A 144179-nucleotide genomic window follows, 5' to 3' on the forward strand; every position below is an offset into this window, starting at 1 on the left:
GTTCCCCTCTGTCATTCCCCTCCTCCTTCATTTGCTTTGATCTTCAACCATGTAACAAGCAGGCAAGAAGACAGACACAGTGAGAGTCTGTAGAGGGGGCTTGAACCAAAGTAAAGCTGAGGCAAATGGGGGAAAAAAAAACGCTTCAAAAAATGAAGAATAGATGGCAGAGAATGTGAACAACAGAAAGCTCTTAACCTTTCTTCTAACATGCACTCAGGTTACACAAATCACAGTGCACAAAATATACACAAGACTCTTACACACAAGAATGAGTGGTGGATGCAGGTGTGGCCAGATCCTGCATTCACTTTCTAAACACTATTTTATTACTACAGAGATTCGGCTTTTAATGGGACAGACCTGCTAGTGCAGCGGTTCTCAACCTATGGGTCGCTACCCCATTTGGGGTCGATCGACCATTTTTCGGGGGTCGCCAAAGGTGGCGATCTAACATTTTTCGCGGCGCCGTGCACACGTGCCGCACATGGGGGCACCGCTGCGCGTGCGCGCCGCGCACAGGGGCGCTGCCACGCACGCGCGTCACGCATGGGGCGGCGCCGTGCACACGCGTTGTGCATGGGGGGCGTCGCGTATGCACGTTGCACATGGGGGCGCCGCGCATGCGTGCCGCGCATTGGGGCCCCGCCCCCATGCGCGCGGCACCGCGCATGCACAGAACGTTTGTGTGACGGGGTCGCCGTCACACAAACGTTGAGAAGCACTGTGCTAGTCAAATGCTTACCCAAGAGAAAATACTGAGGTCTTGTTTCTATCAACATTAATACTGACAATGTAGCATCTCTTCCCCCCCCCACCCCCCTGCTTGTTCTTGCATACAATCTTGTCACCATCCTCAGCCAGGAGGAAGAGATGCCTAATCCTGGTGTACAGGTGGGAAGGTTCATGTGAAATTCAATCAAACCATTCAACCAGGAGACAGGTAAACAAAAACTAAAAATATTGTTCTATTATGTACATATTAAATGAACTAAAGGCTGATTATGCTGATTGCAATGGCATGGTGGTAGAATTTGTCTAAGTATCAAATCTATTAATGGTTTCAAATTTCAATCTTTCAATAATCTTAATCTTTCCAATTGGCATATTATTCTGCCCTGAGCAATATTTAGATTAAGGGGAAAAAATTAAAAATGTCAGTGGCAAATTAATTCATACACGTACACACATATACAACCCCTTGTATAGCTTCAAGATCTTATTTATTTTTAGAACGAAGCTGTACATGCTTAAAAGTTTTTCACATCTTGCATCATGAGTTTCATCAGTGCTCCCCCCATTTGATTGATTTCCTGGTATTTCTGTGAATACTCATATAGGGTTAACTTTGGTTCTTGGCCAGATTACAAGGAGGAGACCTTAAGACAGTGTTACAATCAAATTCTGGATTGCAGAAATATCATATGAAAGTTGTGCCCAGGAGCCCATTTTTATTTATTTTTTAATTCTTCTCACCAAAAAAAGTTTCAAAAGTTTCAGTTGTCAACAGTTAAACGTTCCTAATTCTGGCCAATTTTGTTTACCATATTTATCTAACAATCTCTTCTGTTTAGCTTTTTTATTCCTTCCTATTTGAACCAGGAACTTTCCAGCATCTCAAGCTTACAGGAGTTTTTCTAAGTAGGGTTGTTATACGATTCTTAGAGGGAACAGTCCAGCTGCTCCTGTGGCAGTGTTGCCTGCTTCAAGTTATGCTAGTTTTTCATGTTGTTTTTGTGATCTCAGCGTTGTAGTTTAGTTGGTTTTCTCCCAAAGCAGAGAGCCCCTCAAGCTTCCCCCGGGCCTCACCCTGTCCATACATAAACACTTAAACACTTGCTCTGTCTGATTAGAGCTGGTCACAGCTCCTTCTCCAGTTGGTGAAGGGTTTCCAGGTGAAAACATCTGCATGACAAAAGACTTGAAGGCTACAAGGCAGGAATCAAGTCATCTTCTTCCCTTCAGAAGGATAGGGATCAAGGGAAAAGGTGAAAGGCATAGTATTTTGAACCATTATCTGGGCAACTTGTCACTCAATTACATCAGCCCATTGAACACAGGCATCCATTTGGGAGGATGATTCTGGTCAATTTGCACTCAACATCCCCCCCCCCCATGGTTGCAAATCCAAGGAGTCTCACTTCGGCCACTTCTTTCGTGAAAGATATCCAATGTATCTTGACCGCTTCCCTGTGCACAGTATAACTATTTTCTTTTTACCCATTCTGTGCTGGACAAAATTCCCTAGTTCCACAAATGGACCACAAGATCCAATGGGCTGCTCCCCTGTCCCATTACCTTGGTGTTCTCTCCTATTGAACTACCAGTTAGTGCTCACCCTCTCCTGTCTTTTCAATTGTCTGCCTCCTCCAAAGATACGAAGATAAATTCTTCCTGTACCAGCTGTTGCATGTTCTGTGACTGTGATGGGCCGGTCTGAGCCCTGAAGGGAGCCACACTGCAATTCTGGAAAGCCCCCAAGTTGTTATCCAAACAACTCAGGCACCTGAGTTGGCACAGAGCTGGAAAGAATCTAGTCCTTGTACGTTCGTTTAACAAATTTATATATCTGCCCAATTCACTCTCAATGATTGAATTTGGTTCACTTAATGACTGCAGCATTTAGTCATTAATAACCATCACAAAAAAGGTTGTAAAATCAAGTTGGTCGTGTGACTGACCTGTCTTAGAACCATCATAGCACACAACCACAATGAACAAGCTCCATTATGGTCATATGTCAAGATGTCAATGCTGCTAAAGATTTCCCTTGTCCAATTGTATCCGACTCTAGGGGGCGGTGCTCATCTCCATTTCTTAGTCAAGAGAGCCAGCCTTATCTGAAGATATTTCTGTAATCATGTGGCCAGCATGACTATATGCCGAAGGGCACAGAACATGTTGCCTTCCCACCAAAGTGGTGCCCATTTATCTATTTGCATTTGCATGCTTGCATGGGGAGGGGGGAACAGGAGCTGGGACAAGTAACAAGAGCTCAGCCCATCACACGGTGCTCAAGTCTCAAATCTGGCCATCAACTTTCCAGCTGACAAGCTCAGTGTAGTATGTTAAGGACTACCTACAACATAATCAATGATTTGGTTTTGGGGTCAGTTTTTGACAGTTTGCGAAAATTGAGAGATTTACCAACAAATCAGAAATTTTTTATGTTCACAAATCCTAGTTTTTTCAGGCTTCTAGTAAAATGCATTTGTATTTGATTTAAGAATTTCATATTCTAGCTTATAAATGAAGTAGGAACATACCAGCAACATCTCACAAAAATATCAAAATGACATACGTTACTGTGCAAATAGCATGATTATATAATGAGACCATAACATCTGAAAGAAATACATAATGGCATTTGAGTGATGTCCTGCATGTGCTGTGGATTAAGGTCCCTCCCACAGATTCCCAGTTTATACCATTCTTCATATGCTAATTGCCACAAGTTTGATTAAAATCTGGTAAATGTAGGATTATTTTTTAAAAAAGATTAACATAAAAATTAAGCTTGACCATTTGTTTTGGAAAATATCGTTGGTGGAAATATATTAATTTCTAATTTTATAGCATTTTCTATTTTTCTATTCCTTGTTTAGGATAATGGCTTTAAATACATTATTAATTCCTCAGGATCAGAAAGAAACGGTAATTGTCCTGATAACTAAAGAATCTAATGCATGTTTAGTTAGTATCAATTGACCTTTATTTGAATTCCTATTATTATTTTAACAACAACAACAACAATAATAATAATGTGTTTTAACTGGTCCAGAAGAGCAGAAGATGCCCTTCTAACATTATTGGATTAGATGGAAAAATCAGCATAATTATGTTAAAAAGACGCATCTTTATTTTTTACCTGTTTGACGCAATTAAAGAAATTACATTGAGATTCAATTAAGTTTTAGCTGGCCTCACCCTGTTTTCTTAGTGGTTCCACCTCATGACAGCAATTTTGTGGAAGTGTGGCAAATACACCCACATGCACCAACAGATTTCCTAATGTTGTGGCACACTATATCTGGTATTAGTCGATGACCCCAAGGATTACCTCTTAACATGGTAAAATAATTCAGTAATTCCAGTGACCCTGGGAGCAAATGGTACAGGTAGTCCTTGATTTACAACCATTTATTTGGGGACTGTTCACAACAGCACTGAAAAAAATGACTTATGACTGTTTTCACACTTAACGACTTGCAGCAGTTCCGTGGTCACATGTTCAAAATCCAGATGCTTGGCAGGTAGTTCAGATTTATGATGGTTGCAGTGTCCTGGGTTCGTGTGATCACCTTTTGCAACATTTTGACAAGTAAAGTCCATGGGGAAGCCAGATTCACTTTACAACCGTTTACTAACTTAACAACAGTGATTCACTTAACAATTGTGGCAAGAAAGCTCATAAAATGGGGCAAAACTCAAAACTTCTTGCTTAGCAACGGAAATTTGTGGTTGTATGTCAAGGACTACCTGTAATATTTTCTATATTCCCCCTTCCCCCCCCCCTTTTAAAAAATGAATAAGCCTTATTCAGTAAAAGTTTGCCTGGAAGCAGTGCTAGAGAAATATTTACTCACTTTCCAAACTATTTTTAATTTTGTGCATCTCTTTATTTGTCCTCAATGCAAAGCTGAAAAGTGTGAGTATTGTCTTTTCTCATAAGGGAGTTGGTCTATCTGTTGATTAATAATGAACTTACTGAGCTATAAACTAATAATCCAGTTTACCCCCATCCCACACAATGAGCTGATAAGTACCGGCTGAATCACTGATCATGCTGTGTAAGGGGCAGTCTGGATGAGCGCTTTTGTTTCCTTGCTCAAGCAACATACAATGATAAGAGCTTCCTTGTTGGCAGAAATCCAGATGATACATGCAGCTCCACTGTTTCAGGTTTGAGTGGAATGTGCTTGATTGTTGCAAATATTGTGTGGGAAGTTAATAAAAAATAAAGCAAGGTTTGCTAAAACAGCTCCTAAAAATATGCAAGTCAGTAAGTCTCCTGTTGTAATGATCTACTATGAAATAAACACTCTTGCTCTTCTTCAATTTCTTTCACATTTTGGGGTTTTTTGATGGAGGATACATGCCTTCTTCATCTGCAAATATGCTGAACCAAATGTGAACCTATGTGTTGTGATTAGCTAATTTATAGGTAAGTGAAGTGTCTGAATCTAGCCAACAGTGGTTTATTGAACAAACCCAGTTAATAAAATGAAAGTTTAGTGCAGCATTGACATCCTGCTACTGTACCGCCCCACTCTCCGTTTGCAGTTTGTTCATAAGCATCAATATACTTGGGGAAGCCACAATCTGCATTTTTAAGAAATACAGCATTAGCCCATGTTCACCAGTATGTTGTGACAATATATTTTGAAGGGTCTTCACGTTCTCCAGCTTTCATATTTTTTAGATTTTTTAAGAAACGAAATGGAAATTATCATGTTGCAAAGCAAAGCACCAAGCTGGATGCATAACTATTGCTAAATGGACGCACAGAGGCTGTAAGCAGCCAGTCCTTCATCAACTTCATCTGATGCAGTTAACAGACCTTCTGGAAACATCCAATATGTTCACCTTAGCAGAAACTCTTGCTTGTATCCCACTCCAGGAAGAGAGGAAAGCCAAGGCCAGGCAAGGCTCCTGCTTCATCATCATTGTGAATTTGTGGAATAGACTCCCTTTAGAATTGAGGTTTGCCCCGTGTTACAAACCCTCTGGGGGCTCTTCTGAAGAGCATTGGTGGCTAGTGAGCTCTCACTATCTTTTATTTTTACCAATAGTATCAATCACTCTGTACTGTGTTTTACCTGCTGATTGTTATACTTTCTAATCAGTAAAATAACTTTCTTCAGTGCCTTTGAGACTCATCTAGACTCCAAAAACAGGCTGTAATCCACGGGTGTCAAACTCTCAACGTCATGTGACGTGTTGCAATGTATCGCAACTTTTTTTCCATTGCCGGCAATGGGGTGGGTGTGGTTTTGGCGTGACGCATCCGGTCCATGGACCAGCAGTTTAACACCCCTGCTGTAGTCTAATATTTTCCCTTCCAAGATAGAATTTTGTGACTGGACAGCCCTACTATGGCAAATGTTGTGTACATAATACTGTGGTGGTTTTAAGAAAATGCTAACATTTTGTTTTCAGATCCTGTTAAGCATCATAAAGATCCATAATTTCCCCCCAGTATGTCTTTTTATGCACTTTTTAAAGGCTAGGAACAAGTGCCATTAACTCAAACTGGGATTGCATTTACTTCCCTATTTACAAATGCAGAGGATATTTATTGGTTAGCTGGAAGTGACTGGTGTGGTTTAATTGCTCTAGCAATGTGTGAGTTTTATTACTCATGAACCCTGGATTGTTTGTCCCAGGCCTAGTTTCTAATGCTGGCTGGCAGGCATGGTAAGAGAGGATAAAAACTTGCTTCATTCTACAAAGGGTGATTGATCTTTTTGCAGAAACAGGCAGACGTGATTAGATTATTTTTGAAAGGAGTCTGCAGAGATGATTAACTTTGCTTGTGAAAAAAGGCACGTAATATGCTCCACAAAGAAGAGATGGCTACTGTCACCGGACTGTACAACTGTTTAGTGGGAATACAATGAAAAACAGTCTGTTTCACTAGACGGACGCCATATGATTCCAGAAAGTCCTCAGTCTCTCTTAATATTATAAAGTAAGCGCAACTTGCCTTTCTCATTCGGTTTTCCCAGTAGAAATCACATGGATCTGACAGAGTTTTTCAAAAGGGAGATTCAGCCAGGAAACCAAAAAGCAAGAGTGCCTCTGAGAGTGTGCAGGCTGCATGCCCTCACGCTGAACAGTCACAACTGTTTCCAGCATACCTGAAAGTAATCTTTGAAGGAATACAACTGCTCCATTTTAAAATTCAGAAGATCTCTTTATGAGACTACTACTGGATAAAAGCAGATAAATATTACTCTGTGTGTGTGTCAGTGTGAGGCTGTGTGGGTGGTTGAAGAGGGAGGGGGGGAGAGAGAGGGAGCTTATACTGTAGTATCTAATACCACTAGATGGCACCCACTGGCAATTTTTTAAGATTTAGCCAAACTGTCTCATAAATTTGGCCATTTAATTATATATCTTTGAAATGTTTCTTACAATTTGCAAATTTTGCTGACTTCCCTTATAAAGGGACATGTGTTTGGCTTATGCTGAAATCTATGATTATTTCTTGTGCTGTAATCTAATCCAGATGATTGGACCTTGCATCACTTCCCAAGTTTTTAAATGCAGCTCCAATATATCCCTTTTTAAAAGTGGAGAGGAGAGCCATTCCCCACAACATGCACACAGGCAACTGCTCGTCTTCTTAATCCCATCTTCCTAAAAGATTGGCTGAACAGTGTATGCAACCTGTAGGTAACCACCAGAATACTTTGGCTAAGACTGCTAGCTTTGTGCACCCTTGAGAGCTGAAAGGGTTTTAAAAAGTTGAAGAGCAAAATAAAATTGGTGCACACTTAAGGCTTATTGCCGCTGCTTGAATGCAATGAGTACAGGAAGTCCTCGACTTACAACAGTTCATTTAGTGAGCGTTCAAAGCTACCACAGCACTGGAAAAAAAGTGACTTATGACCATTTTTCATCTTCTGTAGCATTCCCATGACCATGTGATCAAAATTCAGATTCTTGGCAACTGGTTCATACCTAGGACTGTTGCTGTGTCTCAAGGTGATGTGATCACCTTTTGCAACCTTTTGACAAGCAAAATCAACGGGGAAGTCAGAATCACTTAACAGGTGTGTTACTAACTTAACTGCGGTGATTCACTTAACAACTGTGGAAAGAAAGGTCATAAAATGGGGCAAAATTAACTTAACAAACACCTCCCTTAAGAACAGAAACTTTGGACTCAGTTGTGGTCATTGTCGAGGACTACCTGTATTACATACATCAAATGTGTTATCTGAAACAGGCAATGCTACAAATGTGAATTCTGCAAGTTCATTGCAATCCCTAATTTGGCCTTATGCAGTTTGGAAAGACATCTCTTATCTAAAATGAGATTCTTATTGGGAAATATCCCAGGCCTACAGCTGCCTGTATGACTAGAGAGAATCTCTCTAGAACAACCATGTGCAAGTACAAAATGTAGAAAACTTTCCGTTGCAGCAAATGTACAGCAGAGGACGGTAGTTGTGTTCTTTGCAATCCTTACTACAAATTACAAGAGACCCCTTTATGAAAACTTTCCAATGTTTTATTACAGTCTCAATCCAGAAAATATCATTAGTTCATGGGATATATACATTCTTACATGGAACCCCCTCGCCCCACTTTTTAAGTAGACAATTGTATTTCATATACATGATATATATCAAACATTAAAAAATAAGTTCGGGGATTCCAAGGCTATTTGTGGTCCCCCAGACAGTCCCTCAGGCTTTCACGCATACATTTGCTTTTCTTGGTCATACATCAGCCGTAAGCAACTAAATGCATACAAACCCTCCCAAATGTACTGGCCAAATAGAGAGATTGGCAAGAAATGCTATCAGGAATTACTTTCATAGTTCAGTAATCTGCAGTTATTAAGAGTCTCTGCTGCCCATTTCAAAAAATGGAGTTACCTTTGTCTATGGCAGGGGTGTCAAATTGCCAGCCTGCGGGCCAGATGCGTCATGCCAAAACCGCACCCACCCCATTGCCAGCAATGGAAAAAAACGTTGTGACACGTCACGTGACGTTGCGAGTTTGACACCCCTGGTCTACGATCAGTGAGACATGACTAGGTTACACAGAGCACAGCTCAATAAAATGTCAGGGTTTTTATTTGGTTCCATTAATGCAATTCCCCTATGCTGCTGTCATAATGCTGTTTAGTATTTAGAAGTAAACTGAGTTTGCAAGTTAAGATGGTAGCAAAATGCTAATTACTGAGATAAGTGCAATAATGTCATTTTTTTCCATTCTAATCCATGTTCCAGGCTTCATTTAAAAGTGGTAACCACCACTTGCCTTTAAAAATATAAGCACTTAAAAGAAAAAGAAAGTCCAGAAGGTTTTTTCTTTAAAAAAACATCAAACACTTGAAAATATTTTAACTTGAAAAAAATTGGCTCATTTTTACTGAAGGACACAGTTTATAGAAAGTATTTTAGAAATGCTAAGTTTTTAAATGGTACACAAGTTCAGAAAAAAAGAGAGTGATTTCACTCTCTGTCCAAAACTGAAGTCCAGATTTTTAGCCTACCTGGGAAGAGCACTTCTGAAAAAATATTGTGCCCTGGGACCCAATCTTTACTATGGTTTTTAAAAATTATTTTTCTACCTCAACTACCTCGAAAATATTGTACTGGTACTGGGTGGTATATCTGGAGAATAATCTGGCTCATTTAGTGTTCCACTAAAGATCACTTTAGTTGTTCAACAGCTTAATCAAAGTTCAACATATCCACCTCAGTATTCATGTAGCTTCTCAGTCTATTCTGAGAATGGTCAAAAACAACCAACAAAGGAAGAAGCTATTGAAAGCAGCCAGAAAGTAATAATTAGAGGAGAACATATATAATTTTGGGCAGTGGTCATCTCAAAGATTTCTCCAGGCATGCACGTGGCCTCTGTCCTTTCCTTACACTATGTTCAACAGTAGCACAAATTGTATTATTATAAAGCTAAGGTGCTGCTGGGAATGAGAAGAGAAGGGTATATTTTCCTTCCTTTTGTTGCTGCTTTCAGATTTCTTCTTCCTCGTCTCCTCGAAATCCTCAAATCAGGTTCCAATACATAGTGAATTAAGTCTACTATGAGGCCAAATGAGCTGCAGCTAGTCAGAGGAACAGAGGTAGCAATATTGGTTCTCTATCCTTAAACCAAAGCAAATATCTTATTAACAAGAAATACCTTTCAAATGCTATTCAGGCTTTTGCCAAAAGACTAATCGGGGATAGACAAGCTTCACATTTCAGGATGGACTGCAATTCCCATCCATTCCCTATTATTTGTCATGGTAGCAGTTCACGAGACTTATAGTCCAAAATATCTGAAAAGTTCCAAATTGCTTATCTCCTGTGGAGATCATAATGTATTGCAGTTTGCTGCACCACCTCTGCATTGGCCATTCTCTTGTGCAACTCAGAATATGTAACTAACCCACCAGAAGCTGCTCTGAAAAGAAGAAAGACCCACAGACAAATCCAAGAACCAGCTGCTCTAAAGTAGAAGACAGTCCTTCTTATGGCTGGCTTCCACTGGAACACAACCATTTTCCACTGTATGAAAGTATCAAGAATTCGTTCACTTGGAAAATTTTATTTTTACATCTTGGGTTTTAGAAAAGTCCAGAATTATTGTGTGAGTAGAGAATATACATTTCTATGCTGGAGCAATTTATATGCAAAATTACATTGTACAACACTGGATGACAAAATACTTGGCATAGACAGGACTAGCACATTGATCCCATCTTTTATCAGAGCTGAAAGATTTTTTTTTTTTTATAAAAGGCTGACTCAGGATCAACCACACCATAAAAGGCATCTGTGGATGGTCAAAAAACCTCTGTCCCAGAGCAGTATTTCTGGTTTTTATATTCTTATCAGGAATGAGATAATTTTTCTCTCATCAAGGTTAAAAAAAAAACCCAACCACTTACTTTACAAAATATAATCATCATTCAACAAAAATATCATCATCCAACAAACAATAAGAAATGCTCCAGTGCATTGATAGAGTTCATTAAAGAAATCCGGTTGGTAATACACATCTCCTTTGTTGGGCAGTTAAATGGACCTAGAGATGTTCTCTGCTTTGAACACTTCTCCAGCACAGTTTATAGCCCTCCAGGGCAATTGCTATTCAGTCCAAAGCATTGTCATAGAATGGAGTCTTATATACATTTTCAACAAAGCTGTTCCAGTTTTTTCATTTGAAATTATAACAGGCACATTTAAAAAAACAAAAACAAAAAACAAGCAGTCTGCTTCCTCCAAGGATCTTTTTTACTTAAAAAAAAAAAAAAGCCTGTAAAAATATTCTGCACAACCATCTATATCCATCTAAGAAGGCAAATATACATAGGTAATAAAGAGTTTTTATCTGTGCATCTGTTATATTCGCAAAACTATCAGTCCTCCTTGGCTGGCCTTTTTATCTCCAGATGCTCTGCTTTGCTGATACGACTGCAAGACACATAAAAATAAATGAAGCGATCCCATTATTAAAGCTTAACGTTTGAGAAACAAAAGGATAATAAAGTGTGGAGTTAAATATGTTATTCCATGCAATTGCAGATTTAATGAAAAATAGTGATAGTCTTTACAATGGCTTCTTCAGAAATAAAGTCTAGACTTGGAAGTTGCTACGTATTTTAAATAACCTGATAGGCAGAATGTAACTCTTCTTTAGCAAACATAATACTTTCGATTTACTGTGAGCCAAAATTGGCATTTCATTATTATGGGCTCCTGGATTTAAAAGCAGCCTCGAAATTCAACCTCCTCCAGCAAAGGAAAAACAGTTTGAGGAAACTAATTCGATTTAACAAAGCAGAATGAAAAGAAAGAGAGAAATATGGAGGATCTGGCTTTTGTAACCTCTTCTTTCTAGGATCATGGTTCAGGAATATACTCAAAGCACTCTAATGAAGGCTGCTGGGATTAAGAATATGATAGCAGAATAATTATTGCAGATTTAAATAAAAGGGACTTACACAGGAGAAATAAACAGTACAGTATCTGTTTATAGTAATATATTCTCAAAGCATCAGAGACAATTTCACCAATTAAAACCAATTAGGCTTTCCAAGATTGAAATCGGGAGTTTGAGCCTAAGCCTGAACCATGCTCTGAGTTTATCTAACTAGGTCATGGAGTATGAGGTTTTTCTGAGAAGTCACCTTTTTCAATTGGAACTATTATTCATTATAAATTTCCTTCCAAGTACAAATAGCATTTTTAAAATCAGTGGAATATAATTCCTCAGATGTTTAAACTGTTTTTAAGGACTCTGAATTAAATCCCTTCATTTCCTATTCTTTCATTACCTTAAAAAAACATGGCACCTCAAAAACACATACCAGTAGTCCTTGACTTACAACGGTTTAATGACCCTTCGAATTTACAATGACACTGAAAAAAACTGACTTATGACTGTTTTTCATACAACCATGGCAGCATCCCCATGGTCACGTGATCGAAAGTTGGATGCTTGACAACTGGCTCATATTTATGATGGTTGCAGTGTACTAGAGTCATGTGATCACCTTTTGTGACTTTCTGACAAGCGAAGTCAATGGGGAAGCCAGATTCACTTAGCAACCATGTTACTAACTTAACAACTGCAGTGATTAAATAACTATGACATGTAAGATCATAAAATGGAGCAAAACTCACTTAATGTCTCACTTAACATAAATTTTGGCTCAGCTGTTGCTGTTAAGTCGAGGATCACCTGTACTACTCTGGTGTACTTTGAAAAAAATCAGTACTCATGTTCTTAATCCATGATATTAATGTACTTCTCAAAAAACCTACTGAAGTGGAATAAGAAGTGAAGGCTATAATAATACATCTACAAAACATAGCCAATACTGTAAAACAAAAAATACACAAACTCTCTTTTGACATCCATTTTTATAAGTGCAAACACATAAACCAAATCTGACACATTGAAGGAACTTGGTAGAAAGATCCAGATGAAGAATAAGCACATGTAGGGCAATGACCTTGCTAGTGAAGTTGTAAAATATCCTGAACTAGAGATTGCACAATCCCCCAAATCAACTGAACGAACAAAACTAAACTGGCAACTGCTCTAGCAACTGCTTCAAACATGATGCAGTTTGAATAACAATAAGCAGAATGTTATTAGTAAACATCTACCACTCTCCCAGTAATCTCACAGGCATGCCCGCAGTAGACTGTATCAAGTCTTCAGTCCCTGCCTGTCAATTTAAACATCAGGAGCCATTTTTGAAACTCTACTTACTCCTGTACTCCCCCCCCCCACCATTTGCCAGGTGTGATTGCTGGCTTTGATAACCATGGAAAGACAAGAGGAAATAGGAGGAGCTAACACATTTGTAATTTCTTGTAGCTGGAAACTACCCCCACCAAAGTAAGACCATTATATCTGGAGACCTACTTGACAAGACAAGACAAGACAAGACAAAAGAGACTTAGGCCCCTTCAAACATACACACCCTCAGGGTTCAAGCTGGACACCAGGGGATTCTGCAGGTTGCGTGGACTGCCGAGGAAATGCTTGGCTGTAGTTCTGGGAGATGAGTCTCTGCCGAGTTCTGACAAATCTAAGGAAAATGATAGTTTAATATAGCTTCCTTGACCCAAAGGTGCATTTCCTTGATCAGAACAGCTTTGATTTTCAAGGCTCACATTTCAATGTATGCATACCAACTATTTTACTATCCTTCTGTACTTCCACTCACAATCCACATTCAGAGATGCCCATTTTTATCCATGGTGCTTTTTTTGGGTGCAGCGTTGACTAATGGTGGCAGAGTTGTGACCCAGCTCATAAATCCATCATTTATTCATATATCAGCATTAGTGAATATTAATGACGCCAATTTTGTTTTCCTTCGCTCTTCTGAGAAAGAAGGGGAGGATCCAAACCTTTGAGCTGGATCAACTGTAATGGCAGGAGAGCTCAAGGCAAAAGAGTGGAAGTGGGAACCAATAATTCCCAGGCTAGAAACTTGTGTTATGTAAACATGTTTGTTTAGCACATTTCTACATTGCCCATTACATCTAAGTGACTCTGGGTAGTTTATACAGATAGTCCTCAACTTATAACAGTTCATTTAGTGAGCATTCAAAGTTATAAATGCAACTGAAAAAAGTGACTTATAACTGTTTTTCACACTTATGACTGCTGCAGTAGCCCCCTAGTCACATGATCAAAATTTGGACGCTTGGCAACTGACTCACATTTATGACAGTTGCATTGTCCCAAGCTCATGTGATCACCTTTTGTGACCTTAACAGGAAGGTCAATGGGGAAGTGAGACTCACTTTACAACTGTGTTACTAAGCAAGTGCAGTGATTCACTTAACAACTGTGGCAAGAAGTTGTTAAGTGAATCACTTAACAAATTTTCGCTTAGCTTACAGAAAGTTTGGGCTCAATCGTGTCGTAAGTCGAGGACTACCTGCTCTGGGGGCAAATGTTCCAAAGGGCAAAGGTAACAATAGAAAGGGCTCTTTCCCTGGATCCCACCAATCGAAATCTTTAACATATTTCAGCTAATCTCAGCTGCTTCCACCCAAGACCATCAAAGGACCAGCTAAGTATCTGTAAATTTGGAAGGTCAGGAGGCTTTGGAGGGATTCTGATTTGCTTTGCTATTCTGGGCAATCACGTCTGAGGATTCATTCTTATCTACAATTAGGTTTGTAAATTACCGTATATGCCGGCGTATTAGGCGACCCGGCGTATAAGACGACCCCCGTCTTTATAGCCGGGCCGCATTCCTAGAACGTCGTCTTATACGCCGGAAACTACCAGTATTTCCAGCGTATAAGATGACTCGGCGTATAAGACGACCCCCGTCTTTGGCGCCGATTTCAGCGCTCGCGGAAGTCGTCTTATACACCGGCATTTACGGTAGCTGAATTGTATTGAAAAGTCTAGTCAAGAGCTGAATGAAAAGCATCTGGAAACCTGTACAGGTAGTCCTCGACTTACAACCATTTGTTTAGTGACCATTCGCAGCTACGACGATACTGAAAAAAAGTAACTTATGACCATTTTCATACACATTTATGATGATGCAGCATCCACATGGGTCATGTGATCAAAATTTGGGCACTTGGCAACTGACATGCATTTATGACTGTTGCACTGTCCTGGGTCAAACGATCACCATTTGTAACTTTCCCAGCAGGCTTCCCGACAAGCAATGTCAATGGGGGAAGCCAGATTCACTTAGCAACCATATGATTCACTTAAGAACTGCAGTGATTCACTTAACACCGGTGGCAAAAAAGGTCATAAAATGGGGCAAAGCTCACGTAAGAGCCACCTTCTTTAACAACAGAAATTGTAAATTTGATAATGGCAGCTAGATTAGTGATGGTTAAATATTGGAGACGGAATTGGGTTATTCAAAGAAATGAGTGGTATAAGGAAATATGGAACATGGCAATAAATGATCAATTAACAACAGAAATTAAATTTTAAAAAAGGGATGATTAAATTAAATTATTATAATGAAATATGGGAGGATTTTATAAAAACCGTCTTGGTGGAAGGCAAAGGGAATAAACCTACTCAAGAATATATGCTGTTTTGGAGGGGATAAGGGCACAATTGAAATATATTGTATATTGTTAGTTGTTATATGAGAAGAAATATAGGGAGGTAGGTGCACTATAATATTTGTATTTTTAGTACTGTTTTTGATTATAATATTTGTATTTTTAATACTGCTTTTTTATTTAGACTTGTATGTATTATGTTTATATTATTTGTATTTGAATAAAAATTTTAAAAAATAAAACAACAACAACAGAAATTTTGGGCTCAATTGTGGTCAAGAAGACGAGGACTACTTGTAATTTACTTCTGAGCCTGAATTTGAAGCTTAATAATTAGAAGGCAAATAAAATTCATAATATTGTTTGCACTTGATGGGTCATGCCAAGATAGTGTCAGTGATCAGCAGGTTTCACAACAGCTTTGAGCTCAGACGGGCCGTATCAATTTTTCAGGAAGCTTAACTCAGGTTAAGTGATAGCTAGTCAAATGCTACACTTTACCAAAAAGGCATATTGTTTCTACAGCAATTGTTTATTTAAACTGAGATTTTTGAAGGCTACACATCAAGGTCATTATCGTAATATTCTTCACTCTTTCTTCTAAAGCAAAGATGGGAAGTTAACACAGACCAAATCTCCGTAATATTTACTATAAAGTCAAGTCAACCACAGATCCTGGTGACCAAATGGACACACCCTCTGCAGTTTTCTTGGAAGGCAAAGTATGGATTTTTCAAATGTTCCTAGTCTAAACTGCAGCCCCAGAATTCCTGATGGTCTCCTATTTAAGAACTAAGTACATTTAGCCCTGCTTAAGTTCCAAGCCCACATAAATAGCACTAGTCAAGTTCTGACACCTGCTGAGACCAGTCTGAAAAATAAAAAAGTACTGTAGAAGAATGAATACATATTTCAAATACCACTACCAAGACTACAATCTTCCACTTATGTCTGCCTGCTAATGACTGCTGCATAGAAAAATTAAAATCTGTATAAATAGTTGTGAATGTCTATCATGCCTATTCCCCCAAAAGCAAAAGACATCTGAAAATGGACTAGGTTGGATGTAAGATAACTAGGGTTGAATCTCCCCTTCTTGAATTGTTATGTTTAACTCAGAACCTCCACTGTGCTCTATCCTGTTTCATTCTTCTGCAGTTTTAGTCCAGTCAATAATGCACTAAATATTCAATAGAGCTGAGCCTCCACATCTATCCAGAATTTAAAAATATGGCCAATTAATTGTTCTTTCACATGCTCCATACATACAGGGTGTACCAAAAGCCAAGCCCATAGGACAATCACAATATGTTTTATTGATTAAAAAAATCTGCAAAGAAAATGTTGCTGTACTTAGGAATTTTCAAAGATCATGCATTGAACAAGTAAGGAAGTATTTAGAACAAAATAGCAGCCAATTTAATGAAATGTATATGCTAAACTGGTATAACCTGTATTTTTATACAGAAAAGGATTTGTTTTTGCTATTTGCTTCTCCGAAAGATTCTTTCAACTGAGGTTTGAACAGAAGTCACTCTCACTCCACTATTTAACTACCATTTCTATGCATTCTATTTACAGCTATCAAAAATGGTTTGATGGAAATACTAATGATAATACTCTTTTTTCTCACATCCTAGTGCCTTCTAAATATGTTGGCTAATGCTTCTCATAATGCCTAACGACATGGCCACTACCTGTATAATCTATAAAGCACCTCTGAAGGGGTACCAGACTGGGGAAGCCTTAAAACAATTCTCCTTCCTCTTTCCTGCTGATTGAGTTATATTCTGACCTCCATTTCTCTGGTGAGTTGGCAACTCTTGGCTAATTTGATCCAGCTGCGATTCTGCCTCTGATATGGCCTGTGGAGTAGTCACCATGGCTCCTGTCTGCTGGATGAATTGTTGTAAATTACATTGCCTGAGTTCCTTATTCAATTCCTCCAGCTCTTGGTTCTGGGCCTGAAAGACAGAGGAGGAACAGGCAGAGTAAATTCCAAATCTTGTCTTTATTTGAAATAATAATCACCTAAAATTGCAGGGAATAAAAGGTTTTTAATTTCATCTAAGCTCCACCCAGTTTAACTCTTTTCTCTTTATTCCTTAAATATGTAGTTGACACCTATCAGAATTTTCAAGGCAAGTGGCAAATGCTATCAAGACACACCTATCTGATCTTTCAAAAGTGGAGGAGAAAATTGCCTCCTTTGTTATGGAGTCATATTAAACTGGCAGCCCATTGTCTGGTATTTATTGGTGATGGTGTTTATGAAGGGTGCTGGGTAGAAGTAGAAATCCATCCAATACTTCAAGGCAATTTATTATAATATGTAAGATATCAAAAAGCATATAATCTCAAGATCAGCTCCCTTCCAGTCAAACACACGTTGGCAAAGGCAGCCAAAGATAATCTTGCCCAGCTCACATTACCTCACACTGGTCAGTCTTTGGGTGCTTTCCTCATTCCAGGGGTTTGATTAAGATCAGCTGCTGTAAAAGTATCTCTATTTACAAAGTGGAAAAAAGAGAACCTACTGGTATAGCTATTTTATCACAGATGGAGAATTCAGTGGACAATAATAGTTATTCTACCATAAAGGAGGAGAAATGCTAGGAGGAGGGCGTATCAGTGCACTATTTTACAGACGGACACTATTTCTAAATAGTCCCTATGTTAAAAAAAAAAAAAAAGAGAGAAAGAATCTAGGAATCTGATAACCAGCAACATTCCAGTAGGAATAGGCAACAAATTAAGAAAGTATTAGGACACAAATATTTTTGCTTTATAACTCTGCATCCAGTGGAACTAAGTACCCAGAACATAAGATTTTATCTAAATAATATTAAATAAATTACAGACTTCGTATAGCTGTGCAGAGAATGAAATATGATGCAGGACTGCAGACAATTTCAGTTTAGAAAGTCTCCTTTTTGTTTTTCTCATCCACTCATAAGTAGTGAAGATCTTTACTACTTTACTTCAGATAGGAGACATAATAAGTTAATACAGATGCCACACTGGATGAATCTTGGAAGAAGTGAGGAACCAGACAATAGATAGACATTGTGTGTGCGTTCTTATGGAGTCCTCATTTAGTCAGCCTTCAATCAAAAAATCGCCAACAAGATAGCATATTTAGAGGAGTGGACATAAATTGTATGGTGCAAGAGGGAAAAAAATAATTATTTATTCTAGGAATGAAGAATTATCTTGAATTCCCCAATGACCTAGTACAGTGTTTCCCAAACTTGACAATTTTAAGGCATGTGGACTTCAACTCCCAGAATTCCACAGCCAGCTGTGGAATTCTGGGAGTTGAAGTCCTCATGCCTTAAAATTGTCAAGTTTGGGAAACACTGATCCTAGTACAATATATTTAGTTACTTTTTTCTTTCAGCAAGAATAGAAATTCTCAGGCTTTTTCTTTAATCACAGAACTGCAAACAAGACCTGTATCAAAGAAGCCAAATTATGGGGTATGGCAAATTTAGAATGAATCCAAAGCTTTAATCTTTATATTTGCTGAAAATAAATTTATTTGCAGGATTTAGTTTATGCCTGGACGGCCTCCTATACTTCAGGTATTAGATTCTTGTATGTCCCATTGTACCATAAAATGAAAAGCAAGTTGATCTTTCAAGACAAAGAACTGTGAGGAGGTTTATGTAATTTACAGAATTTCTAGCCAGTATAGACAATGAATGTGCTGGTTGGAAATATTGGGCACTGTAGTGTCTCCACATCTGAACAAGGGAAGGCAAAATTAGCTTACCACATGCAATTAATGAAAACTAGCCATCCCCCTCTTCTCAAATCTCATAGGGCATGAAAGTAGCCAGAATTGCTTTAACAGTCACGGAACTTTTAATCATAGGATAGCTTCATGAAGCCATAGACTATATGCATAAGGTGGAGGGAGAAGAAAGGAAATTAATATCCAGCTTAAATTAAAAATGCAGTTTGGTTATTATGTTGATTTGCAATGATTTTGTTTGGATCACATTATCTCATACTTGAACATAATTTGAAGGTGGTTCCCAAAGAGATATACATAGGCATCTAATTCTGCTTCTAAGCACCGTCATGGAGAAAACAGGTGTAGCACAAATGCAGTGTGGAATATCTGCCATCGAACAGTCATTAGAAGCAAGCAAAATCAGAGAAGCATGTCATGAACGCAAATGTTGAAGGACAATCCTTTGGACTCACGCATGGCTTGCTAAGAAAAGGATCATTAGCTCTAAGCACAAACCTGCAGATTGTGCTCTACTTCCTCCAAGGCCCTCCCAACCGTATCCAGGCTGCTTTCAAGTTGGGCACTTTGCTTGGACTTGGCTTCCAGGTCTCTTTTTATTTTAGCTGCCATCTCCTCTAGCTCAGTACGATTCAGGGTAGAAGTTTCCTTGGTCCTCTTGGCTCTCTCAGTAATTTCCCACTGGATTTCTCTTTCCAAGGTCTCTGTTTTTACCATAAGTTCATGGATTTTTTTGGTATACTCCTCCATTGTGGCCCTTAGGCTGTGCACTTTCTCCCGCCGCTCCCTTTCGTGCTCTTTTTCTGACTGTAGCTCATTCTGCCAAAATTCTTCCTCACTCAGCTGGCTCTCATTTTGGTGGATCAGCTGCTCCAGCTGCAAAATCTCATCCTTCTGATAAGAGCCCTGGCTGCATTCCCAGTGCCTGATGTCCATTTCCAAGGCATCACCTTGCATCTCCAGCGTGCAGAGATGCTCCTGTTGGTGTAAGACAGTCTTGAATAGCTCCTCTTTGGAAAGTAATCCCCCTCTGGCTCCATCTCTAACACACATCGGGTCCTTTTTGGGCTGCCTCAGTTTGTTTTTAGCACAGGCATCACTTGAACTCACAGGACCCAAGTTGAAGGTTAAAGATTTTTTGGGTTGCCTGGTTCTAGGTACTTCTGTACTGAGTGGTCTAGGTTTAATAGGCAAGCTAGCCCTGACAAACGTCCTCTCAGGCATCTGGGGGGCACTGTCTGAAGAGGGCCTCTCTATGAGGCTGGGACCAGTACGTTGCAATATAAATTGCACATCCTGGGCATACTGGCCACATTTGGACAGAGACTCTACAGGACATTCATGTGGGAGAAGCTGTCTCTCCTTCTCACGTAGCCTTTGGATGAGAACATAGCGGCCTGTTTGACCTGAGAAAAAAAGAGAGATTATGAGGAAAAGATTCCTTTGTTACAAATACACCAGTAAATTTCCTTTCTCTTATCCAGCTGTATCAGGCTCACATTCCACAGTAATTTTCCTTGCCAACCCACACCCATTACCCCCTGAAGGCAAAAAACTTTGAAGAATGGGGCATGGAGAATGGGGCAACTGATTCCAGAAGAAGCATGGACAGGCCTGTAAATAGTTAAGTAATAAGAAGAATTGCCAATGGTCTTCTATTTTTCTTTGTTATTTGAGTCTATATACCTAATAAGATATCTCCATACAGAACTAAGATTTAGTGTTTTTTTTAACTGGAGGTACCAGTTTTAAAAACAGTTGTGATTTGGGAAGTGAGAATTTGAGAAGTGGCTTATGCATTCATGCAGCAACATTTCTTCAAATTAAGCATGACTTTCACAGAGACCCTCATCTATGTTGATAGCTCATATATTAGTATTACAAAAGCACTTTAGAAAAATGTCACACTGTGCATTACTTTCACCTGTGCTCTACACCAGTGGTTCTTAACCTTTTTGAACGAATCGCCCCCTTGAGCCAATGAGGAAGTTGTCATCGCCCCCCCTCCCCCAACATAACCTCTCAATCACAACATAGGAAATAATTCTTCAGTTTATGCAAACACTTTTTTTGTTTTCTTTAAAATTGTCATCAGGACATATTGATGCAAATAATTTATTTCCAATCTTCCCCATATCTCAACTGTGTGAAAAGTTTTGGTGCCACCCATCACTTTATTCCCAAACTTCATGATATATATATATTTCATTATTATCTTATTTATTCAAGACACTTAAATGTAATGACCACTTTGAAAACAAAATTCACTTGCAAGAAAGTGAAATGCTCAAAAAGAAAAATAGTAATATTTAATGATTGAATTACAAGTAAAATTTAAGACGCAAAAAGAAATATAAAAAAGGTAGAGGCTGCTGCGCAACGTGCATGAAGATAAGCGATGCGTATTCACATATGTATGGCGTTCTGTACTGAAGCTAGCTGGAGGAACATTTGAAAACACAATTCAATCCACTAATAGCGAGCAATCTGATGTTTTTGTACGACAGCTATAAAGCGATTCATTGTACGAAAATGTTTCAAAAGTGTCCCCAAAACTTCTCGCTCCATCGCCCCCATATTGCCCCCTTTTCATTACTTCGCCCCTTTTTGTTCCATCACCCCCCTGAAAAATGAAGTCGCCCCCTGGGGGGCAATATCGCCCAGGTTAAGAACCACTGCTCTACACGGTCACTATAACAAAATGGGCATGCTCTTATCTGCAGCATTTTTGCTCATTTAACAAATATTCTTCACAACATACCACATATTATCCAAAATGTTTCTATCATACTTTCAAGTCTTATTTTTTTCCATATTTAATAAACATCCTGCCAAGTAACACATTTGGATACTTGCTCTATTTTTCATCATTTATATATCACTTCCAACTGTTCACTCCAATTGTGAAAAAAAATTAACTTGGTCTTTGTTACACTAATTTTCAGATATATGCTCCTTGTTCCATCATATAATTTTCTAATATTTGCTGCAAGTCAGTTGGCTTCTCAGTCAACTCTATGGCATACAAGAATACACGTTCATTCACATCCCTGATTCACACACTTCTAACATTGCACAAGCATTTATTTATAAAATTTATTTGTCACCCATATCGTATCTAACGACTCTGGGCGGACAAGCATTCCTTAAATAATAATGCAAAAAAGCATTAAACCAGGGGTCCCCAACCCCTGGTCCGTGGACCGGCACCGGGCCGTGGCATGCCAGAAACTGGGCCGTGCAAACAAGGAAAACCCCATCTGTAGGATGCAGACTGTACATGAAACTACACCCCCTCGGGTCCACAGAAAAACCTCTCTCCCCGGAACTGGTCCCTGGTGCCCAAAAGGTTGGGAACCCTGCATTAAACAACCAAGGGACATTATACCCACTTGTCTTACACTGCTCAGAGTTAACCATTCAGGGAGTTTTCCATTTATTTTTTGTGTGTGCTTTGTTTTCATCATACACGGCTCTTAATATACCGAACAATCAACCTCTGATTCCATATTCATGCAAAACATTCATTTTATTGTACACTTTCATTCGATCAACAAACTTTCAATAAACTTCCTCTCTCACACTCATGCTTTTCTTGACGACCTTCCAAAGAGCAAAATCTGTTCTTGCATGGGATATAGCCATACAGCCCTTCTCAAATTTTGCTCGTTGTCAATTTCACATACTCTTTTGGTTAGAATTCTGCCAAACACTTTCCCAAGCATGCTTAACACACTAATCCTTCTGTAATTTTTGCATTTTTTTCTTCCTATCTTCTCTTTGTATGGGGGAACAATAAAAGCATTCTAGCAATTGTTAAGGCAAATATAGGTTTCAAAATATTAATCAAATCGCACAGCCACTCTACAAGCATATCACATTCATATTTTAACATTTTTCCACTTACACCATCTCCACTGCAACTTTGTAAATTTTCAACATTTTCATCTTTTTCATTATTTTTTCATGGAGTTCTCTATTTAATCTTACCCTTTCTTTGCTGACTATATGCTCTTTCCTATCTCTTCACTTTCCTCTACATACCTATAATCCAGTATCTTTCTCTCATGCTAATTTATAGCAGCAACTGTTCTCTTATGTAGATTTTTTTATCATCCACGGTTTTTTTTTTACTTCATTCCACTCTGTGTCTTTTCCATACACTTTCTTGGAATTAACTTTTTACATTGGATTCTGTCATTTGATTCTCTTCACTCTCTCCAAGCAGCTTCCATGTGCCTCTTTATTACAGGTAGTCCTGGCTTAACAAAGTTAATTGGGACTAGAAACCTCACTGTTAAGTGACATGGTTGCAAGTCGAAAAATCATCTAATGATGCTACTTAGTGACAGCAGTTCTGGCAGCTGACATCATAAAACAAGGGCCATATAAGTCATTAAGCAAGGACCTCAAATGACTGCAGCTTTCAACTTCCTGCCAGCTTCCCCATTGACTTTGCTTCTGAGAAGCTGGCAGGGAATGTTGCAAATCACGATGATGTGACTGTGGGGATGCTGTGCTGTCCATAAGTACAAGATTCTGGTCATAACTACTATTTGCTCAGTGCTATCATAAGTTGGAACTGTCAGCAAACAAGAAGTTCACCTGTACTTCCACTCAACACTTAATCTATACTTTCCTTAATAGAGTCCATTTTTTCTTTCTGTAGTCATTCTATAACAGTATTTGCACTCAAGTTTCCTTTCCTTTTATGCCCATTCCCCTCCCCCTATCTTCTTCTGACTGTATGAATAGCAACCTGTCCCAAATTCAACAGCCTCTCATCACCTTCTCTCAACATTTCATTATAATCAACCAATTCCATCTTGCTTCCAGATTCTTTCCTTTACTGTATGAATACATGAAAGGACATATGTTTAAACCATGTGTTTAAAACAAACAGCCCTTCTTCCAAACAGTTATTCATAATCATTCCCATTCATTCTTGGTCACTTCCCCCCCCCCACTTGTACTCTTCTCTCATTTCCAGGCTTCCATTCATGCCATTTAACAAAAAAAAACCCACCCCACCCTACCTCAACTGCATTCATTCAAAATGTTGCATTCCCCAACTTCAACTTTAATTTGTAACGTAACATAAAAACTATTACCATCCCATGAATCCCTACCTGTATATTTACCCAAACCAATCTAGACAAGTCATATATATTGTACTTTCTGATACTGAATTTTGCCCTTTCATTCATAATTAAATTTACATTTTCTTATTTACATGCATTTATTCATCAATTCCATTTCACAAGATCAGAATAACATCATGCAGATCTATTCCGTCCCTTTTTAATTTCAATTTAAAAATCATTTGTGGATTCAGGTTTTTTTATCTTAAATTTCTTTCACATTCCAAGTTTTAATCATCTCTATATCAGTCATTGCATACTGACCAGTTTTCTTGGTTTTGATATAATGCTTTTTAGTAAGATAAAGGAGTGTAGTCTAGGTGACCAGCTTTTGTTATAGCCATACCACGTGCAGTGTTCCATGCTTATATCCTGAACAGTACTAATCAGTTCTGGCATATTTTGGCCAGCATGTTATGAACACAACCAAAGTCCAGTTTTACCCTATACCTGGCATGATCACCCCGTACAATGCAAAGCAGAATTCTAATCTAGAGACTATCTTGTAAGCGAACATAATGTTTTCCCCTTTGATTTTTTTTCCTGCTGCCAAGTTCACTACTTTTCCCATATGGTCACACAAGTGCAGCAATGTAAGGAAGGTGCAGATTTCACAGCATAAAAGGATATTCTTAGTTTGTGAAAACAAACCTTTATTAGTAAAATCTGTTAAAGATGGAGCAGATGAACAATTACTATACCATATATTTAAAATAATTTTGCAAAGAATATTTAAAAGAATATTTAAAATAATTTTGCAAAGCTCGGCAATAATAATTTTGAACAGTGTTTTTCAACTTTGGGAACATTAAAATGTGTGGACTTCAACTCCCAGAATTCCACCATGATAATTGTGGGAGCAGGAATTCATGTCTTAAATTTGCCAAGGTTGAAAAATGTTGCTTTAGAACAGCGGTTCCCAACTGTGGGTGCTCTCACCCCCTGGGGTTGTGAGATGATATTCCAGGGGGTGCGAAAACTTGGGTTTTCAAAATTATAGTGAATATGCATAATTCGTTGCTGTTATTTTGAACTTTTGTAAGGGGTGTGAGAATGTATCAGAAGCATTCTAGAGGTGCGGGGTATAGAAAAAGTTGGGAGCTGCTGCTTTAGAAGAAAGAAACGTCGACAGACATTGTGAAAAAACCTCTGATCATTCAAGTTGTTGTATTTGTGCAACTGCCAATTGTTTACATAAACAATTTCCTCTTGGATATCACATGAATACAGCACTATTTTGCTAATCAGTTTTTAAAAAAGAATTTTGGACAGGAGATTAATCTGCAATTCTATATACACTTACCTTGGAAGTAAATCCCCTCAGTAATAGATGTTTCTCAGGACTGGACTGCATAAATCCTTTTAGACATCATGAATATAAAAACTACTTACCAATGGCCCGTGCCAGTGCTATGACAACTTCCTGACATGTTGTCTGATCTGAAACGCCGCATACAACCCGCTGGACTCCATCTACCCAGACTTTCAACTCCATCACAAAAGGATTAAACTTTCTGGATCATTTCTGTGATTTGTTCCTACAACAACAATTAAAAACACCAACAGAAATGTAAGCACAGTATGTTGTTTGATTTCGTTTACGTGTAAGCAATATGGAACAAGGAAACATAGAAGCAACACTTTGGAATGCTTGAATGTGGCTTCTTTCCACACGTCACATATCCAGCTCTCTTGCTCTAATAGTAGTTTTAGGTAGAGCACTAGCAAAAGTTCAAATGAAAGAATTAGTCATAAGCACACAAAGCTTTTCAGTTTCACTGTTTCATAGATCCACTACTCCAAAATGTTACATAATATAAATATGAATGTTCAATACTCTAAATAAGCCAGCAACATCTGACTTGAATCTTTAGAAATCAATCCAATTACGTTACTAACTACAATTATGCCATTTTTGCTTGTGCTTGATTTCTCAAAAACTGTACTGGGGCCTTAAGTCAATTGAAAAGTAACAGGACTGTACAATATAGTTCTATTTTTTAAACCATTAGCTCATTGCAATAATGAGCATTATATGTTACCTACATGCCACCCATAAGCATGAAAGCGCTGAAATGAAATAAATTGCTCAATTTAAGAGCTTTAGTAAGCTATGGAGGTGTAGTCAACTAAACATACATGGATATATAGTGGATTTAACTTTTATTTATTATTGATTAGCCTACATGTAAGCTAACTAGAACTAGGGAGAAATTTCCTGACAATTAGAACAATTAATCAGTAGAAGAACCTGCCTCCAGAAGTTGTGAATGCTCCAACACTGGAAGTTTTTAAGAAGAGATTGGACAACCATTTGTCTGAAATGGTATAGGGTTTCCTGCCTGAGAAGGGGGTTGGACTAGATGACCTCCAAGATCCCTTCCAACTTGTATTATTATTATTATTATTATTACACATATAATACAGCATATAAACACTGAAGTCACAGACCTAGAATATGCCAGGCAACGCAAATGCATCTGCATTAGGCTACATGCTATTAATTGCCAGAAATATGTCACTTCCATTCTCTTTAAACATCGAGTAAAATGGCTTCATCCCTAGCAATAATTCTGTGCTTTTCATATGTATTTAAAGCCTTGGAAGAAAGATGGGTAATTTGTTTTTTTTAATACTGGGTTGGGCTGGAGAGTGAAACAGATCCATTCTAACATGAAACTTATAAAGAGCTAAAATTATTGCAAAGCAGTCCAAAAAGCATTTCTGTGCTTTCTCCATTTCTTTCTTTCATTTTTAATTACAAATAAATGGCTAAGTCTTCTGGTACCTCAAATAACAAAAGCAAACATTGCATAGATATGATTTTGAATAATGCAAATATGGTATGAATGAATCAACCATCAAAACTGAAAATAATGAAGACTTGATTACCAACTTGTTGGAATTGAGTCCTGACTAAAAAGACAATACTACACCTAAAAATCCTTCTCCCAACTAGAATAACATGAAACAAATACATAACCTGAAAAAGGAGAAAACAAACAAAACAAAAACAATACCAATGACTTAATAGCTGGACATCAATACCCCAATCAACAACTAAAAAGCCACACACCATCAGACATCATATAAATACCGCACAGAGAACAGCCCAAAGCACACACTCTGCTAGAAAGGTTCCCTATGGATGGGCTCCAGCACGGGTCCGAAAGCTTGGAAGACTAAACCTGTGGTCCCGGTCACCAACCCAGATTGGGTCCTGCAACATTATCCTGGGACACGTATACTTGTTTTCATTCGTAAAACAAAAACAAAACAAATACATACACACTATGGCTGCAACATGTTGAAAATACTTTTCTATGAAGTTTTATTTATATATCTCAGCTTTTTCTCACCTACTTCAATAACCAGGTTTTTAGCACTGGGTCTTAACTTTGTCAATAAAAGGAACAATTTTTTGCTCTAGACAAAAGGAAGCCAGCCAAACATAATCCTCCTTTAAGGATTTTCAGAGTCTAAGAACAAATAAATGTAATTAGGTGTACATATTTGTGGTATGTATAGAGAGGAAAAAAGGAAATATTGGTGTACAATAGATTTTAAATTTGAAACATCTCAAAATACTCCACTTTGAATTTAAAATGCTCTGTTCTGAATTCAAAACAGCTATTGTGATGTTGCCAGAAGTATTTTGATATTACTGATATTCCTGGAGGTTGGATACAAATAAAATTAGAATGAACTAATAACTGAAAGATAAAGTTAATTCATCAGAAAATCTTGTTCTATGACTTCAAGACTTCCAAAAATACATTTTTAAAAGGATGTTTGTCAATTTTTTATGTTGGCAATGCGAAAAATTCAAAGGTTCTCTGACTTATGATCTGATCTGTTCTATCCTGGTTCTTTTTTGATTTCAGGTCATCACTTCTGTAAATACAGCTATGGCAAAAAAAATTCTTAATGTTTAAAGATGTAAAGGTCATGCTTCAAAATTACATACTTTCTCTTCTTTTTTTTGCACTTTTATGTTGCTTTTTGTCTTTGTCTTGCTTATTTTTTATTCATGTTTTCAATATTTAATAAATTATACCTGAAAAACCTACCTATCATAAACTAAGATAACAAAGTGAAATGTTCTTAATTACTTTGAACTGAGAGGTTATTTTCTACTGTCACTTAAAAAAATGTAAATTTTATCTGTACTATGTTGCAAAACATTATAAAGTTGCATCTTACAAAATTTAATAATTTGTCAGAGCTCTAAGCTGAATCTCTAGTACATTCCTCCAGTACTGGAAAAAATATTAATTCACAAATTTGTGGTCATTTTTCCAGTCATGTCATATTGATAAATATGACTGCTCTGTGTTAACAGTACAGTTCAATGTAATTATAAAAACTACTGTATTTTAAACATGATAAAAGAACAATGATTTAGGTTTTTCAGGAGGTTTTGTATAAATGTCAAGGGATCAAGCAAATTAGGAGAGCAACCACATAACCTTCACTTGTAAAACTTTCTAGGAAAAATAAACTTTTATAATTTTTGAAAGACCAAAAGCTTAGCAAATTGTCCAGCCTAACCCTTATTCCTATCAGCATGTGGTGGGAATGCTAACATGAAAACATTTTCTATTTATTACAAGCTGAAATTGTCCTGGAGCTGAATGATATAAATGTTGTCTGCAGCTGCAAAAGGGATTGACATCAATGGTGCCCAGAGCATAGCACCTGTTAAGAAATTGATATTAAATTAAAAAGTGGCTCTCTGGGGCTGGAGATTAGAAGAATCTCAGCAGATGGTAGTACTTGGCTATCCTGTCCAGGTTTGAAAATGAAGAGGATTGAGACTACTGTATATTTAGATGGAAGATTATGAGGGAATTCATGACTGTAGGCAAGACTGGAAACTTGAAAAACATCCCTGTAGCTAGTTATGGAACATGACTCCTGAACTGTGAGGAGTCAAATTCAACTTAAATGATCTGGATATAATCATAACACATCTGACTTGCTAATTTTTTTACTTTTCATTTACAGATGAAGTCTACGTATTTACTTCTTGAGAGAGATAAAAATACAATCGGGGAGGTGGTGGAAGAAGAGGAGTACTGTGTATATAAATAGCAGGAATATGCAGGTGTTTTTAGCATCCAGTCCAATACACAGTGTGTGTGTGTGTCTAGAATATATACCACTATGCAATTATGGCCTTTTGTGCTTCTATCCATCCAAATAAATATAGTTGTATAGTTACACATTATATTGCAAAATCACTACTCACAAAAGCAACTAATGTTTTAAAAGCAGAGAAGACATAAGCCCGTGGTGGCGAACCTATGGCACGGGTGCCACAGGTGGCACACAGAGCCCTCTCTGTGGACACGCACGCCATCGCCCGAGTCCTAGGCCTTCAGCTGGGTTTTATAAAACCTTTTCACTTTAGGCCTCTGCCGCCATGTGCAAAAAAAAAAATTCAATTAATCTATTTCAACTTCTCAGGGGAAAAAAAAAGATCTCGCAAAGTTGGAATTAATTGATTGAACTTTTTAGTCTGCCGTTACCACCACAGCCACACTCACCCAATGGGCCATGCCCACCCGGCACCCGACGCTACATAAGTAGGTTTTGGGTTGCAATTTTGGCACTTGGTCTCTAAAAGGTTCGCCATCACTGACATAAGCAATTTATCAGACCTGTTCCAAAGGGACCATATATCTCTCTGTCTTCAGAGATTATACAAAAGTCTTTAACTTATTTTTTAAATTAGAGATAGAACTATCAAGGATTTGTACCAGATACAACTATTAGAATCTCTTTCTACTCTGAATTCCTAAATAAACTCAAAAAGCTTGAAGATGTTGTCTCTGCTTTCCTTTTCCACTGTATTCTCTCCCTCCACCCCCGGGTGTTACTCATTCCTTGTCTCTTCCATGCTTAGGAGTGTAGAATGTTCATTTCTTCCATCCAAGTGCGGAAATTATGAGGGAAGAAAATTTCCCTTTCTTTCTTGGCTGGATCTGAAGGGGACTTGTGACTTTTCTAATCCTTTCTCCACTGCCCCTGGCAGCATAGTCATGTAATGCCATCTTCCAGCTCCCCAATCAGATCCATATTCCCTCAGACTTGTTAACAGATGCCAAGGTCAGAACATCTAGCTTGTCAGGAGACATAAGTTGTGAGGATACTGCAGTTGCAACTACTGAAGTAGGAGGAGACATGTACATCCTGTTACTTCCCAGGATCTTTCTGAGTTCTGGGTAATCTTCCAAATGAATGAAATATTTGCCTCTTCTGCACTGGGTCAACAATTTATATAACTTTGAATTCTTTCTACCTCCATCAAAACAGGGAGTGATACAATAGAAGTATTTAAGATGCAAAGATGACATCCCAACATTAGGAGAGTAGAGGAAAACAGGATATATCTTCAGTGTGGGCGGAAGCTACACATAAAACAGGTTCACATCAGTGTGTGTAAATATAAGAAAATATTTGGTACATTTGGCATCCAGGTATGTCCAGGGGAAACGTTCTATAGAAAGATACTTGTAGATTTCAACAGCAATGGGAGGGCCTTCCAGAAATGCCAGTTCCTAAAAACCTAAGTAGGAGCCCTACCATTATCTACATGATCTTCAAAGTGGTGCTAAATGGTCTGAAGTTCTGGAGAAAATGGGAGGATTCTGGGATGGGAAGGAATTGGGAAGCATTAAGTAGCAGTTTCAGGAAATGATTTGATTAAAGATATGAAGTAAATTAATTAGTGAACTCAGCCTCAGTAAACTATTAGGTCAATTGGTATTTAACCTAGCAATGCAAGTAGCGTTTGTCCTCTCTGTTTACCATCCCACTGTGCATGATGGGCACAGAATAGGTGACATTGTACATCCAAGAGATGACAGAGAGATTTCCAACAGCGTGCTGCAAAGCGTGTGAGCCTCTATCAAAAATCAGATGATTAGGCAAGCTAAGTTTCTGGAAAACCTATCAAACAAATAGATAAGCTGTCTCAGAAGCACAGGGGAAGCTACAATACAGAATCAAATGGGCCAGGCCAGGCACTGCTAAATCATCCAGGCTCTAGACACATGACAGTCCAGTAATAAAAGTTTAAGGAAAATGTGTCCCAAGGTCCCTGATGAGATGAATTTGAGAAAGATGGAGCCACTTAAGATGCCCTAAATACCAACCAATAGGGAATGGCCCAGAATTACCCTTTGGTAAGATGGGCAGCCAATAAATTTGATAAAAACAAACAAACAAACCTAGCAATCAGGCACCTCAGGCTTGCATGCAACTGGAGGCAGCATGAGCACCTGGATCTAGGATCTCCTCATAGCCCTCTTCAATTAATACTGAATGAACTTCAGTGAGTTGAAATACAATCTATCAAGATTTATAACAGCCTAATAAAGAAAAGAAAAAACAAAACCCTACTCCTTGGAACCTGGACCAGCTGATGACTCTTATTTGGATTTCTGGACTGGGATATGACTGCCCACTTTGGACTCTGACTCTTTGGAACTCAACGGTGGGTAAGCTCCCCAAAGATTTGGAAATTTGCTCCTATATATACACACACGAATGCCTTGCCTGCTAAATCTTAAGTAACACTTCTTTCAAACTACTATTTGGTGTTTCTGCACACGTGGCCTGGGAGAGGACAGAGGAGAGGAGAGCCAACATCAATCCAGTTGGTTTGTGGGTAAGAGGCATGGTGTGGTAGAAAGAAGAATATCACTTTAACCAAGACCACAGTAAGACATGGAAAACAAGATGCTTCATTTTAAATTTCCAAAATGTCCAGCTGGCTAGCTGTCAAGGAAGAGATGAAATTTCTTCCATCAGAGGAGGGATATATAGTTGTTTCTTTTGATGCAGTTCTCTTTTGTTCCCAACAGAAGAGGATGGGGAAGATGCAGGACTTCTGAAGTTCATTTATTTGAGCTGGCACAAATGGTCTCATTGATGCTGAGTATAGATTAGATGTTAGAGAAGAAATGTCGCCTCCAGCTCTAAGCATCTCACATGGGCAGGGGTGGGATGGAACACAACATTTGGGGAAGTTTATAGGACAAGAAATATGAACTTAGGTGACAAAACATTAATCTATTCTGGAACTAGAAATGTGAAATATAGAAAAAGAAAAAAGGAAAAAGAATTGTGCTTGTTGAACTTGCTAGTTAACTGGTCCACATCTCAAGTGCCCAATAAGGCATTGGTGACTTGATTCATGAACAACAGGTTTGCAAGAGGATCTATGGATAGTTGCTTAATCTCAGGCTATTCTCTTGTAGTAATGGGAGCAGTGATCTGACAACCTGCTCTTCATTTCACCAACAACAATCAGACTTTCTCACTTTGCAGACTAGACATGTTTAGATGAATTTATTGCATAGAATTAGGAAGCCTTGCAATACAAGAAATGTTCAAACTAAAATAACAAAAAAAAACCCCATTCTTTTTTTTTATAGTTTCAAGTTTAGTTCCAAGGTTTGAACTTGTGTATTCTTCCCATTTTTCTGAGGCAACAACTGTGTCACTACTCATTTCGTGGTTTTGAAGGTTTCTGTGATCTGGTCCACATTCAGAAAATGACTTACTTTGGCAGCAGAATCAGAAACTTTCACCTTACTAGCCTCTATCTTTAATGTACAAGAATCGTTGGATTAAAACTTTTATAGGTTATGATTACTGAAAATGTGGGTGGTAGCTGACTGATCACTGAAATTATTTTATCTGGAACCTTCAAGCTATTAAGCAAGAAGTGAAACAGAAAAATATAAGCTCACTTTGCTTCACTCTATAAGCACAGCAATGGAAGTCTAGTAAAAATTATATTTTCATCACTGTGTGCTAATCTATAATCCAAGCCTCCATTACATCTTCACACTGGTACTATAATTAATGTAACCCATGATTCACTTAATTTTAAGAAAAGATAACATTATAAGGGTGAAAAACCCAGCCTTCTACAAATCAGTATTAATGGAAGATAAGAAGCTCTCTTTGGATGTGTACCTATCTAGTATTTACTGTTGCTCCTTATGATAATTATGCCTTCTAGGTCCTTCACAAAGTCAAATCTCAATCTAATTTCAGTATCTGATTTATAAACATGAAGAAAATTGTGCATGTATTGAATTACCAACAACAAAAAGTAGATCGAGAAAGGGAAGGAAGGAAGGAAGACAGCAAAGCAAGGCAAGGTAATGTTTAATCAGATCGACAACTACTGATAGGAATCTACGGTATATAAATTCAGATTGAGCCCCCACACAAACCACAATGCCCTCCAAGAGAATGAAAATACTGCCATTTCTTAGATGGGAAAGCCAAAATAAGAAGTCAATGACAAACCATCTCTATATTATGTCCAAGAAACAATGTCTATATAGTTGAGCTCAGGTTGAAGGGATCTTCACTAATTAGCTTCTGCAACTCAGGTCTCTCTTCAGAGGGCTCCTTAATCTACTAGCCAAATATCTGCAGAAATTGTATATAGTAGCTCAGGGAGTACATCAAAAGAGCCATTGTGGTATAGAGGTTAAAGTGTTGGACTAACTTACTATCAGCCATGGAAGTTTTACCAGGCAACTTTGGGCTAGTTACTCATTCTCAGCACAAGCCATCTCACAGGTTATCATGGAGAGAAATAGGATGAAGGATTCATAAACCATTTGAGCTCGTGAATGAAGGACAGGACTTATAATCTGACAAATAAACACTCCAAGATAAAATTAATTGGCATATAAAATTCTATGTAATTTTACATAGAAATCTATGCCAGCCAAGTTCAGCAAGCTTGCTATTCAACCAATATAAATTGTGATAATTTAAAAATTACATTGTACCTTTGTCTGTCTGGTGAATATAGTTTTCAACAATACTAAAATTTCTGTTTCCTTATCAATTTAGATACAAAGTGCACCTTTCTAATTCAGTAAATAACAAAGGAAAACAAAAGCTGTATTTTGAGGATGTTAATTAGTCAAACAGCAAACTGAGAATATTTCAACTATAAACTTTTTCTTTTCTCTAGCCTGCCACTAACTAATCCAGCACTTAATCAGTTATTTTTTGGTTCACTTTATATTTCTAAGCATTATGTGGCACGTCATATAAAGAATGCTACATTTCCTGAAAGTGAAACAGTAAATTAAAAAGCCATGCAGTTATTACTAACCATTCAGTGCTTCTCTCTTTCCAAGGAAGAAGGAAAGTCAGAAATAAATGGTGGAGTGGGGGCAGGGGAGGAAGCACCATTAAAGAACACAAGCTGCTGCTAAGTGCAGCTGTGTTCAGTCTATTCAAGCACGAAGAACCAGCTATTTTTACATACTTACATTATCAAATTTGTTTCAAACATTTCAAACAGGAAAAATTATCTCAACTTACTGCTTCGTTTCTGTTCTGCCCTAGTCACTCATTTACCTGTGGCAATCATTAACCAGCCTTCTTTTGCAGTACTTCAAAACAAAATGTAGGAAAAACAAAATGAACTACATTTACTTTTAACATGTAATTGTTTTCACTAAGAATGAAAAGAAAAAAAACTCATTCCAAACAACTTGTGTAATCAAAATTGCTCTTTCATTTTGGGTAATATCACAATGCTCCTTTATTCCCTGCTCTGCTTCCTGTTGGCTCTGCCCATGTGCATATACACACAAAAACTATTTAAAGTATTTCAAGAAATTTATTTTTTACCTGGGGTTTTGGTGGAAACTTCCATTCACCAGGTCGATAATTGGCCATGGTTCCAATCTTCCAACTCAGTTCAAGCTACAAACTGACTCATCCTTAAAAAGTAAAGAGGCATAATAGCACTTGGAAAGTGGGCAGTTGTATAACTGAACAGATTAACTTGTTCAAAATGAGTTTTGCAGATAATGCTATTGCCATATGAACAATATTTTTCCTCTCTACAGATTTAAGGAGTAAAGAAGGTAGCTTGAAGACAGCAGCCAAGGAAGGATAACAAAACAGCAAGGCAACAAGACCTACCTCAATAGCAACAATTGTTTGATAAATAACACATCTCTGTTATAAGATCAACTACTAGACTATCCTTCAGAGAAACAAAGATGGAAGACAGTGGTTCCAACAGAGTGCTGATATTAATGGGATCAATATACCATTAGGTTTTGGAATAGTTACATTAATAGAGTTGTTGTATTAACAGCAATATAATTGTACTAATGTGACTACAATAGAAAGAGAGAGCAGGATGGGAATGGAAGAAACTCAAATTTCCTTCAGAAGATTACAGTTAATTTGGTATAGAGGTTAAGGCACCAGGCTAGAAAATGGGAGACTGTGAGTTCAAGTCCCGTCTTAGTTATGAATGCCAGCTGTGTGACTTTGGGCCAGTCACTCTCTCTTAGCCCAACCCACCTCACAGGGTTGCTGTGGGGAAAATAAGAGGAAGGTATGTTATATATGTTCACTGCTTTGAGTCATTTGTAAAAAAAATAATAAAAATGGGATATCAATAAATTAGTATTGAGAAGCGTTCTAGCAACATCTATAGCAGTTACTGTAAAAAAAACCTCCTGAAATTGCATTTTTTTTCTTCCAATACTATCCTGACTCCTGTTAATTAATCAGTTTCCATTAAATGAGCCACTCCTACAGGTGAGATATTAAGAAATGTAATAATTCAACTATTCACTATTCAACATATCTGAGAAGGAAACGCCTCTAAAATAACAGCTGTTGATTCTTAAACTCATGTTCCTTCAGTTCTAATGGCTGACTTAGTCCCGAATATACTGAGTTATATGACCACCTGAACTCAACTTTATCTTCTTAAAAAACGTCAGATAGTAATGATGCCCAATACTTGGAAGAAGACCAATTTAGACTTACATTGAGTAGAAACAGAACAGCGAAAGAATGGACTTTTCCCCAGCCTTATTTTAAGACATATGATCTCAAAGTTTCTAGAGTCAAAGTTCATGTGGCTGTAATCAGGCACCACACCCTTCCTTCAACCAGCTGTTTCATTAACAAGTCAATGGAACTTTCAAGATAGCACTACGTTCTGGTTTTTTCTATGTCTAAATCTACAACTTCAAATCCTTCTCTTAAAAAACCCTGATCCTTTCTTAGGGCAATATGGTACTCTTCAAATGATTGTGACTAGATCTTTCATTACCCAGATAGTTAGGGCATACTAAAATCTAGCTGCAAACTGCTGACTTTCATGAATCAGCGAAGTAAGTCTTTGGATGGATTTCTAGTTTACACATGAACATTCCACTGAGCTTCTCTAGAGGAAAACAACTTTTTGTGCCATATAGACAGTGAATGTGCTGAAGAGGTCAAGCAGAAGTACCAGAAAAAGATCCAAAAGGAAATGACACACTAGAGTGTTTATGGAGATAATCCATCATCCAGATCATGGATGTTCCAAAGGTGCTTTTTAAAAGGCAACTGGATTTTGTTTTTTTCCTTGAAAAGTCCAGTTACCTTTTGAAAAGCACCCTTGGGACATACCAGGATATTAAAAATGAATATTGTCAACAAAAAGAGGATTCAAAACTTTCTGATATATTCTGTACTATCACATCACTGCAGCATATGGGGACATGTTCTATTGATAAAGGAGAATGTTTGTAGACCAGGGTTGAAATGAGGGATCCTTGGAGCTCTCTGGGCTTCAGGTTGTTTTTTTTTTTTTTTGTAGATGTTTTATTACCCAAACTGATGATGTTACTTAGTTTGGGTAACAAAATGTCTGCAAGAAAACAACCAAGTTCAGAGAGCACCAAGACTCCCACATGTACTATTGTTCTGAATGTTATTATGGAATTGTAGGGCAAAAAAGCTCATATGCGTGTACTGGTCGCCCACCTCACCTCTTGACATCCACTATATGTTCTATCGAGATGGCTACCAAGGAAGAAAAATCTTTCTTGTTAAATGTAATAAACCAAAGAAGCAAAGGCAAGCAAAGAAATGATTGGTCAAATACTTTTCCCCCAGTTTTTTGGAGCTTGACAACTTTGTTCTAAATTATGCTGCAAGATGGAGAAAGTTGAAAGGTTATATTTCCAACTTTTTTCTGGACACACAACTGAAAAATCCTTCCAAGCAGGAAACTACATTAAGGAAAGGCATTACCTGTGGATTCTTTGCCCCATGATCACAATTTTGCAATCTAACTGCAGGAAACAGGTCCAGGCTAAAAATAATAATAATAAAGGAAACAACAATACTAGGTTTAAAACCAGAGCCTCATTCTGAGCAAGTAATTTTCACGCAGGGGTGTGTGTGTGTGTGTGTGTGCGTGCATGTGTGTGTGTGTGTGTTACAAAACAAAAAAAAAAGGAGAATTTAGGGATTGATTATGTTTACTTTAAATATAAAACATAATTTGAAAAAATCCAATTGTTTTCAGTTTGGCACACAAATTGGTGTAAAAGAATTTTAAAAATATGACTGAAAAGAAAGCAGGAAATAATTTTTAAAAAATAGCTTAACAAAACGGATTTCCAAGGATATGGGATTGGTTTTGTAAAGTGCATTTGTAAGCATGCCAAATCAGCAAGCAAACACATTCCAAAGATTCATAACTAGAAAAAACGCTGATAGCAATAAGTCAATTAGCAGTCAGATTAAATGCAACCATTTAGGAAAAGGTTTCACTATGGTAGTATTAAGAAGAGGATGCTATTCTCCCTATGAAAAAATGTTGATCCATAGGATCTTCTGTTTTGGGGTCTTTGTAGCAATACATTTTAAAGAATCCACATTAGCAAGAACAATTGAAATATGCTTTAGTTGTTTAATCTACAGCTAAAACTACCATTTGGGGAACAAGTGGTAATTGAATTAAGGGTAATTTTCCTACTTTTAGAACAAACTGTTAAAAGTTACAGCCAGTTTGCTAAATAAGCAGGAATAGGAAAGGACTCTTTAGGGCAGAGGTCCCCAACCTTTTGGACACCAGGGACAAGTTCCACGGAGAGAGGTTTTTCCATGGACCAGAGGGCACGTGTTTTTGTGTGCTGCCTGCATCCTGCAGATGGGGCTTTGCTTGTTTATGCAGACTGGCTGCTGGCATGCCATGGCCCGGTATTGGTCCACGGACTGGGGGTTGGGGACCCCTGCTTTAGGGCATGTATATAACTGTAAATTTGGAATGGACATCTGATAGCAAATACCATATCTACGTTACTTACATAGTAATTAAAATTAATATTATTAATCAACTATAGCAAATCAGTTTAATTTACTTAAGTATAGTGTATTACATGAATAACTTGATCATGCAGAAGACAAAAATGCAGAAACATAAGGTCCCAAGGCATTATCTGCTTCCAAAAAGACTCTGGGTGGTTTCCAATGTGATTTTTAATGTTCAAAAATGGTAAAATTATTTAAAATTAGGAGAATAAATCATACTAACTGTAGTAAACTAATGCAGTGCCATTATACCATTACATTTAAAATTAAATCCATTTAAATGTGTGTCTTGACGTCACTAGGGAAATTAGAATTATGCACCCTTGTTCTGAGAGAAAACTGCAATTCAAAATATGTAACTTCCATTCCATTATATATTTCTAATGCCTATAAAACTGGCTCAGTTACAGAAAAATAATTTCTCATGCTACTTATAAAACAATGGGAGACATAACTTATCCGGCATCCTCACCATATGGCACAAAATATTTTATTTTTTCTATATATAAATGATTGGCTTCTTCTAAACATCATCTAACAAGCTATTTTTCTTTTCTCTGTTCTTTGCAACCAAAATCAGCAGAACAATTAGAATACAAGGCCCATTAATTCTTGTGCAAGAGAGTGCAGGGCTTATCTTCAATGTTTATATCACAGGGTTTAATTAAGTGACTCCCAAGTAGTAGGAAGATCCATGCCAACACTCCCCACATGTACATTATGTTGTGATTTTTAGCAGCAGGTCACATCAACACTTCCACGATACCAGGAAGTATAACTCAAACCAGATGAGCAAGTGTATTTACATTTAAACAAGTTCTTATAAAGATAAACGGCTGCAACACTACTTCTAAGAACAGGTATTTCCAGTTGCTGGGAAACATTAAGTCATCACAGACTGGGGTTACACTACTTTTTTAAAATAACCAGATCACAGGTAACAAAAACCTCTTTATATCTTCAACCGCGAGGTTTTCTTTATGCTTGTTCCTAATTCCAGAGAGACTCACTCATTGTACAAGATACTCATCCCCAGCCCCCACTCCTTTTAAAAGCCTTGTTTCAAGTAAACTGAATCTGCTCATTTGTCTTCTCAGAATGATAAATTCCTCTTCTGTTCTTGTTTCATTCTTCATGCTGGTTCTAGCTAGTGGTTCATTTAAAATATATTCTTAAGGATTCCTTTAACACTTCAGATTTAGGAGAAAATGATGGAATAACTTGCTGTTTGCAACCCAGAAATTAAAAGAGGAGGATATGTGATACAAATCACAATGGTAGTTATGAATAGTATGAAATAGCTTTTCTGAATAGACTATGGTTAGCAAAATAGGCAATGCAAAGGGAGGGGAAAGAGAAATAATGATTAATATAAATTCTTTTAATAATTAACAAATTTATACTGCCGGCAAAATCTGGGAGAAAACAGAAAAGATATTTAAATTATAATGCTAGTAACTAAATAAAACCAAAATCAAGATAAAGCCTTCAGGAGATCTGGTCTAGAATCAGTTTAAGGATGCTAAGGAAATGCTGGCAGATGTGGCCTCTATGATAGATATCAAAATAATATGGATTCATTCTATAGAAAGAAACAATATGACTTTAGAAATAAAACATAGATCCTGTCTTCAAAGGCTAAAGGTTTGGAGAATTAAGAAAGAATAAACAATATACAGTATTTCCAATATAACTTTCAAGCGACCTGGATCTTGAAAATAGGTATAATCGTTTGAACATGGGCACTATTCTAACAATGGCTTTCATTTCTTCCAGAAGATAAAAAAAAAAATCTGGAAAACACTTAGTTCATGAGGAAGCTTCTAAGGGCAGTGGGAAACTGAAACACCAGACCTTTTCTGGGAGCACCAGGGCACACTGAGACATTGATAAAAAACCAGAATAAACTACCACTGGGGATTCCCCTTTCATTTTACTGTTTCACAGAACAAAGTTTACACTGCTTAAAACATAGAATTATGCAACCTGCTGATCTTAGTTCTGATATTCCAAAACATTTGGCACAAGTGGATGTTAATATAGACCAGCAAAGCACTCTCATTAATGAATAAAAATTGTAACACTGCTTCATAATATTTGCAAATTTTCTCATGTCCTAAAATAGTTTTGGCAGTCTTACTTTCGCAGAACAGATATTTGATGTCAGAAAACTTGTTCTGAACTTAATCCTAAATCTTCTTAGCAGATTCCCATTTCATGGAACATTTATATATATGTTTCTTATTTTTGACAGCAGTAAATTGAGGGAGGATCAAAAGTATCTTATACTTACAATGTATTTTTAATTTTCTTGGTATTTTTATATAAATACTACATAATATTACTGCGGAACCAGAATGGACAAAAAGTTTCAGTTTATTTCCATGAAATGCAATAGTCTGAGTATTCAGCAGAATGATCTAAGATCAACAAGAAGTTGTTTAAAAATGATCGGGTAATGTATAGTCCAAGAATGCACATAAAAAAAAATCCAATCTTAAATCCACTAATTTTATCAAACAATTTTCATTAGCAGATCTATCCAAAGGATAGAGCATATCTGTTCTGTCAATGTTTGGTTTTAATGCATGTGGCTTTAATGGAAGTATCTCTTCATAAGTAGTTAGCAAGGCCTCTATCAATACACAGCAAAAAAAAAAAAAAAACTTTAAACATTTTTCAGGAATTTACAAATAATACTCAATATTTACTAAAGAATAGTAGCAAGTTAAACAAGATTGAAATCAGAAAAATTATTTGCTTTCAATTTTTGCCAAGATGAGTTATCTTATTAAAAAATACACAAATTTCAGATACTAGCAATGTGAAACTTATTATAATCATCTTCATGTCAGCATCCACAGCTCTTCTACGGCAGATGATATATTTTGGCCCAATTTACAATCTCTCTTTCTGAGAGAGAGGGGGGGGGGGGGGAAGAATATATTTTTATTCTTAAGATGTTGATCTAACAATGATTCTAGCACAAAAAAAAAAATCTGGACCATACACATTTGCTAAGTATAACTAAGTGTAACAGGGCTGTTGATAGCTTCAACAAAAACAGTAAATTTTTACTCACTCCCCAGGCTAGCAGCATTGCTGATGTTTGAGATAAAAATGGGAGAAAGAAGGTTTAGTTGCTTGATTATATTCTGCAGAGGTGAAGGGCCTAATAGTAGAAAATATCAGCACTGAAAAAAAGATAAAGTCAATTTCAAGCCATTTATATTTGCACTTCATTTTTAAACTGAATACTGTTCTGATCATTATTGTACTGTAAAACATTTTTATGTGTTATAAACACTTTAAAAAGCTATTTCTATCGGATAGCATTTAAATCTTTGCTTAAAGTTCCAAACAAACTCAAATATACATCAAATGACTATTATTTGGAATCTCAATCTTGGGACTCAAAACAGAAAGTGACACTATTAACATGATTGTACATAATTTAATTCAAAAGTTTTTTGTTTATTATCCTGGAGAAAAATCCATCTATCTGTGTGATCACTAAGAGTAGACACTGACTTGATGGTACATAACTAATCATCAATCATTTTTTTTGCTTAAAAATGTTGCCAGGTACAGAGACTTCAGACGGGAACATCTGAGGCATGTAGAGTAGATGGAGTAATAAGATCACACTGTTTGGCTTAAGTTTATATTTGGCTTATAATCAAGTGGAAAAACAAGGATGTGTATGCATGTGCAGCAAATATACAAAGTATGTGAGAAAGAAACATTTAAAGACCAACAGCATAGCTAGAACTTGACGCCGAAGGTCAGGAGTCCCTATTCTCAAATTAGAAGAGCGTTGAAACTGACATGGGGATGCTGAGGGAAACCTGGATACTGCCATTTTTTAAATAATTGAAAACAAGTCTGTCTGTACCCAGATACAGTATACATTACAGGCATCAGCAACTTAGATTCCAATTAATGGCATTTAAATCCTACTGAAATTAGCAATGTTTATATTTACTATGCTTTTAAGATTAATTTCAAAGGCACCTAAGGAAAAATAGTTTGAACTGGATTCAATCTATAGGTTTTTAAAAATATATACTAAAGAGGCTCCAGATTTCAATTCTACACTAATGTATAAGGCAGTATGCTACTCTAAAAATATAGAGGGATAACCAAATGAGAAATGAATGGCTGGCACATTCAGATGTGTGTCTTTTGCAGACAAAAGCACCTTCTTGCTCTAATTGTCAGAATCATACTACATTATCAATTCCGGTTCTTTTCAAAATGCTTGGGGAAATTAACTAATTTAATACCCATTTTCCATATACGGTAGTTATGTGAACTGTAACTAAACCATGCATGTACTTAGTAAAATATTTACTTACATGAAAACCTACATATAACTCAGGTGTATTTATGTTGTTGTAGTTAAAACTGTACTTAAAATAAATTTGCAATACACAGAAATTGTGCATGTTGAATAGTAATCCAAAATTTATTTTGCAATTTTATTTTTCATTTCTAAAATATTATGAATATACACATTTTGACTGAAACATTCTGAATTTCATAAAGGAAGGATACAAATCACTCTGCCAATTTCACTCAAGGAATGAAATGTGTTAGAAAATATGTTAGGAAATCTTTGTTGCAGTTGGTAGTTATCAGAAACACAGCATCTTTTTCTAGTTTCTTAAAATGTAAATGGCAATTATGTAGGTACACTGAGGGAGCTCTGGCTTGAATATTTTAAATGCACTTCTTGAAAGAGACTGGGAGAAACCTGTAATTTTTGTGCTGTAAATGATTAGCTGCTAAATTGACTTTTAGGATATGGACCACATGTGCTCCTCAATCCACCTCCTGTCTTTGTAATATTTATTGAACAGCTTAAAATGATTTTGCTATTACTTTCATTCTCTTTTCAAGAAAAGAGGAACTCTGCAAAAACCTAGAGTTCCTTCAACCGTTTTGAACCAAGATTCAATGAAAGTTGATTCTTGACTATTTCTATCATGATTGTCCAATATCAGACTAAAATGCTGTTGCCAAGTGCTTAAAATTTTTAAAGAGAAAGCGCAAGTATGGTCATGGAGAGGGTAAAAGTGCCTGGTTCTAATAACTAATCTATTACCACAAAAGAAAAAGTTAAAATGAAAATCTGAATACACTTGATATAACATTTTGTTTTGCCGATATTCAAACTGGAGAGCCAGTTTGGTGTACTACAGGTAGTCCTTAAATTACGACCACAATTGAGCCTAAAATTTCTGTTGTAAAATGAGACATTTGTTAAGTGAGTTTTGCCCCATTTTACGACCTTTCTTGCCTCAGTTGTCAAGTGAATCACTGCAGTTAATAAGTCAGTAACCCAACTGTTAAGTGAACCTGGCTTTCTCATTGACTTTGCTTGTTAGGCAGTTGCAAAAGGTGATCACATGACCTTGAGACAAAGCAACAGTCATAAATATGAACCAGTTGCCAAGCATCTGAATTTTGATCATGGGAATTTTGATGATGGGGATGCTGCAAAGATTGTAACTGTGAAAAAAGGTCATAAGTCACTTTTTTCAGTGCCATTGTAACTTTGAACGGTCACTAAATGAACTGTTGTAAGTTGAGGACTACCTGTAGTTAAAAACCAGTAGACCCTGAGGCATGCAGGCAGGCAGATGACTTTGAGCCAGCCAATCTCACATCTAGGAAGAAGACATTGGCAACCAATGTCTGAAAAAGTTGCCAAGAAAATTTCTGGGAGCCAAGATTCACTTGGAGAAATAAAAATCACATAAAATATTATTATCTTGTGATTTTGGCTAGAGGTGATCACAAATAGATCAGAAAAGGAAACGTATTATTAGCCTTCTCAAGAATATCCTTGTTCAGCTAAGCTTGGTTTGGAGGTAAGAAACAGATCTGTGTTTCTTTATGCACCATACACTAAAATATTACTAGCACCAGAGATTTTTGTAAGTGGAAAGAGAAGGATGAAGTACCCTAATAATGAATTCCCAAAGGAACAGCTGTATTGCATTAAGGTGTTGTGAACTTCAAAAAGTAACAAATGCTGGCAGGCATATAATGGGAGTGCTCAATGTCTATTCCATATGACTAAATCTGATGCTGTCCATTATAACATTTCCAGATATATACATTCCCTAGGGACTCTCATAGGCAGTGTGACTGTAGGAATTAAAAATAATAAAAATAAATGAGGACGTGCAATAATTGAAAGGGGCCAGGTTCTAAAATAATGAAGTTTGGGCCTGAACAAAACCCATTCACATCTGCAGCACTAAATATGGACATCCTTATGCAGATGTGGATGGGTTTTGTTAAAAATAAATGTAAAGTAAATTCACAAAATGGGTTTTGTAAAAGTTACAAACAAATGAATAGCCAGCTGGAGTTTAAGCTCACAATACTTCACAAAAATAGGAGAAATAACACACAAAAATAGAAGAAATGTTTTTTTGTAGCTAGAAGGAAACTTATTCTACAGTATGTAATTCCAATTGTAACATTATCATCATCATCATAATCCACTTAGTTGATGACAACCTATTGATTCTGTCTAAAACTGAATTCAAAAGAAAAATGTAAGATAATGAAGTGGAGACAAAAGTGGACAAAAATAATATAGAATTATTTGATACAAAGAACTCATTCCCATAGTGAGATTAAGTACTGGTAGAATAATGTACACAGAATGTCTCTGAAATATATCTTTCATCCTCCTGAATTATTTATTCTATGTTTCTCAGGCTTTCAGATCCAGACCAGCTATAGCTTTTATTAATTCAAAATAAAATGTTAGAATATGAGTTGTTATACTGTATTTTACAGAACTCTTCTTTAGTAATAAGAGTATTAAAGTCAAATTAAAATAGCTATTCCCCCCTCACCTCCCATACAAACAATGTAATGAAAGAAAGTGAGTGAAGGATCTAAGTAATGACATATGAATTCAATTGGCATATTCATTCTCTCTCTGGTGTAAACGTTTTAGATTTAAAACATCTTGTCTTTTAAAATTCAGATGCTATAATGTTACATCCTAATTAGAAACAGTGTAGACTAAATAGACAAATATCCTCATTCAAATTTGTTTAGGCGTATTACATGGCAGACTTAACCTGATAATATATCGTATGCTTTAAGACAAAAGACAGATAGTAAATATAATAGGCTTATATTAAGCAGATCAAATACATTGCAGATTTGCTACAGCAATGTTACAGATGCCAGGAAGCTCTCAATCAAAAAACTCCAACACACTCTTTATGCAAGTGTATATATTATATGCAGCATTGTTCATAGTGGAGATCAACATATTCCTCTTTCTGGTACAATATGCTCATTCTTTCAGCTCTGTCACTCTCCACTTTACCTAACTTATTCATGCTTAAAATTACATGCCCACCATCTTTTCCATACAATGATTTCATCTCTGTAAACAAAAGAGCTCCTCAATAACATTCCAGGAAACTTCAAAGCTGGTGAAGTTATTACATCAGGCTCCTAATCAGTTTTGACTTTTTTTAAAGTGAAGTATAGGTTTCTATTCATTTACTGAAAATGCCTTCTTAATCATTAAACACATATCAGCATCAGCGCATTCTTTGCCAAATCAACTAACCAATTTCTTCATAGCTTCTAAGACAGCCAAAGTGACTGCTAACAATTTACCGTGACATAATCGTTTCTCTAGTCACATGAGTTTAAATTCTTAAAACAGGGATAGAAAACCATTTTAAGTTTAATTAATTACTATTTGTGTGGAATGGACTTAGAAGGCACTGGTGAAACTGGTATAAAACAAGTTAGTCAAAAAAAATATGAATATACATCAGGGGTGTCAAACTGCCGGCCCACGGGCCGGATGCATCATAGCAAAACCGCGCCTACCCCATTGCTGGCAATGGCAAAAAAGTCAAGATATGTTGTGACACATCATGTGACATTGCGAGTTTGATATCCCGGTATATATCATGCTAATATTTTTCGTTCATGATTTATTGGATAAGCTATAATTGGCTTAGTTCATCTAAATACCCTACAGCAGGGGTCCCCAACCCCCAGTCCGTGGACTAGTACCAGGCCGCAGCATGTCAGCAACCAGGTCCGCATAAACAAGCAAAGCCCCATCTCCAGGATGCAGACAGCACACAAAACTACACATTCTCCAGTCCGTGGAAAAACCTTTCTCCATGGAACTGGTCCCTGGTGCGCAAAAGGTTGGGGACCTCGGCCTACAGTAACCTTTAATATAGTATATCAGAACAGCCATTAAATGAAATAATCTTGTAACATGATATGCTCAAATGGTTTTTAGTTATCAGTTACCAGTTTTAACAGATGATTTCTAAATTCATCTTAAAAACTGAACTCTTTCCTCCTTCATCATCACTGTTTTAGCTTACACAGAATGGGAAACATTGGCAAAAAAGTATAAGGGGTTTTTATGCAATCACTACTACAAGCATGAAGCATAATGCTAATGCTTTTCTAATATTATTGCTATTATTGAAATCTCTATTAGGATGGTTTTAGAAGAATCTTATTAAGACAGAAATGGTGTAGCCCACATTATTTTGATAAAAACAAACAGGAGAATTCTTGAGATAATCCAGCATTTTTCTTTTTCCCCCCATCTATCCTTCAGAAGCTCAAGGTGACGCATAGAATACTAGAATAGAGCTGGAAGAGACCTTGAAGGTCTTCTAGTCCAGCCCCCTGCTCAAGCAGGAGAACCTATACCATCTCAGACCCCCTCTTCCAATTTTTCCCCACAACAAACTTGTGAGATATGGTAAATTAAACTGAAGGACTGTGACTGGTCCAAAGTCAACTAATAGGTTCAGTATCAGACCTGGATTTGCACCGTGGGTTTTCCTAATGCTAGTCCAATACTATATGTAGATATGAAGTAATTTCTAATATATTTAAATATCTAACAAGAGACACTACAAGGCCCTATGATATGTTAGCAAATACTTCACAGAATCAGCTACAATGATTAGACTATATTTACCAGTGCTTATCCTCAGTAAGAAGCATGTTTTTCCTTATGGACTCAAATCTTATCCACAGAATACCCTACTTTTGAATTGCTTTTGTCAGCATCTGAAGTAGTAAAAAAAGGATCAATAAATCACAAATAATGAGACACAAATTAATAGTATCAATATCAATAATTCAGTATGAATTCAGCAACTCATTCAACAACTCTTAATAGGCATTCTAACTGAAATAAGACATAAAACATCTTCAATGAGGCAACTGATTAAAATTCATTCTCACTGGTCATTCAGTAATCAGCTAAGAGGTATTCTACTTTATGTCATTTAAATCCCATTAATTTACCTTTTTTAAAAAAATATTGATATTTTAATCAATCCAGAATAATTTATTTTATTTCACTTCAAATCAGATAATTCTTCAAATAGCATAAATCCTATATCAGATAAGTTTTAATTTGTCTAAAATATATACTTATTATTTATTTGGCTATTTGCTGCTCTAATTGTTGACCAATTCTGAGGCTCACAATGTTATCATACATAAATAAGACTAAAATATCCAATTAAATAGCAAAAATTAACAAAATAACAGCAATCTAGTCCTATGCCAATGAACCATAAAAACAATATAATCAATACTCATACCCAGGAGGACTCTTTTTCAACTGATCTCTCAAGCAAAGGTCTGATATAACTAGTTTTTAATTTCCTTTCTAATTCCTAATTTTATGTCAAAGCAGATAGAATTTCTGGGAGGATGCCACTGCAGAGAAGTGATGTAGTGATTAAACAAGGCTGCCTCTGAATCACCTGTCTTTAAAAGAGGGAACCTGGTGGTTGGACAAATAATTGCAAGCAGGTAGTCCTGAATATATACATGTTTACAACTATGAAGGGCTATAAAAATCACAACCAGCATCTTCAATTGTATCTGGAGTTGTATACACTAGGCCTCCTTATATATCCCACCTGCTACAGTGCCCTTTGTCCATAAAGTTTTACTACCTTCAACCTCAAACTGTGGGGCTGCATAATGACTTCCCTCAGTCCTTTTCTTCACTAGCAGGATTCAGAAGTGGAGGCCATGCAACAAAAAAGGTCACAGCATCCCAAGGCCACCCCTAAAAAAACCTCTCTGGTACACTGCCACAACTGCAGATTCCTTCACCCTGCCTCTACACCTAGGGACTCATTGAGTAACCCCATACCCCATAGGAATACTGGCTTCCCCTTTACACATCTACCTACTGCAGCCCACCATTTCAGCAGTGAAATAAGGGACTCTTTAAGCATGTATACAATACATCCTCATTCATACAAGACAAGAACCAAGGGATGGAGGAATGTTTTTATAATAACAGCAATAATAGAATTATAGAATCATACAGCTGGAAACGACCTTGAAGGTTTTCCATTCCTTAGGGCAGGAATCTTCATACTATCCCGCTCCCAATAGCTGTCCAACTTTTGTTCCAAAAACCTCCAGGAATGAAGCACTCATAACTCCAGGAAGTAATTTGTACTACTGCTTAATAAGTCATATATTATGTATGGATGTTTAATCAAATGTGAATTCATCTGACAGTGGCATCATATTCTTCTGTATATCAAACCCTTTTCTGATTTGTTTTAAACTCATTTCGTCTTTCAAATAATTATATATCTGTGTGTCTGTGTAAGGTTAGGAAACAGAAATGTAATGGAAACAGAAGATGTTGTTGCCAGTCTGTTGAACCATGTTAGCAGTTTGCTAAAGGACTTCTTTATCTTAGCAGGCAAAATAACAGCAACCATCTGTAGAATGAATAAATGTATGGACACAAGTTTTAAGTTCTATATGAATGATGTGATAAATAAAATACAGAATTCATTTAAAAACACTAGTTAAAAGTAGCCTTTTTTGACTATGCTTTATTTCTATCAACAGAAGTACAATTATTATCATATGGGATCCAGGTATTTTTTTTAATGATAAAAGGGTATTCTTATACTTGAAACCAGTAAAGTAGAATCTCAAGATAGTTCTTTTTTACTGAGAGTCTAATTTTCCTTCCCCTCCATGTCTAGTTTAAAGGTCAAAGACAATCTTTGTGGCTCATGTATGTCACAGGCATATTCTCCATTTCTCACCTCCAAAAGAAAACCAACTTGAACAGAAACGTCTCTAGGCTTATAGTTCCAACAGCAGAAAGCAGAAAGTTGGTTACACCAGCAGTAATGTCTTCTAAGGAAGAAGCATGCCATACTCCAGAGGAAACATTGTGCACTGCTCTCTCTGATTTGTAATTTGGATTGTAAAATAATATACTTCGTTATCAAATAAATCTCAGTTACAGCAGCAATGAGTGCACTGTCTAAAGAGCTGAGGGAGCAGGTTAGGGATCACCATGGTGAAAATCTGTGTAGTTGCTAGGAGTGACAACTACTTGATGGCATGTAATCACCATCAAACAAATGAGTATTAAAGTGGAAGAAACTGCACAATCACATATTGGAGGAAATAACAAGTGGATGTTATGAATCAAGATTTTTCTGGTGCAGTAGATAAATTAAGAAGCTAGTTTTGTACTCTTATGTCTGACTAATCCCTGCAGCAATTCTAGGAATCATGATGTCCTTGCCATTTAAAACTGCAGGGCCATTCCCTGCCCTGCTAAAGTTAAGAGCAGTTAAGTGTATAATGTTTAGGATTTTATCTCCGAGTTCTTGAAAGGTTATGAATGGCTAGCAAATAATGTTGGAACTACAGGATAATCCTGATCCTTCTTCATTGATCTAAAGAATACCCCCCCAAAAAACAACGACAACATTAACACAACCCCATCTTAGCTGCACTCACACACCTTCCAGCCTACTTGTGACCTATCCAGGACTTCCTGGCAGCTTTTCCATTGGCTTTTCTTGTTGGAAGTTCGAAAATGCAAGTTGTTATTACACAAAGTCCTCATTTAATAACCCATGATCTTTGCTTAACAGGGGCAACAGGGACTGCTGGGATTGTAATTGCTAAATAATGCGGTCACACTTTAGAATTGCATTGCTTAGTGATGGAAATCCTGGCCCCAATTGCTGCAGTTAAGCAAGAACTACCTGTACATATTTAGAAGAAACTTCAAAATAGCTCATTAACTGTTACTATTGAAGAGGAATTAGTGGGCAAATCGTATAATGCTTTTGGGCATAAAATCATTGAATTGTCATTAAATATAAATAAATACTAGAGGGATGGAGTAAGTCATATATTACAGTACAACCAGACATACTCTGCTATCTCCAGAACAGCAGCTATATTACATCTAATCAAAAGGGCTAAATTAGAGTAGCAACATCCCCCTTGAAAGTTCCTATAATTCTAAACAATTTTCTAAGTAAAATCAAAAACCTTATTTTCATAAAATCTGAGGAGGGATTATACATTTTGAAGGATGTAAATGCCCTTCCAGTCATTAGGTTGTTATGAAGAATTTGGCTTGATTTTTTAACTATTGAAGCAGCCAAAGTTACTAAGCAACTTTTCTGATACACTGTTACAATTGTTCCTATTTTCTCCCAGGCAATGAGTCTGTAAGCTATTTCATTCATTCTTTCAATTTATGTAGTCACCCATCTCACATATGCGACTCTTGGCAGTTTATAACAAAACATTATATATAGAATACACAATATAGAACTAAAAATCCATCATAGCCAAACAGCATAAAAAACCAGCACCAACAAAGCCAAAAGATGGGCTCCATCATATATTCAAAGACCCAGGTCAGATTCTGAGAGCCCAATGAAAGGCCAATAGGATCGAGGTCAACCTTATCTCAGATGGAATGGTGTTCCACAGGTGGGTGCTGTTGCCAAAAAAGGTTTTTCTTCCGGTTCCCATAAGTAACCTGGTCCCAAACCATAAAGGAAGATAAAGGAATGGATTCAGTGCATTCTCACTTGGGAGCACCATAATTTTCTGCCGGTAAATCCTTGCCCAGAAAAGCAATGTTGCAAGCAACATATTATAACCCCACTACTATAAACTTGACGATCTAGGAAGGAAATTCAAGACTTTAGGGGCTCGAGTATGGAAGAGGACTAAAGGGGAACATATTGCAAGTGAATGGCTGCAGAAATGGCATCAAGTGGATAAGACTTGACTTAAAACTATGGTCAGAATTACTTCGATAACATCTGTTGGTACATGGTAGCTGAACCTTCACAAAGACAAGTAAAAGCATGGCCAAAGCATGGTGAGTTAGATCAAGAAAACTCTGCATTAAATTCTGTGGTGGTTAGTAACAAAAGTCCTCAAATAAAAGCTTATGCACTGTGGAAGAATGTGGAAGTATTATTATAATGGAGGCTTTTCATCAAGTTAAACTACTCAGTGAAAAACTTTAAAAGCTCATGAAGTTCACACCCTTTGCTATATATACAATATGGGAAATAAATGACTGTAAATTTCTAGTGACAAATTGATTGAAAAGTATAATGGAAACAATCCTCAATTTTTATGTTGTCCCCACACCACTAGTTTTTTTTTAAAACTCAATCTTCAGATATTTTATAATACAATAAAGTTTATATTCTTTAATACATGTACTCCTTTCTGTTAGTTCTGTAAAATTTATATCCAGAAACAATTGTACTTCATTCATGTTTCCATTCTACCCGATTTCTGTCATACCCAGTATTTGTTTCATTCACAATTAAACATTCTAAGTGTCTCATTTTGGCTCAGAGATTTCTATCATTTACATAAAGATACTCTATGTCAGTGGTTCTCAACCTGTGGGTCGGGACCCCATTTGGGGTCAAACGACCATTTCACCGGGGTCGCCAAACAAAGCAGCCCGCCATTTTTTTCTTCCTTTTCCTTAGCTGTGCTACTCCCTTTTATTCTATTGGCTTTTGAAAGCCAATAGAATAGACTTTCTTGAATAGAGTCTAATTCTATTGGCTTTCAAAAGCCATTAGGAATTGTCCAGGCTGTCTCTGCCCTGCTGAGCCCGCCAAAAGTCCCATTCTGCAAACGGTGCTGCACCAGTTGAGTAGTCCTCGACTTACGACTGGTTGAGTAGTCCTTGACTTACAACCGGTTGGGGGGTCACGGCATTAAAAAGGTTGAGAACCACTGCTCTATGTCCTTTTTTCAAAATATTGTTGAAACAAGCCCTTTCCATATCCTTTTTGTCTCCTGTCATGACTGCCCAATAATCCACTTCTAACATTGGCTTTGCCTTATGATATTTTCTGAAACATCAACATCCTTCTGAACCAGATACTGCCCAAGTGCCTGTTGGCTTTCCCCCCAGGGATCAGTGCCAACTGATCTGGTTCTATCAGGCTCTGAGGATGTTAAGAGAACATTGGCTTGAACAAATGTTTTCATGCCTCCTATCCAGTTTAACAGTGGAACAATATCAAACATGCACTGCATCTCTTCTACAGTATCTCCAAATCCAAGGATTTGCAAATGAGTGTCTAACAGCTTATCCTCTGGAAAACAAAAAGACCATCATCACTGACTAAGTATAAAATATCATTAATAGTTAGGATAAGATAACTTACTGAAATGCAATGGTGAGAAGACTGATGCAGAGATCAAATGTTACTTAGCTTCTGAAAAGAAAAGTATACATCAATATGTCCCCCACTGCAATTCATTGTCCACCCACATCACCGTCATAACCAGTAATGTGTATACAGCATTTGTTTTGAGTCAGGTCCCAATTAGTTCCAACTATTGCCACTAATACTCTGTATGTACAGTATATTTACTACCACAAGCTGTTTGCCTTGGACATTCAGTCACAACAAAAGAAAGGGATGATAACGTTAGCAGCTGCAGACTGCAATTAGATGATAAAAACCAATCCAGTTTCCATTAGCATATGATAGCCAGCACCAGCACATTGAAGATTTGTTCAATTTGTAGGATGAGAAAAAAATGTAAGTGGCTACAGTCATATACATAGGACACAGAATAACAAGGTTGGAAGGGACTTGCAGGTCTTCTAGTAGTCCAACCCCCTGCTCAAGCAGGAGACCTTATAGCACTCTAGACAAATGGTTGTCTAATCTCTTCTTGAAAATCTCCAGTGATGGAGCACCCACAATTTCTGGAGCCAAACAGTTCCATTGATTAATTGCTCTTACCGTCAGGAAATTTCTCCTTAGTTCTAGGCTGGATCTCTTTTTAATGATTTTCCAGCCATTACTTCTTGTCCTGCCCTCAGATGCTTTGGAGAACAGGTCAGTCCCCCCCCCTTTCTCTGATACCCCCTCAAATATTGGAAGACTGCTATCATGTCACCTTTAGTCCTTCTCTTTGTTAGGCTAGACATACCTAGTTTTCAACATTCATTGTGCAGTTTAGCCTTTGTAGCCCTTTTCAACTTTGTTGCATTTCTCGGTACTCTTTCTAGGGTCTCAACATCTTTTTTTGTATCCTGGTGACCAGAACTGGATGCAGTATTCCAAGTATGGTCTCATCAGTGCTACATAAAGCAGCACTATCACTTTACATGATCTTTAGATTATCCCTTTGTTGATCCAGCATAAGACTGCATTGGCTTTTTTGGCAACTGCAGCACACTGTTGGTTCAAATTAAATAGTGTGAAAAGAAAAATTAATACTGTAGCATGTATCTCCAGATATTAAAATTCTAAGGAGATTTGCTGATTGTTTTCACAATATATTACTATCCAGCATTCCAATGTTAGGAAACATCCAGTTGACCTTGGGTTGTAATACAATTTCAAAATAAAATTCTTCATCAGAAATCATTTAATCATGAGTGTTTTATCCAGCAGACAGGAACCAGGCATCAGAAACAGAGGATGGGTGGTCTTTTACTGACCCAAATGATATTACAAGCAATAATGGGAGATCTATTTGCTGAAATAGAGGCTTTGTTATGGAAGCCTGCTTGGCGTAGGAAGAAAGCCAGAATAAGACTAAAAAGAGAAATTTAAAATTATATGTAATGGATTAAAAAGGTTTTGAGAAATATGGACTGATTTAAGGATTAAGATTTAGAGTTGAAAATTTGTGATTATTAGAATATATATGTTAAACAGCATAAGAATGTATTTTCTTGAATAATATGTTTATTTGTATGAAAATTATTTCGTAATGGAATGAGAATAAGAATATGAAAAAGGCTTTTAGAAATTCAGATAGCTTTAACAACTAATTGAGTGTGTTAAGTTAGTAAGATGATGTTTTGTGTAATAATAGGTGTGTTCTTTTTTTTAGATATGATAATTATTTGAATGAGATTTAAATGCTATTTGAAGTAATAAGACAGATCTGTGATAAAATCAATGGTTTATGAGATTATGAATTAGAATATATCTAATTAGTATTTTAACAGGGATACCCAAAGTGATAATACATTTATCTAAGGCAGTGGTTCTCAACCTTTTTATACGGTGACCCCGGTCATAAGGATGTGCCCCATGCGCGGCGCGCATGCTGGGGGCTGCCCCCATGTGCGACGCGCATGCGCGGGGAGCTGCCCCATGTACGACACGCATGCGCGGCGGCGCCCCCATGCGTGGCGCGCATGCCTGGTGCCGCCCCATGCGCGGCACGCATGCACGGTGCCGCCAGCTGAGGGAAAAAATGGCGGATCACGTTGTTTGGCAACTCCCGTAAAATGGTCGTTCGACCCCAAATGGGGTCGCGACCCACAGGTTGAGAACCGCTGATCTAAGGTTAAATTGGACTATGGTAATTGTAAATTAATAAAGCTCAAAACAGGATTAGGATTTATAGATATGTAATGTAGAAATGGATTATGTTAAATAGGTTATATTTGAGGGAAATAGAGAGGGAACATTTAATGTATTTACTTGAGCTATTATATGATTTTGTTTTTGGATGATTGACCACCTAACCACCACCATGTGTCTTGAGCATTCTGTTGTAAAAGTTAAAAAAACCAATAAAATTTGTTATATATAAAAAAGAAATCATTTAATCATATAATGAACCGAAATGTGCATTATACTAGGTCACCACATCTACAAACTTAACTGATTACCAAGTAGTTTAACAAACAAAGACCAGCATCATGCTGATAATGGTTTTTCTTAGTAGTCTATGGAAGCTGACTTTGAAGAAACAGGATTGAAAGAGTATTAAATGCCTTTGAATTTTGGGTTGGAGAAGATTCCTGTAAATACTATGGATAACCAAGAAAACAAACAAGAAAATCATAAATCAATTTTTCTCATGACCAAGCTCAAATTATCACATTTTGGTCATATTATGTGAAAATTCAGCTTTCTTGAGAAGTTCTTATTGTACAGAAATGTGAGAAAAGAGAAGAAAAATATGACCAGCAGCAAGGTATACGGACTCAATTATAGCAGTGATAGATGTATCTTAGAAGATCTGAAGGTCAATCATCCTGGAGAAAATCTATGTAATTGACCAGAGTCAACACCAACTTGATGGTGCATAATAAACAAATAAAACATATATACTAAGATAAACTTAGCATTTATCCATATTATTTTTACTTGCAGGTATGATATTGAAGGTGAAATAAACAGAGGTCTCCTTGTATAGAGTTTTAAATAATGAGTTCCAAGAACACGCCCTCATACTTGCCTCACCTAGATAGAAACAGCTTTCATTACTATCTGAAGCTGGCAAAATGATATCTTGAGAAGAGGATCGATTTTCAAATTTTATCTACTAAGCTTTGAAAAGAAATAGCAGCATATTATGGAAGTGTATTTATTTTCTGCAGAGCACAAAAATGCCTATTTACTTTAAAGGATGTAGAAAGAAAATTCTAACTTCTCAGAAACGCACTTAAGTAAAAATATTATTAACACAGATATGCTAAAGGAGAAAAATATAAATAATGAAGAAGTATGGTATATTTTTCCAAAATGCTATAATACTGCTGAATAACGCAAAGGTGTTTTTTTTCTTTAAATGTAGACCCTGAAGATATTAATGGAAGAGCCAGTGTGGTCTAGTGGTTAAGGCACCAAACTACTAGAAAGTGGGAGATTGTGAACTCTAGTCACACCTTATGCATGAAAGCCAGCTGGGTAACTTTGGGCCAGTCCCTCTCTCCTAGACCCACCCCACCTCACACAGGTATTTTGTTACTGAATTTCATTATAAAATGAAATCCAATAACAAAATGAAATTCAATGGTGAAAAAAGCAAGGTTCTACATTTAGGCAAGAAAAACCAAATGCACAAGTACAGCATAGGTGGCACCATGCTCAATAGTAGTAACTGTGAGAGGGACCTCGGAGTCCTAGTAGACAATCACTTAAATATGAGCCAGCAGTGTGCTGCAGCTGCCAAAAAGGCCAACACAGTGCTTGGCTGCATTAACAGAGGGATAGAATCAAGATCACGTGAAGTATTAATACCACTCTTCAATGCCTTGGTAAGGCCACACTTGGAATACTGCATCCAGTTTTGGTCACCACGATGTAAAAAAGATGTTGAGACGCTAGAAAGAGTACAGAGAAGAGCAACAAAGATGATTAGGGGACTGGAGGCTAAAACATATAAGGAACGTTTGCTAGAATTGGGTATGTCTAGTTTAACAAAGAGAAGGACAAGGGGGGACATGATAGCAGTATTCCAATATCTCAGGGGCTGCCATAAAGAAGAGGGAATTAAGCTATGTTCCAAAGCACCTGAAGGCAGGACAAGAAGCAACGGGTGGAAACTCATCAAGGAGAGAAGCAACCTAGAACTAAGGAGAAACTTCCTGACAGTGAGAACAATTAATCAGTGGACCAGCCTGCCTCCAGAAGCAGTAAATGCTCCAACACTGGAAGTTTTTAAGAAGAGACTGGACAGCCATTTGTCCGAAATGGTGTAGGGTTTCCTGCCTGAGCAGGGGGTTGGACTAGATGACCTCCAAGGTCCCTTCCAACTTTACTACTACTACTACTACTACTACTACTACTACTACTACTACTACTACTACTACTATTATTATTATTAGCTGTTGTTGGGGGCAAAATAGGAAGAGGAAAGAGTGTTAGGTATCTTTGCAATTTTGAGTTATTTATGAAAATAATTAAGATGGGATAAATATGAAACAAAAGATAAATATTTTTATTATTTGTTAAGCAAGTGGCACCAGGATTCTGAGCATTAGAAGGTGTAGGTAGTCCTCAACATATGACCATAATTGGGTCCAGAATTTCTACTGCTCAGCAAAGCAGTTGTTAAATGAATTGTGCCTCATTTTATAACCTTTTTTATAAGGTTAAGTGAATCATTGCAGCTGCTAAGTGAATCGTGCGGTCATTAAGTGAATTTGTCTCCCCCAATTGACTTTGCTTGTTCAAAGCCAGGTGGGAAGCTTACATATGGTGATTGCATGACTGCGGGATAGTGCAACTGTCATAAATACATGCCGATTGCCAAGCACACAAATTTTGATCATGTAACCATGCAATGGTTGTAAGAGTGAAAAACCGGCCATAAGTCACTTTTTTTCAGTATCGCTGTAACGTCAAATGGTCAAAAACAAATGGTAAGTGAAGTACTACCTGTAGTTAGAAACAACAAAAAGATACCAGAAGGTGGCAAGGACAAACTATTTCTGTTTTGCTACTGAGAAAATGTGTGTCATACAGTGGACAAGAATCCAGTTTAATTCAAAGAAGTCTTTATCTTTATACTGGAAGTCATGTGTTTGAAAACGCATTGCAATAAATTCCCATCCCACTCATAATAGTTAAATAATAACTGAAGTGAACTTAAATGCCACAGCGTTTTCTAGCTGTGTGTAAAAGCAACTTTCCTTTAGATCAGTTATTTCTTGACAAATGCAGAGCCAAAAATACTGATGACAGAACCATTTTTTAATGGCCTAGTGACAAATTATGATTGGCCAAGTGAAAAATGTTGACTACTTTCCCATTTTACATTCAGCATATTGCTAGTAACGCTTATTAAAATAATTTAGCTTTTTTCTATGCTGTATTTATGATTTAGAATGAAACTGAAATGATCTGACTTTAGCCTTCAAGTTTTGGAGAAGCAAACCACCATCAACTAGGCCACTATCAACTGTATTTCCCAACCAGAGTTCTACCTAGGCTTTGCCAGTTAATTAAAGAATATTATATTGTCCTTAAAACATTTTACACGTGAGTTGTTGCAAATCACTGCACAGCACGTAAACAGAAAGGCAAAGGAGGACAATCCCATTTTTTTCTCACACCTCCACATATCACAGATGTTTTTCAGTGCAGCAATATCAGCAAGTGCAAGTCAAGACAACTGTGTAAGATCCAGATTAGTAAACTAATACTTGCTAGGCTGTAAGCCTGTGACTTTGAAAATACAAAACGCTTTCTGGCAAATGCAAATCAGGGGAAAATGTGTATATTTATATCATACTCACTTAATTCTAGAACTGTAATTAGTCACTGTGGATAAATAAGTGTGTGTGAAGTGCAAATGGCTGCATGGAAAAATCTAAAGTGACTTTTTTAAAAACAGTAGCCATCACCCTACAAGTTTCAAAGACATAGCTGAGCATGGCAAACCTGCGCCACAGAACAGAATTCCACGATTTCCATCAGGTAAAAGGGTTTTGATATGTGAAATGCGAAGCTGGTTTGACTGCTTTGAATATCTCATGGGACAGCCATACAATTTTCATCCAACTTGGAAGAAAAACTGCCAGGATAGCTGGGAAGAAACGGTATACTGTACTATCAATAAAGCTTCTACAGACCTTACATTTCACTCCTTTAATGTCATTTCATTTCATGAACAGAGTAGTTTCAACAGTTAACCCTATGGTGGACTACACAGTTCCATGGTGATTTTTAAAAGGTCTAAAAAACTGTTCTTAGTAGCATGGAATAATATTTGAATATGAATATCAGACTTTCTATCCACATTCAGCACATGTTGATTCTTCAATAATATGGTTGAACAAGTGTTCGGCATGGTTTAACACTTTAATATTTGCAATAAATACCATTTCATCTATTTAAATGTATTCAGCCTGGAAAAATCAGATCAATTAAATGGCATTAAATTGAGAAAAATAAAATGTTTTGTTTAAAAAAAGAAAAGCAGGATAACTACATTAGAAAATGAAAAACCAAGACTGTCAAATTATTCAGGCAGTGATTAACATTATCTAAAAACTAAAGCTTTCCAAACCTTTCCCTTCATTATTCAACATTGTTTATCAGAAAGTCCTTTTTACCACTTATCAAAGAGTCTTTGTTTCAATGTCCCTGTCATGATTGGGTAAGGAGTTTGTGTGCTATTAACCAAAGAAAAACCACTTTTACCCAATTCTGGCAATTTACCCAGATTTGGAAAAGCACTGATCTAAACAATATCCACCTAAATCAATGTAAGAATTTTCCATATGCCATCAAGATTTATGACACTTCAGTTATTGTGGAAAAAAATCACTTCTCTTTAAGAAGGATAAGGAGTCATTGCCTAACACAAAATACCTTTGATGTAGAGCTGTACCATCTTCTATAGCAGTGGTTCTCAACCTGTGGGTCGGGACCCCATTTGGGGTCGAACAACCATTTCACGGGGGTCGCCAAACAACACAGTCCGCCATTTTTTCCCCCTTTTCCTTAGCTGTGCTACTCCCTTTTATTCTATTGGCTTTTGAAAGCCAATAGAATAGACTCTCTTGAATAGAGTCTAATTCTATTGGCTTTCAAAAGCCAATAGGAATTGTCCAGGCTGTCTCTGCCCTGCTGAGCCCGCCAAAAGTCCCATTCTGCAAACGGTGCTGCACCAGTTGAGTAGTCCTCGACTTACGACCGGTTGAGTAGTCCTCGACTTACGACCGGTTGGGGTCGCGGCATTAAAAAGGTTGAGAACCACTGTTCTATAGTCTGCATAGCATTCTGAGCAAAATGCAGCCAATTTATAAAAAGTTAATACAGGTAGTTGTTGGGTTAGCACAACAATTGGAACTGGAACTCTTGTTGCTAAGCAATGCGGTTGTAAAATACAATGTTGCGTGATTGCTTAGCAGTGACAATCCTGGCAGTCCCAGGATTGTGTGTTGTGTGCCATAGGTACTCCATAGGTACTATGGAGCATGGGCCAGAAGCAGGGGCCACTGATGGGTGCTAGAGAGTATAGGTGAGAGCCATCAGGGGCTAGTGAGGAAGCAGGGACAGAGTGGGTGCTATGGAGTGTGAGAAGGCACAACTCAGAATGCAGGCAGGCAAGCAGGGGGATGTTACAGAGTATAAGATCCCAAGGATCTTGTACACTGTAGCGGGAACCTTGGGAAAAAAGGAGGTGGGAGCAATTTGTGATTTTTCCTAGTATCTTTTCCATTGATTTTGCTTGTTAGAAGCTGGAAGAGAAGGCTACAAATGATAATCATGTGATTGTGAGATACAGCAACTATCAAATGCAAGCCAAGTGCCTGAATCATAATCCTTTGACTGGAGGGATTCTGCAATGACTAGAACTTCAAGTACAAATAATAAATATGTACTACCCACTCAGTGCCATTATAACTTTGAACAGATATTGATAAGTGGTCATAACTACCTGTACTGTAGATGAGCATTCTCAATTCTTTAAATAGTGTTAATATGTGTTTTTGTTGAAATAAATTTTCCATATTACTGAAATTGACATAAATGCTGAACTGTATTAACTTTTTGCCATACATATAATAAACACGATAATATTTCCAGGTAGTTTTAAAAGCATGCTATAGAAATTTCACATGTCATGTAATTTTCATACATGTTTGTTCACTGTAAATAAACATATGTTTTAGCCTACAGATTTCAATTCCTTTGTTGATGAAAATTCAACAGTTGGATCTTGTAGATGTGTATTCTCAATTCTTTCTTTTAAAGTGCTTATATGTGTTCCTGTTGAAATAATTGTGCATATTACTGAATTCAACTGACATAAATGCTTAACTGTGTTACCATTTTCTCAGTTTAATTACAAATATTCCCCTTTTTCCTAATATTTTTTCAAAATCCACCTTCCTGAAAATGTCAGTTAAGGTTGCTATCTCTCCTACAGCTTCTGAAATGAAAACAGTTGCAACAAATAGCATTATCCATTGCTAATTTCCTGTTTTACGTCTTTATTTTTTAAATTATTGGTTTAAAGCTCATATTAGATACGAGTAAATTTACTATATAGTATACTCATATATTTGGTATATTAACTACAAAGTATATTAATGATGTATCTCTCAAATCCTTTTCTGTATTCTCTATTGCACATTTGCATTATTTTTTTGCAAATTGATATTCCTTTTTTTTCATTTGACCCAAATTTATATTTTTGAAGAAAGACTTTTGTTCAGTATCTTCCTTGACATAAATTAGTTAACTTTAATGGTAATGTTACTGACTTGCAGTATGTGTCCTAGCTAAACTTCCATTATTGAGCAGTATAACTAAAATTGAAATTTGGCATCCTTTCCAAGAACTGTACAAAAGTTCTGAGATAGTTTTCTGTATGTTTGTACTAAGTATGTTTTATACTGCCACCCATTGATAGGCATGATCTTGGAGTGTTCAGTATGATTCTACACTGAGTGGCTGTTAATATTCTTTTGGATAAGTATAATATTCAGAATTTGTGTCCACAAAACAGCATAAAACATGTTTTTGAAAGTTATTATAGTTAAAGGATTATATTTAATAGATCCATATTACTGTGAATGATATCTAACATCCTTTTTACTCTTACTTTTTAACCAGGCTTCACAGTTTTGATCCAATCAGGCTGGATTTCTGGACAATTTTACTCTTAAACACGCACTAAATTGAATAATACGACAGTAGTTAGTGGGAGATGCATTTTTATAAAACCTACACAATCTTAGTTGATTGTCGGGAAGTCCAAGGGCTGTAGAACAGATTGAAAAGTTGAAGAAGCATCCCAAAAGAAGATAACAACAATACCTTGTCCACATTATTGCCAAGAAAATTACGTGGGAGTATCCCACAGTCAAAAGAAATTAAGCTTGACAGGAAGAAATCTTTATGGTAATATTTTTAATAACATCAGCAACATTGATATAATTATCTTGAATCAGTACAAGCACCTTATAACCACTAACACAATCATTTAGAAAATGTACAAAACTAATCTCCATCATCACTGGGTTAATTTTTATCCTGTTTGTCTGAACCCAATTAAATTTACTTCCTGCTATCTTTACTCCTTTGGATGTCTTATTTCTTTTATTCTTCATCCCCATATCACTCTGAGCATTTGCATTAGGGTAATTATAGCTCCCAGCATATGGTGCTAGCTCTATTTTGCTTTCTTGAGTTTCCCAGTTTGACATCATAACTGGGCTCACATATTGCACTTAATTATGCTGTATTACATAAATCATACTTTATTATTCAGCATTATATATGAACATCAAATTATACATTCAATAAAACAATAGTTAAAATGTAACATAGCAAGCTGTTAAGTAGTGTTACTCTTAATACTATTTAATTTTCCATACATATCTTACAATTTTTAATACATGTGACTAGTTCTCCAGTTCTCCATGTTTTCTGAATTCACGTTATATCTATTCTTTTCATTAAAACCAATACTCTACCTCTTGTGTCTGATTCTGTGCATTAGTGTATAATGTCTACAAGTGATGTCCTGTTCTAAATATCTTTAGCAGACACATTTTCCCCCATAGCCAATCAGGCTGCATATGGGTTTTTCTGTATCCTTTCTATCTGGGCAATCAAAACATTTTCCAAGTCAATCCTTAGGGATAGCTCTTTCTGCACCAGGTATTTCCCATTGTCTACTGATATTCTCCTAGGAATCTGTTTAAAGCAGCTTTGTTAATTTCTCTCTCTGTCTTAAGCGTAAGAGAAAATGAAATACTATTAGCAGTTGATTAATTGTAGTTGAAGCCTATTACTCCTAGTTTCTTCTGAGTTGCTCCCCAACCTTGCTTATAATCACCCAGAGTTGCTGGGATATTATTATTAGCTTTTCATATTAATATCAAAATCTCATAAATGCACTGAAATCTTTTGACTTTCTTGCTGCAAATAACATTTTATTATTTCTTTATATAATTTTTACTGAGACTTATAAACAAAAAACCCTAACACAAAGTAATATAAAGAAGGGAAAAGAATGAAACAGAAGATCAAAGGAAAAACAAAAAATGCAGGGGAAAAAATTGAAGAAAAATAGAAAAAGAAAAAAGATATAAAGAAACGGATTCTGACATTCTTCACAGCAGCGATAAGTACAAATATATTTTAACCTTATATATTCCGGTTCTAAGAATAATCTATCCCATCTAATCATCAAAACCATTAAATCACAACTTCATTTTTTCCCCCATTTTTACGCAAGAAGACCATAAGAGACTTCCAGTCATCAATAAATACATCTTTTCTCTAAACAAAGAAATTAAGTTGTCCTTTTCAGCAACAAATGATATTTTAAAGAGAATTATGTCTGGAAGAGTTTGATTCAAAGCAGACTCAATAGTTTATCCTGGAAGTTCTGCCTTTCAGCCTTCAACCTAGCAACTGGAATTTGGTTTCCAGGACGGAGCTAGATTTCTCCTTTGATGCCAACATTTGCAAACTTTGTGCAAGGCAAATAAGCTATCATGGCATCTGACTGCTCTTCCATTACAAGCTGAACTGTATCTGTTTTTAATAGGCAACATCCAGTACCATCACCCCATTCCCAGAGGCAAAGCTCTGGTAAATAGTTCTCTGTTTATTCCCCAAAGATCAATCTTGAAGATTATTTTGAAGATTGAGTCTCTTTCCCTCCCCCAAACCATCCTTTATTAAGACAACAAAGGAGCCATCACTCTAGGAAAAGATCTTTACTGTCCCTCACTGACACAAACATATACACAAAAACACTGAATATTTTATCTTATCTTTCAATTCTAGCTTGGAATCATTTGTAAGTTTGATGAAGAAAAAAAAATTCTGCAGTTTTTTTTTAAATTACACAATAATTGTCTGGAGATAGAACCCTGTGGTAAATCACATCTTTCCAGGTTTGTAAGAAAACACTGAAAATATCTTTTGGACATGTCTATCAACAGCTAGCTGACATTTGAACAGCTTTTTGATAAAAATGTGGTGAAAAGTCACATTTAAAAAAAATGTGCTGCAATAAACTTTCCCAACCTAAGGATTTCTAGGTTTTTGGATTTTAAATCCTCAAATACTGTTAACAAGCATGGTTATTGCTGAATATTGTGAATATTTTCATGTCTCATGTACACACAGATTGGGGAAGATTGCAAGACATTTTCATAACCTTATCTACAAAATTGTTTAAAGCAAGTGAAAAGATTAATCTAGCAAATATAGCTTTTAAGAAATACTTTTTTTGTAATTGCAGCATTCTAAATGCTTACATTTGAAATTGTCAATCAATGTATTCAGTTAAGATATATTGCAGTTTGTTAGATATTGGCTTTGTGTCCTTTGTGAAGCAACTGCTTAATGATAAGCTTAACATTAATTTATGTTCAGAAGATATACAGGCTGGGGGTCACATATTACACTAAGCTACTTGTTTATTAAATAAATCACAACTGGGTACACACAGCACATAAGCCAATACTAAATACTCTGAAGCTCAGTGTGATTTATAAATCCTATTGTCAGGATAATCCTCACAACATGTAAATGAAGCGGGTCATTTTCAATTAAAATCAAGCCAGACCAAGCCATCCTTTCCTGTGGTTGTCATCTGTGTAGATTTCTACAAAAATTGCAAATTTTCCCACAATTTAAATTTTCTGCAGGGGCAGGTAATGCTCTAAATGCGACTGTCCAAATTCAAAATTGTCCTTTTTTTCCCTCCCTTGCTATGAGAAAGCTCTGTTCCATGCTTGTGATCCACATGCAATGGGATTCTGGGAAAAAAGATTATGTATGATTCACTGCATATGGATTACAAGCATAGAACATGGCTTTCTCACAGCAAGTAGGAAATGAAAAAATATATTAGAACAGTCAATATTTCAATCCATTAGCAGCAACACAGTCATTCACAAAATATGATAGGTCAATTGATATACCGAACTAACAATTTGAAAAGCAGAAGACAACTATTTGCTCAGAAAAGAAAATTGGTCAACAATCAGAGAAGTTTAAAGAATCCAGGCGAGTGAATTTAAAGCACTCATTTATATTCATTTATTTTGTAATGAATGGGCATGTGCTTTTCTAATCTTTCCAAACCATACTCCTAATCAACAAAATTAGCAGTCTCTTTATCTGCTTTAAGATGCACAATTAGCTATTATACAGGATCTGATATTTAAAACCAGGACAAATAAATATAAATGATACATGTAAGATTTTTATCTCACCTTATTTTTCCAATATAACTCAAGATGACAAACATACCAACACTCATTTCTCCTCCTACTTTCCCCACAATAACAACAACCCTGTGAGGTGACTGGGCTGAAACAGAGTGATTGGCCCAAAGTTACCCAGCTGGTTTTTCATGCTTAAAATGGGTCTAGAACTTCATCTCCTGGTTTCTAAACTAGCCCTTAACCATTACACCAAACTGGCCAGCACCTTTACCATACATTAGCATAAAGCAGTTTATGACACAATACAAAGTGTTATAAAACATTTCCTGTGTTGATGTGTTTGACTGTGCTAAACCATTCAACATGAGCTATATTCAAGACAGACACACCTCTGAATATATCCCAGCTTTTCCAATGAAGGCAATACATTAGAGGTTGTGTCACTATTGAAGGCACTGAGGAATCTGGTAAGTGAGTATCTCTGAAAGGATGACCCAATGGGTCAGAGGTTGTCTAGTACAGGGCTTTTCAACCAGTGGTACGGGACCATCCTAGGGAAGTGGTAGCGGGGCGGAGAGGAATGAGCTGAAGTGGCGGCAGCACTGCATAAGCCGGAGGGAGAGACAGCTGGAGCTGCAGAGCTGTCGGGGCTCGGCAGAAGCCCCAGGATAAGCACCGGGCTCCAGCTGATTGGCACTTCCGGAAGCTGGAGGTACCTTGAAGAGAAAAGGAGGGGGGAGAGAGGAGAGGATATAAAAGGAGGTTTTGGCAGGAAAGGGCCAAGGGGCTGCCTCCACCCTGTCCTCTGGGCACACGAAGAGGAGGCGGTGAGCACCCAGCATCCCTGCTGACCATCCCTGCTGACCACTGAGAAAGAAAAAAGGCAAGAAAAGGGATTCCCTTTCTCCCAGGATGCCAGTGCTCGTGTGCTTGTGACCTTCTTTGTGCATCCCCAGGGGGCGGGGCAGAGACGGCGGGGGCCCTTGCTGGCTCCAGGGCTGCCGTGTGGATCTAAGGCTGAGCGCGTTCCGGTTTTGATGGCCCCCACCAGTAGATCAGCACCACACCCACTTGCTGATCTAGCCTCGCTTCCCTTTCACTGGGACCGCCCCTGCCTGTGTGGGGTAGCTACGGCCGGTGGCAGCATGGCCAACGGCAGTGCTGGCAATCTCTCTCCCTCCCATCATCCCTTCCTGAGCGTGGAGAAAGGAAAGAGAAGCAGGGGAGGAACAGAGGGAGGGAGGGAGGGAGGGAGGGAGGGAGGGGAGGAACAGAGGGAGGGAGGGAGGGAGGAAGGAGGGAAGGGAGAGAGGGAGCTGGGAAAGGGACTGCCTTCTGAGTGTTTCTCAGGTTTATTTTTTTCAGCTGCCAGAGGCTCCGGGCAGGAGGCTTCACATTTTGACTCCTCCCCCATTTTTCCCTCTGTGTGGCTCTCAGCTCGCCTCTCCCAGACCTGTGCACATGTGTGTGTGTGCAAACATGTGGGGGTCTCACTCCTTGCAGCCTCACGCTGTGACATTGAGGAGGAAAAGAACAGGAGAGATAAGAGAAGCTGTGATGGGAGCTTCTTGCAGCCTTTCATGGGGCTGAAGGCAGGAGCTGAGGGGGACAGGGTGCGATGCGATCGGTGGCACGTTGAGAAAAAGAAACAAGTACTCCAAAAAAAAGAGGCTTTCGTTAGTTTGCAGCCTGCCATCGCAGAAGGTCTCTGTTGAGGGCGCGGGACTGCAAGGGGTGAAACCCCCGCCCCCCGTGTGCGCGCACACACTCACATGTGTGCAGGTCTGGGAGAGGTGAGCTGAGAGCCATGCAGAGGCAACAACAAGGGGGAAGGGTCAAAATGTGATGCCTCTGCCCACCGCTGCCATCTCTGCCCGGAGCCTTTGGCAGTTTAAAAATAAGAGCAGGGAAGGAAGGAAGGAAGGAAGGAAGGAAGGAAGGAAGGAAGGAAGGAAGGAAGGAAGGAAGATTATAATGAGGGAGAGAGGGTCTGAGGGAAGTCCTACCTTAGCACTTGGCCATGACCAGCCTTGCTGCACTTTTGCTATCCCCTTGTTCCCTCTTCCCGATCTTCTGGTGGTCTCCCATCCTATCACTGAGGATACTTTGGTTACAAAGCCGGGTCTCCTTGCATGGAGAGGGATTTGCCCTCCCTCTGACCTCCAATTTTGCCCTCCCACACACACCATGAGCAACCTGGCCAAAGAGAGTGAGCTAAGCAGCAGCCTCAAGGTGAAGGTAAGCGCAGCCGGGGGGGGGGGGCTTGAGGAAGGCTGGGCTGAGCTGGGCGCTTGCCCTCCACTGCCCAGGGCTCTGGGCAGCCTGGACTGCCAGGGGTCCTCCATGTGGCCTGAGAACAAAGGAACCACCACCGAAGAAATTAAAACTGGTATATTTTTCTTTTTTTTTTTTTTACGGTTTTTAACATTTTATTAGATTATGGAATAACATACAAAAATACAAAAGCAAATGGTAGGACACAGTGGGGAGGAGAAAGGGGGAAAAAGTGAGGGGGAGAAGGGGGAAAAAAAGGCAACGACTTCTAACTTCTTCTGTTGCAGAAGAATGAAGCATTAATATCAAACTTCAGCTTTTTACTTTTCCATAATAGTATAAACTAGCCATTTCTATAACCCCAAATCCCGCCCCTTTTTTTCAGTCATCAAGTTTTTAACATCTTGCTAAGCACTGGTGGTACTCGAATATTGTCATGTCCTAAAAGTGGTACAATCTGTGAAAAGGTTGAAAAGTAGCTCCTCCTTAAATGCTAAGGAGTAAGTGATAAGCCAGCTGTAAAAACAAAAAGCAGTCTGATATTACTGGATAAAATTAACTTCTTTATCAGTTCTAGCTTTTACCAAAACGTTATCTTCTTCTTTAAAGAAAAACCCTAACTCCTGCAGCTTATTTTTGCTTACAAAATGTAGTGCCTTTATCTTTGATGCTTTGGACATCAATACAGTACTAAGATATCTGGATGAATATAATAAAGTGGCAATGTGAAAGTAATCTGAAGAGTGTGCTTATTTCTATACCATGCTAAGCAATAATTTGTTTGCTTCATACAATGTGACAGAATAGATGGTTTACAGCAACACTGCAGCTTAGAGTATGATTCAGACAGAACATGGCCTAGTGACCTAGTCACATCCTTTTGCACTGCAGTATCTTCATACCAAAAAATGAATCACATAATTTTATTTGTATTTAATATCCACTGTATGTTGCACTAAGTTTTTCATTGACCAAATATCCCTTAGCAACAGTAATGTTGCTTCTCTCAGGCTGATTATAATTACAACCCAGTAAGTCTGAGCAATTCAGACTAATCCTGATAATGCTCATTATTACTTTAACTTCTCTTTAAAATAGGATGATCAACTTGAATAAGATTATAATTAATGTCAGTAATAGGAATTTGGAATCGGGTTTAGAGAATTTCAATCCTCAGGGACATGATTCAATAATGTTACCTAATATGGAATATCAATATGGAAAACAGGCAAATATAGGTAAAACACTAAGTGAACAGCCAGATCTGTATAACATACAGCAAAAAGACTTAGGTCTCCAATACTCAGGATAGTTTCCTGACATGGAAAATCTTGAAAGAAGACACACACAGTAACTTCTAAAATGCAGCATATCCTACAAAGGATGAAAAGGGTTGAGTGCTACATTAAGAAAAATGCAGGGAGAAATAAGAAACAGATCAACTCCCAATTAAAATGACAGATACTACAGAATTTGCCAAGCCTAAAATATACATTCTTTGCAATTTTTCATCTCTACAAATCAGAGCAAGCAGATAGCAACTGGTACTTCTGCACCGGTTGCAAAGAGATTCAGTTAATGCTAATAACTGTATAAAGTTACACAATAAAAAAACGTATTTTTTTCATCTCCTTAACTTTAGATGGAGCCTGGGAAGACTGAAATCATGTTGCCAGGGTGAGAGCAAATATATTAGCACCATGAAAACTAAGTCTGCTGTACTGTTGGTGCCACCTGGGCCCACTCATTTCATCATTTACCAATCATCTGCTGAGTACTGAATGATAACAATAAAATATTTCTAATTTAAAGAAATTTTTAGCAGAAACAAACAAGTAATTCTATCTCTAAAGCTGTCAGTTTCAAAGACGGGTAAAAAATGCTACTGTCGGTATAACTATTTTACTTGGGGAAAAAAAGTACATAGGATTGTAAATTTGGTGCTATGCATGTTTGTGTTTATTACAACTATAATTTCAACTCACATGCTTTTACATACTAGGTTACAATAGCTGTTGATACATGCTCTTAAGCCTTAGGGATAGGGCGGGCCAAATATCTAAATGGAAGAGTTCAAGCAAGAGGCCACATGCTTATAAATCAAGGGTAACTAAGTGTATGTGTGTAGGTATGTGCATGTGTATATATACACACATACAGGTATACACACACACACATATATGTATGTGTGTGTACACACACACACACACACAAATTTGGGCTTCAGCTTATTGTGTATGCTGGAGGTTAAGAATGTCATTGCTGTACTCTAATGCTTTAATTTCAATAATTTAGTTTTTCTCTTAAGATTTAAATTCAGAGAGGAAACCCCACACAATTGCCAAACAATGCAAGAGAAACTCCAGATAACCTGATGTCATGTTGGCAAAATCATCTAAAATACTATGAAACAATAATGAAAAATAGAAGTGATTCTGTCCTCCAAAAATATTCGCTAAAATTACCAGGATCTGCAACTCTGAGGGGGGGGGGGGAACGAAGCAGGAAGAACAGGCTAAGCCACTCATAGAGGACTTAGGAGGCAGATTGCCAAATGGCCCCACCCTCCCTCTGAAAGGGACGACAAAATAATAACAATACAAATTTAAAAGCATTAGATTAGTTCAACTGGCTGAACCCTAACTTGTGGAAGGGCAAGCCTATCCGGAAGTCGGGTCTGTTAACCACAGCGAGTTCGACCCTATATTCATAGGAAGGAGAAAGATTATCGGGCTAAGATACGAGTCCAAATTTGTGGGTCCCTTGAGAACACCGCGTCGGACGCCCATCTGCAAACCTTGTGGCTATAGCATTGGAGATAAAGCGCAACCCTACGCTATCCTACTCAGATGGAAGTCCGCACTGACTTCCAAGGATTTTATTCACAGGTGCGTGTTCCGGATTACAGCCCAGGAGTTTGCGGCTGCAAAAGTAAGGACAAAAAAATAAAATAAAAATGCAGATCTGGCGAAATAGGAAGGGGGAAAGAGACTTCAGGATCTATTTATCTGGGGCACTTCAGATCCTTACCTGGACGAATCTTCAGCAAAGCAGATCCTTTTTCCTCGCGCGGCTTCTTTCCGCCTCCTCACTCTCGGAACAGCCACCCGAGTCCTCCACTGCGCAAGGTCACAGGCTCCGCTCTACTAGGGGAGAGCTACTTCGCGTTTCGTTCCTGCTGCTTCCCCGCCGAGGGAGCCCCCGCGAGTTGGCAAGTTCGTCGCGCGCCTCCTTCACGGTGGAGTAGCGGCTTGGCGCCCGAGCGATCGGCTTTTCCTTCTCTGCCCGCAACCTGCAGCCTCTTCTCGCCACACCGGTCCGGGGAACGGAGTTCTTCTCTTCGCCTTATCGGTGAACCCCGCCTTCCGTCCCGGACTAAGCTCCGCCCCGAATGCTGCTCTCCGCCAGCAGGTATGGGCAGAGCTACAACGGAACAGGGAAGCCAGAAGGACAGCCTGGCGGACCAACCACCGTTTGCTTCCACTGCTCTGCCGGCCAAGACCTGGGCGAAGTTTGGTGGTGGTGGTGGTGGGGGGGGAAAGCCTTTCTTAATGGAGCGTTAAAGGCGTTCAGTTTAAGCTCATCCTTTATCTGCCTATTTTTCTTAATCGTAATAAAAGCGAGTATAGCATGGCTTTCAGGAACCACTTGTTTTCACGGGCCAATTATACAGTTCTAGTTGTAGCATTTAAAACACAAGTTAGGACAAATCAACAAGTGCATTTATAGCTAAGATTCCTGGCACACTTCAGCCAAATCCCAAGAGCATGCCTCCCAAATTGTTTAAGAACCCAGCAACACCAGGCAATAATAGCCTCCCAGACATTTAACCAGCAAGATCACCATGTTGCCCAGCATTTACAGTACAAAGATAGAACTTGCCTAACTAACCTTGTAAGTCCTATGCAAGGATTTGGGTTGCTTGGCAAATACAGCATAAGGGAGATCAAGGGTGACATTTCACACAAGAATTCAGACTATAATATGGGTGGCATGTAGCTGTTAGATCTAATGGCAAAAATGATTGGCTGGTTCTCTTATTGCTTGCCTGTGGTTAACTGAATCATGGTTTATTAACTGATTCAATCTCCTAGTTTGTATGCCAGTGAAGTGTTAATTACACAGGCTGGATTAATGTAACATGCTAGGTTCATATATGGCTAGTTATGGTTCAGTACACCATGAAAGCAGTTGCCAAATTGAACTTTCTGTGAAGTGCCATTTTGGGCACCATAAAATGAGCCTGACAAGAAAGAATTAATTCTATCTTTTCCAGGCAAAGCTAAACTTTTGCAACCCATTGAGGGACACACACCCCCATTCAATTCCCAATTGTCCCATTGACTTCAGAGCAAAAATAAATCTGTTTACATCTTATTTGATTCTAAAACCTGTGTCTCTTTCAAATCATTGTTCAATTCCAACTGGAAAAAAAAAAAAATCCAGCAGCTCTGAAATGCAATCCTTTCTCATACCCAGCCTCTTCCCATGTAATAGCATTCAAAGATCCTCCAGTACATTCACACTATGCTTGGTCAATTGCATGTTAAGATGGCTTTCAGAAGCTGTTCCCATTGAAGTTTTTGGCACGAAAATGGTGCCATTGTGTGTTTGGGTGAAGGAAGGGGCCCTGACTCAGAAAGTCTGAATGCAAAAAAGATGCCATTCTTCCACCACACTCATCATAATTAAAGCTGAGAACCAAGACTTCCACAACCAGAAAGAAATAGATTAAGTTCATTTGTGCTCCAAGCATCTTTGTGAATTATTTTTCTCAAGGTATGAACTGGCAATCACAGACAGCAATCTCTCTGACCAAAGAGCAACAAGGCATCAGACCTGTTTGACTCATCATCCTAAAAGCAAGCAAGGAAGCAACTTATATTTTCTGCTGCAACAAATAAACTGATAACCTGCAATTTTTTGGAAGATGTAAGGATGGCGCCATAATCAGCCTTAGAAAAGCTCTATTGGCTCAACTAGTCAGCTATTTTCCACTTGCTTAACAGATGCCACCCCACTCAGGAGAACAGATGAGATACCTCTCTCTGGAGTCCTTTTGATTTGTATTCCCCTAGCTGTTAATGTAAACATTTTAGAAATCTTGTCCATCCAAAATAGTATATGAAGCCTCTCCATTGGGTGAGCCAGAGTTTGAACATCAAATGTGTTAACCTCAACTCCAGTTATTGGGTTCATACTAGGATCAATGGCCCTTACTTCAGTGGTTCATCAAATGAGCTACCCAATCAGTTAAGCTGGCATTTGTCACAATCTGGTCCTTGACCAACTGCCTTAACAGCATTTTCTAAGATAGATTGGGTAGAACAGATTACCAGTGCAGAGATTTGATCACACACTCTGATACCTCTAGACCAAGGGTGTCAAATTATGTCACGTGACATGTCATGACATATCACAACTTTTTCCCCATTGCCGGAGCTGGGGTGGGTGCGGTTTCGGCATGATGCATCCGGCTGGCAGGCCACCAGTTTGACACCCCTGCTCTAGACTAAACAAATTCTGATGGTGATCTGTTCCAGGAGTGGCAACAGAATCCACTGAAGTAGTCTGGCATAAAAAGTGCCCACAATACAGAGTCCCATGACACAATTATCATTCCCTGTAGTTTTGCAAGGGCCATGAGCAATTTCCTCTTGGATGTCAAGACTCCCATAATGTGTTCTTGAGTCTAAGCAAAACAAAATTCTCTTCTGCTTAGTGTTTATTAGAACCCCAGGTACAAAATCTGTCCTAAGGAAGGTAAAAAATTCTTTCAGTTTCCATGATCCTCCTTTGTACATGGGCTGAACAGCCTGACTGATGCACAATCATAAACAAATTATACAGGTATGCATAAATATGGACCCCCTGGGTCTTCAAATGTCCATTAATTTTGTGCACTATCTGGATACCAATGTAGAATCAAATGGAAGGGCCTGGATTTAAACTGTTACTTTCTATAAGGAAACGTGAAGAACCTGCAGTGCTTTGATCTGATGAAAAGATAAAGGTGCACCTTGAATAGGTCTATTGATGCAAGACAATTGTTCATTTGGAGTCCAATGTAATTGTCCAGTGCCTTTAGGTTCAAATGGCTCTTCAGATCCCTTTCCATTTTGGAACTATGAACATATTGAAAAATAGGCAATCTAGCCTCTTGAAAACTATAATTTGCTCCATAGTATTGTTTATTCTTAAAGATTGAGTTTTCCTTCTAACATTTTGTAATGCTTCTCTGCTTTCTTGGAAATGGGCTACAAAATAAACCACCTCCTGAATTTGTGGTTCTCCATATTCTCTGTCCTTGTTCAATTTTTTGTTTGTTTTCTTTTTCTCCCTTTGTACTGAACCATTTTTACATTAAGAACCGTAATCTGAATATTAGAAGTCCCAAATAAAAGTACAATCTCTTGATTTCCTCCCTCCCTTTAGTGCCACTTCTGACTGCCCTTTTTATGGCACAAATATCTGCTTGCTTTCAATTTTGTTTAATATAGGTAACAACCTTTTAAAAGCCTACCCCCACCCCCAAAGTGCAAGAGAATGGATCAGACACAACTATGAAAGACAGTGTTATTCCTCTGGAAACCCTCTAGGAAAAAAACATCTACTGTATACTATAGGTTTAAAATGATCACAATATTTTGAAGCATTTTGAATACAGATATAACATCTATTTCTTTTCTGAAAGATGTTTATTGAGCTTTAGCAATTGCTTGCAGAAAAAAATGATCAAATAAAAATTTTGCACTTGTGTTCATTTTATTTGGCAAAAGTAAAGGAATATGATAAGAAAATTAGCACCCCATCCGTAAACAGATGGCAATTACTCATTTTCTTACTTTATATTAAACAAAGCAACTGTAGATCAATGACTAGTGTCATATAACTAAGATAAAGAATCCTGCTGGAAACCACAGGGAATTGTAACTAGAGCTGATATGACCAGACTCATACCAAAGGTTATTTAGCTCTACAAATATCTATAAGGGAACAACCTGTTATACCATATGATCAGCTGACTTCTTTATTTTTGGTTGAGTCAAACGTATTAATTGATCCACAATTTATTAATGTCATTAACAAAATAGAAGAAATGAATTAGTGGAACCAATGAAATTATCTGTTCAATTACTATGCTGATATTATATATGCCACAGTCAATTTTGGGATTCATTGTCACTTTTAGAATAAGATAATGGCAGCGTCGGGCAGGGATGTCAAACTCAATTTCATCGAGGGCCGCATCAGCATTGCGATTGCCCTCGGGGGGCTGGGTGGGTGTGGCCTACTGGGTGGGTGTGGCCTGGGTGGGTGTGGCCTACTGGGTGGGTATGGATGGAGTGGGTGTGACCTACTGGGTGGGCGTGGCCAGCTCTACATTGCGTCAATGGTGCCTGTGGGGGCCTGGGCAGGAGTGGGACAGATCTGAGAGTCTCTAGCAGAAGGGGGTGGGACCAGGACAAGTGCCAAGGCATGGTCCACTGGAGGAGCCTCACTGTTCCTCCCAGGCCACGTGGGGGGGGGGCTGGATGGTACGGGCTGCCTGGAGCCCTGGACAGCAGAAGTCAAATGCCCAGCCTGGCCCTCGAGCACCCGCAGCACAAAGCCCAGCCCCACTTCCCCAAGGGGGTGCCCAGCTGCACTTACCTCCTCCTCAAGGCTGTTGCTGCTGTGCTTGTTCTCCTTAGCCAGATTGTTTATGATGGGTACGAGGCCAAAGTCAGAGGGAAGCCCATTTCCTCTCCATGGGAGGAGACCTGGCTTTGTATCCAAAGCTTCCTTAGCAATAGGATGGGAGACCCCCAGGATAGGCCACGAGGAGGGGGCAAGGGGATGGTGAAAGGGCAGCAGGGCAGGACTAAGGCAGGACTTCCCTCAGAGCCTCCCTCTCCTTTTCTTCTTTCCTTCCTAAGTACAGAGTGGTGGGAAAATATTTGAGATGAGGGAGGGAGAAAAATATTTGAGATGAGGGAGGCAAGAAACGCAGCTGGGGAGGTGTCACCTTCATGAGGAATGAAGAAATGCATCATCGCCTGGAAGTGGCCAGCACATGGCCTTCACCTACTTCACATATCTGGCTTGGTGGGCTCTGGGGGAGGGAATGGCATGAGCAGCGTGAGAGTCAACATTACCTGCGCAATGCCGCCCAGACCCCAGCATGCCCAGTTTCAGCAGGCAGCAAGGCGCTCTCCTCACAGTGCCAAGAGGTTGAGCCAGGCGGTGCGAAGCTCGCCAGCTTTGCTGAAACTGAGCAGGCTGGGGGCTAGGCAGCATTGCACTTCTCATCAGATTCGTGCCACCCGGCTCAGCCTCTCGGTGGTATGAGGAGACCGCCCCGCTGCCTGCCGAAACCCCTCCCCCGGAGCCCATCAAGCCGGATATGTGAAGTAGGCTAGGGCCATTTGCTGGCCACTTCCAGGTGATGGTGCATTTTTTCATTCCTCACAAAGGGTGATACCTCTCCAGCATATACCCAGGGAGTGGGGCCGACATGGCAGGGGCTGGTTCCTCGCTGTTTCCAGACGGCCTTGTGGAGCTAAGACTGAATGTGTTTCAGCATAGATGGCCACCACAAAATTGTACATTGGCTCCCTCCCAGCCGGCCTGGGCCAGGGCCAAGGCAGCGGGGGCCGTTCCCTCACCGTTTCCAGGATGGCTTCCCGGGCCACATGAAACCACTTCGCGGGCCGCATCCAGCCCCCGGGCCTTGTGTTTGAAATGTCTGGTGTAGCTACATCTGCAATATGTGTCCATAGCAAGCCATAACAACAAAACAACAAAACAAATAAAAACATGGATCTGGTGATGTCATAGCACAAACTCTAATTTTGTCTACTTACATCCCAACATGTAGGCAAAGTTCGTAAGTCAGGATTTGCATCATGATATGTGTTTTGTCACTTGAGTCCCCTTGCTATCTTCCCTTCCAGATTCTTACTCTTGTTTATGCTATTTATTTTACTTCAATAGTGCTCTTCCTACTAAAGAAATTCAAAATGTTATATGAAAAAGAACAAGCAATAAAAACCATTTATCATAAAACAAGACAATGAACCAAAAACACAGACTATTAACACATTAATGTTAATTTTAATGTTTGGAAAAATGGCCTTTGATTACATTCATAGCACTGTTGACTTGTTTAGCCTTTTAATCTTATAAATTTGAGTTTTATATTCCTCCCTCAAACCTGTTATTTATTTTACAGGGAAAATAAAAAGTTAACTGAATGCATGTTTTCCCATACAACTCAAATGCATGTTTGGGGAACAGTGATTGTGGGAATATAAGAGATTAGCCAAGCAAATGACTATTATTTCATTTTGTTTTTAATTACTGGACAGATATAAATATTTCACAAAAAATAATGTCAATTAAAAGCATTGTTAAATAAAATCTTTTTCTTAAAATCTTAAAATTTTCTCTACAGTTTCAATAGGTTTTACCCATCGTTCCCAGACAGCTTTGATTTTGAAGAGCAGGAGTTAATTTAGAGCCTCTGGGCACCTGTTCTTGTAGATACCTCCTTTGATACTTCCCAGGATCATTGGCCCATCTGACTTTAATTTCCTTTTCTAGAAACATTTCACTAATAAAAGAAATAGGAAATTGGTATACAGAAAAGCAAACATAAGCATCTACAAATTTCTGTTTGCTTTTACAAGGGTAATGTTAATCTCTGCAAGCATATTTAGAAATCATTTGGTACAAATGATTGGCAATGGTTGTTCAGTGTTTTGTTTGGGTATGTGCCAGCTGTGAGATAAAAGTAATCAAGGTACACAGCATCAGAGATGCTAGAGGGAGTGGCAGCAGCAGTGTCCTCAATTGCCTTTCTGAAGCATGCATGTTTGTGAACTTTGACTAAGTAGCAACCATTTTGTGAATAGGCAACTCCTCTAGAAATTTCAAAAGTGCCTACCAGCACAAATAGGTTGCCTTTTCTCTGATGCAGAATAAGTGGAAGAATCAGTAGGAGATGCTAATGATGAATTTCTTGCGTTACATTATAAACTAAAAAAATTTGAAAGTTTATAAATTTATGAATTTCTAGCCCAAGGTCATATCACCTGAATGCGCTGAGTTAAAACTGAGGAAATAACTTCAGAGGAAATTAGGATTTAGGTCATACTTGACAACCAATTCCTTATTGGGTCACTCTTTCAAAGACATTTCCTTAATTAAACAGAAAAACAGAATGACAACAGGTGGGCAAAAAATCAGTGGGAGCAGGAGCAACTTCTGAATTCCTGCTGGCTTCCCCATTGAGTTTCTTTCTAGGAAAGAAAACCTCCCTTTCTCCCTCCCTTCCTCCATCCTTTCAGCCTTCCTTCCCTCTTTCTTTTCTCCCTCCTCTTTCCTTTCATCCTTCTTTCCTCTCTCCTTCCTCTCTTCCTTGCCTCCTTCCCTCTCCTTCCCCCCTCCCTTTCATTAGCTTCTTTCTTTCCTATTTTCCTCCCTCCCTCAAATTACTGCAGGCTTCCCTATTTACTTTGCTTGTGGAAAGCTTACAATGAGAAAGTCAATGGGGAAGGCAGCAAGAAGTTGCAAGTCCAAGGCCAGCAAGCAAGTAAATGGTTGCTGCTGGGTGGGGGAGGGAACAAGCGGGTGTTGCGGAGTTGTGGATCAGGAATGGTCCATTGGTATGTATGAGAGAATCTGGCTGGGTTGGGAAGGGTGTGTGGGACTGCACTAGAGATGCCGCACAGAAGTGTGTAGTTTGGGAAGGGTGCCTGGGGGTGTGTGAGAGATACTGCCTGCGTTGGATGGACCCTGCAGGGAGTGGCACAGATCAAGAAGAATGAATGGGGTCATGAAGGTTCATTAGAGGTGCTGGTCTAGTAGAACTCATGGAGGCAGTATGGGTCAGGAAGATGACCATGTAATTTCAGCAACAGCCCAGAAGAACAGCAGGAGCCAGTAGCACTGAAGCAACCACAACTTCCCCAAATTTCATTCCCTCAAAGTCATGGGCCTCGGACTCATGATTGTAAGTCATGGACACATTCTATAAGTTAGCCCATTTGAGGTACTTGGTTCAAAAATTGTTGTACTGTGATGCACCGTTTCACCGAGTTAAAGATCATGACAACAGGAGTTTTAGTAATATATAAATAAATAAAAATTATTCTTAACTCAATACTTTTTGTCAATTTTTACATTTGCAGCATTATAAAAATGCATATGATCTCCCTTTGGGTTCTTTAAATCAAAATCTCTTATTTTCTGGAAGTAATATGCAAAGTTGTTTCAGCAATAGGACTTGAAGAGCCATTTCAATGAGAAATGTCAACATATCAAAACAATTAAATCACATCATCTTATAAGAACTGGATTCTTTAATTATAAGCCATAACTGTTGTATTTTTAAAGAAGAAATCCCTGTGGCCCATTGATTTTGATGATATTCTTAAAGAAAATATAACAGAGAGCTTCTGTTAAGAACTAGTTAAACATACTTCATAGAAATAATTAAAAGCCTGTGTTTTTCTGAAGATAAGGCCACACCATCAAACTATCACTTTTCTTGGCAGTAATCAACATGGGGGCTTGAAAAAACAATCTCTGTTTGGAGAACTGCCAACAATGAAATATGTCTGCTTGATGTTTTCTAAACCCCAGTCATTTGCTAAAGCCTTTGCAGATTAGAAACTTTAAGAAGCTGGGCATTGAATCAAAAGCTTTTCAAATGGCCCTAATTTTCAGGTACTGTAGAATCCAAATTTTACAGATTATATAAAGGCAGAACGATTAGAAGGGCAAAATGAACAGGAAAATATTAGATTATCCCATTATTAGAGCAGAGGACTGAAATATTTCCAAGACATAAGCAGCACTGTAGACAAGTAGGCCCCCTGCCAGAAAACCCTTTCTCATTTTCTCAGAAAACTGGGTGTAGAAAGAGCCTTCAAATCACAAAGACTGCATGTTGAGAAGACTCAGTTATCATTCGCATTGCAAAAGCAAGCACCAGTGGTTGGCAGCAGGGCTAAGTATTTGATTTAAAACATAGTGGCATTTGAGATTGTAGTTTCAAATGGTATTTATGTGGTAAACCCAATAATAAATTTAAAAAACGTACTATGTGCTAATCTTTAATGTTGCAGGCAAATTTACCATCTGAGGCATGCAACTGTGGAGCTGATCTTGCATACAAATGTTGGTGTTAGTTTCTATATCAAGTTTATCACAAGGAACTGAATGGTATTATTACTACAAACTACAATGCCTAATACTGTGAAATATTGTCTCATACAGAATATAAATCTGTAAGAGCAGAGAATAAACAATTTATCTATTAGTCTTCACATAGCATGCCTTAACATATCTGGAATGCCATAAAGAAGATTAAAGGCAAGAAAGAATGGAAGCTTGACCTACTGATCTCCAGCATAGATAACACCAGAGAGAACTTCTATTATTGCAATAAAAGGCATTATGCTCTCCAACAGGGGTCCCCAACCCTCGGTCTGTGGACCAATACTGGGCCCTAGCATGCCAGCAATCGGCCCGCACAAACAAGCAAAGCCCCATCTGCAAAGCCCCATCTGCAGAATGCAGGCTGCACACAAAACCACGCCCACTCCGATCCGCAGGAAAACGTCTCTCCACATAACCGGTCCCTGGTGCCCAAAAGATTGGGGACCTCTGCTCTTGAGCATGATACAAAGCGAGTGATGAAAGTTAGCCCAGAGAAGAAATATTAAAAAGGGCAGAAAAATATATTTTTCCTCAAAAGGACTTTTTAAAACCAAACCTGGCCCCAAATCTATCTCTCTGCCCCAAGCAAGAGCTAGGCCCATACAAATGCAAATGTAAAACCATCAGAAAGTTGAAGCCAGAGCAATCAAGAAGACAAAGGAGAAGATCTGCATACCCCACCCAAACTCTAGGAGTCAGCCCCATCACCTGGGAAGCAGGATATGATAATAGAATTAAACCACAGATATCAAGGCCTAGACCAGTGGTTCTCAACCTGTGGGTCGGGACCCCATTTGGGGTCGAACGACCATTTCACGGGAGTCGCCAAACCATGTTGTCCGCCATTTTTTTCCCTTTTTCCTAGCTGTCCTACTCCCTCTTATTGCTGGCCACACCCACTTGGGGGTCACCACAACATGGGGAACTGTATTATGGGGTCACGGCATTAGAAAGGTTGAGAACCACTGGCCTAGACAAACAGTCAGAAACAGCCTCAAGGTTCATGCCACAGGAACAGGAAACTATTCCAAACAAGGCTAGAGGGGGTATAAAAGCCTACTGCCCCATGTGCTCCCCCTTCTCTCCTCTGCACTTTCCTGAAGAACCATCTTTCTGCAATAAACTGTAACCTTCTTCCCAAAGCAGTCGCCATGTTTGCTTATTTATTCCCGGCTTGGATGAACCAGGAAGAAGACTTTACTTCTAACACGAGGAACTTGTACTTTCCCTGGAAACGATCCTAAAACAGATCCAGCACTCAGTCAGAAAATAATTTCTCTGAGACATATTATTAGCCTCACACCAAACAAGTTTGGACCTGGCCATTAGTTGGAGAAAATACTATACAAGAGATACAAAAAGCAGCACTTAACTCCTTGAGGGAAGAGCATAATATGATTTAGGAAATAAAAAGATAGCACGAAAGCAATGTAATTTTCTATTGACTATAGCTAAAATTTCTGTAGTTGATGTAATCTGAAAAGAGCAAAATGCAGTAACTTTTAAATGATATTGCTAATGGTTCAGTGTTCTGTATATTTCATTTGATTAGTTAAGCAAGTTTTTATGGAAACTTTGCATATGATAAAAATGAAATAAGGTTTTGGCACTTCATCAGAATAAACTTCCTTGCTATATGGAAACTATCAAGTGCATATGTTATCCTTCAGGATGTATTTCATTAATTGAAATAAATTCTTAATTGCAAAAAGGGCATATGATACAATGTCATTCAACAACTTTAATTGCTTCTTAATTTATTTTTCTTTATTTGTTTTTTATAATGTTCAAATATAAGCAGTACTGTAAAGACAGTATAATTTTTTGAAGCACTTATATTCTAAAATGCAGTAAACATTTGTTTTTCAAACTTGCTGTTTTTACTTAGAATATACAATTGAGATTCAGCAAGAAAATTGTGTATGATTTCTCATTTCATAGAATGGAGATCTTCTACTCCAACCCATGATCAATGCAGAAGCCCTATACCAGGGATGTCAAACTGCCGGCCTGCGGGCCAGATGCATCATAGCAAAACCGCGCCCACCCCAATGGCAAAAAAAGTCGCAACACGTCACATGACGTTGCGAGTTTGACACCCCTGCCTTATACCATCCCAATCAAAGTTTGCACCAGGCTGCACTTTTAAGGTTTTATCAGAGTATCTTAGTAAACTTTAAGCTCATCAAAGTTTAATATTTGTCATAAAGCAGTGACACTTTTCTGTTAAAACTGTGCAATTATGTCCATCCCTTGAAAGCAAGATTGCTGAAAGATATCTTCAGGAAAGCATTTTCAGACAGATATCATTCAATATTTAACAAAAAAAAGAGAGCATCCATTGAGGTCATTGCCAGCAGAAATCAAAAACTAACCAGAGCTCTCAGACTGGGTCTGCAAAAACAAGTAAGGAATTGCTAGTGAAAAACAGCACAGTTAACTGCCTTGAATTGCCAAGAAACCTGATTGTGAGATTATGTTTGTGTATATTTTGGTCATAAATCCAGTTATTTTCCATCACTACATGACTATAAGAATTAGAAGAAATATGCTTTGTACTCCAATATCAAGGAGGCCACAAACCCTAATTCCTTAGCAGTTTTTTCCTATAAGTTAGATAGGTACATTTAATGATTTTTCTAAGAATACAGTGCATTTGTCTACCTGAGATACTGAGCCACATCACTTTTTAAGCTATCTTGTGAAAATCTAACTCATGCTGTCAGTTACGGGTTGAACTCATAGAGAAAAATCCTCAAAATTGGTCTAATTCAATGAACCAAGATTCAATCACAGAGAACTGTGTCATGTGAAGACAGTGTGATAGCCAATTAAGATTGCTACAGATTTCTGCCCTGCTTGAACAAGAGATAAATTTAAGTCTGGTAGTTTTTTTTAATTTATGATAAGGATGAACATTCTACTGTGTGATAAGCCTTTACCTTAGATGAAAGATATACAATAACAGACCTATTGTCAGGAAACAGCATGTTGGAAGCATTTTGAAAAAGGCCTATTAAACTCTGCTATTCCTTTCCTTCCCTTGTTATTGTGTTAAGTAGCAGCAATTTTTTTATAATTTACTAGCAAGAGTTCCAGCTGGGCCTGCTTGCCATCTAATTCTCCTACAATGTCCCATAACTCCTTTAGTGAATAGTTTTGCACAGCAACAATCCATCAAGATTACAGATACATCATCAGCAGTTATAAGCTGTGCAGTAATAACACATGCTGGCACAAGTGGCTTTTTGCTGGACATGTTTCAACAACATAAAGGGATGGTGGTAAGGGCAATTATACCAACTGCAGGCTTGTTTTTTTTCTGCCACTTTCACCAGCTCTTGTACTTTTTTCCATTCCCAAGTGAAGAAGAGGGATATTGTTACTCTGACACTTCTGGTACCTGTGGGAATCTCCACCATCATCAAGGGAATTTTCTTTAGGCTAAACTACTGAGATGATGAAATATATGTTACCTTTCCCAATGATATACTATATTGGCATCTAGCCTGAATGAAAAAGATGGCGTGAGAACAAGCTAAGAGAATGCATGCATCCATTTGTAACTTTGCACTAGAATAGGAATTCAGTCACTCTGTGCTTGGGATTTCAGGAGAAAGGGAGATGGAAAGGGGGGAAGGTGGGAGGCTTATCTCTAGATCAGACATGTCAAACTCGTTGCACAACGTATGGGGAGAGTTTTGTTATTGCCGGCAATGGGGTGAGCGTGGCTTTGGTATGACGCATCCGGCCCGCGGGCCGGCAGTTTGACATCCCTGCTCTAGATTGTCTTCCCCTCGAGTCTATAGGGCTATAGTTGTTATGTTGAAAGACCAAATAGTTTGTTATACCATGAATTGCTTACTGAAATTTTTAAGAATGTGTTTCCATGTTACTTGTAAGCTGCCTTGAAAGTTTTGCATCCTAAAAGATGTAGTAATTGTTACTAATATTTTTACTCTTAATTACAATAATTCAGTTAATCTCTTACACACTGATACAATGCAAACACTATTATAGCACTATTCTACATTTCTAAACATTCAGTTGAAAACTTCAAACAGGTTGCGTCCTGGTATAAATTAAATTCTGCTGACCTGTGAAAATAGGTCTGCCTAAACAACTCTGTGAATCGTTACCTGATTTGATGTCCACAGCTTCAAAGCTTTGTGACCTTTTACACTGCATGTGAACCCCACACCCAAGCTGCTTTTGTTTTTTATCCTATGACCTTCACAACCTGATGAACTATACCAGTTAGCCATCCTTTTCACCTCTCAGGCCTAATAACTGAGTAAACAAACAAATCTCTTGGAAAATAACTTCATTTCTCCTGCTATATTTAAACTAGTGACTGAAAGCACCATATATATATTTCAGAGAGAAAAAGACATTGAAATTCCAACTGATCTCAGTTGAAAATATTTGCTCAACACCTGCAATCATACAATCTTATCTATAAATATGTTCTTTGGTGCATTTTCATGTACTCAATGAAGAGTTGAGGGAAAAAGCGGTATAGGATAAATATCTCTTTGGCATAGCACTACTATTGGAACATGTTAATAATCGCTGAAAATATATATTTTTGCAAAGGTATAAATTAAATTAAATTAAATTATGAAACATATGACAATAGTTTTGAATATCTATATTTCCAGAAGCTGTGGGACAGTAAGCAGATCCTCTCGGGATGCAGCAATAAATTTCAACCCAAATGGAAAAAATGGATTGGCAACTAGGTGTGTTTCTGAACAAGGTTTTTATCAGTGGATAAATCATAAAAGTTATGTGAGGTATTAATGTTAAAAAAAATTCTACTAATGAAGCCCCATGGATACTGCAAATCTAATGCCAAATGAAATAGTGGCTTTGGTTTCACAATTACTGTTCTATGTACTAGGCATTTCACTGTTTAACAAGTGTGTAGTTGATATCTGGGTATTAAAATAATCAAGTCTCTTACTTTTTTTTCTTTATCCCAATCACAGATATACTTTGCTAGCAATTCTGTAAAGCACAGTTCAAATGATATTCACTGCATAAAACTGTTTTGTACATTGTTGAAATGTATTTTTATGATACACATGAAAGTTGGATTGATATTTTCTGAAGCTAGTTAGGTTGAGAAAGTTTCACTAGCCCCAAATTTCCCAGTGTGCTTCCTTGGCTGAGGGTGGACCTGAACATAAATCTCTTTTAGACATTCTAATCATTGTATTGCACTGGTTCTCAACATACCTCAACTGTGACTCTCAGGGTTAAGAGTCTGAGATTTGATTCAATAGTTCTCTAAAGGGACTCTTAAGTACACAGTCTTATGTAACATTTCCAGATCTGTTTTATGGAGTGATTTAATGAGTACCTAAACGAACACACAATTGAAATAAGCAACAGAATCCCACATTGCTGTCTTTTTTTTAATTACTTCTGCTTGTGTATTAAAGCGGAAAGAAAGAATACAGTAAATTGAGCGTGTCGAAACCCAGTTCATAGGAGTTACCATCTGAAGAAAACACATTTAACTGGATTCACAAATTGTGCTAGCCAGTAATTTGCTTAATCCTATTTTACTGAATAAAACATTGTTTGGTTTATGTGACAAATTAAACAAAACCAAACTGACCACATTATTATTTAATGCCTTGTGTGTACCCAGTCATGCTGTAGCAGAGTCTAGATCTGCACTCATATATCCATTTACAGGAGAATCAGCACCACAGAATTCTGAGCATGCATGTATGAATGTATACGTGAATGCTAGGTAGAAAACAAACCAGATCGTTTCTAATACAATAGTTGGGAATTTCTGATCCTCACTTTGCTTATCAATAGCAATAAAAAATTACATTATTAGAATATCTAATCAACCCAAATGTAAATTATCCTTTCCAGGCAGAACTCTTTACATTTTTTAAAATCTGTAATACTTTTAGGTTGCTTTGTGACATTTTTAACCATTTTCTTCCCTTCTTAATGTCCATTGTAAGCTATCTTAACATTCTTGTTGAACAGAAGGGTAGAATATAAAAAACCCACTTAATAAATATCTGTAAATAAATGCAGCATTCCAGTTGTAAAGTAGGCCTTGCAAATCTTAAATCTTCCAATATTTAACATGTAGGGCTGCACTTTAGCTTAATTATTTGGTCCATGCATCATGCTAAGCCAAAACCCACAGCTTAAAATTGCAATAGTTATGTTCTTACAGCATGCTAAATCAGAGCCAAACAAAAAACACGGAGACTTAGCAGAATGTATGAATCAGATTTATAAGTAATGAATGTAAAGCTCACAAAGTTCAATGAAGCTTGCCTTCCACTCAGATGAATTAACCATTACAATCTTTATAGTAGTCTTAAAACCAATTGGTGAAGGAAAACAAAGCTGAAGCAAGCTGGTTAAAATTTATGCTTCATCTGAAGCCCACCCGTGTTTGTTCTTCACAGGAACTAACCTCAAGCCTCTTTTCTTTCTAACAATGTTTATTATACTACCCAGTATGGGAATAAAAACAACTTTTAGGGCCTCCGCTTGCAAGGAAACTGATGACTTGGCCACCTGGATTTCTCAAAGCAGTTAGCAATACAAGTCGTACTACTTTAGTTAAGAGTTTAAAATATTTTCTAAGAGAAGCTTCCCCTTTCCCAGGGATATTCGGAATAGTAACCCACTAATCTTAATAACTAGATTCAAAAGCAAATACATTAGCTGTTGACAATTATTCTTCCTTGACCAGTGCCAGTGTTTGAAGAGAATTAAGGCTATTGGAATAACGTAACTAGTTATCTTTTCCAAAAATAAAGATACTGTATTTCATTTTGCTCCTCAACCAAACACTTTCTCTGACAGCCAAACAGTTGGCTGTTGTCGAGTTCCAAGATCTTGTAGCATCTAATAGGTAGCAGGGATGAGTAAACAAAGAGCCATGATCCACACCTTGACTTTGCTCAGAGCTTACTATATTATGTTAGACTAGAGAAACCATTTTTCTGATGTTCAACCGTCTAACTAATCTTATTTCCAGAACTGTGATAAACTGCTGAGGAATAAGCCACCTAGCTGACAGGGCCATCAAGGTCATGCCACCTACCGTGCTCTATTTGTAAAATGCCACTTTCAGGTAGTGTGAAATCTTGAACGAAAAGATGTTTTTCCTATCATCACATAAATCCTAGCCTGGGCTAGCAATAGAAACCAGGGAACACAGCAGGCCTCTTTACAGGAAACCCTGCAAATCTGATTGACTCAGTTACATGTGTTAAGGTTTATGTCTAAAGAGTTTTGAATGGACTAAACCAGGGGTAGGCAACCTTGGCTCTTTTATGACTCGTGGACGTCAACTCCCAGTATCATCATTCATCCGTTCATTCATTCATTCAATTTATATGCTGCCCATCCTACTGTCTGAAGTGACTCTGGGAGGTTATGAACCAAAGTTTCCTTTAGCCAAAGTGTTTAGATATGAAATGAACTTAAATGAGGATCAATTAATGGGCAAATTCCAAGTGGTTTTTTATAAAATGTAGATTAAAGTATAAGTAGTCCTCAACTTACAATCACAATCGAGCCCAAGATTTCTGTTGCTATGCAAGACGTTTGTCAAGTGAATTTTGCTCCATTTTATGACTTTTCTTGCCACCGTTGTTAAGTGTGAATCATTGCAATTAAGTTAGTAACACGGTTATTAAGTGAATCTGGCTTCCCCATTGACTTTGCTCATCAGAAGGTCGTAAAAGGTGATCACATGGCCTCGGGAACACTGCAACCATCATAAATACAGGTCAGCTGCCAAGTGTCTGAACTTTAATCACATAAACATGACAATTCTGCAACAGCTGTAAGTGTGAAGTCATCAGTCACTTTTTTCAGTGTTGTGTTAACTTTCAATGGTCACTAAACGAACTGTTGTAAGTTGAGGACTACCTGTATAGTTCCTATATATTACATTATCAAAGCTATTCCCTTCCTCAGATGAGTATAAAATATCACATGGTGTTCTTAAGAAAGAACAATTCTTCTATAAATAGATAATGTTATTTACACAAGAAGATAAGTCAGATCCAAGATGCAAAACTTATAAAGAGAAATAAAATGGATTCTAAAGTTTGGAATGACATCTTGAGTTTTTACTTTGTAAAATTATCAGGCAAATTAAAATCACTTTTTTTTATAAGTAGCATTTTCTCTAGATCAGAGTTCCCCAACGTTTCTGGCTTTGCGGACCGACGGGGGAGGGGGGTAGAGGGGATGGTTCCATGCGAGTGGCTGACAAGTGCATGCGCAGCTCCATTTGCACCAGCAGCGTGCGCACACGCCTGCCACTCACTTAAATGGAGCGTGCGTGCTTGCCCACTACTTGCACAAGTGAGGATGTGTGTGCGCACACACATGCTCGCTGGCTGTTTCCACAGCCCAGTTGCAAACTCCTCACACCTCAATAGTGAGCTGTGGCCCAAGGGTTGGGGACCTCTGTTCTAGGTATATTGCCTTCTATCTTAAAAATCTGTGAAAGTTGGACCATAAGAAAGGCTGAGTGCCAAAGAATTGAGGCCTTTGAACTATGGTGCTGGAGAAGACTCCAGTGAGCTCCCCTGGATTGCAAGGCGATCAAACTGGTCAGTCCTAGAGGAGATCAACCCTGACTGCTCTTTAGAAGGCCAGATCCTGAAGTTGAAACTCAAATACTTTGGCCACCTAATGAGAAGGAAGGACTCATTGGATAAGAGCCTAATGCTGGGAAAGATTGAGGGCACAACAGAGAATGACGTGGCTAAATGGAGTCACTGAAGCAGTAGGCATGAGCTTAAATGGACTCCAGAAGATGGTAGAGGACAGGAAGGCCTGGAGGAACGTTGTCCATGGAGTCACGATGGGTCGGACACAACTTCGCAACTAACAACAACATCTTAAAAATGTGCACGTATAATAATATGGAACAGAGATACTGGAAGTTCTTCTATAAAAGATAGGTGGCATTATGAAAACCACTTCATCTCAGATTTGATAAATATTATTTAGTGCAAGGTCAATTTATTTCTATACAATTAATATGATTATCTCATTCAACAGGTTTTGTTCTGAGGGCCATTATTTCTTATATAGGTCAATATTATTTTAATGAACACCGTAATGTAAACATAAAAAGGGTATAAAATAAGAGAAAATTGTTATTACAGTATTATACTGTAAAGCAGGCTAATAATTATTTTAGTTTAGTTTATTTCTGTTAATTATATACAACACCTTTCAGCTCCTTCTCTAAAAGAGAAATACGTTCTGTACCTATCACTTTTGACATTTTTGTTTTATGGTCACATCCTTTGAAAAGGAATCCTTTGCTTAAGAATATTAGTAGTCAACGGAAAGCCAAGTGGGTTGCTGAACGCCCAGACATAGGAATGGACCCCACAAAAAAAGTGCCAGGCTTTGTATTATCATGTCAGCAATGGACAATCCTGAACAGAATTTGCACCTCACATGCTGTATGCCAGGGCTGTCTGCTATGGGGCATAGGATCAGTGGTGGGATTCAAATATGTGAACAACCAGTTCTCTGTGTGGATGCCACTTCCGGAAGTCCATTCTGGGCTTGGGCAACAAAAAATTAGCTACTAGTTCTACCAAAGTGGTACACTGGCTGAATCTCACCACTGCATAGGATCTTCTCCTCTATGTGATTGCGGGGGTCTCATGTCAAACTGTAGATCACTTCAGGAGTGGCCATAAGCTGAGGGAATATACTGGTCCAGTATCTGATTTTTAAAAAATATAAACGATGCTGTGTTTCAATGATTAGATGACCTAGATATTGGTATTTGAACATAGACTTTTTAACATTTATATTTTATTTACAAGAAAGATTAAATGTTAATATATATTTTGCTAGTCCATGTACGATATGCCATATGCTAAACATCATACTGTTAACAACAACAAAATACATTTCTTATTTCTCCTGGAAGTGCATCACCGCCGGTGGGAGGAGCAAGACCCAAGAGTTATGCAACACACGCAGCTCTCTCAGAGTTTGATGGTGTCTTCTCCAGGCTGCGTGCCAAGGGAGATGGCAAAGTTTTTGACCTGGAATGTTAATGGGTTGAATTCTCCTCAGAAACGGAAAAAAATCTTTTACTATTTGAAGCAACATACCAATGATGTTATTTGTTTACAGGAAACTCATATTTTACTTAAAGATCAGAAATATTTAGTTAATGCTCGTTTGGGATCTCATTTTATATCTCCTGCACCTGGGAAGAAAGGGGGAGTTGTTATATATGTTAAACAAAACCTGCCAGCTTGTCTGGTAGAATCAGATCCCCAGGGGAGATATGTGATGATTGAACTTGGTATTTATGGCAAGAAAGTACTTATAGTTGGACTTTATGCTCCAAATCAACAACAGGAACAATTTTATAAACAGTTACACCAAAAAATAACTTTGCTTGATTATAGATCAGTGGTATTAATGGGTGATTGGAATGGTGTCTTAGATACACAAAGGGATAAGAAAGGTTCCTCTCCTTTTCTTAAACAAGCAAGGCTACCTAAAGCCTTTTTTGATATGAAAGAAGACTGGGAATTAAGGGACTATTGGCGGGAACGTAATCAAGAGGAGAGAGACTTTACTTTTTTTTCTGACAGACACCAATCTTTTTCAAGAATTGACTTTTTCTTGATTACCACGGATTTGTATAATAAAGTAAAGAATGTAAAGATTTTTCCTAGATCACTGACGGATCATAGTCCAGTTTGGATGGAGCTGATTCAAGAGAAAGAGGAAAGAAGATCCTGGAGAGTTAATGAAAATTTGTTTAGACAAGAGAAGAATGTTCAAAAACTAAAGGACTGTTTAAAGGACTATTTTGCTTTGAATATGTACAAGGGGACTTCAATGTCAATGGTATGGGATGCAGGTAAAGCATTTATGCGCGGTGTTTTGATAAAAATGAATAATCTTTATAAGCGAAATCAGATTCAGAAACGTAGAGAACTTGAAGATGAAATTAAACTAAAAGAAAGGGTTTTGATTCTAAATCCTTCTGATGAAAGTACTAAAGAATCTGTAAAGTTATTAAGGTCACAATTTAATATGTTGATAGCAGATCAAGCTGCAACCAACTTATTATTTATGAAACAAAATACATTTTGTAATGCTAATAAGCCGGGGAGATGGTTGGCTTATCAATTAAGAAAGAAACAGAGACAGAGAATAATAGAGAAAATAAATTATAAGGGTAAACTAGTTTCTCAGAAGGAATTAATTAAAAAATCTTTTTTGGATTATTATCAAAACCTATACAAATCTACTAATGTACAATTGTTAGATATAAATAAATATTTAGCTGAGGCAAGTTTTCCTAAACTGACTGAGGATCAGAAATATGAAATTAATGGTTTAATTACTAAGGAGGAAATTGCCTCAGCAATTCAACAATTGAAATTAGGGAAAGCACCGGGTACGGATGGGTTAACAGCTGTTTACTATAAAGCCTTAATGGAGGAGATGATTCAACCATTAAATGATCTTTTTAACGGTATCTTACAGGGTTTAGAGATTCCTCCTTCATGGCGTAGTGCTTTTATATCATTGATTCCGAAGGAGGACCAAGATCTTACTTTACCAAAAAATTATAGGCCTATATCTCTTTTAAACGTGGATTATAAGATATTTGTAAAAATTTTGGTAAATAGGCTCATGAGGGTGGTGCATCATCTTGTGCATAAAGATCAATCAGGGTTTATAACAGGAAGGTATATGAAAAACAATGTTAGACAAATTATTAACTTACTAGAATATTTAGACAAGAACAACCAAGTCTCTGCAGGGCTCATATTTTTAGATGCTGAAAAAGCATTTGATCAATTGAATTGGCATTTTATGTTAAGAGTAATGGAAGAAATGAATTTTGGTGAAAAGATAATACAAGCTCTTACGGTAATATATCAAAAACAAACGGCACAACTTATTGTTAATGGAGGTTTGTCGGAGGTTTTTACAATAGAGAAAGGTACTAGACAGGGGTGTCCTTTATCGCCATTGTTGTTTGTTTTAACATTAGAAATATTATTGATCAAAATTCGAGAGTCTCAGGAAATTAGAGGAATATATGTTAATAAAAAAGAATATAAGTTGAGAGCTTTTGCGGACGACTTGGTTGTTACTTTGTCGCAACCTGACTATTCTGTAGTAAACTTATTACAGTTGATTCACCATTATGGTTTGGTCTCGGGTTTTAAGATTAATGTAAATAAGACTATAATTTTACCTAAAAATATGTCGAGTCAGGAGAAGCAGATTTTGGTTAACTTGACGGGCTTTGAGATTGTTAATAAGGTAAAATATTTGGGGGTGATGCTGTCTGTTTCTAATGCAAAATTATTTAAAAATAATTATGAAAGGTTGTGGGTCAGGGTACAGAAGGACTTGAAGAACTGGGAAAAGCTGCAATTATCCCTTATGGGAAGAATTGCAGTGATAAAAATGAATATTCTACCTAAGTTTCTTTTTTTGTTTCAAATGTTACCAATTTTGAAAAATGAGGTTAATTTAAATGAATGGCAGAAGGGTCTCAATAAATTTATTTGGGCAGGGAAAAAACCAAGGGTTAAGTTCAAAATTATGCAAGATTTTCGTGAGAGGGGTGGACTCAAGGTACCAAATTTGAAATTATATTATGATGCGGTGGCTTTAACATTAATTAGTGATTGGGTAAATTTGACAAACTCTGAGATACTTTATTTAGAGGGATGGGATTTACTTTATGGGTGGCATGCCTATTTAATATTTAATAAAAAAATAGATTGGGCTTTTAAATCTCATATTTTAAGAATTTCTTTACTTAGGATTTGGAGAAAATATTATAAAAGTGATTTTAAAGTACCATTATGGGCTATACCTTGGCATGCGATAGAAGGAATAAAAAGAGGGGTTAAAATGGATATGGTGTCTTATAGACAGTTACTTAAATGGGATGGACAAAACTGGCAATTAAAATCACGGGAAGAATTAACACAAGAAAATTTTATTTATTCTTGGTTCCAATATAGGCAACTATTAGATAGATGGAAGATGGATTGTAAGGTGGGTTTTCTTAGAGAAGATGAAAATCTTATTAAGCAACTGAAGGATCAAAGACAAACCCACATTAAGAGAATTTATGGGGTTTTAGTTGAATTGGACTCAGAAACGGAACTAATTAAAGATTGTATGATTAGATGGGCGCAGAACTTTGGTGAGCCAGTCTTATTGGACACTTGGGAAACTATTTGGGTGAGAAATGTCAAATTCACTCAAGCACAAAATTTAAGGGAGAATTTTTATAAAATGTTTTATAGATGGCACCTTGATCCACAAAAAATGTCTTATATGTACCCTGACGTACAACCCAAATGCTGGAGATGTGGTTATAAGGAGGCTTCTTATTATCATATTTGGTGGTCATGCAGAGAGATAAAAGCATTTTGGATTAAAATATGGTGGAATATCCAGAGAATTTTTAGAAGGAGGATAAAATTTACTCCGCAATTATTTTTGTTAGGTATTGTTACAGATTGTGATACAAAGGAGGTTGTATTGATGTTAAATTTGATTACAGCCGCGAGGCTGTTAGTTGGACAATATTGGAAGAAGGAATCTTTGCCTACATTGCAGGAATGGTTTTTTAAAGTAGCTTATTTGGCGGAAATGGCAAAGATTTCGGCTTTCTTAAAGCAACAAACGCAAGAGAAGTTTCTTGCTATTTGGGATAAATGGATAAAATTTATACAATTTAGATTGGGTATACAAAAATATCATATAGCTTTTTCATAAGTTTTATTTTCATATATATTATAGACATCTTTTTTATATATATAAATATAAAGTTTTTATTTTAATTTTTATCTTTATTTTTTAAGCCTATATTCTGCTCTGGGAAGCTCAGGGGGGGGAAGGGAGGGTTTTTGGGAGGGGTCTGGGATGGGGTTTTTTTTTTATATATATGTTTGTTTAATTTTTCTTTTTTGTATATGTTGTTCTTTGTTTTGTATTGTTTTTATTTTTTTTGTAAAATTTATAAAACTTTTAATAAAAAAAAAAAATACATTTCTTATTTTGCTTCTTTTTTGTTAAAAATGAAAAGTAATATAGAATAGTTGGCCATCTCCAGTCCAATGCTCTCCTTATGTATTAAAATACAATACCCAGCTAGATCAGCAGATTGAGGAAAGATGGCATATATAATTTTATAACTTTTTATTCCTATAAGGCTAAATAGAGCAGTTTAGGGTTCTTTAAAGTATATATTCAGAATTATAATTTATAAATAACGTTTATAAGTAATAATATTTATCATCAAATAAATATAATTAAAACATTTCAATTATAACATTTCACTTTATAGTGAACATTATTATTGAGCATTACTTTACATCCTAACTGAAAAAAATTCCTGGAAGTATAATCATGCGATCAAATTTATTTCCTCCTCTTTAAAAATAAAACAATACAATACTGTAATGTAATGCTCCATTTTAGGGTTAGCTGCTGGATTGAGAAACCTCAAAAGAACATTTTGTCTGGGATGTTTCCAGCCACAACAGATTACTGTTTTAAAATACTTTAATGTTCTAACAACATTACAACCGAACTTTGTGGGGAATTTTAAATGACAACTCATTCTGCCTAGACAGCTGGAATGAGACTCAAACAAGGTCAACATTGGCGGGTCCTGTGAGAATGCTGGAATTTGCATTTTTGCTTTTGTTTGTTTTTTTAAAATGATAATATTCTTATGTTAGAACATAGTTGGCTTATGTATAATCACAGAATCTATTACATTACTTATACATTATATTTGTTACAATGTTTGATCACTAATTAAATTCTAATTAAGTGGGAGAAATTCACCCAGAGAATGAGCAGAGAGGTAGTTTGATAGGAAGGTTCAATTGATGAGAGTAAAAAGAGAGATGAGAGGAAAGGAAGACAGGGGAAGACTGAAGGAGACTAAGAGATTGCTGATTACTGCTGCCTTTTTCCAGATAATTGCCCGTAGTGATTCTGGTGATTGCCCTCTTTGTGTAATTGGGATATGATTTCCTGCTGACTTAGATGGACAGCTTCAAGAGTCGTGTAAAGAAATCAGCTCTCCACAGAATTAGTATATAGGAACTTGACAAGCTAGGCCAAAGGGAAGATCCTTTGTTTTTTTAAAAAATGTTAATTATCATTTAACAGCCACTTATATTTTAGTCTAAGGCTGAGGAAACTGGTGGAAGCCCACCCTCAACCACGGAAACCCACTGAATGATTTGGGGTTAGTCATAGTTTTATTCCAATTAAACTTACAGAACTGATTGCCAGAAGAAAAAAATATGAGGAGATACTAAGAATGCTACTATGAACTCCTAGAGAAAAGATGGAGTAAAAATTTAATACACAAAAGCACACATTTTTTGTGGCAGCCAGGTTAATTTTTGTACTGAATAAATCAATTATCTTCTCAATTAAATTTTAAATTTTTCTTTGCCACATTCATAATTTCATACATCTCTACCATATTCTCCACAAATCATTGTTTTCTAAGAAGCCCCAACAATGTAATATGTACTAAGTATGACTGTATCACAGATTTACATAACAATTATCTCTGATATAAGGGTTAAACTAGCACAGTATACAAAGCCAGGTCCTTTTAGACAGATCATTCCCTACTCCAATTTGCTCATCAAGAAGTTTTGATATACTAGCTGCTTTGCAAGAAAGGAGAGACCATGACTATCAATTTAAAAAAAAATCTGGATTTAAAAAAAAAAATCTGGATTTGAGACTCTAAAACTGAGAGGATCAATTTCCTGTGAATATGGATGGCATATCTATTAGTTAAATCCAGTTAGCTTGAATAGCATACGAAAATAGCGCTCATTAATCGTTTCTTTTCAGAGTGAGGTAGCAAGTGGGGTGCCACTGAGTTTCGCTCTGTGGATGGCATTCTTCATTTCATTAATTGCTTGAATAAAAAAATACAGGGAAGGCTTACTAAATTTGCAAATGATACAATAGTAGGTGGATAGATAATATTTTTGAACACGGGAACAAAACATGTGGATTGATTAGAAAAGTGAGCTGAAAATAGCATATTAAATTTGAACTAAGATAAATGCAAAATGTTTCATTAAAGAAAAGGGAGTCAAATTCAGGGTATAGTAGAGGAGATTGGTAACAGCATATGTGAAAAGCTCATGGAACTGTAAAGATAACTGTAAAGATAACAAGCTGAACATGAGCAATGTGAAATGGCTGTTAAAAAGCATATGAATTAGAAGATCAGTTTTCAAATTATAGGACTTTATATTTAACTGCAATATGTATAGATCAGATTTCAATTAAAGACATGGCACAACTCTGTGCAACAGATTTTAAGAAGGATTCAGAGCACTATACCAATAATGAAGATGACTGGTAGGCTGGAAATTAGTTCTTAAAAGGAATGGCAATATTTCTTGGGAAAAGACAATGAGGATATATGTGATAGTATTTCTTTTAGCACTTGAAAGACTGATGCATAGAAAGTCAATACCTGTTCTTTATTATTCCAGTGTTACGATAGGAAATAATGTCTTTGAGTTACACAAGATAGATTTGAACTGAATATTGGGAAAAACCTGTAAATAATAAATAGCTCAGTAGGGTATCTAATTAACAAGGGAGGTGATAAGTTGCCCTTTGCTGGATGGATTCAATCAGAAGCTAGACACTAATCTATCTGGGATACTTATGTTTGGATTTCTGCACAGAACAGGGTATTAATATTCAGTAGCCCAAATTGCTCCTTTGAATTATATGAGATTGTGATATTTATGGAGCCAGCTCTTTGGTGGCTGTTCAAAACATTTGATGGAAAAAAGGAATCTATTAATATACTCTATTAATGTATTCAATATTTTGAGAGAGTTGTTCTATGAGCAGGAGAGGGAAGTAGGAAAAACTAGCAGAATTTTGAGAAGGGAATTAACATCAAAAATAAAACAGTATGAGTTCAGACAAAGATTAGACTGTGTAGTGTGGTAGAAACAAGAACCTTAGAAGTCATCAAGACATTTTTAATACAAAAAAGAACAGCACAGTTAGGATTTCAAGTATTATTTTGAAAGAAAATCAGTGGTATTCACAAACCTTATGTACAACACAGGTCTATTTTGAACTTACATCATTCAAGACAGAAATCTAAATTGATAAATAAACTAAAATAATAGAGGAATGCAAATATTCTAAAACTGAATCCTAACATTCAACAGCCTATCGCATAAATTGTGGGAAAAAATCAATACAGATGTGTTTAGATTAGAAGACTTATGAATTGCTACACTCACATCAAATTGTACAATCGGAGCTGTGTGTGTTTACTCACAACTAAGTCCTAATTACTTCATAACCTCTTTGTCTATGATAGCATATTTCTTTGTAGAATAACTATCCAACTTAGGAATTTGAGGCCTTAAATTAAGCAAGATCAACACTACATTCTCCTCAATCCTCAAGTAACTTCTGCTTACAGATACAGAGATATCCAAGTAATTTTTTTTTAATGGTCAGTGTTTTTTCCCATACATTGAAAGAATCTTCCTTTGAGCCATAGATCACAGGACATTCAAACAATACATAGCTGGTGCTGGGGAAGGCAAATATATTGCCATCTGAAAAAGTAAAAACTAGTTGCTCTATAGCAGACATGTCAAACACAAGGCCCGGGGGCCAGATGTGGCCCGCGAAGCATCCTGGAAACAGTGAGGGAACGGCTCCCTCTGCCTTGGCCCTGGCCCAAGCCAGCCGGGAGCCAATTTTGTGTACAATTTTGTACAATTTTGTGGTGGCCATCTATGCTGAAACGCATTCAGTCTTAGCTCCATAAGCCCCCCCTCCGCATGGCCTGAGAGGAACAGTGAGGCTCCTCCAGTGGACCATGCCTTGGCACTTTCCCCGGTCCCACCCCCTTCTGCCAGAGACCCTCAGATCTATCCCACTCCTGCCCAGGCCCCCACAGGCACCCTTGACATGAACGATGTAGAGCTGGCCACGCCCACCCAGTAGGCCACACCCACTCCATCCATCCCCACTCAGTAGGCCACACCCACCCTGGCCACACCTACCCAGCCCCGAGGGCAACCACAATGCTGATGCGGCCCTCAATGAAATTGAGTTTGACACCCCTGATCTACAGGGTGAGAAGAAATAAAAAAGATACAATAAAGACATTTCAAGATAGGGAGGATTGATATGGAATCCACTGAGCAGCATTTTTATCAGAAAAAAATCATTCCATCATTGACATAAGGATCTTACTGAAACGAGAGTGGCTTGGGACAATTATTTTCCTTCCTCCCAGTATGTATAATAAGAAAGCAAGGATACAATGAATAGACCACATTCATGAACAATTCCCAAGGCACAGGACAGTGTTCTACTAAGAAATAATTGTGTTTGGCTCTCAGTCATTTTTTGGATCAACAGTCAAAGGAGAACACCTACAAAATCCCATTTCTTCCTTTCTTTTAACCACATTTGTACAAGTAGAATAGGGTAGAGCTGGAAGGGGCTTTGGAGGTCTTCTAGTCCAGCCCTCTGCTCAAGCAAGAGGACTTATATCATCTCAGACAGGTGATTGTCCAGTCGTTTTTTAAAAAACTTTCAGCGATGGAGCACTCGCGATTTCTGGGGGCAAGCTGTTCCACTGGTTGATTATCCTCACTGTCAGGAAGTTTCTCCTTAATTCCAGGTTACTTCTCTCTTTGATCAGCTTCCAACCATTGTTTCTCGTCCTTTCCTCTGGTGCTCTGAACAACCTTACCTCCTATTATTTGTGGCAGCCCCTCAGATACTGGAACACTGCTATCATGTCTCCCCTATTTCTACTTTTTTTTAGATTGGCCAAATCCAAGTTCTGCAGCCTTTCTTCAAACGTTTTGGTCTCCAGGCCTTTGATCATCTTAGTTGCTCTTCTCTGAATTTTTTCCAAACTTTCAACATCTTTTTTGTGATATGGTGACCAAAACTGGCTGCAGTATTCGAGGTGTGGTCTTACTAGAGCTTTATAAAGTGGTACTAGTACTTTGTGTGATCTTGATTTTATGCCTCTGTTTATACAACCCAGGATTGTATTAGCTTTTTTGGTTGCTGCTGCACACTGCTGGCTCATAGTTAAGTGATCGTGCACCAGGACTCCAAGATCCCTCTCACAGTTGCTGCCCAAGCCAGGTCTCACCCAATCTATATTTGTTCCTATGGTTTTTCCTGCCTAAGTGTAAGACTTTGCTTTTCTTCACATTGAAACTCATTTTGTTGCATAGGGCCCATTGTTCAAGTTTGTCAAGATCTTTTTGGATCCTGAGTTTGTCTTCTGGGGTGTTGGCTACTTCTGACAGTTTGGTGTCATCTGCGAATTTGATTAAGTTCCCCTTCAATTCCCTCATCTAAATCATTTACGAAGATATTGAAGAGTACTGGGCCTAAGACAGAACCTTGTGGTACCCCACTGCTTACTTCTCTCCATGTGGATGTAGTGCCATTGAGGACCACTCGTTGACTACAGTTTGTCAGCCAGCTAGTATAATCAGTAAAACAAAATGAAGTGTGTTGACAAAAACCAAGGCCTTCCTGTCATACAAGGCCTTCTGTTAATTTGTCAAGGATAGAAAATACATTTCCTTATCTCTCAACTAGCACACCAAGGCTTGCTATTGTTACTTTTTTAATAAAATGCTTGAGATTGATGAAGCACAGCTAGTATTTTGGGATCGTAAATGGTTATACTGCCCAACCACAATTAGTAATGCAGGTTCTTTCACTTCGGTCCTATACATACAGCAAAAAATTATCTTCAAAAAATAACTGTATAACTGTAATAAAAAACATAATTATGCTGCAAAGCATCTGCCACAAAACAAGCAAATAAATTTTGAAGGAATGTTTCCATAGCAATTATCAGAAGCACATATATATAAGAAAAGTTAAAATAACCTTTTAATGTAACAGTGAAAGTAAGTTTTACACAAAATTGTCAGAGGTTGTGCTATGTTGTTTCAGTCCACAATTTCCTGATTTCTTGTATCCCTGGAGGATAATATTGTATTTGATTGTAGCTCAGAAAAATATGTTCCAAAACTGTTAGTTTTTGAGGGACCATGGCATACTGTTTTTCTTTTCTAAAAGTTTTTCAACCCTAACAAAATAATTGGTTGCCTCTGGCAAATACAGTATAACAAAAAAATCCCAAAACTATACTATTATATTATATTATATTTTCCTTAGTTCAAATGTTATAACATGCCATTTTAACATCTAGAGATGTTAGAGAAGAATCTGATCATCAGAAAACAGGATCTGGGAGTGGGAGGGAGCCAGAAAACAGATGATAGGATATTAAAGTGAAATCATGAAATCTGCACAGCCAGAGTGCGATGTGCAATAAAAAATGCATACATTCCAATTGCGTTTTACTCAATCTATTGATTTTGGATGTTTTGCCACATAGGACATAAATGGAACAATACTTGTATTGAGAGATCTTGAATTTGCCCTTATATATTTCAACACAAATTTATTATACTAAATCTCAACAGTTTGATTTGGATAAAAACAATCCTCTCATCATCTCTGCTATTTGGCAGATATTAAACAATGGAGTTTGAGAGAAAGAGTTATTGGCAGGTATAGTATGTTTACTAAACTTTAATAAAATTGAAGATGCAAAACTTTTGCAAAATAATATTAGTAGTAATAAAATTGTAAAAAACTCACAAAGACAGTACAATTTAAATTTATGAAAGGGAGAGATAGCCATGTCTTGATTCCATCCTATATAGATTACGGCAACTCAGATTTTTTTACACCTATCCCTGAAAACTATCTTGCAGTTGTAGCAAGTTTATCAGGCTGCTAGTCAAACTGGTTATCAAGTAACAAGTGCATGATGTCATGATCGCATTAAAGGTGGAATATATGCACTGGTTACCAATTTTTCCAGACCCACACAGGGTGCAAATATTTAATTTTATAGCTTTATTTGACAGCGAAGTTGCATGTCAGATTATGAGACCAGAATCTACCTGAAGTATCCTATTGAGGACACTGTCACTCACAGAACTCCTGTTTGTCAGGCGTGAAGGAACTTTCTCTTGTTCCACTTCTAAATTACAGAGTGTGAATGGGGAAAAAAAGTCTCTGTTTTCCAGAAAGAAGTTAAGCTGTATCTACTTAAGCCTTTTAAAAGTGTTAATAGTGTTTCAATATTAGGTTTTTCTTCTTTATTTTTATCATACCACAAAGGAAAATGCTCTTTTGTATAAAGGCAAATAGCTACAAAAAACAAAATATGAAATTGGATGCTACTTGTAAACGATACGCTAGATAACACACTGGGAAATTCATGTTTCCATGTAGTAATGAAAAGAAAAGTAGTATTTGCATTATAATCTAGAAAAACACAAATCTTTTTTTTTCAACATGACAACTAAGATATATTATATAACTAGTATTTAATTGTTTATTATAAATAATTAATTTTAATTTAGGTAAACAATATTATTTCTATTTGTAGGCTACTATAAAAAGAAAGGATACATTACAGGATGAGAAGGTTGCTTACTAAATGATAATAGAAAGCTTCTTACACTGCTCAGTTTATAATAAAAAAGAAAGTAGAAAGAAAAGAGGTAAAGACACATATCACCAAAGAAGTATAGTAAAGGAAAAATTATATAAGATGCTGAGGGTGCAGGGTCAGTTCTCCTGATGTATTTTTTTCTTCAAAAGCATAACAAGAAGATGAATTTGGACTAAAGCTGCTCCCCTGGGTAAGGACAATTAGCACTCAATTCCACGGCATTTCTCTAATATAAATCAACACCTCAAAATAAACAATAGAAATTTACATACAGGGAGGCACATTCTAAACATATTTAGCAGAAAAACTAATTCAACAATTGCTAATTCTGAGTGTTGTTAAGTCAACACACAGAACAGTCTACATACTCCTATAAAATTTCCTATACAATACAGGTAGGCTCACAACCATTTGTTTAGTGACCATTTGAAGTTACAACGGCACTGAAAAAAGGGATTTATGACTGGTTTTCACATTTACGAACGTTGCATCCCCATAATCACGTAACCAAAATTCAGGCACAAGGCAACTGTCGTGGGGCCATGTGATCACCATCTGCAGCCTTCCCAGCTGGCTTCCAACAAGCAAAGTCAATGGATTCACTTAACAATCTATGATTCACTTAACATCTGCAATGATTTGCTTAACTACTGGGGGGGAAAGGTCATAAAATGGGGCAAAACAACTGTCTTGCATGGCAATGGAAATTTGGGGCTTATTTGTGGTCATAAGTTGAGGACTATCTGTAATAAATTGTGTCATTTTGCTAACATCCATAGGCACTATTTCTCTCACCTTTACCCTCCTCCAAGGTTTACATTACACATTTATTTTCTCTAAAGCAGACATGTCAAACTTGCGATGTCACATGATGTCACACAACGTATCAGGACAGTTTTTGCCATTGCTGGCAATGGGGTGGGCACAGCTTTCGCGTGATGCATCCGGCCTGCAGGCTGGCAGTTTGACATCCCTGTTCTAAAGTATCTTCTTTTTTCAGACCTTTTAAAAATTATTGCTGCAGGAGATTGAAAGAAACTGAACATTCTATCTTAACAATAATAATAATAGGAGGCTCCAGCAGAAAACTGCAAATCCTGAATCAATTACCACAATAACGACAGGTTGTCAGTGCTACCTGATTAGCTGGTACATTGATTAAATGGTAGCAGTCTTTCAGCACCTTCAAAATTTCATTATTCTAGTTTTATTAAGTGAGTACAGTATTTTTAAAGGGCATATTTTTAAAAAGGTGAAGAGAAAAATGTGATTTAAGAGTCCTTTTCCAAAAATGAGATTTTTGATTCCAAGCAGGAGTGCAAGGATACATTTCTTATGCATTTTTCCTTCTTTCATAAGGCTCTGGAAACTGAGAGAATAGCTATCATTTAACTTATAATACTTTAGGCACATTTGAGTGTAGGAGGAGAGAGCCTAAAGAAGCCTGTAACAGCTTGAAACACAATAGATAAAGAAATTTCAGAATGCAAAAGTTGAGTTTGCAACAGTTTTGCAGATTACATACCCTGCTCTGGACTTTTATTGCTGATAAAAAAACACTGAGCAAATGCATTTCTAATTACAACCACCAAACTATGAACAAGAAAATGTAAAGAGGTACATATGCATAGAAACTACTGCAAAAAAAATTGTTGCAAAAAGACATGCCTGAACAAATATGTGAACAAGTGGAAGACCTGGATTTGTCATGAACACTTTTGCAGTTGAAACAGAAGTTACTCCTCGTGAAAATTTCATTTAACATTATTTTTATTCACTCAATATTGTTTTTTAAACTAAGCCTTTGGTTAAGGTACTTCTTGCAGCTCCTATGTCATGTTGCAGTTGCCTCGGAATTTTTTTAATTAGGGGTTGTCACATTTCAAACTTGTCAGATTTATTTTTGTTTCTATTAGCACTCAAAATTTACTACAATGATACAAATGCACAAATACACACTTAGCTATTTCCACATCACTATTCCTATTCCACTTAGGTTTTTTAAAAAATAAACTGCTTGCACAGATACCATTCCACCCACATACTCATGTCATGTAATGTAATGTTCATTTGCCATGTGATTGCATCCACCCACCCCCACACCCCCCCCCGTTCTCATGAGATGAAGCTAAAAGGACATCAATGATTACACAAAGCAGACATTTCCATTTGTTTGGCTATAGCAATGAAATTTTATCTGATGCAATATTTTCAGAAATATATAATATTGAAAAAACAATTACAAGGAAGCAACTTCTGTTGATCTCGATGGTATACAGTAGCTTCAAAATTAAAAATGATATACTACATCAGTTCTTAATTCTAATATATGTAATCTGTTAAAGAGAGAAGAATTACGTTTTACACTGCAATAGTGCTTTGCAATTTGGATTCCACAATTCTATATATTCTGCATAATTCTGAAATAATGAATTAAAAGGAAGATGTTTGACTCTGAATCAATAAACACAGCATCTGTATTGTGAGGCAAAACCCTCGAGCTGAGATATCTGTGGAACTCTAACATCACTATATGCCACTAAAGATTGTAGTGGAAAATGATTATTATTAATAACTATATTCTGTCTAATATTTTATGCATCCAGTTAATAGTACTCTTCAGGCTTTTTTCACTTTTTCAGAACTTGAAAATGTCATGTACTGATTGTACATGCACTGCAAGCAACATCTATACAATTTAAGATATTATTTTGCAAAGAAAAAAATTTGTGCAAAGAAAACTCTTGAAGCAAGAATTGGCCAGTTTTTAAATATTGTTTCTTTTACACAAACTCAGATATCATTTCTAACATGTGCTTTTCCCCTGCTTCAATGATGCTTTAAAAATGTTGATTTTCAATTACACAAGCCTTCACCTACTCTACGGGCTCTCCTTGACAATTACACCCTTATTTTATGCATTATTCTAACCTAATCAATTTTGCCACAAATTTAGAAAATGTTGTTGTTGGAAGAAAATTTTCTACCACCCATATTATTATTGGAGCAATAACTTGTATATGTCATATTAGGCAGAGTAAAACATTGCAAATAGCAATACCATACTGATTTATGACAGTTCATTATATTACAGGGATAGACAAATGGCAAAACTTGCTGTGACACATTTAGAAGGGATTTTCTTCACATGTATCTAACTATGGAACAAGTATAGACCTGTAACTTTATTTACTGCTGCAGCCTCATTCCATTGCTTTCATGTGGTCCTAGCTCATAGTTGAGATGGCCTTATATTGTCCATGTGCTTCCCAAATTAGTGTTTTCCTTCTGATACTCCATAATTTTTGCTGGGAATATAATCTGACATGCTTCACAAGCTACTCCAGTGGCGGTACTGTCAGATGGCTCCCAAAGCATTATATCAAGGTGGTACTTATTGTAATGGTATATGGCAGGGGTAGGCAACCTTGGCTCTTTTATGACTCATGGACTTCATGCTGGCTCAGGAATTCTGGGAGTTGAAGTCCACGAGTCATAAAAGTGCCAAGGTTGCCTACCCCAGTATATGGGAAAAACGTTGGGAAAAGGACCAATGGGATGCTGCCTAGAGAATGGTCAGATAAATCATAGTCTGAAGGTGGATAAAGGGAAAAGCAAGAGTCTCAGAAGGGATCCTCCCTAGTTTCTTGAACTGTAAAAGAGAATTAGTTAAAACTTGCAAGATTCTGTTAATGTAGCTTTACAATCAAATAAAATTATCTTATCATTTTTCTTGTCAGTCCACTTAGATACCTATTAACCACTTTACGCTATGGGAGCACTCTCCTTTCCTTCTTGGGCACTTTCTTTGTCCTGTACCCGCAAATGCCATCAGCTATTGAGGAATGAATAGCAGTCTTCTTATTCAAAGTTCTTTTAAATAGCAACTGATGGACAGTGGTAATACAAAGAACTGTGTGGTAAAACAACAAAGAGAGTTTATTCTGGAATGGCATAGAAGAATGCACAGTCAGCCTGTGATAAAGCTCATTTATTAATCTACAATTTAACTGTGGTTAACTTTGTTTGCATCACTGAACTTGATGCGCCCAGAGGAAGGGATTCTTTTCCTGAAGATACGTACTGTTGGGTTTCGTGTGTGTCATCAGCTGCAAACCCAGGCTCCAGGTGAAGTTGTGGCAACTATTAACTGAGAATCTCTAGCGGCTGTTTAGGGGTGCTGCGTCTTAGATTGCCAGATGTGAGACGTTGTTTGAGAAGTTGGGCTGTAGATTAAATGGGCTTATTGCTTGTGTACCACCGTTCCTATGGCACAGCAATCTCCCTACCAGAATTACTAGAGTTTGTGGCTGGGTTTGGCAGCTAAGCTGACCAGGTTTATGGCTCCAGGAGAGTAAAATCTGCATGAACATGGCAGTGGCTTGGGAGTTCATAACCATCATGGACCTGACACATGTTATCTCTAGCCTGAATCATGTTGGAGGCTATACATTAGACCTGTTTTTTTATATATCAGAGCAATGCCAACCTGCTCTGGAATTTGGAATTCAGTTTCTTGTCATGGACAGATCATTCTGTGTTGATTCTAGACTTATTTTATGCCTCACTTCTTCCCAGGGAGCCTGAACCTATTTGAACAGTCCTTTCCAGGCACCTGAGGGGTGTTCCAGAGGGAGTATGGGGTTGTTACTAGCTTTCAGAGGGACTATGGGATTGTTGTTGAGGTTCTGGTAGAGCAGGGGTATCAAATTCAATTTCATTGAGGGCCGCATCAGCATTGCGGTTGCCCTCGGGGGGGGCGGGGTGTGTGTGGCCTGCTGGGTGGGCGTGGATGGAGTGGATGTGGCCTACTGGGTGGGCGTGGCCAGCTCTACATTGTTCGTGTCAATGGTGCCTGTGGGAGCCTGGACAGGAGTGGGACAGATCTGAGGGTCTCTGGCAGAAGGGGTGGGACCAGGACAAGTGCCAAGGCATGGTCCACTGGAGGAGCCTCACTGTTCCTCTCAGGCCATGCAGGGGGAGGGGGCTCGATGGTGGTGTGGGCTGCCGGGAGCCCTGAACAGCAGAGGTCAAATGCCCAGCTTGGCCCTTGAGCACCCGTGGCACCAAGCCTAGCTCCACTTCTCCAAGGGGCACCCAGCTGCACTTACCTCTTCCTCAAGGCTGCTGCTGCTGTGCTTGCTCTTCTTAGCCAAGTTGTTCATGATGTGTACGAGGGCAAAGTCAGAGGGAGGCCCATTCCCTCTCCATGGGAGGAGACCCGGCTTTGTATCCATAGCTTCCTTAGCAATAGAATGGGAGACCCCCAGGATAGGCCAGGAGGAGGGGGCAAGGGGATGGTGAAAGAGCAGCAGGGCAGGACTAAGGCAGGACTTCCCTCAGACTCTCCCTCTCCTTTCCTTCTTTCCTTCCTAAGTAGAGTGGTGGGAAAATATTTGAGATGAGGGAGGGAGAAAAACAGGCAAGAAACGCAGCTGGGGAGGTATCACCTTTCGTGAGGAATGAAGAAATGCACCATCACTTGGAAGTGATCAGCACATGGCCCTCACCTACTTCGCATATCTGGCTTGGTGGGCTCTGGAAGGATATGCCATGAGCAGCGTGAGAGTCAACATTACCTGCACAGTGCCGCCCAGCCCCCAGCCTGCCCGGTTTCGGCAGGCAGCGGGGCGCTCTCCTCACTGGTTCCTCGCTGTTTCCAGACGGCCTTGTGGAGCTAAGACTGAATGTGTTTCAGCATAAATGGCCACCACAAAATTGTACATTGGCTCCCTCCCGGCTGGCCTGGGCCAGGGCCAAGGCAGCGGGGGCCATTCCCTCACTGTTTCCAGGATGGCTTCACGGGCCACATGAAACCACTTTGCAGGCCGCATCCGGCCCTTGTTTTGATATGTCTGTGGTAGAGGATTTGACCAAGGCTTTGTTCAACACTTGAGGGTCACTGGCCTTGGATCAGATCAAACTAATGAGGACTCTCTATGCACATGGAAAGTTCCCTGGTTTTCAGAGGAAATCCAGGTGATGGAAGATGCAAGAGACATTTACAACATATTGGAGGAAGAGTGAACCTGACTGAACACAGTAAGAGCCTTTCTTTATGATGATACTTTAGGATAGGATAGGATAGGATAGGATAGGATAGGATAGGATAGGATGGAGCTGGAAGGGACCTTGGAGGTGTTCTAGTCCAGTCCCCTGCTCAAGCAGGAGGACTTATATACCATCTCAGACAGATGATTGTCCAGTCTCTTTTTAAAAACTTCCAGCAATGGAGCGCCCACGATTTCTGGGGGTAAGCTGTTCCACTGGTTGATTGTCCTCAATGTCAGGAAGGATGATAATGACAGAACTGTAGTTATTTCTTCACCCTTATTATGACTGCAGAGATCTGCTTGTGGCTCTGTTTAGGGTAACCCAGTCCCATCTGAGAAAGCTGCAGGGCTGTTGTGAGGATTATTTTAGTCATTTGCGTAGATTCATTTGCTTAGACTCATGACTTAATCATCTCCTCTTTGGATTACTATAATGTGCTGTACCTATGCCCTTGAAGGGCTCTCAGAAGTTGTACTTGGCATTTTTTGTGCTTCTCATTATGTGTATATAATGCTGCTGTTTTGTTTTGCTCCCAATAGGCTTCCAGGCATGATTCAAGGGCTATTGGTAGGGCTGTCTTTCTATCACTGTCTCAGGTTGCTCCCTCAGATTTAGGTATAAGGGCCTGCTCTGGGTCTCTTCCATCAAACAATACCGTCTTTTGAGCCCTACAGACATGCCTTCTCTGTGGCTGCACCTGCCCATTGGAACAGTTTCCTTCCAGAGATCCAAATGGCCCTTTTATAAGGCATTGAAAACCTAACTGCTCTCCCAGCTATTTGGGCCAGGAAATTAAATGTTCTGTTGGTGATGTGGGTTTTCAGTTATTATTTTAACTAAAGTATCATGTATTATATGTTCTTATGATGGTTTTAATTTTTGTACACTGCCCAGAGTCACTGCTGTGAAATATAACACTTTATAAATAATATAAATAAATAAGTAGAAATTGGGGGTATAATTCTATATGTGCCATACTTCAAAAATAATTAAGATGCCTCACAATATGCAGCATAAACATACAGTGGTATCTCACTGCAACTCGTTAAAAGGGCCATTTTTCCCAAAATCACTCAGCATCATCAACAATATTCTAGAAAAAATGTGCTTGCATTAAGGAATTAAACCGATGCCAAATTCATGCACTTTCCTGATTGGAGCATCAAGCTGGAGGCTTGATGAATTTGAAACCTGCATAACATTTACTGATACAGAGTAAATTAAACATTTTAAGTGTTAAGGAGAGATAAGTTTAATGTCTATGAATAACCTCACTTGGTGACCTTGAGCTGGTCATGGTAGGTTTAACCTACCCTGTAGGATTTCCGTGAGGGACAAAACAAGACTAGAAAAATATCCATGCTGTTTAACAAATGAGAGGTGAAATATAAATTTAGTAAATGATCTTAAATTGCCTGAATCAAAATTTAGGTCACACTAATACAGCAGGATGCATGTTTATTTAATGAATATTCTGCTTAAGGGACCAAACTATTCATATGTATTTTATTCATGTAAAACAAAGTAAGAGATGAGGAATCATCCTCATTCTTTTGCCTCCAAGGCTTTTCTAATAGTCAAGCCCTCAGAGCCTATGTAATTAATTATATGTTATAAATCTACACAGCAACAGAAAGAAGGGAAGTATCTCCTCCTCTATGTGCTTTCCTACACACTGCTTGAAAAATGGCAAATCATTCAACATGGTCTACTTTGGCATTAAAAAGTCCAGGTTTTTCTGAAAATGTATTTCTGTTCCTGTGTACAATTACAACCTATAATTAATTACATAGACTCTGAGGGCTTTTCAGCATTTCAGGAATGGTGGATTCATTTCAGAAGCTTCCCATTTCAAGCATAGTTGTTTGAAAGCAAATTCTATGAGCACTCATAGCATTACTTCCACTGTAGTTGTCTGTATACAACCTGTGCTCCGGATTGTCATGTAAATCAAGAGCTTTTAGTTCCTTTCTAACTCCGTTTAGCCAGCTACTGAGAATCAAACTAAACCACCACGATGCCTTACTGGGATGAGCCAAAAGGCTACATTCTGAATGCAGGGGGCAAGCTGGAAAGTCATTCTTCTCACAGGCTTTGAGGGGCAGGTGCAATTCCCAAGTGTGCCGCAGCATTTGGAAAAAGGGCCCGAGGGGGTGCAACCCCGGATTAAACAGTCTTTTTTTTAGCACACGCGCGACACGTGTTATTTCCCATGCCAACCTTTGACTAGAAGGAACCCAATGGCTGATGCATACCTGGAGAAACTCTTGGTGCTGCTGCTGCTGCCGTTGCCGCCGCGTATGCGTTTCTAGTCTTTCCTCTGCCCAGGTCCCCCTTCTCCGAAAGGCCAGAAAAGTATGGCTGAGCCGCCTCTCGTTGCCACGGCCACATAAAGCTTTCAAAAAAGGAGCCGGGGACCAATCAGGCCTCGGGGCTAGAACCGCACAGCCCCGGGTCACGTGACACCGAGAGTGAAAAGCATGGCCAGAGTATCAGGACCAACGCGGGCGGCCTTTGTATACCACTTCAACCGTCCGTTCCCCCCCCCCCTTTCTCCCTCCCACCAGAGCCCTTCATTGCCGGGCTTTTCTTTAAGCTGTCCCACAGGCGTGCGGGGGATGGGGAGATTACAGAGCCCAGGGGAAGAGAAGAGCCAATGGACGGAGCTGGCTTTGTGCAGCTTCCAAAACTCCGATTTTCAACTTTGGGACGGTTTACTGCTGCCCCAACAGCTGCTTCCATGCGGAAAGTTACTGACTAAGCTACCCTGACCAGAGATGAAAGGCCTGTCACTCAAGGCCCCGAGAGACAAATCCTAGATGCCATCGGTGCTATAGGTCAAAACCTGCTCCAGCTGCGTTTCAACTTTTGCATGAGCTCCCATTTCCAATGACAGCAGCACAATTTCACAGCCTGTCTAGGTTATTCATAGACTTTTGCCCTTTCTGAAAATAATAGATGTACGCTCCAGCAAAAAAGAGGGGAGGTGGGAAAGCAGATAACTGTCAAATGATATAAATTTTAAAATGGCAGAATGGCAGGGCAATGTGAGGAAGTGGTTGCGGCTGCCACAAACTTGCCAAAATATGATTGGGGCAAAAAAATGACACTTAAGAATACAAAGAGGTGCTGCTTCATGATCTTTCTGCTGCTATGCCATTGTGGTGTCATGTTTTTTGCTGCAATGACCACATTTTATTGTCAAAGACTCTTAAATTCTCTAGACAGCACCAATTTCAGGGGCTTATGATTAAAGTTTCTTCATTGGAAATTGTACTCCAATGCAAACTGGAGGAACAAAAAATGGCTTACAGCAAGAAATGAGTACCAGGAGGTTAGTGACCGTTGATACCTAAGTATATTCTATATAAAAACATTCTTTTTGCACTTTTAACTAAGGGACAGGGAGCATAATATTTATTAAAATGCTGCTTTTTGAATTCTGCAGCAATAAAGTATCTCAAAAGGGGGGGAAACGCAAAAGAAGTATGTGCTAGGTACTTAAGAAATTATATGAAAAAGGGCTAGTTTTTCCCAATAGGAGCCAAGAGAAAGCACTGATTCATATTGAGCATGCTCACCGTAGTTATTATTAACTATATTAAGTAATCTGCTTAACTCTACTGTATTTTGTTGAATAAATCATAAGTAAATTCATAAAACATGGATTACACACAGGATGTTAAGCCAAAACAAAACAACAGGCCAGCATAGTAAGATATACAAGGTCTTTACACCTGTCTTTGAATAAAATGTATAATTGCATAATACATTTCCACTCTGATACAGAGCTGTACCTACCTTGCTGTTCAGAATACTTTTGTATTTATCAATTTATTTAGCAAATTTATATTTTTAAAACCACCCATTTCCCTCACAGGTGCATACATACATCACACTTGAAATAAATTACATCATACGTGACCTGGGAAAAGTAGATTTCAGTTTTTCTCCTACTATCATATTTGGGGTGGAAATGGAATCCATCCTTTGGAACGAGACGCAAGAAGATTTATATCAGGTAACTGGAAGAACTTATTTATAGAATGCATAATTAACAGAAATGGCTATCAATGACTTTCAATTTAGATATTTTTAAAAGGAGACTAAACAATGGCAGAAGATAGCTGCATACTACCTCTTGAATTAAAGGCAGCATGACTAAATATCAGTTGCTAGGGAACCAAAGTGAGGGAGGGTCACTATCCTTAAATGTGAATTCGTTTGTTAATTTCATGGATGCATCTGTTTGGCTTCTGCATGAGAGAATGTAAGGATAAAATGCAGTAAGATATCCAACTCCTCACAAATTCAGTAAGTATGGTGTACACTCACTAGCTTTGAAATGAAAAAATTACCAGTGAAACATGGTAATTGAGAATGGGGGAGACAAGTAGAAAGTCCTCCTTAAAGTAAATCATGGAATAGAAACACCATAATCTTTCTCTTGGGAGAATTCACTGCAATATTCTACTGTAGACATCTCTTGAATTTCAGTCTGCATATTATAAATGCAATTCATGCACAGTTGCTTATGGTTAATGGTAATATTGTCAGATACAAAACCCTCTAAATGCTATTAAATTCTTTGAGTTTGCAGAAATCTCTGCCAAAGTACATAATATAAATCTTTCACTTATTTCCTGGGTTTGCAGTGATTATGTTTGGCTCATCATTTTTTGTTTCAATGCATGCTGTCGACCAAGCAAAGCAAATCTTAGATATATTTTAGAGGGATAAGACTACCAATGAGGTATCTCTTCCTGAAAGAAAATAAATTCACATAAGCTGGTTTTCTCTGTCCTTACCAAGAACACACACATACTCTCACACAAACACAAATTGTATGCCCTTCTGCCCTATAATTAGAAATTTTAACTGATTGTTCATGTACATCAACAAAATCCATATGTTTATAATATTTTGTTTCAGTTTAGCCTAGTTATACTACTGGGACCACAATTTCATTCAATTTGTTTTGAAACCAAGCAATATGTATTTATTCATTATACTACTGTACATCTTGAAGGAGAAACTAAAAATTTATGGATACCCCTTCTCCATATTACAGTGGTATTCAATATATTATATTGCCACAATATCGCAAAGAGCAATAAAATGCAAAATGGTTTGGATGTTGGATGTCAAGCTACATTGACTGATTACATGACATCAAATCATTTTTAATTCCACATGTGATTTTGATTCAGCATGTTCCGTGAAAGTACTATAGACCATGGCTCTCAGCTAAGCATGTTATATGAAATAAATGCTATATCATCAAATCACTATCTAAAACTAAGTAGGGCTAAGTGCAATATCTGTCTGGAATCTTTGAGTAGAGAAAATGTCTACAATGCTAGGTTCATTTACCCATTTCTCCTAATATTAATTTCTTTAAATTCACAACTTCTAAGTTTTTTTTTAAGAAATAAGAAAGTCAACAGACAAAAACACAAGAAGATACACACAACCTATATTTTTGCACAAGATTCAACCCCTGTTCAACCCCTGTCATTCAACCCCCACCCCTGAAAAGGATTTGGAAGGTACAGCTAGAGTAGAATGCAGCTGCAAGAGCAGTTCAAAGGAGCCCTTGGGTGGGTGGGGGGACACATAGCACCGCTCTTGTGTGAGCTGCATGGTTGCTGGTCTGCTTCCAGGTCCAGTTCAAAGTATTAGTTATGACCCTTAAAAGTTTTTATGATATGATTCCAGGCTACCTGAGGAATCGTCTCATCCCAATGGGATTCTGTTCAATACTTAATGTTTTGATGTTTTGTACCTTTGTTTTTATGATATTTATAAGCACCCGGAATCATTTAACAGTGAGATGGGTAGCATATAAATTTAATAAATAAATGAATAAGCCGATTACCACCATCCACTCAGAAATAGGCTTTTTCAACAAGCTTTGTTTAGCTGGCTGACACGAGTTTATATTCATACAAACCTCCTAGCATTTAAGCCCAACAAACAAGCAGTCCTCTAATCTTTTCCTGATAAATGCTTTTAGTGATAATCTTACTGTATGCCATCAAGTCCAAGAACATTATGGAGAATGGCTATGCTGGGTTTCAATTGATATTCAGGTTCTTCAACATCATTCCATTTTGTTCCATGTTTGGTCTAGTGGTTAAGACACCAGGCTAGCAAGTGAGAGACCATGAATTCAAGTCCCGCCTTAGCCATGAAAGCCAGGGAGGGGGACCTGGGGCCAGTCACTCTCTTTCAGCTGAATCCACCCTACAAGGTTGCTGTTGAAGGGAAAATAGGAGGAGGAAGGTGTGTTGGATATGTTGACTGCCTTGACTTTTAAAAAAAAAATAATAATAAAGGCAGGATATAAATAAATAAAAAATAATAAAAAAATAAATATTCAGAGTCAGGTACTTTCTTGAACAAACTGGGTGTTTTGATCAGATGAGGTATTTAAACAAAAGTTCTTTATTCATTCCATTGTCTTGCCTTCCCAATGACAAGATTTTTTAATTACTTTAATTGACAGTAGTGTGGTTGCCTGTTGCTTTGCATTTCTAAGCCATCAGGTTATCCTTGCATTCATAAATAGTCAATTGCCACATAAAACAACGAAAAAGCTATTATACATTCTCCTGACTTGACAAAATTCTGGTGTTTTATTCCACCCATTAGAAACTGTCAGGCTAATTTTTCCTTGATTTGCCTGTATATGTGGTCTGAGATGAAATAACAAGAGAATAAATTATCTCATAGGAGTGAAGGTGTGGAACGTAAGAGAATCATGCAATAAGGAAACATCAAGGGACAAAGGAGCATAGTTTTAGAAATGACTCAAACTATCATTTAAAAACAAAATATAATTTCTTTGTTAGTGTAAAGGCTAGAAAGCCAGAAACTGGGTGAGGTTACACTAGCCCTCTAAAATGGGTCAAGGTTTAGTAATGACAGAAAGAACAGGTACTGTACCTCAGCTCTTGATATACTTTGATTCTGCTCAAATTCCCAACTTTATCTGAGACATTGTTCCATCTCTCAGCAGAATTACCCCGAAGAAAGATCCCGATAAACTTAAATGTATTACAAGAAGGTCTTCAGTCATCCCTATAACATCACTGGATATTGCTCCCTCCTACTCTCTTGGCATGTCGTGTATGCTGTGACTCTTTGTGTCCATGTGGTCACTAAGAATTGACAACAACTTGATGACACATAATCAATAGCACTGTTCAGCAATCAGTGAAAAGAGGACATGTGAAGAGGCAACATCATCAACTGTTGAACATCAGCTGGACCCATATCTTAAATGTCAATTCACATAGGCACCCTTTAGAGCAGGAGTGTCAAACTCGCAACATCATGTGACGTGTCGTGACGTATCGCAACTTTTTTCCATTGCCGGCAATGGGGTGGGCGCGGTTTCGGCATGACGCATCCGGCCCACGGGCTAGCAGTTTGACACCCCTCCTTTAGAGTGATACAAATTGCACATTGTCCAAGTATATATGGATAGATGATTATCTGGTTACATCCAGGAAGCAAATCTAGTCTGGGTTTTTTTTTTTTTTTCAGGGGGTAGTGTTTGGTTTCCATAGGTTTTAAAGTGATTAAAAAAATCTATTATTAAACATTCCATATTTCATCAAATTCTAGAGATAGTCTTATCAAAAGATAAATAATAATTTAAAGTATAACTTTTATAGTCAAGAGAAATTTAGATTTTCTCCCAGCAATTAGCTCTCATTCTGCAGTCTTTTAAATGTGACAAACATGATAGAAAGCTATAATATTATAATAAAAGGTGGTTAGAAGATAATCCTAAGAAGTCCTTTTAGCTCTCAGTTGAATTGCATTGAGGGCAGAACTGTTTTTTATTATTATCAATATCCTCAACCTCTTGAGAGAAATATAACAAAAATTGATATGCTGTAAGTCTGTCATTTTTCAGTACTTCGCTTCCTCTTTGGGCTAGCGATCCAGTCAGTAGAAAAGATATCTCTGTGGTGGGTAGATCTGTCCAAATTATACAGAGATTTATATTTATTTCAAAACTATACTCCATTCAAATAGCCAGTGTTGTACTCAAATCTAACAAATGGAGAGGCTATCTAGATTTCAAACAATAATAAAATTAGAAACGGTATTGGAGCTGTGGTATCCTACTAAATGCATCACTAATGTTATGATTGAAACAAGAATATAGTAATGAAGCAAGAAAACAGAAAAGGCATTTTTGCCTCACTACTCAGCAGCAAAATATCATAATCCGTGTATGAGTAAGTATGAGGTTGAACAGCAAGTGTTCATTATGATGCAAAGCAATGGGATGGAAGGGATGATTATTCGGTAATCTAGCCTCGGTTGTTTTGCTACTCGATAATCACCTCTTCATGTGGTTAGAAAAATAAATATCTAATGAACTGAATGTATATTAAATGAGAAATGCAATCTAATTACATGTGTATGTATAAATATAAATCTACATTACATTTAATTAATGCAGTGGAAAGGTGCTGACAATTGAATGTTGGCTTTTAGCTTCATAAGCTGGAGCTTTTATAGCTCATACTAACATTTATGGAAGCTTTGCTTTTGTCTTCCTGATTACAAAACAAACTGGAGAGATTCTAGATTGTATTGCTTTGCTTTAGAGTATAGCTGATTTGTTTTGTTTCACTTGTAGATCTGAGAGCATTTAGTTGGCTAGTAGAGCTCTTAGGTGGACTAAACACAGTCTTGGCAGGAATGACATTTGCTACCACTCATTACTGAATGTAATATACTGAATAAACAACCTCACCTAAACTTTGTTTTTACAGCAGAGTAGAACTCAAAGATTGTACAAAGTATCCTCTCATTCACCTTGCATCTGATGAAATGATCTATAGTCCATTAGAATTCGTACTATAATAAACTTACTTGGCATGTTATCCCAAGAACATTTGTTGCTTCACTATTTTGGATTACTTGTTGGTATTTCTGTAACTTACTAGCATGAAGAAATCAGAATTGCTTAATTCATTCGTTATATCTTTCTTCACACAAAAGGAAAAATTAGACTAACCTACCAAAGCAGGATTGTAGGGGACAGAATAGGAATGCAAGTCAAAATAGGCAAGAAAATGGTAAGAGAATATCTATCCACTTTAGGTGAGTTCAGTTGCCAGGACCAGATGAATTATATCCCAGAGTTCTGAAGGAGCTCGCAGACATGATCTGGCAATCACTGAACATGATCTTTCAGAGCTCCTGGAGGATCTACCAGAGGACTGGAAAATAGCCTATGTGGTCCCAAGCTACAAAAAGGGTAAAAAGTAGATCCAGGAAACTTCAGAACAATCAGCCTCAATACCCAAGAAGATCCTGGAAAAGATAATCCAGTAGCACATTTGTTACCATCTGAAATAAACAAGACAACTAATAGAAACTGGCATTGGAGTGTCAAAAACAGATCATGCCAGAGAAAAACCTTGTTGCCTTCTTTGACAAAGTGACTAAGTGGACCACAGCCTACTTCTTGGTAAGATAGAACTGTTGAAAAAAAGTCTTCATCAGGGTCCAGTCCAACCTGCGAATAAACAAAATGGAGACTGCTTTAGAAAGAAGGTTGGAGTTTATTGAAGAGCAGAACCACAACACATGAGGCTCAGGAGCAGCTGACCACATATTGCTGGGAGTGGTGGGTTTTTATACCTTCTTGGGCTTTTGTTTGAAGTAGTTTCCTGTTCCTGTGGCATGAACTTTGACCTGAGGTTTTAAGTGTGTCCTTTTTGGTATTGGTGGGTTAATCCTATTATGTCCCAAAGGTCTTATCCTGCTTCTCTGGAGCAGTGGCTGATGGCTTACTACCTATGTTGGATTTTCTGGGTCGGGTTGCTGGTTCTAATTCTATCACTCTGCCATTGTTAGTTGTCAGTTTTGCTGCAGGGGATTTCAAAATATTTTGTCTTTAATGGTCTTCTGCCTGATGGTATTTGCTCATGAATGGGGCTGAATGGGATTATCAAATCTGCATTTCTAAAAATGCAGATTTGCTGAATTTCTACTGGGGGCTATTAAGAAAAACTGGGCCTGCTTTTCTTTGAGGAAATATAATATTCTGTCTTTTAATATTTCCTTCTCTGGGTGAGGCTGACTTCCCACAGAACAATGTAGGATAGACAGTACTACCACCAGATGGATTCACAACTAGTTGACCAACTATATTCAGTAGGTAGTCCTCAATGGAATTATATCTGCATGGAGAGAAGCATGCAGTGCGGTACCTCAAGATTGGGTCTTAGGCCCAGTACTCTTCAACATTTTCATAAATGATCTGGATGAGGGTATAGAATAGGAACTCATGAAATTTGCAGATTATACTAAACTGGGGAAATAGCTTAGAAAAACGATGGGAAACCTTTTAGAGACAAAGTGCCCAAACTGCAAGCAAAAACCCACTTATGTATTGTCAGGTGCCGGGTGGCCGAGGCCCATTGGGTGGCATGGCCCATTGGGTGGGCGTGGCCATGGTGGTAACGGCAGACTGGGTGGGACTAACAAATTCAATCAATCAATTCCAACTTTGCCAGATCTTTTTTTCCCACGACAAGTTGAAATTGATTGATTGAACCGTCGGTTTTCTTTGCACACGGTGAAGGAGACCTAAAGCAAAAAGGTTTTATAAAACCCAGCTGAAGACCTAGGACTGGGGTGATGGCGCGCATGCCCACAGAGAGGGCTCTGCGTGCCACCTGTGGCACGCGTGCCATAGGTTCGCTACCACAGCTCTATGGGTTCATGGTGACCTAACTTAATCCTAAGTGGAATTTTCTTTCAATGGGATTTTCCCATGTATTTGACCAGGAGAGATAGATAGGGCAGGCTAGAAAAGTAAGTGCCCTCCTAACCATACACAACCACTGCAAATTGGTTGGCGATGTCCATTTTGCTCTATGGGTTCCTGGTGACCTAATCCTAACTCTAAGTGGAATTTTCCTCCAATGGGATTTTACCATGTATTTTACCAGGAAAGATAGATAGGGCAGGCTAGAAATGTCAGTGCCCTCCTAACCATACCCAAGCATTGCAATTTGTTGGCGATATCCGCTTTGCTCTATGGGTTCATGGTGACCTAACCCTAACCTTAACTGGAATTTTCCTCCAATGGGATTTTACGATGTATTTTACCAGGAAACATAGGGTATGTTAGAAAAATCAGTGTCCTCCTAACCATACGCCAGAACTGCAAATTTCTTGGCTATGTCCATTTTACTCTATGGGTTTATGATGACCTAACCCTAACTGGAATTTTCCTCCAATGGGATTGTCCCATATATTTGACCATGAAAGATAGATAGGGCAGGCTAGAAAGTTCAGTACCCTCCTAACCATACCCAAGCACTGCAAATTTGTTGGTGATGTCCATTTTGCTCCATGGGTTCATGGTGTCCTAAACCTAAGTGGAATTTTCCTCCAATGGGATTTTCCCATATATTTTACCAGGAAAGATAGATAGGACAGGCTTGAAAAGTGAGTGCCCCTCTAATTATACCCATACACTTTGCTCTGTGGGTTCATGGTGACATAACACTAACCCTGAGTGGAATTTTCCTCCAATGGGATTTTACAATGTATTTTACCAGGAAACATGTGGTAGGTTAGAAAAGTCAGTGCCCTCCTAACCATACACAAGTACTGCGAATTTCTTGGCGATGTCCATTTTTCTCTATGAGTTCATGCTCACCTAACTCTAAGTGAAAATTTCCTCCAACATAGATACGACAGGCTTGAAAAGTCAGTTCCCCCCTAATCATACCCAAGCACTGCAAATTTGGTAGCAATCTCCATTTTGCTCTATGGGTTCATGGTGACCTAACTCTAACCTACATGGAATTTTCCTCCAATGGGGTTTCCCCATGTATTTTATCAGGAAAATTAGATAGGGCAGGCTAGAAAAGTCAGTGCCCTCTTAACCATACCGAAGCACTACGAATTTGTTGGCGATATACACTTCGCTCTATGGGTTCATGATGACCTAACCCTAACCCTAAGTGGAATTTTCCTCCAATTGGATTTTACCATGTATTTTACCAGGAAACATACTGTAGGTTAGAAAAGTCAGTGTCCTCCTAACCAGACGCTAGCACCACAAATTTTTTGGCGATCTCCATTTTGCTCTATGGGTTCTTGGTGACTTAACACTAACCCTAAGTGGAATTTTCCTTCAATGGGATTTTCCCATGTATTTTGCCAGGAAAGATAGATAGGGCAGACTAAAAAAATCAGTGTCCTCCTAACCATATTTTACGAGGAAAGATAAATACAGCAGGCTAGAAAATTCAGTGCCCTCCTAACCATACCCAAGCACTGCAAATTCTTTGGTGCTGTCCATTTTGCTCTATGGGTTCATGGTGATGTAACCCTGAGTGGAATTTTCCTCTAATGAGATTTCCCCATGTATTTTACCAGAAAACATATGTTTGGCAAGATAGAAAACTTAGAATTGATTGATTGAACCTTTTAGCCCCATACAGTCTGCTGTTACCATTGCAGCCACACCCACCGAAGGGGCCACGTCCACCCGGCAACTGACGATACATAGTGGGTTTTGTGTTGCAGTTTTGGCTCGCTGTCTCTAAAATGTTCGCCATCACTGCCATAGAGCAAAATGGACATAGGCAACAAATTTGCAGTGCTTGGGTATGGATAGGAGGGCACTTACTTTTCTAGTCTGCCGTATGTATATTTCATGGTAAAATACATGGGAAAAATCCATTGGCGGAAAATTCCACTAGGGTAAGGATTAGTTCACCATGAACTCATCGAGCAAAATGGACATTACTGAAAAGTTTGCAGTGATTTGGTATGGTTAGGCGAGCACTAATTATCTAGCTGCCCTATTTATGTTTCTTGGCAAAATGCATGGGAAAATCTCATTGGCTGAAAATTTCACTTACGATTAGAGTTCTGTCACGAGGAATTCATAGAGCAAAATGGAAATAGCGAACAAATATACAGTGCTTGGATATGGTTAGGAGGGCACTTACTTTTTTAGCCTGCCACATCTATCTTTTCTGGTAAAATATATGGGAAAATCCCATTGGCAGAAAAATCCACTTAGGGTTAGGCTTAGGTCACCATGAATTCATAGAGCAAAATTTACATCGCCAACAAATTCACAGTGCTTGGGTATGGTTAGGAGGGCACTGACTTTTCTAGCCTGCCCTATCTATCTTTCCTGGTAAAATACATGGGAAAATCCCATTGGAGGAAAATTCCACTTAAGGTTAGGTTTAGGTCAGCAGGAACACATAGAGCAAAATGGACATCGCCAAGAAATTCGCTGTGCTTGGGTATGGTTAGGAGGGCACTGACTTTTCTAGCCTGCCATTTGTATCTTTCCTGGTAAAATATATGGGAAAATATCATTGGAGGAAAATTCCCCTTAGGGTTAGTTTTAGGTCACCATGAACTCATAGAGCAAAATGGACATCACCAACAAATTCCCAGTGCTTGGATATGGTTAGGAGGGCACTGACTTTTCTAGCCTGCTATATCTATGTTTCCTGGTAAAATACATCGGAAAATCGCATTGGAAGAAAATTCCACTTAAGGTTAGGGTTAGGTCACCATGATCCCATAGAGCAAAATGAACATCGCCAACAAATTCCCAGTGCTTGAGTATGGTTTGGAGGTCACTTACTTTTCTAGCCTGCCGTATATATGTTTCCTGGTAAAATAAAAGGGAAAATCCCATTGGCAGAAAATTCCACTTAGGGTTAGAGTTAGGTCACAATGAACTCATAGAGCAAAATGGACATTGCCAACAAATTTGCAGTGCTTGGGTATGGTTAGGAGGACACTGACTTTTCAAGCCTGCCGTATCTATGTTTCCTGGTAAAATACATGGGAAAATCCCATTGGAGGAAAATTCCACTTAGGGTTAGAGTTAGGTCACCATGAACTCATAGAGCAAAATGGCCATGGATATGGTTTGGAGAGCACTGACTTTTCTAGTCTGCCCTATCTAGTTTTCCTGGTTAAATACATGGGAAAATCCCATTGGAGGAAAATTCCACTTAGGGTTAGAGTTAGGTCACCATGAACCCACAGAGAAAAATGGACATCACCAACAAATTCACAGTGCTTGGGTGTTGTTAGGATGCCACTGACTTTTCTAGCCTGCCGTATCTATGTTTCTTGGTAAAATACATGGGAAAATCCTATTGGAGTTACATTCCACTTATGGATATGGTTAGCTAACCCTGAACTCATAGAGCAAAATGGACATTACCAGCAAATTCACGGTGCTTGGATATAGGTAGGAGGGCACTGACTTTTCTAGCCTGCCGTATCTATCTTTCCTGGTAAAATACATGGAAAAATCCCAGTGGAGAAAAATTCCACTTAGGATTACAATTAAGTCACCATGAACCCACAGAACAAAATAGACATCACCGACAAATTTCCAGTGCTTGGGTATGGTTAGGTGTGAACTTGCTTTTCTAGCCTGCAGTAGTTATGTTTCCTGGTAAAATACATGGGAAAATCCCATTGGAGGAAAATTCCACTTAGGGTTACGGTTATGTCACCCTGAACTTATAGAGCAAAATGGACATCACCAGTAAATTCACAGTGCTTGGGTATAGTTAGGAGGGCACTGATTTTTCTAGACTGCCGTATCTATGTTTCCTGGTAAAATACATGGGAAAATCCCATTGGCAGAAAATTCCACTTAGGGTTAGGGTTAGGTCACCATAAACTCATAGAGAAAAATGGACATCGCCAACAAATTCCCAGTGCTTCAGTATGGTTAGGAGGGCACTGACTTTTCTAGCCTGCCGTATCTATTTTCCTGGAAAAATACACGGGAGGAATACATTGGAGGAATATTCCACTTAGGGTTAGGGTTAAGTCACCATGAACCCACAGAGCAAAATGGGCATCGCCAACAAATTCCCAGTACTTGGTTTCGGTTAGGAGGGCACTGACTTTTCTAGCCTTCCCTATGTATCTTTCCTGGTAAAATACATGGGAAGATCCCATTGGCAGAAAATTCCACTTAAGGTTAGGGTTACATCACCATAAACTTATACAGCAAAATGTACATAGCCAAAAAATTCCCAGTGCTTGGATATGGTTAGGAGGGCAATGACTTTTCTAGCCTGCTGTATCTATGTTTCCTGGAAAAATACATGGGAAAATCGCATTGGAAGAAAATGCCACTTAGGATTAAAGTTAAGTCACCATGGGCCCATAGAGCAAAAGGGACATCACCAACAAATTCCCAGTGCTTGGGTATGGTTAGGAGGGCAATAACTTTTCTAGCCTGCCATATCTATGTTTCCTGGTAAAATACATGGGAAAATCCATTTGGCAGAAAAATCCACTTAGGGTTAGAGTTAGGTCACCATGAACTCATAGAGCAAAATGGACATCGTCAACAAATTCCCAGTGCTTGGATATGGTTAGGAGGGCACTGACTTTTCTAGACTGCCGTAGCTATGTTTCCTCGTAAAATACATGGGAAAATCCGATTGGCAGAAAATTCCTGGTGACCTAAACCTAACCCTAAGTGCAATTTTCTGCCAATGGGATTTTTCCATGTATTTTATCAGGAAACATAGCTACGGCAGGCTAGAAAAGTAAGAGCCCTCCTAATCATACCCAAGCACTGGGAATTTGTTGGCGATGTCCATTTTGCTGTATAAGTTTATGGTGATCTAACCCTAACCCTAAGTGGAATTTTCTGCCAATGGGATCTTCCCATGTATTTTACCAGGAAAGATACATAGGAAGGGCTAGAAAAGTCAGTGCCCTCCTAACCGAAACCAAGCACTGGGAATTTGTTGGCAAAGTCCATTTTGCTCTAGGAGTTCAGGGTGAGGTAACCCTAACCCTAAGTGGAATTTTCTGCCAATGGGATTTTCCCATGTATTTTACCAGGAAACAGATACGGCAGGCTAGAAAAGTCAGTACCCTCCTAATCATACTCAAGCACTGAGAATTTGTTGGCGACGTCCATTTTTCTCTATGAGTTCATGGTGACCTAAAGCTAACCCTAAGTGGAATTTTCTTCAAATGCGATTTTCCCATGTATTTTATCAGGAAACATAGATACAGCAGGCTAGAAAAGTCATTGCCCTCCTAACCATACCCCAGCACTAGGAATTTGTTGGCGATGTCCATTTTACTCTATGAGTTCATGGTGACCTAACCCTAATCCTAAGTGGAATTTTCTGCAAATTGGATTTTCCCATGTATTTTACCAAGAAACATAGCTACGGCAGTCTAGAAAAGTCAGTGCCCTCCTAACCATATCCAAGCACTGGGAATTTGTTGGTGATGTCCATTTTTCTCTGTGGGTTAATGGTGACCTAATTCTAACCCTAAGTGGAATTTTCTTCCAATGTGATTTTGCCATGTATTTTTCCAGGAAACATAGTTACGGCAGACTAGAAAAGTCAGTGCCTTCCCAACCATATCCAAGCACTGGGAATTTGTTGGTGATGTCCATTTTGCTCTATGGGATCATGGTGACCTAACCCTAACCCTAAGTGGAATTTTCTTCAAATGCGATTTTCCCATGTATTTTTCCAGGAAACATAGATACAGCAGGCTAGAAAAGTCATTGCCCTCCTAACCATACCCAAGCACTGGGAATTTGTTGGCGATGTCCATTTTTCTCTATGAGTTCATGGTGACCGAAACCTAACGCTAAGTGGAATTTTCTGCCAATGGGATTTTCCCATGTATTTTACCAGGAAACATAACTACGGCTGGATAGAAAAGTAATTGCCCTCCTAACCATACCCAAGCACTGGGAATTTGTTGGCGATGTCCATTTTTCTCTATGAGTTCATGGTGACCTAAACCTAACCCTAAGTGGAATTTTCCTCCAATGGGATTTTCACATGTATTTTACCATGAAATATAGATACGGCAGGCTAGAAAAGTCAGTGCCCTCCTAACCATATCCAAGCACTGGGAATTTTTTGGCGATGTCCATTTTTCTGTATAAGTTTATGGTGATCTAACCCAAACCCTAAGTGGAATTTTCTGCCAATGGGATCTTCCCATGTATTTTACCAGGAAACATAGCTACTGCAGTCTAGAAAAGTCAGTGCCCTCTTAACTATATCCAAGCACTGGGAATTTGTTGGTGATGTCCATTTTTCTCTGTGGGTTCATGGTGACCTAACTCTAACCTTAAGTGGAATTTTCCTCCAATGGGATTTTCACATGTATTTTACCATGAAATATAGATACGGCAGGCTCGAAAAGTCAGTGCCCTCCTAACCATACCCAAGCACAGCAAATTTGTTGGCGATGTGCATTTTGCTCTATGAGTTCATGGTGACCTAACTCTAACCCTAAGTGGATTTTTCTGCCAATTGGATTTTCCCATATATTTTACCAGGAAACATAGATACGGCAGGCTAGAAAAGTTAGTGTCCTCATAACTGTACCCAAGCACTGGGAATTTGTTGGCGATGTCCATTTTTCTCTATGGGACCATGGTGACTTAACCCTAACCCTAAGTGGAATTTTCTTCCAATGCGATTTTCCCATGTTTTTTTTCCAGGAAACATAGTTACGGCAGGCTAGAAAAGTCAGTGCCCTCCTAACCATACCCTAGCACTGGGAATTTTTTGGTGATGTCCATTTTGCTCTATGGAACCATGGTGACTTAACCCTAACCCTAAGTGGAATTTTCTTCCAATGCCATTTTCCCATGTATTTTCCCATGAAACATAGATACAGCAGGCTAGAAAAGTCATTGCCCTCATTACCATACCCAAGCACTGGGAATTTGTTGGCGATGTCCATTTTTTTCTATGAGTTCATGGTGACCTAAACCTAACCCTAAGTGGAATTTTCTGTCAATGGGATTTTCCCATGTATTTTACCAGGAAAATTAACTACGGCTGGCTAGAAAAGTAAGTGCCCTCCTAACCATACCCAAGCACTGGGAGTTTGTTGGCAATGTCCATTTTTCTCTATGGGATCATGGTGACCTAAACCTAACCCTAAGTGGAATTTTCTGCCAATGGGATTTTCCCATGTATTTTACCAGGAAACATAGCTACAGCTGGATAGAAAAGTAAGTGCCCTCCTAACCATACCCAAGCACTGGGAATTTGTTGGAGACGTCCATTTTGCTCTATGGGATCATGGGGACCTAACCCTAACCTTAAGTGGAATTTTCTGCCAATGGGATTTTCCCATGTAGTTTACCAGGAAACATAGCTACGACAGTCTAGAAAAGTCAGTGCCCTCCTAGCCATATCCAAGCACTGGGAATTTGTTGGCGAAGTCCGTTTTGCTCTATGAGTTCAGGGTGAGGTAACCCTAACCCTAAGTGGAATTTTCTGCCAATGGGATTTCCCCATGTATTTTACCAGGAAACATACTTACGGCAGACTAGAAAAGTGAGTGCCCTCCTAACCATATCCAAGCACTGGGAATTTGTTGGCGATGTCCATTTTGCTCTATGGGATCATGGTGACCTAACTCTAACCCTAAGTGGAATTTTCCTCCAATGGGATTTTCACATGTATTTTACCATAAAATATAGATACGGCAGGCTAGAAAAGTCAGTGTCCTCCTAACCCTACCCAAGCACAGCAAATTAGTTGGCAATGTCCATTTTGCTCTATGAGTTCATGTTGACCTAACTCTAACGCTAAGTGGAATTTTCCTCCAATGACATTTTCCCATATATTTTACCAGGAAACATAGGGCAGACTAGAAAATTCAGTGCCCTCCTAACCATACCCAAGGACAGCAAATTTGTTGGCGATGTCCATTTTGCTCTATGAGTTCATGGTGACCTAACTCTAACCCTACGTGGATTTTTCTGCCAATTGGATTTTCCCATGTATTTTACCAGGAAACATAGATACGGCAGGCTAGAAAAGTTAGTGCTCGCATAACCATACCCAAGGACTGGTAATTTGTTGGTGATGTCCATTTTGCTCTATGGGACCATGGTGTCTTAACCCTAATCCTAAGTGGAATGTTCTTCAAATGCGATTTTCCCATGTAGTTTTCCAGGAAACATAGCTTGTTGTTGTTGTTGTTAACTGCGAAGTCGTGTCCGACCCATCGCGACCCCATGGACAACGTTCCTCCAGGTCTTCCTGTCCTCTACCATCTTCTGGAGTCCATTCAAATTCACACCTACTGCTTCAGTGACTCCATCCAGCCATCTCATTCTCTGTCATCCCCTTCTTCTATTGCCCTCAATCTTTCCCAGCATTAGGCTCTTCTCCAGTGAATCCTTCCTTCTCATTAGGTGGCCAAAGTACTTGAGTTTCAACTTCAGGATCTGGCCTTCTAAAGAGCAGTCGGGGTTGATCTCTTCTAGGACTGACCGGTTTGAACACCTTGCAGTCCAAGGGACTCGCAGGAGTCTTCTCCAGCACCATAGTTCAAAGGCCTCAATTCTTTTGCGCTCAGCCTTTATTATGGTCCAACTTTCACAGCCATACATTGCAACTGGGAAAACCATGGCCTGGACTATACGCACTTTGTTGGCAGGGTGATGTCTCTGCTTTTTAGAATGCTGTCTAGATTTGCCATAGCTTTCCTGGCTGCAGTCCCCATCTGAGGTGATCTTGAGGTGATCTTTGAGCCCAGAAAAATAAAATCTGTCACTACCTCCATTTCTTCCCCATCTATTTGCCAGGAATTGAGAGGGCCGGATGCCATGATTTTGGTTTTCTTAATGTTGAGTTTCAAGCCACTTTTGCACTCTCCTTCTTCACCCGCATCAAGAGGCTCTTTAGTTCCTCTTCACTTTCTGCCATTAGAGTGGTATCATCTGCATATCTTAGGTTGTTGATATTTCTCCCGGCAATCTTAATTCCAACTTTTGATTCATCTAGCCCTGCCTTTCTCATGATGTGCTCTGCATATAAGTTAAATAGGCAGGGTGACAGTATACAGCCTTGCCGGACTCCTTTTCCAATTTTGAACCAATCAGTGGTTCCGTGTTCGGTTCTCACTGTTGCTTCTTGACCCGCATATAGGTTTCTCAAGACAAATGAGATGGTCTGGTACTCCCATCTCTTTAAGAACTTGCCACAATTTGTTGTGATCCACACAATCAAAGGCTTTTGCATAGTCAATGAAGCAGAAGTAGATGTTTTTCTGGAACTCCCTAGCTTTCTCCATGATCCAGCGTATGTTGGCAATTTGATCTCTAGTTCCTCTGCCTCTTCGAAATCCTGCCTGTACTTCTGGTAGTTCTCGATCCACATACTGCTGGAGTCTAGCTTGTAGGATTTTAAGCATAACTTTACTAGCATGTGAAATGAGTGCAATGGTGCGATAGTTTGAACATTCTTTGGCATTGCCTTTCTTTGGAATTGGAATGTAAACTGACCTTTTCCAATCCTGTGGCCACTGTTGAGTTTTCCAAATTTGCTGGCAAATTGAGTGTAGCACTTTTACTGCATTGTCTTTTAAGATTTTGAATAGCTCAGCTGGAATACTGTCACCTCCACTAGCTTTGTTGTTGCTCAGATTTTCTAAGGCCCATTTCACTTCACATTCTAGGATGTCTGGTTCGAGGTCAGTGACCATCTCATTGTGGTTATCTGGGACGTTAAGCTCATTCTTGTATAGTTCTTCTGTGTAGTTTTTCCATCTCTTCTTAATCTTTTCTGCCTCTGTTAGGTCCCTGCCATTTTGGTCCTTTATCATGTCCATCTTTGCATGAAACGTTCCCTTCATATCTCCAATTTTCTTGAAGAGATCTCTGGTCCTCCCTATTCTGTTGTTTTGTTCTATTTCTTTGCACTGTTCATTTAAGAAGGCATTCTTATCTCTACTAGCTACTCTCTGGAATTCAGCATTCAATTGGGTGTATCTTTCTCTTTCTCCTTTGCCTTTTGCTTCCCTTCTTTCATGGTGACCTAACCCTAACCCTAAGTGGAATTTTCTGCCAATGTGATTTTCCCATGTATTTTGCCAGGAAACATAACTACGGCTCGCTAGAAAAGTAAGTGCCCTCCTAACAATACCCAAGCACTGGGAATTTGTTGGCAACGTCCATTTTGCTCTACGGGATCATGGTGACCTAACACTAACCCTAAGTGGAATTTTCTACCAATGGGATTTTCCCATGTATTTTACCAGGAAACATAGCTACGGCAGTCTAGAAAAGTCAGTGCCCTCCTAACCGAAACCAAGCACTGGGAATTTGTTGGCAAAGTCTGTTTTGCTCTATGAGTTCAGGGTGAGGTAACCCTAACCCTAAGTGGAATTTTCTGCCAATGGGATTTTCCCATGTATTTTACCAGGAAACATAGCTACGGCAGTCTAGAAAAGTCAGTGCCCTCCTAACCATATCCAAGCACTGGGAATTTGTTGGCGATGTCCATTTTGCTCTATGGGATCATGGTGACCTAACACTAACCCTAAATGGAATTTTCTACCAATGGGATTTTCCCATGTATTTTACCAGGAAACATAGCTACGGCAGTCTAGAAAAGTCAGTGCCCTCCTAACCATATCCAAGCACTGGGAGTTTGTTGGCTATGTCCATTTTTCTCTATGGGATCATGGTGACCTAAACCTAACCCTAAGTGGAATTTTCTGCCAGTGGGATTTTCCCATGTATTTTACCAGGAAACAACTACAGCTGGATAGGAAAGTAAGTGCCCTCCTAACCATACCCAAGCACTGGGAATTTGTTGGAGACGTCCATTTTGCTCTATGGGATCATGGTGACCTAACCCTAACCCTAAGTGGAATTTTCTGCCAATGGGATTTTCCCATGTAGTTTACCAGGAAACATAGCTACGACAGTCTAGAAAAGTCAGTGCCCTCCTAACCATATCCAAGCACTGGGAATTTGTTGGTGATGTCCATTTTTCTCTGTGGGTTCATGGTGACCTAACTCTAACCCTAAGTGGAATTTTCCTCCAATTGGATTTTCACATGTATTTTACCATAAAATATAGATACGGCAGGCTAGAAAGGTAAGTGTCCTCCTAACCATACCCAAGCACAGCAAATTAGTTGGCAATGTCCATTTTGCTCTATGAGTTCATGTTGACCTAACTCTAACGCTAAGTGGAATTTTCCTCCAATGACATTTTCCCATATATTTTACCAGGAAAGATAGGGCAGACTAGAAAAGTCAGTTCCCTACTAACCATACCCAAGCACAGCAAATTTGTTGGCGATGTCCATTTTGCTCTATGAGTTCATGGTGACCTAACTCTAACCCTACGTGGATGTTTCTGCCAATTGGATTTTCCCATGTATTTTACCAGGAAACATAGATACGGCAGGCTAGAAAAGTTAGTGCCCTCATAACCATACCCAAGGACTGGTAATTTGTTGGTGATGTCTATTTTGCTCTATGGGACCATGGTGTCTTAACCCTAATCCTAAGTGGAATGTTTTTCAAATGCGATTTTCCCATGTAGTTTTCCAGGAAACATAGCTAAGGCAGTGTAGAAACGTCAGTGCCCTCCTAACCATATCCAAGCACTGGGAATTTGTTGGTGATGTCCATTTTGCTCTATGAGTTCATGGTGACCTAACTCTAACCCTACGTGGATGTTTCTGCCAATTGGATTTTCCCATGTATTTTACCAGGAAACATAGCTACGGCAGTCTAGAAAAGGCAGTGCCCTCCTAACCGAAACCAAGCACTGGGAATTTGTTGGCAAAGTCTGTTTTGCTCTATGAGTTCAGGGTGAGGTAACCCTAACCCTAAGTGGAATTTTCTGCCAATGGGATTTTCCCATGTATTTTACCAGGAAACATAGCTACGGCAGTCTAGAAAAGTCAGTGCCCTCCTAACCATATCCAAGCACTGGGAATTTGTTGGCGATGTCCATTTTGCTCTATGGGATCATGGTGACCTAACTCTAACCCTAAGTGGAATTTTGTTCAAATGTGATTTTCCCATGTATTTTACCAGGAAAAATAGCTACGGCAGTCTAGAAAAGTAACTCCCCTCCTAACCATATCCAAGCACTGGGAATTTGTTGGTGATGTCCATTTTTCTCTGTGGGTTCATGGTGACCTAAGTCTAACCCTAAGTGGAATTTTCGTCCAATGAGATTTTCCCATATATTCTACCAGGAAAGATACGGCAGAGTAGAAAAGTCAGTGCCCTCCTAACCATACCCAAGCACTGGGAATTTGTTGGTGATGTCCATTTTGCTCTATGGGATCATGGTGACCTAACCCTAATCCTAAGTGGAATTTTCTGCCAATGCGATTTTCCCATGTATTTTTCCAGGAAACATAGATACGGCAGGCTAGAAATGTCAGTGCCCTCCTAACCATAGTCAAGCACTGGGAATTTGTTGGCGATGTCAATTTTTCTCTTTGAGTTCATGGTGACCTAAACCTAACCCTAAGTGAAATTTTCTGCCAATGGGATTTTCCCATGTATTTTACCAGAAAACGTAACTATGGCTGGCTAGAAAAATAAGTGCCCTCCTAACCATACCCAAGCACTGGGAATTTGTTGGCGATGTCCATTTTGCTCTATGGGATCATGGTGACCTAACCCTAATCCTAAGTGGAATTTTCTGCCAATGGGATTTTCCCATGTATTTTACCAGGAAACATAGCTACGGCAGTCTAGAAAAGTCAGTGCCCTCCTAACCGAAACCAAGTACTGGGAATTTGTTGGCGAAGGCCATTTTGCTCTATGAGTTCAGGGTGAGGTAACCCTAACCCTAAGTTGAATTTTGTGCCAATGGGATTTCCCCATGTATTTTACCAGGAAACATAGCTACGGCAGACTAGAAAAGTCAGTGCCCTCCTAACCATATCCAAGCACTGGGAATTTGTTGGCGATGTCCATTTTGCTCTATGGGATGATGGTGACCTAAATCTAACCCTAAGTGGAATTTTCGTCCAATGAGATTTTCCCATATATTCTACCAGGAAAGATAGGGCAGAGTAGAAAAGTCAGTGCCCTCCTAACCATACCCAAGCACTGGGAATTTGTTGGCGATGTCCATTTTGCTCTATGAGTTCAGGGTGAGGTAACCCTAACCCTAAGTGGAATTTTCTGCCCATGCGATTTTCCCATGTATTTTTCCAGGAAACATAGTTACGGCAGGCTAGAAAAGTCAGCGCCCTCCTAACCATAGTCAAGCACTGGGAATTTGTTGGCGATGTCAATTTTTCTCTATGGGATCATGGTGACCTAAACCTAACCCTAAGTGTAATTTTCTGCCAATGGGATTTTCCCATGTATTTTACCAGGAAACATAGCTACGGCAGTCTAGAAAAGGCAGTGCCCTCCTAACCGAAACCAAGCACTGGGAATTTGTTGGCAAAGTCTGTTTTGCTCTATGAGTTCAGGGTGAGGTAACCCTAACCCTAAGTGGAATTTTCTGCCAATGGGATTTTCCCATGTATTTTACCAGGAAATATAGCTACGGCAGTCTAGAAAAGTCACTGCCCTCCTAACCATATCCAAGCACTGGGAATTTGTTGGTGATGTCCATTTTTCTCTGTGGGTTCATGGTGACCTAAGTCTAACCCTAAGTGGAATTTTCGTCCAATGAGATTTTCCCATATATCCTACCAGGAAAGATAAGGCAGAGTAGAAAAGTCAGTGCCCTCTTAAACATACCCAAGCACTGGGAATTTGTTGGCGATGTCCATTTTGCTCTATGGGATCATGGTGACCTAACCCTAATCCTATGTGGAATTTTCTGCCAATGCGATTTTCCCATGTATTTTTTCAGGAAACATAGATACGGCAGACTAGAAATGTCAGTGCCCTCCTAACCATAGTCAAGCACTGGGAATTTCTTGGCGATGTCAACTTTTCTCTATGAGTTCATGGTGACCTAAACCTAACCCTAAGTGTAATTTTCTGCCAATGGGATTTTCCCATGTATTTTACCAGAAAACATAACTACGGCTGGCTAGAAAAATAAGTGCCCTCCTAACCATGCTCAAGCACTGGGAATTTGTTGGCGATGTCAATTTTTCTCTATGAGTTCATGGTGACCAAACTCTAACCCTAAGTGGAATTTTCGTCCAATGACTTTTTCCCATATATTTTACCAGGAAAGATAGGGCAGAGTAGAAAAGTCAGTGCCCTCCTAACCATACCCAAGCACAGCAAATTTGTTGGTGATGTCCATTTTGCTCTATGAGTTCATGGTGACCTAACTCTAACCCTAAGTGGAATTTTCTTCCAATGCGATTTTCGCATGTATTTTTCCAGGAAACATAGTTACGGCAGACTAGAAAAGTCAGTGCCCTCCTAACCATATCCAAGCACTGGGAATTTGTTGGCAATGTCCATTTTGCTCTGTGGGATCATGGTGACCTAACCCTAACCCTAAGTGGAATTTTCTGCCAATGGGATTTTCCCATGTATTTTACCAGAAAACATAACTACGGCTGGCTGTAAAAATCAGTGCCCTCCTAACCATACCCAAGCACTGGGAATTTGTTTGTGATGTCCATTTTGCTCTATGGGATCTCGGTGACCTAACCCTAATCCTAAGTGGAATTTTCTGCCAATGCGATTTTCCCATGTATTTTTCCAGGAAACATAGATACGGCATTCTAGAAAAGTCAGTGCCCTCCTAACCACACGAAAGCACTGGGAATATGTTAGTGATGTCAATTTTTCTCTATGAGTTCATGTTGACCTAACCCTAACCCTAAGTTGAATTTTCTGCCAATGGGATTTCCCCATGTATTTTACCAGGAAACATAGTTACGGCAGACTAGAAAAGTCAGTGCCCTCCTAACCATATCCAAGCACTGGGAATTTGTTGGCGATGTCCATTTTGCTCTATGGGATCATGGTGACCTAACTCTAACCCTAAGTGGAATTATCTTCAAATGTGATTTTCCCATGTATTTTACCAGGAAAGATAGGGCAGACTAGAAAAGTCAGTGCCCTCCTAACTATACCCAAGCACTGGGAATTTGTTGGCGATGTCCTTTTTGCTCTATGAGTTCACGGTGACCTAACTCTAACCCTAAGTAGAATTTTCTTCCAATGTGATTTTTCCCATGTATTTTTGGAGGGAACATAGTTACGGCAGACTAGAAAAGTCAGTGCCCTCCTAACGATATCCAAGCACTGGGAATTAGTTGGCGATGTCCATTTTGCTCTATGGGATCATGGTAACATAACCCTAACTCTAAGTGGAATCTTCTTCAAATGCGATTTTCCCATGTATTTTTCCAGGAAACATAGATACGGCAGGCTAGAAAAGTCAGTGCCCTCCTAACCATATCCAAGCACTGGGAATTTTTTGGCTATGTACATTTTGCTGTATAAGTTTATGGTGATGTAACCCTAACCTTAAGTGGAATTTTCTGCCAATGGGATCTTCCCATGTATTTTACCAGGAAAGATACATAGGGAAGGCTAGAAAAGTCAGTGCCCTCCTAACCGAAACCAAGTACTGGGAATTTGTTGGCGATGTCCATTTTGCTCTATGGAATCATGGTGACCTAACCCTAATCCTAAGTGGAATTTTCTGCCAATGCGATTTTCCCATGTATTTTTTCAGGAAACATAGATACGGCAGGCTAGAAAAGTCAGTGCCCTCCTAACCATGCTCAAGCACTGGGAATTTGTTGGCGATGTCAATTTTTCTCTATGAGTTCATCGTGACCTAACCCTAAGTGGAATTTTCAGCCAATGGGATTTTCCCATGTATTTTACCAGGAAACATAGATACGGCAGGCTAGAGAAATTAGTGCCCTCCTAACCATACCCTAGCACTGGGAATTTGTTGGTAATGTCCATTTTGCTCTATGGGACCATGGTGACGTAACCCTAACCCTAAGTGGAATTTTCTGCCAGTGGGATTTTCCCATGTATTTTACCAGGGAACATAGCTACGGCAGGCTAGAAAAGTCAGTGCCCTCCTAACCATACCCAAGCACTAGGAATTTGTTGGCGATGTCCATTTTGCTCTATGGGATAATGGTGACCTAACCCTAATCCTGAGTGGAATTTTCTGCCAATGCGATTTTCCCATGTATTTTTCCAGGAAACATAGATACGGCAGGCTAGAAAAGTCAGTGCCCTCCAAACCATACTCAAGCACTGGGAATTTGTTGGCAATGTCAATTTTTCTCTTGAGTCCATGCTGACCTAACCCTAACCCAAGTGGAATTTTCTGCCAATGGGATTTTCCCATGTATTTTACCAGGAAACATAGCTACGGCAGTCTAGGAAAGTCAGTTCCCTCCTAACCATATCCAAGCACTGGAAATTTGTTGGTGATGTCCATTTTTCTCTGTGGGTTCATGGTGACCTAACTCTAACCCTAAGTGGAAGTTTCCTCCAATGGGATTTTCACATGTATTTTACCATGAAATATAGATACGGCAGGCTACAAAATTCAGTTCCCTCCTAACCATACCTAAGGACAGCAAATTAGTTGGCAATGTCCATTTTGCTCTATGAGTACATGTTGACCTAACTCTAACCCTAAGTGGAATTTTTCTGCCAAATGGATTTTCCCATGTATTTTACCAGGAAACATAGATACGGCAGGCTAGAAAAGTAAGTGTCCTCCTAACCATACCTAAGCACTGGGAATTTGTTGGTGATGTCCATTTTGCTCTATGGGACCATGGTGACTTAACTCTAATCCTAAGTGGAATTTTCTTCCAATGCGATTTTCCCATGTATTTTTCCAGGAAACATAGTTACGGCAGACTAGAAAGGTCAGTGCCCTCCTAACCATATCCAAGCACTAGGAATTTGTTGTCGATGTCCATTTTGCTCTATGGGATCATGGTGACCTAACTCTAACCCTAAGTGGAATTTTCTTCAAATTCGATTTCCCCATGTATTTTTCCAGGAAGCATAGATACAGCAGGCTAGAAAAGTCATTGCCCTCCTAACCATACCCAAGCACTATGAATTTATTGGCGGTGTCCATTTTGCTCTATGGGATAATGGTGACCTAACCCTAATCCTGAGTGGAATTTTCTGCCAATGCGATTTTTCCATGTATTTTTCTAGGAAAAATAGATATGGCAGGCTAGAAAAGTCAGTGCTCTCCTACCCATACTCAAGCACTAAGAATTTGTTGACAATGAGTTCATGGTGACCTAACCCTAACCCTAAGTGGAATTTTCTGCCAATGGGATTTTCCCATGTATTTTACCAGGAAATATAGCTACGGCAGTCTAGAAAAGTCAGTGCCCTCCTAACCATATCCAAGCACTGGGAATTTGTTGGTGATGTCCATTTTTCTCTGTGGGTTCATGGTGACCTAACTCTAACCCTAAGTGGAATTTTCCTCCGATGAGATTTTCACATGTATTTTACCATGAAATATAGATACGGCAGGCTAGAAAAGTCAGTGCCCTCCTAACCATACCCAACACAGCAAATTAGTTAGCAATTTCCATTTTGCTCTATGAGTACATGGATACCTAACTCTAACCCTAAGTGGAATTTTCCTCCAATGAGATTTTCCCATATATATTACCAGGAAAGATAGGGCAGAGTAGAAAAGTCAGTGCCCTCCTAACCATACCCAAGCACAGCAAATTTGTTGGCAATGTCCATTTTGCTCTATGAGTTCATGGTGACCTAACTCTATCCCTAAGTGGATTTTTCTGCCAATTGGATTTTCCCATGTATTTTACCAGGAAACATAGATACGGCAGGATAGAAAAGTTAGTGCCCTCATAACCATACCCAAGCACTGGGAATTTCTTGGTGATGTCCATTTTGCTTTATGGGACTATGGTGACTTAACCCTAATCCTAAGTGGAATTTTCTTCCAATGCTATTTTCCCATGTATTTTACCAGGAAAGATAGATAGGGTAGGCTAGAAAAGTCAGTGCCCTCCTAACCATACCCAAGCACTGTGAATTTGTTGGCGATGTAAATTTTGCTCTATGAATTCATGGTGACCTAACCTGAACCCTAAGTGGATTTTTCTGCCAATGGGATTTTCCTATATATTTTACCCGAAAACCTAGATGTGGCAGGCTAAAAAATTAAGTGCCCTCCTAACCATATCCAAGCACTGTATATTTGTTGGCTATTTCCATTTTGCTCTATGGCAGTGATGGCAAACATTTTAGAGACAGCGAGCCAAAACTGCAACACAAAACCCACTATGTATCGTCAGTTGCCGGGTGGACGTGGCCCCTTCGGTGGGTGTGGCTGCAATGGTAACAGCAGACTGTATGGGGCTTAAAGGTTCAATCAATCAATTCTAACTTTTCTATCTTGCCAAACGTATCTTTCCTGGTAAAATACATGGGAAAATCTCATTAGAGAAAAATTCCACTCAGGGTTACATCACCATGAACCCATAGAGCAAAATGGACAGCAGCAAAGAATTGGCAGTGCTTGGGTATGGTTAGGAGGGCACTGAATTTTCTAGCCTGCCGTATTTATCTTTCCTCGTAAAATATGGTTAGGAGGACACTGATTTTTTTAGTCTGCCCTATCTATCTTTCCTGGTAAAATACATGGGAAAATCCCATTGAAGGAAAATTCCACTTAGGGTTAGTGTTAAGTCACCAAGAACCCATAGAGCAAAATGGAGATCGCCAAAAATTTTTCGGTGCTAGCGTCTGCTTAGGAGGACACTGACTTTTCTAACCTACAGTATGTTTCCTGGTAAAATCCAACTGGAGGAAAATTCCACTTAGGGTTAGGGTTAGGTCATCATGAACCAATAGAGCGAAGTGGATATCGCCAACAAATTCGTAGTGCTTCGGTATGGTTAAGAGGGAACTGACTTTTCTAGCCTGCCCTATCTAATTTTCCTGGTAAAATACATGGGGAAATCCCATTGGAGGAAAATTCCATGTAGGGTAAAGTTAGGTCACCATGAACCCATAGAGCAAAATGAAGATCACTACCAAATTTACAGTGCTTGGGTATGATTAGGGGGGAACTGACTTTTAAAGCCTGTTGTATCTATCTTTCCTGGTAAAATACATGGGAAAATCCCATTGGAGGAAATTTCCACTTAGAGTTAGGTGACCATGAACTCATAGAGAAAAATGGACATCGCCAACAAATTCGCAGTACTTGTGTATGGTTAGGAGGGCACTGACTTTTTTAACCTAACCCATATTTCCTGGTAAAATACATTCCACTCAGGGTTAGTGTTATGTCACGATGAACCCATAGAGCAAAGTTTATGGGTATAACTAGAGGGGCACTGACTTTTCAAGACTGTCCTATCTATATTTCATGGTAAAATACATGTGAAAATCCCATTGGAGGAAAATTCCTCTTAGGGTTAGAGTTAGGTCACCATGAACCCACAGAGAAAAATGGACATCACCAACAAATTCCTAGTGCTTGGATATGGTTAGGAGGGCACTGACTTTTCTAGACTGCTGTAGCTATGTTTCCTAGTAAAATATATGGGAAAATCTCATTGGAGAAAAATTCCACTTAGTGTTAGAGTTATGTCACCATGTACTCATAGAGCAAAATGGACATTGCCAACTAATTTACTGTGCTTGGGTATGGTTAGGAGGGCACTTACTTTTCTAGCCTGCCGTATCTATATTTCATGGTAAAATACATGGGAAAATCCCATTGGCAGAAAATTCCACTTAGGATTAGAGTTAGGTCACCATGTACTCATACAGCAAAATGGAGATCGCCAGCAAATTTGCTGTGCTTGGGTATGGTTAGGAGGGCACTGACGTTTCTAGTCTGCCCTATCTTTCCTGGTAAAATATATGGGAAAATCTCATTGGAGGAAAATTCCACTTACCGTTAGACTTAGGTCACCATGTACTCATAGAGCAAAATGGACATTGCCAACTAATTTGCTGTGCTTGGGTATGGTTAGGAGGGCAGAGACTTTTCTAGCCTGCCGTAGCTATGTTTCCTGGTAAAATACATGGGAAAATCCCATTGGAGGAAAATTCCACTTAGGGTTAGAGTTAGGTCACCATGAACGCACAGAGAAAAATGGACATCACCAACAAATTCCCAGTGCTTGGATATGGTTAGGAGGGCACTGACTTTTCTAGACTGCCGTATCTATGTTTCCTTGTAAAATACATGGGAAAATCCCATTGGCAGAAAATTCCACTTAGGGTTAAGGTTAAGTCACCTTGATCCCACAGAGCAAAATGGACATCGTCAACAAATTCCCAGTGTTTGGGTATGGTTAGGAGGGCACTTACTTTTCTAGCTAGCCGTAGTTATGTTTCCTGGTGAAATACATGGGAAAATCCCATTGGCAGAAAATTCCACTTAGGGTTAGGGTTAGGTCAACATGAACTCATAGAGAAAAATTGACATCACCAACATATTCCCAGTGCTTGAGTATGGTTAGGAGGGCACTGACTTTTCTAGCCTGCTGTATCTATGTTTCCTGGAAAAATACATGGGAAAATCGCAGTTGAAGAAAATTCCACTTAGGGTTAGGGTTAGGTCACCATGATCCCATAGAGCAAAATGGAAATCATCAACAAATTCCCAGTGCTTGGACATGGTTAGGAGGGCACTGACTTTTCTAGTCTGCCGTAACTATGTTTCCTGGAAAAATACATGGGAAATCGCATTGGAAGAAAATTCCATTTAGGGTTAGGGTTAAGTCACCATGGTCCATTAGAGCAAAATGGACATCACCAACAAATTCCCAGTGTTTGGGTATTGTTAGGTGGGAACTTGCTTTTCTAGCCTGCAGTAGTTATGTTTCCTGGTAAAATACATGGGAAAATCCCATTGGAGGAAAATTCCACTTAGGGGTACGGTTATGTAACCCTGAACTCATAGAGCAAAATGGACATCACCAGTAAATTCACAGTGCTTGGATATAGTTATGAGGGCACTGATTTTTCTAGTCTGCCGTATCTTTGTTTCCTGGTAAAATATATGGGAAAATCTCATTGGAGGAAAATTCCACTTAGGATTAGAGTTAGGTCACTATGTACTCATAGAGCAAAATGGACATTGCCAACTATTTTGCTGTCCTTGGGTATGGTTAGGTGGGCACTGACTTTTCTAGCCTGCCGTATCTATATTTCATGGTAAAATACATGTGAAAATCCCATTGGAGGAAAATTCCACTAAGGGTCAGAGTTAGGTCACCATGAACCCACAGAGAAAAATGGACATAACCAACAAATTCCCAGTGCTTGGATATAGTAGAAGGGCAATGACTTTTCTAGACTGCCGTAGCTATGTTTTCTGGTAAAATACATGGGAAGGTCCCATTGGCAGAAAATTTCACGTAGGGTTAGGTTTAGGTCACCTTGAACTCATAGAGAAAAATGGACATTGTCAACAAATTCCCAGTGCTTGGGTATGGTTAGGAGGGCAATGACTTTTCTAGCCTGCTGTATCTATGTTTCCTGGAAAAATACATGGGAAAATCGCATTTGAAGAAAATTCCACTTAGGGCTAGAGTTAGGTCACCATGATACCATATAGCAAAATGGACATCGCCAACAAATTCCCAGTGCTTGGATTTGGTTAGGAGGGGACTGACTTTTCTAGTCTGCCGTCACTATGTTTCCTGGAAAAATACATGGGAAAACCACATTGGAAGAAAATTCCACTTAGGATTAGGGTTAAGTCACCATGGTCCTATAGAGCAAAATGGACATCACCAACAAATTCCCAGTGCTTGGGTATGGTTAGGAGGGCACTTAATTTTCTAGCTTGCTGTATCTATTTTAACTGGTAAACTACATGGGAAAATCCAATTGGCAGGAAAAAAAATTACGGTTAGAGTTAGGTCAGCATTAACTCATAGAGCAAAATGGACATCGCCAACAAATTTGCTGTGCTTGCGTATGGTTAGGAGGGCACTGACTTTTCTAGCATGCCGTAGCTATGTTTCCTAATAAAATACATGGGAAAATCCCATTGGCAGAAAATTCCACTTACGGTTAGAGTTAGGTCACCATGAACTCATAGAGAGAAATTGACATCGCCATCGAATTCCCAGTGCTTGAGTATGGTTAGGAGGGCACTGACTTTTCTAGCCTGCCGTATCTATATTTCATGGTAAAATACATGTGAAAATCCCATTGGAGGAAAATTCCACTTAGGGTTAGAGTTATGTCACGATGAACACACAGAGAAAAATGGACATCACCAACAAATTCCCAGTGCTTGGATATGGTTAGGAGGGCAATGACTTTTCTAGCCTGCTGTATCTATGTTTCCTGGAAAAATACATGGGAAAATCGCATTTGAAGAAAATTCCACTTAGGGTTAGGGTTAGGTCACCATGGTCCCATAGAGCAAAATGGACATCACCAACAAATTCCAAGTGCTTGGATATGGTTATGAGGGCACTAACTTTTCTAGCCTGCTGTATCTATGTTTCCTGATAAAATACATGGGAAAATCGCATTGGCAGAAAATTCCACTTATGGTTAGGGTTAGATCACCATAAACTTATAAAGCAAAATCTACATCGCCAAAAAATTTCCAGTGCTTAGATATGATTAAGAGGACACTGACATTTCTAGACTGCCGTAGCTATGCTTCCTGGTAAAATACATGGGAAAATACCATTGGCAGAAAATTCCACTTAGGGTTAGGGTTAGGTCACCATCGTCCCATAGAGCAAAATGGACATCACCAACAAATTCCCAGTGCTTGGGTAGGGTTATGAGGGCACTAATTTTTCTACCCTGCCGAATCTATGTTTCCTGGTAAAATACATGGGAAAATCCCATTGGCAGAAAATTCCACTTAGGGTTAGGGTTAGGTCACTATGAACCCACAGTGAAAAATTGACATCACCAACAAATTCCCAGTGCTTGGATATGGTTAGGAGGGCACTGACTTTTCTAGTCTGCCGTAACTTTGTTTCATGGAAAAATACATGGGAAAATCGCATTGGAAGCAAATTCCACTTAGGATTAGGGTTAGGTCACCATGGTCCCATAAAGCAAAATGGACATCACCAACAAATTCCCAGTGCTTGGGTATGGTTATGAAAGCACTAACTTATCTAGCCTGCCGTATCTATGTTTCCTGGTAAAATACATGGGGAAATCCCATTGGCAGAAAATTCCACTTAGGGTTAGGGTTAGGTCACTATGAACCCACAGAGAAAAATGGACATCACCAACAAATTCCCAGTGCTTGGATATGGTTAGGAGGGCACTGACTTTTCTATACTGCCGTAGCTATGTTTCCTGGTAAAATACATGGGAAAATCCCATTGGCAGAATATTCCACTTAGGGTTAGGGTTAGGTTACAATGAACTCATAGAGAAAAATGGACATCGCCAACAAATTCCCAGTGCTTGGGTATGGTTAGGAGGGCACTTACTTTTCTATCCAGCCATAGTTATGTTTCCTGGTAAAATACAAGGGAAAATCCAATTGGAGGAAAATTCCACTTAGGGTTAGAGTTAGGTCACCATGAACGCACAGAGAAAAATGGACATCACCAACAAATTCCCAGTGCTTGGATATGGTTAGGAGGGCACTGACTTTTCTAGACTGCCGTATCTATGTTTCCTTGTAAAATACATGGAAAAATCCCATTGGCAGAAAATTCCACTTAGGGTTAAGGTTAAGTCACCTTGATCCCACAGAGCAAAATGGACATCGTCAACAAATTCCCAGTGTTTGGGTATGGTTAGGAGGGCACTTACTTTTCTAGCTAGCCGTAGTTATGTTTCCTGGTGAAATACATGGGAAAATCCCATTGGCAGAAAATTCCACTTAGGGTTAGGGTTAGGTCAACATGAACTCATAGAGAAAAATTGACATCACCAACATATTCCCAGTGCTTGAGTATGGTTAGGAGGGCACTGAATTTTTTAGCCTGCTGTATCTATGTTTCCTGGAAAAATACATGGGAAAATCGCAGTTGAAGAAAATTCCACTTAGGGTTAGGGTTAGGTCACCATGATCCCATAGAGCAAAATGGAAATCATCAACAAATTCCCAGTGCTTGGACATGGTTAGGAGGGCACTGACTTTTCTAGTCTGCCGTAACTATGTTTCCTGGAAAAATACATGGGAAATCGCATTGGAAGAAAATTCCATTTAGGGTTAGGGTTAAGTCACCATGGTCCATTAGAGCAAAATGGACATCACCAACAAATTCCCAGTGCTTGGGTAGGGTTATGAGGGCACTAATTTTTCTACCCTGCCGAATCTATGTTTCCTGGTAAAATACATGGGAAAATCCCATTGGCAGAAAATTCCACTTAGGGTTAGGGTTAGGTCACTATGAACCCACAGTGAAAAATTGACATCACCAACAAAGTCCCAGTGCTTGGATATGGTTAGGAGGGCACTGACTTTTCTAGTCTGCCGTAACTTTGTTTCATGGAAAAATACATGGGAAAATCGCATTGGAAGCAAATTCCACTTAGGATTAGGGTTAGGTCACCATGGTCCCATAAAGCAAAATGGACATCACCAACAAATTCCCAGTGCTTGGGTATGGTTATGAAAGCACTAACTTATCTAGCCTGCCGTATCTATGTTTCCTGGTAAAATACATGGGGAAATCCCATTGGCAGAAAATTCCACTTAGGGTTAGGGTTATGTCACTATGAACTCATAGAGAAAAATGGACATCGCCAACAAATTCCCAGTGCTTGGGTATGGTTAGGAGGGCACTTACTTTTCTATCCAGCCATAGTTATGTTTCCTGGTAAAATACAAGGGAAAATCCAATTGGCTGAAAAATCCACATAGGTTTAGAGTTAGGTCACCATGAACTCATAGAGCAAAATGGACATCGCCAACAAATTTGCTGTACTTGGGTATGGTTAGGAGGGCACTGACATTTCTAGTCTGCCGTAACTATGTTTCCTGGAAAAATACATGGGAAAATCGCATTGGAAGAAAATTCCACTTAGGATTAGGGTTAGGTCACCATGGTCCCATAGAGCAAAATGGACATCGCCAACAAATTCCCAGTGCTTGGGTATGGTTAGGAGGGCACTTACTTTTCTTTCCAGCCATAGTTATGTTTCCTGGTAAAATACATGGGAAAATCCCTTTGGCAGAAAATTCCACTTAGGGTTTCGGGTGAGGTCACTATTAACGCACAGAGAAAAATTGACATCACCAACAAATTCCCAGTGCTTGGATATGGTTAGGAGGGCACTGGCTTTTCTATACTGCCTTTGCTATGTTTCCTGGTAAAATACATGGGAAAATCCCATTGGCAGAAAATTCCACTTAGAGTTAGTGTTAGGTCACGATGAACTCATAGAGAAAAATTGACATTGCCAACAAATTCCCAGTGCTTGAGTATGGTTAGAAGGGCACTGACTTTTCCAGCCTGCCATATCTATGTTTCCTGGAAAAATACATGGGAAAATCGCATTGGCAGAAAATTCCACTTAGGATTAGGGTTAGGTCACCATGATCCCTTAGAGCAAAATGGACATCGCGAACAAATTTGCTGTACTTGGGTATAGTTAGGAGGGCCCTGACGTTTCTACTCTGCCCTATCTTTCCTGGTA

At 38.6% G+C, this 144179-nt stretch overlaps 1 protein-coding gene across 4 annotated transcripts; it reads right to left on the minus strand.

Annotated features, from left to right (window-relative positions):
- Positions 1–8217: 8217 nt before the first annotated feature.
- On the minus strand, positions 8218–110064 carry RASSF7 (Ras association domain family member 7). 4 transcript variants are annotated; one of them, XM_039322118.1, is made up of 6 exons: positions 110044–110064; positions 25548–25693; positions 19513–20420; positions 17053–17221; positions 13181–13288; positions 8218–11159 (listed from the first exon to the last, which is right to left on the minus strand). In XM_039322118.1, exons 2-6 carry the CDS (start codon positions 25648–25650, stop codon positions 11128–11130), a joined length of 1320 nt encoding a protein of 439 aa, XP_039178052.1. In that variant the 5' UTR covers positions 25651–25693; positions 110044–110064; the 3' UTR covers positions 8218–11127. The 4 variants fall into 4 exon arrangements, with proteins under 4 accessions (XP_039178052.1, XP_039178051.1, XP_039178055.1 ...); XM_039322117.1 differs by lacking the exon at positions 110044–110064 and adding an exon at positions 70915–71352; XM_039322121.1 differs by lacking the exons at positions 17053–17221; positions 110044–110064 and adding an exon at positions 70915–71365.
- Positions 110065–144179: the final 34115 nt, after the last annotated feature.

Source organism: Crotalus tigris, unplaced genomic scaffold, assembly GCF_016545835.1.
Source record: "Crotalus tigris isolate CLP2741 ecotype Arizona unplaced genomic scaffold, ASM1654583v1 scf7180000023830.6690815, whole genome shotgun sequence".
Taxonomy (NCBI): Eukaryota; Metazoa; Chordata; class Lepidosauria; order Squamata; family Viperidae; genus Crotalus; species Crotalus tigris.

Coding starts and splice junctions, on each gene's coding strand:
- RASSF7 (XM_039322118.1), bottom strand. CDS start 25,650: ATGGAGTTGAAAGTCTGGGTAGATGGAGTCCAGCGGGTTGTATGCGGC. Junction 17,222..19,512: donor AAGTAGAGCACAATCTGCAG/GTTTGTGCTTAG, acceptor TCTGTCTTTCAG/GCCCAGAACCAAGAGCTGGA. Junction 11,160..13,180: donor GTCCAGCTTGAACCCTGAGG/GTGTGTATGTTT, acceptor TGTGTCTTGCAG/TCGTATCAGCAAAGCAGAGC.